This window comes from Mirounga leonina, unplaced genomic scaffold (genome assembly GCF_011800145.1).
Source record: "Mirounga leonina isolate KUSES-001 unplaced genomic scaffold, KU_Mleo_1.0 Mir_53, whole genome shotgun sequence".
Classification (NCBI taxonomy): Eukaryota; Metazoa; Chordata; class Mammalia; order Carnivora; family Phocidae; genus Mirounga; species Mirounga leonina.
In genome coordinates, this window is record NW_023270807.1 from 52,686,413 (window position 1) to 52,830,591 (window position 144,179).

A 144,179-nucleotide genomic window follows, 5' to 3' on the forward strand; every position below is an offset into this window, starting at 1 on the left:
AACCTAGAAGAAATGCATAAATTTCTAGCATATAACCTACCAAAACTGAAGCAGGAAGAAATAGAAAATTTGAACAGACCAATTAATAGCAATGAAATTGAATCAGTAATCAAAAAACTCCCAACAAACAAAAGTCCAGGACCAAAGGGCTTTACAGGTGAATTCTACCAAACATTTAAAGAAGAGTTAATACCTATTCTTCTCACACTATTCCAAGAAAATAGAAGGAAAACTTCCAAATTCATTCGATGAGGTCAGTATTAACCTGATACCAAAGCCAGATAAAGACACCACTAAAAAAGAGAACTATGGGCCAACATCTTTGATGAACACAGATGCGAAAATCCTCAATAAAAGATTAGCAGACCAAATCCAACAATACATAAAAATCATTCACTACGATCAAGTGGGATTTATTCCTGTGTTGCAAAGGTGATTTAATCTTCATAAATCAATCAATGTGATGTATCACATCAACAGGAGAAAGGATAAAAACCATATGATTATTTCGATAGATGCGGAAAAAGCATTTGACAAAGTACAACATCCATTCATGATGAAAACCCTCAACAAAGTAGGTTTACACGAAACATATCTCAACATAATAAAGGCCATATATGAAAACCCACAGCTAACATCATCCTCAATGGGGAAAAACTGGCAGCTTTTCCCCTAAGGTCAGGAACAAGACAAGGATGTCCACTCTCACCACTTTTATTTATTTATTTATTTATTTATTTATTTATTAAATATTTTATTTATTTATTTGAGAGAGAGGATGAGAGGAGAGAGAGAGCACATGAGAGGGGGGAGGGTCAGAGGGAGAAGCAGACTCCCTGCTGAGCAGGGAGCCCGATGCGGGACTCGATCCTGGACTCCAGGATCATGACCTGAGCCGAAGGCAGTCGCTTAACCAACTGAGCCACCCAGGCGCCCTCTCACCACTTTTATTTAACATAGTGCTAGAAGTCCAAGCCACATCAATCAGACAACAAAAAGAAATAAAAAGGCATCTAGATTGATAAGGAACTAGTAAAACTTTGACTATTTGCACATAACACAATACTGTGTATAGAAAGCCCTAAACACCAAAACACTACTACAACTGATAAATGAATTCGGTAATGCTGAGGATATAAAACTAACATGCTGAATATTATTCAGTCATAAAAAATGAAATCTTGCCATTTGCAACAACATGGGTGGAGCTAGAGAGTATAATGCTAAGTGAAATAAGTCAGTCAGAGAGAGACAGATACCATATGATTTCACTCATATGTGGAATTTAAGAAACAAAACAAATGAGCAAAGGAGAAAAAAAGAAAAGAAACCAGGAAACAGACTTAACTACAGAGAACTGATGGTTACCAGCATGGAGATGGGTAGGGGGATGACTGAATTAGGTGAAGGGGATTAAGAGTACATTTATCATGATGAGCACTGAGTAATGTATAGAATTGTCAACTCACTATATTGTACACCTGAAACTAATATAACACTGTTAACTATAATGGAATTTAAAATAAAAAATAATAAAAAATTTAAGAAAACAAAATTACACCTGCTTCACCTGCTTACCAAGTTTCCCCAGATTCCTCCGAGATTCTCCTTAGATTTTTTTTTATTTTTATTTTTTTTATCTTTTTTTTTTAAGATTTTATTTTATTCATCTGAGACACAGAGATACAGAGAGAGAGAGAGAGAGCATGAGCAGTGGGAGAGGCAGAGGGAGAGGGAGAAGCAGACTCCCCAATGAGCCAGGAGCCCGATGTGGGGCTCAATCCCAGGACCCTGGGATCATAACCTGAACCGAAGGCAGACGCTTAACCATCTGAGCCACCCAGGCGCCCCTTCTCCTTAGATTTTTTTTTAAAGACTTTATTTATTTATTTGAGAGGGTGAGTGAGAGAGAAAGAGAAGGAGCAGGGGGAGGGGCAGAAGCAGACTCCCCGCTGAGCAGGGAGCCCAGCAACACGGGGCTGGACCCCAGGACCCTGGGATCATGACTTTAGCTGAAGGTAGATGCATAACCAACTGAGCCACCCAGGCGCCCCAGAGTTAAGTGTAGGGTTCTCCTTAGATTTTTGTTGTGTTTTGAAGTGTTTCAGCTTTATTTAACATTTTAAATGACTGTACAAACTCATTTTCGTATAATGCACAGTACTAAAAAAGTACAAAATGTTTGCCATAAACATAGGGTTATGAAACTCAATACCCACAATGGTTGCATCATTAAGCCCAAATAAGTATTTTTGGTCATTTCACTTTTTCTGAAATCTTGTTGCACATTGCAGCTGCTCTACATTTTCTTGCACCTACTCTCTTCTGAACTGGTTAAGGTTGCTCAGCACATAAACAGCCACTATCCACCAGAAGGTTGTAAAAATCCCCGTGAGTGCAACAGTCCTATCCAGACGACTTGGGGAGCAAGCAGAGGCAGACTGTGGGTCCATGCATCTCATTTTTTAAGTATATTAAACATATATCCTTAGATCTTTTATCATAAAATATTTTCATATGTCCAAAAATCTGAAATACATGTAATTACTGTCCATTTAAAATTTAGTAATATTTGCCTGAGTCTTCAATCTTTCTTTCTTGTTTCTTTGAACAGTTTTCAGGAGCTCTTCTAAAACAGTCTGTGCCTAATGGGTTGTTGCTGTTATTAATTGTATTGTTGCCTTTGTTGTTTGGCTTCAAATTCTCTTCGTTTTTGACAAAGTATTCTCTCTCTCTTTCTCTCTCTTTCTCTGTCCTGTTATATATTAAATGCAAATAGTTCGGAATTAAATTTTACCAAGCATTTCTATGTGTGTGGGAAGGGGACTATCTACGTTGGTTAGTTCACCCACCATTGTGTTCACCAGAAACTTGATATTGAAAGTAAGTTGATGTGAAAAATGAGCTTTTCCTTTTCCTCTTGATACCGACATCTCAAGCTAACTTGACAGAAAAATAGAGTATATTCTGCACTGGCAACTCAGTTCTTTATTCTGGCTGCAAAGTCACAGAGAATTTTTAAAGAGGTCAAATACTTCTCTCTAAAAACTTGGAAAGAAAATTAGAAACGTATTTGTTTATTTTTAGGGCCTTCTTATAGAAGAGGGATTACAGTATTTTCTGTAGCTCCATAAAAAAGAGCTAGGATCAATTTATGGAAGGGATAGGCTTAGTTTTGGCTTAACTTGAGGGAAACTTTGCAGCAAGTTGTCCTGACTTTGTGGGCATTGGTTGCCTCTTCTTGGATGTTTCCAAGCAAACTAGATTAACCATGTGTTTGGAGTGTTGTAGAAGAGATTGTTCTACTAAGAGAAATGCTGTCTCACTGAACTTTAATATCCTTTCACACTCTAAAATTCTATGAGTTGCCGTAACTCCAACAAAGCTCCAGTAGATGCGAGCCTGATGTAATCCAAGCGGAACCAATGAGCCCAAGCCAGGTACCTCTAGTCAGAATTTTCAGAACTACAGAGCTGCCCATGGTAAGAGCTGGAGGGAAAAGAAATCTCAGGCTTGGAGACAAAGATACCCCAGGGAGAACTAGGAAGATAAGAATCATCTGGGGAGCTTAAACTTACATAGGAGAGAATCAAAATTGAACCAGAAAGTTTGGAGAAAAATTTGGGGGAAGCCAACATATTCTGTTTTTGGTAAGCCCAATCTAAAATTTCCTTACCTTGTTTTTTTAAATGGACTAAATATCATTGACACTCACTTGAAAAATGGTTTTTGAAGTCAATGTTTTCTCATTCTTTCGATATTTTCTTCTATACTTTTCCTGAACAAGTTGTACAAAGTTGAAAAATTAATGTTGCAAAATAAAGATATGTCATACCTTGAAACAAGTTCTAAACATATAAAAGCAGTTAAAATATATGTGTAAAACTGTATTTCTAATCTTTCTGGGAGCACATTAATATTTTTCTAATGAATCATAAAATATTAAGAGAGCGTTTAGAGAATATATGTGTATTTCTTTGCTATGGAATCATAAATGGTAATTTGATAAGTTCTGCTTTCATTGTTGTATTTTTTTTTATTCTAAAAGATGATTAAGCATCATACTCAAAGAATTTATTTTGAAAGAAGCAGGAACATAAAAATGTTACCACCAAGTTATCACACACATGAATAAACACACACACACACACACACAGTGCTTTATTTCTTATTTAGTCAATAAAGGATGAATTTCTGGCCACTAGATACATTCAGTTAAAGAAACATATTTGAAGACTTGCTATGTGAAAGGCATTGAGCTAGGGGCTATGAAAATATAAAGATGAATGAAGGAAAGCCCGCCTTACAGGAAAACAAACTCTTGAATATAATTGAAGTAGCCCATACAGTGGTAAGTGGATAATTAATATAAACCACACAGTGTGTATCTCTGTATCTTCTAGATAACAAGCTTCTAGAAGGCAGACATTTCTTCTGAACTGACATATTCTGACAGTAGGCACCCCCAAAAAAATTATGAATAAATGCATAATCAAAACCAATTATCATAAAACTAACATACTGAGCAATCTCAACAAAACAAAACAACCAAAACAACCAGATGAATAAAAACCCCAGGTTAGATTAGTGTGATTAATTTTAACTCCATGCATGTATTTGAAAGACAATTCTCTCACATCCAAAAAACCATTTTAATGTCCACAATAAAAAGAAGAATAAATGGTACATCTACCGTTTTTCTTCTCACACTATCTTTAGACCAACCTCATATCTTGTAATTAATGTAACATTTACTGAATCCCTACTGTTCATTGCTTTATTTATTCAACACATTTTTTGAGCACCATATTAGTTCCTTTAGCTGCTGGAACCAATTAGTACAAACTTGGTAGCTTAAAAAAAAAACATTCATTTATTTTCTTGCAATTCTGGAATTCTGAAGGCTGAAGTCAATTTCACTGGGCTGAAATCAAGGTGTTGGCTTTGTTGGTCTCTCCCTTTGGAGGCTGAGGGAAGAATTTGGTTTTTTGCCTTTTCCAGCTTCTAGAGCTGCATTCCTTTCATTCCTTTCCTCCCTTTCCTTGTAGCCCTTTCCCCAGTCTTCAAAGTTGGCAGCATACCATTTTGCTTCAGCAGCCACACTGCCTTCTCTGTCAAATTTCCCTTTCCCTGCCTCTGATTAGGACACTTGTGATGATAGGGCCCACGCAGACAATCTTCATCTCAAGATACTTAATCACATCTGCAATGTCTCTTTTGCCATGTAAAGTAACATTAACATTTTCAGAGGATTTGGAGCTAGTTCTCTTTAGGGACCAATACTCATCCTACTACATGCACCTACTACGTGCTGGATATAGGAGACCCAGCAGTGAATTAGACATCTTTGTATCTGTGCTCATGGATCTTGACATTAGGGGAGGTAGAAAAGATGTACAAGGTACAGACCTGCTTTTTAATTGGGTTCTCTAATAGATATTTTATCAGAGAATAAGTGCATGTTCTTTCTTTTACTCTTTTAGCAAGAGAAATTGCCAGCTACTTCTTAGAATAAGCAGGCACAGAAAATCACCTTGCAGCACTCACTGTTGAGAAAAATTACCTGTGCTCTCTCTTATATAAATAGAGGATGAGTGGGCTCATCTATCTTAAGCAGTAACAGGCCTTTTTTTTTTTTCTTTAGTAACTTTGCAAACTGCTCCTTTTTTTTTTTTTTTTTTTTTTTTAACATCAGGAGATGATGATGGTTTTATGGCAGAAGAAAGGTTAGGTCAATTTGGTTAAGGAATCTATGTTATCCTGGAAAGAAAGAAAGAAAAAAAAAAAACCTAATGCCTTAGAAAATAACTGTAAAATCTGTAGTAGATTTAGGTAGTACAACATTTGGGGGTTGGCTAATTAGGGTATACAATTAATGCTTGATCACAATACATGAAACTTCCTTCCCTTTAAACATTGACAGGCTAGGTATCAGCCTGTGGAGTAATTGTACCACTCAGGAAGTGCCGTATCCTTCTGCTGGCCCAGATTTCAACTAAAGACAACCATCTGTCTCAAGTGCCACATGGAACAGGGTCTTGCCAGGAGAGATGGCCCATACCCAGTCCAGTGCATTCAGTCTAGCCGCACCAATTAGCCAGAGGTGAATGCTTTGCCACCTCTGTGTGGGCCAGTAAGGACACCGGAACTCTCTCCCATCTCCATCACTTGCAGTGCCATAACCTGGCCAAGTACTTCAATCAGAAATGAAAAGAGCTTCTGTCAGAGGGACTTGGCCTATTAGGTTGGTTTCTCAGTCTGCTTAGGGCCGCTATAACAAAATATGACAGCCAGACGATTTATAAACGTCAAGCATTTATTTCTCCCAGTTCTGGGGGCTGGAAGTTCAAGATTAAGGTGCCAGCATGGTCAGGTGAAAGCCCTCTTTTGGGCCATAGATTTCTTATTCTATCCTCAGATGGCAGAAAAGGGCCGGGGTCTCTCTGGATCCTCCTTTCTAAAGGCACTGTTATCTATTCATGAGAGCTCTGCTTTCATGACCTAATCACTTCAAAAGTCCCCACCTCCAAAAGTCTCCACCTCCTGGTACCATCACCGGAGGAGTTTGGTTTCAACATGTTTTGAAGGAATGCAAACACTGAGACCATAGCAGTTGAGAATTACCTACACTGAGTTTAATACTAGGGTGTGAGTCAATCCTAAATCAGCCTCTATAATGAGTAAAGAAGGCACCTTAGCCCCTGTGGCGACTATAAGGCCAGGGAATTTACACGGCTTTGAGTTAGAGACATGGCCCGCCAACACTAGTTTCCTCTTTGACCTGTGTCACAATTCATGAATTTATGTCAGATAGAGTTAGATTGTATTCTTTGTTGTCAAGACTGGTAGGTACTCAAGATCTCTGGTTACACATGGTGAAAAATTAGAGCAATAGGGTGATGGGTAAGAGTTTGGATCTCTGAATTATCTGCTGCTATCAGCTGGTAGAGGCTTTGGTGTTATATTCAGGGGATTTCTTGAGAGTTACATTCTTTGCATCCCAAATGATGTCAAGAGATAGCCTAGTCAAGAGTTATACCTTTATAAAGCAAAACATGATGTAAAGAATGGTATGACAATTTAATTAATGAAGAAATTATTGCTGTGTTTCATAGCACTGCCTGTACTCACTGTAATAGTGATTAATGTATGTATGTAGTAGTAATTATATTGTACGTAGTACAATAGCATTAGAGAAGGTAGACTTGACATGGACATTGAAGCATAGTGTAGTAGATAATTGAACTTTTGTTTTGAGATTGACTGCATTTGTTTGTTGGCTATTTAGAATCCCAAAATCCTGGTTTTGGAGGAATACCGTAGTGTGTGTCTTGTGCCTGACTTCCCATTAAGGAAGCCAAAAGGACCAACTTCCTTTTCAAGGAAGCTAAGGAGATACAGACATATAACCTAGGCTTAGCTAATCAAATTTTTCCAACCAAAGATTTTAATCTTGAAGAAGTAAGGCAAACAATGCAGGCAGAATGGATAAATTCTTCATGGTGGTGTCAAAAACATTGAGAGTTCAGTGCACACTTGAAAGTATCAGTGCCTTAATCTGTACCATTTCATGAGGCTGTGATCCCAGTTGTCCAGCCCTTCTGGGTTCCCGCCCACTGCCTAATTTACTAGGCTTCACCTTCCTGCTATACTCTGTAACCTTTCACATGAGGTCTATTTGTGCTTTAGTGTGCCAGATTCAGTTTCTATTGCTGGCAAAAAAGAACTCTGATTAACGTGAGTGGAGAGGATATCGACAGGAACTGAGAAGGCATGTCAGGTGAGTGGAGTGATGAACAAAGGTATGAAATGACATAATATGTCTAGGAGATTCTAATGAACTGCAGGGCCTGGAGGGGAAAAAAAGACAGTATTCAGGTGACAGACAGGACAGTTCTAGGACTAGAGCAAACAGTACATATCAGAAGTAGGATTAAATAATAATGAGTCAGTAACCTCTTAGTCTTTTATTCTTTTATCCCCTGAATAAATTATTTATTGCATTCTTGTTATATGTCAATAACTTTTGTTGGCTCTGGACATATAAAAAGGGCAAAATCCATGCTGTCAAGGAGACGCTAATCTTTTACAGTGCAGTAGGGGATTTCAGGATACAAATTCCTTTCTTGCTTCAGTTTAAACATTTAGATAACTCTCTCTCTCTCTCTAGAGTCAATTGTTGCCACCAGTTTATCAATTTTAAAAATTGACAAAAATAGAAATTCTAAAGTAATATTTCCAGTATCATAGAATCCTAGTAAATCAAAATAAGAGAGTATCAGCCCTGAGGGCCTAGTTTTTTTCCTGCATTTTTTGAAATAATCATTATTCCCTACTCTAATACGTTTATGGGAGTTATTATATTAATAAATATCCTGATGTTGAATGAAAGAAAGGGTATTTTATTTTATAACTATATTGGTGCTTGCCTACTTCTTAAAAGCTGTTTGATTATGTCTGCCAACATAAATTAGGGTAGATTCTCATTGCATGACTTTTTCTACCCATCAGATTCAATGCAAAACAGTATTTATAAATAGGACTGGTATTGCAACTAATGCCTCATCTTATAACTCTGACTGTTCTGTTGGTCCCTTGCTAATGGCAAGAAATGTTGAAATATCACTTATAGAGAGAATGTTATCATTGTTTTTTTTTTTCCACATCACTTTTTTTTTTTTCAAAGTGTTTTTGTGTGGATTACTTAATTTTTGGGAGGTATGGGAACAATGTTTTGTTGTAATGATCACATATATTTTTACATACTAAATCTTGACATTTTTCAAATACAGGATGGCTATAATTTCTGCCAAATTCAATTGTCTATTTTTCGTATGTATTTTAACTAAAAACTAGCACTGGAGGAATATGCCATTCATCTAATAAATGGATTGCCAAAAGGAAAAAAAGGGAGAGCTGCAGATAAATTGATTTTGTGTAGTAAATAGACATTTCAAATGTGTTGCATCAGGGTGGTCACTGAGATCCCAAAGGAAAAAAAAAATGATCCAAACAGGGAAGAATGGGGAAAAAATACAAATTTTGCTTATCAAATTCTTACTGAAACTATTCTAATGCATTAAACCAATAGTAGCCTTTGGCTTCTCCTAATTCCCATTTATTATTATAATAGTCTCTACCCCCACAAGATCCTTGGGGTTGATCTTGTCTTGCTACTAGCAAAACAGCATCCATTTCTTTTTTGGCATTAGCAATAAAGATCTTTCTCCTTATTTCCCAGGCCTGTGCATAAATTAATCAATAAAGTCAAATCCATTCCAATCAAAATCCAAATAGGGTTTTTTATGGATCTTGGCTGATTCATCCTAAAGTTTATATGAAAGAGCAAACAGCCAAGAGTAGTTAAGGCAATTTTAGAGAAGAATTGTAAGAAAGAGGGGCTCGCTAAATTTTTCAATGTGTAGAGCTGAGTGCATATAACCAACAAGAGAGAAGTATTAAACTTTAAAAATATATAAAGATTATCTACAAATTAATTTCCAAAAGCAACAAAGCCTATAACATACTCATTTTATTTATATTTTCTGTGTCTAAAAATATTTCATAATTAAGCTTTAAAACTTTTAGAAAATAAAAGAGAATATCTTATGGTCTCAGGTTGGGAAGACTCTTAAACAAGAAAGCAAAATGCATGAAACTATAATGTAAAAATTTGTTAAATTCAATTAGCATTACTTAAAATATATAGCTTTTGGTTATCAAAAGATACCACAGAAAGTTAAAGGACAATCCATAAACTGAGAGAAGCTATTTGAAACACATATAACCAACAAGAGAGACGTATTTGAACTTTAAAAATAAAGATTATCTACAAATTAATTTCCAAAAGCAACAAGCCTATAAAAAGTGAGTTAAAATTGAGAACAGGCATTTCACTGAAACCAAATGGCCACTAAGCATTTATAAAGATGCACAACCTCATTGGCAAGGGGGTTAATGTAAATTAAAAGAGCAAATTAAGAGATGCTATTGCCAGGCAAAAATTTTAAAATCTAACAATAACAGGTGTTACAGTGATGTGCCAGCCTATGTGAAATGTATCTGTGTATAGATAAATCTCAAAACCCAAATGTGTAGCGAAAAAAAGCTGGAGGGGAAAATGCTGTATGATTCATTATAAAAAATACAACACCAGGATAACTTATATTTTTAGGAAATCACACATATATAACTATGCTCAAAATTCAAGGAAATAAATAATACAAAATTTAGCATAATGGTTATTTCTGTCTGGGAGCGAGATGGTGAGGGCTTTTGAGAAGGCTTCAAAAATACTGGTATTCTTCATCTTGCTAGTAGCTCTGTAGTGGGTACCAGGGTATTCTTTTTATTATTTTTTAAAATGTGCACATACGGGATACATTCATATATGCATATTTCACAACTAAAATTCCTCTTAAAACTCCAGTGTGATTTTAAGGACAGCCCTTAAAAAATTGTTCACGTGAGCAAGTTCTAGACTGTGAGCCAGGATTTCCTTGTTACTATGTAACCAAACAAAATAGAGAATTCTCTTGGCTTCTCAGGCTGATGTAAGATAGAAGCCTTCAGCTGTAACCCCTATTTCGAAAGTTCTTGTTCTTTACACCTGTCTCATTGTTCTCAATTATTTCTGTACTCCACTACAAATGTGATTTTATACATTTGCAAATTAAATGTCATGTTTATTTACTTAGGGCCTTCAAGAAAAGTTTTTTTTTTTTTTTTAAACTGTTCCCTAAAGAGTTTGAAAACAACCGGTGTACTCGAGTTAAAGCAACTTTGGAAAGCCTCCCATCAAAACCAGCTGTCCTGTATTAGAGCTTCCCAGAAGAACCTAAGAACAGTTTTTAAGAGAGGGGTGGGTCCTCCCTAGTCGGAGAGGTGGGTGGGGAGTCCAGCCAGAGTCGGCTCCGCCCCTTTTCTCCATCCGCTCGGGACACCCGGAAAAGCTCTCCTCCCCTTTATCCACGCCCCTCCCGACGCTCACAGATTAGGGGGAGCCCATGCCTGGAAAGCCAGCGCCCCGCCCTCTTCTAGAGCCCGGAGTCAGGCCCCGCCCCCCCCGGGGCTGCAAGAACGCTCTGCGCGCGCCTTTTGGGAGGCGGGGCTGGAAGGGCTCGCGGCGGGGAGGCCGCGGGCTGTCTGCGCCCGCTCTCCCTCTCCTCTCAACCCCTGCGGCTCTGGCTGAAACGTCTGCTTGTGGCCGGATTCCCAGACCCCGGTGAGTAGCTGGAGGATTCAGGGTTCCGCAGACGCGGCTGCGGCGAGTACGGGACCCACCCCCAGAGCCTGCGCGCCTGTCCGTCAGCCAATGTGCTTGCAGCTTCTGCAGATGGCCTTTAACCTCGCGCCCCTCGGGCGGGCGGGAGGCGGCGAGCTGCGTTTTTCGGGACTCCGGGGTACCTCACTGTCAATCTTAGCTCTTGTGTCTGGTTAGTTTTAGTGCCTGCCTTTTACAGACCCTGCCGGGTTTGTGTCGGCCGCTTCTTTGCAGCGGAACCTCCCGTCGTCGCCTCGGTTTTCCCTCCTCTCCCCAGCAAGTTGGGAATTCCGGGAGTGACGGAAGCCGTTCAATGCCTTGTCCTTTTTGTAGCCGGGCTGCTGCTGCGCCTTGAGCCTGCGGGCAGAGGGGGAGGATCGAGGCCTACTGCGCTCGGGGTGTCGCAGGAGGGTCGCGGCCGCCTGCCTCCTGGCGCCTGTGGGCCTCTGGCGAGGAGATCAGGGATGGCGAAGCCACCCCAGAGATTTTTTTTGTTTTCATTCATTTGTCAACACGCTTGGCTCTATCAGCGTAGACTTTTATCTTTTGCTAAGTTTCGGGACGCAGCTATGCCGGACTAATGTCTTTTTCCATTTTCCACAGGAGCAAATTGAAATTCAGGCATTTATGATAATTTTCGTTTTATTGTTAGACCCATGGATAAATGTTGAGAGAAAACGTGGAAGTATTTAAAGATGAATAAAACAAGGGAGGATAATATAGGACTTTAAAAAAGACAAATAGGACTGGAAGGGGTTATATTAAAGTATTTTCGATAGTAGTTTGAAAGAAAAATACAAAATACAGGTTTGGTAATACCGTCACAGAGCATTTTCATGACCATGTGATTTCCTTCTTATTGAGCTATATGTAAGCTCAGGAAAAAACGGTGGGGTGCAGTGAATCTTGTAGACTTTCGGGCTCTGTGCATAAAACATTACCAGACCCGTTTCTGGTAGTCATGTGATGAACAGTAAGCGTGAGATCAGAAAATAAACTGTCCTCAGATTAAAGTTGAGTTGCAATTTATGAGTAGGTAACATAATTATTTTCTAAGCCCATACTATTTAAATGAAAACATGACCACATGTCAGCAGTTTCCATCTGTCTAAAAAAAAAAAAAATAACCTAATTTTTGTAGTAGGTTGTATGTAGGACGGTGGAATAGAAGGCAAAGCTTGAGTTCTAGAGCCAAGTTTGCTCTGCTTCTTGCTGGTGCTTAACCTCAGAGTGTTACTTAGCCCTTCACTAAGCCCACTGAAAACTTACCATTTGCTTTGTACCTCTGTTACATCTGTCATCTGCAAAATGGTGTTAAGAAGTTTTACTTCATAGGTTGTTAGGAAGACTAAAATGGAAGGATACGATTATGCGTAACTGAATTTCTGTTAACCAGAGGGCGTAAGTGTTTACACTAAAACCACCTGGGCAAGGAAGCCTTGGTATAGAAACTGATTTTGAACGTTCCAGGTGTATCTTCTGTTATTTATCTATAATGGCTTCTTAGAAAATAAAATTAGAAAACAATACTAAAAGAAAAAAGCACTAGGAGTCTGTATAATTTAATAATAGGTAATTAAAAGGTGAAATCTTTTGGCCTAACTAGATTGACAGCAAATACTTTCTGAAATAAGTTGATGTCACAATGCTCTGGATCTCTTAGACCTCTAAGTGAAAAACTAGCATTTCGAAGATTAAAAGCATAAAACACAAAAGTAGAAACCATAGAGTTTCAAGAGAACCTATTAGGTATAACTACTGTGTATTACTATGTAATGCATACTGCCCTTTGAAGAAAACAGGTTTTCAATAGCCAATACTTTGAGTAGATTCCTACTTTGGGAACCCATACATCTGTAATTAACTTGTAATTTTATTTTCTCAGGTGACTTTTGAAACTTCTTCCTTTTGCTGAAGCCAAATAAATAGTTCCTCCACTCCTTTCTTCTTAGATCATTAGACCTGTTAGCATTTCAAGGGTCACTGTGGTTTTGCTGTCTTGAACATGATAATTTTTATTAAAATGAATTTTTAAATTATTGGATGTTTCTTCCTATATAATATGTTCAATATAGGTTAATGGTCAACCATCTATATAGTCAGTAGAATCTGTTTATACACATACTGCCCAAATATATACTAATGTCAAAAACAAAAGGGCCTGAAATTGTTTAAGCTGACCATTTAATGGTCACTGTGTATAAAATGTGTGGGGCTCTTCAGTGTAAATACAAGAACATTTTTTGACCTCAAGGAGCAATCTAGTAGTGGATACAATACATGTAAGTAAATAGCATGATGCAGTAGGTAAAGAAATGCCACTTTAATAAGTAGGCAATGCTGTAACAATAGAATGTATGAGAAAATGAGTACTTTTCAGTCTGGAATCATTAGGGAAGGTATCAAGAAGTGGCAACATTCCAGCTTTGTCTTGAAGGATGAGTAGCATTTTAAAAGTTAGCCGTGTAGAGAATAGACGTTTAGAGAGAATTAACTATGTTATTAATTGCTTGCTAGATGCCCATATTTAATAACCATTATAATAAATACTCATTTTTATTCAGTGTTACTCTAAACAGGAAATGATTCTAAAAGTTTTATAATTCATTTCATGCTCAAAAATCTGTGAATGAGGTAATAACTCATTGTATAGATGAGAAAAGCAGAGAAAGATGAGGTCATTTGAATAGGTGAAAGCTTTAAAAGGCACAGCTGTAGGATATTTGCCTTTAATCACAGTGCTCAGCCTTTAGGTTGAGGTGACTTACCGTTAATTGAGATGTGGAGGTTAGGATAGAGCCAGTGAATCATCTATAATGTAATAAATGAACATTTTAAGTGAGTTAAGTAACGTAAAAGAGAGGGACCCACTTAAACTACATTTACAGGCAAGGGGGGGGGAATAAGGCAGCTTCCATAAATGGACATTTTGTTTTGTGTTCTTGTGTAGATCTGAGAAATGAATCTAACAAATATAAAAGTTTCAGAACTATTTGTCTTCTATATTTTTTCACCTTTAACTTCACCTTTATTTTTAAATCTAATTGGTATTTACCATATGATTAAATTACTATCCTTTTACACTTTCACATACATTATCTTGCATGATTCACAGAACAGCTTTGTCAGAAAACACAACAGATAATAGTTTCTTTTTTTAAGAGGTAAACATGGCTGATTAGGACTTTGTTTTTTTAGATTGCAAGGCCAATATTCTATATCCTGACTCTTCCACACACTTCAGCACTCAGCCTTTCAAAAGGCAAGGTCTTACTAATTTTTTAAAAAAATTATTTTTATTGTTATGTTAATCACCATACATTACATCATTAGTTTTTGATGTAGTGTTCCATGATTCATTGTTTGTGTATAACACCCAGTGCTCCATGCAGAACGTGCCCTCTTTAATACCCATCACCAGGCTAACCCATCCTCCCACCCCTCTCCCCTCTAGAACCCTCAGTTTGTTTTTCGGAGTCCATAGTCTCTCATGGTTTGTCTCCCCTTCCGATTTCCCCCCTTCATTCTTCCCCTCCTGCTATATTTCTAAATCCTGTAGTCATTGCTCCTGTTCTCTGTGACTTGGCAATGTTCATTACTGTTATTTCCTAAACTTTTCTTATGAAGTATTATGTTCTAATTTTAGAAGGTAGAATAGGAAAATATCACTAGATTTTATCACCCAGAGGTAATCATTTTACATGTTTAAGTGCTTTTCTTTCCTTTGTGCATCTTTAATGTAGTTGAGATCCTGTTATGCCCATAATTCTTTTTTCTACTTCATGGCTTGTCAAGTTTCTGTCTTTAAGGGAGGGATTTGTTTTCATCTTGATAATTTGGAATTTTCAGGACAAGAGATGATAGAGGCAGGCCAAAATTATTGTATCATCTCTTTATTCTTCTCTGTGGGGCTGCCACATTCCATACATTAGAAATTCACTCTCTGGAGTCCTGTATTGCAGAGCTTGTAGGATGGTATGAGTTGGCCCTTCCCAGAAATAAGTGTTAGGTTACCAGCATATGTCCTCCAGTTTGCTGGTGGGGTTCTTTCTTTTTTTTCTTCTTCTTTTCAAATTTTATACTTAAATGTTTCAAAAATAGTACAAAAAACTCAGTTCCTGTATATTTTTCCTGGATATTCACCAAATGGTAATATTTTACTATATTTGCTTTATCATTATACACATATACACACTTATGTTTTACATTGTATATAATTATATACATTACATGAAATATGTTTGTGTGTACATAGGTATATATGTATGTGTGAATATATGTGTGAGTGTCTAATATATTGTCTGATGTTTCCTCATGTTTAGAGTCAAGTTAAATTTTGACAAATACCATAGCAGTGATTGTTTCCTTCTTATGGCATCCTCAGAGTTCATTTTGATCACTTGTTTAAGGTGGTGTCTGCTAGGTTTTGCAGTGAGTTACTGTTGTTCCCTTTGTATTAATTAGGTGTCTTTTGGGGAGATTCTTTGCCAATATATAGATATCCTGTTTCTCATCAAATCATTTAATATCCATTGATGATTTTTGCCTAGTATGCTGGTTATGGTAGTTGCCAAATAGTGATATTCCATTATTCCATCTAAATTTATTAGTTGGCACTCTAACATGAGTCTTCTTTATTCCTTTTATTTTTGCATTTAAAAAAATATCAGTATGAAAAAATACCTGTATGGATTCATGAATTCTTATTTTAGTACCTATCATTCATTACTCCTTGTTGTTTTGCTGAAATTGTCTAGGATTTAGCCAGTTGCCCCTTCAGGCTGGCTCCTGTGTCCAATGGACATGTCCCCAACACTTTTTGAGTACTTCTTACTTTCTGGTAAGATGATCAAGGCTCATTTTGTACTTTCCCAGCCACAGTCTGGGAATCAACATTTCTCCAAGGAACCTGGTTCTTCTAGGTAGAGAAGGATATTTAAAAACCAAAATATTGGCATCAGATGTGTTCATTGCTGCTGGGATTTCTTGGGGTCTAGACTCTGTCAGCGTACAGAACTAGGAAATTTTAATATATTAATGTATATACACACACAAACACACCCCTATTTACTGATAAAAGCCACACATTCATACAGATACTGCTAACTACAATCTGACAACACAAGTTTTATTCTAGCTTCCCACTTTATACATAACTTTTTTGTCCGTGAAAAACCTGGGCCCCAGTTTCCGGCATACATTTGCTTACGTGTAGAATACACATTAAGAATTGTAGGACACCTGGGTGGCTCAGTCGGTTAAGTGTCTTCTGCCTTTGGCCCAGGTCATGATCCCGGGGTCCTGGGATCGAGTCCCACATTGGGTTCCTTGCTCAGCGGGGAGCCTGCTTCTCCCTCAGCCTGCCATTCCTGCTTGTGCTCTCTCTCTCTCTGACAAATAATTTTTTTAAAAAAAATTGCTAACGTGTACCATTCCAAAAAACAGCTTACTAACTGGGCTTTAATATTTAATACTTGTTTTTTTAGAGTATGTGAAATATGACATGGCTCAAAAAGCCAAAGCTGTACAAAAAGGTAGAGTCCTTTCTGTTCTCCAACCCTTCTACCCATTCTTCTCCCTCCACATTCTCGGTCCCGTTTGTCCTTACCCCCATACATAATCAACCTCAAGATTCTTGTTTGTTCTTCCTGTGTTTCTTTTGTGCACTTGAGAAAATGTATATTTTCTTGTTTGTATTTTCCTTTTACTTAGAATTATATACAGAAAATCAATTTATGTCATTTCAAAGAGTTCTTCCTCATTTTATTCAGCTGAACACCCCAATATTTTACAATTACAGTGCTGTATATGGATTTATGTGCTATTTATGTGGTTCTGTATTTTTAAGGTAATTTTCATGAAGTAGGACTTCTGAGTCCAAAGATAAATGGATGTGTAATTTTGTTAGCTATTGCCAAATTTACAAAAAGGCTGTACCAGTTTACATTTCAGGTAGCAATGTTTGGAAGTGCTTGTTTTCCCACCGTTTTGCCAACAGGATGTGTTTTTGTTTTTGTTTTCTTAGTCTTGTAGATAAATGATATTTTTATGTAGTTTTATTTTGCATTATTTTAAAGGTTTATTTTAGAGGGGGAAGGGCCAGAGAGAATCTTAAGCAGGCTCCATCTCACAACCCTGAGATTATCACCTGAGCTAAAATCAAGAGTCACATGCTTAACGGACTGAGCCACCCAGGAGCCACTTTAATTTGCATTTTTAAAAATTTTGAGTGAGGTAGAAGATCTTGCCAGTATTTTCACTGTCAGTTGTCTTTTGTTAATAGTGTTTTCTGATATGCATATCTTTAAATTTATGTAGTTAATTTGCCTTTTTATATATTGCATCTGAATTTTGAGTCATTGTTATAAAGCCTTCCATTGCACTCAGGTTATAAGGGAATTCAGGTGGAATTCCTTAATCATTTCAATGGCTTTGAGCCCTACAACATGCATTATTCTTTGGGAGATTGTGGAGGAAATAGGGGAGGATTGTTTAAAACCCCTGATTCAAGAATAACAGAAGCTAAGAACATGAGTAGAAAATAGAAAGTGGCAGGGTCTTGATAAAACCCATGGCTTTAATTTCAGTACTCATGCATGTAAGGGAGTAGGATTAATCAGAAATAGATATTTACAAGGACTTAAAACCAGTTTCGAAGATTTTACTCTGATTAGATTAAGATAATCTTCCTCTACGCTAGCAGTCCTCAAGACGCAAACATAATTTTTTTCTGGAGGAAAATAATATATAGAGCTTCATTGTCTCTAAAAATTTTCATTATAATGACTGCCATTCAATTAAAAAAATTTACTTAGCATACAAAAAAAGTAACCAGATATTGAGAGAGAACAAAACAACAACAACAAAAAACAGGCAATAGAAGCAGAATCCCTAAGATCCAATTCAGGTTAGTAGAGGTGGACTTTAAATAAGTGGAATTAACATGTTCAAGGAATTAGAAGATGGAAAATTTTAGCAGAGAACTGATGGCTTTGAAAAGAGTTAAATGGAAATTCTAAGTAAAATTATAACATTAAATCACAGCTGAAGAGAATTAGGAAACAGGAAGCGTTCAGAAGGACTCAGACTGAGGTAAGGAGAGATGAGGGAAATTTTAAAATGTTTAAAAAAAAGAGGATATAAAATTCTAACATGAGTATTGTATTCCAAAATGAGATATGAACGAGAAAGCAATCATGGAGCAAAAGCAATATTTGAAGAGATTGTGGTCAAGAATTTTACAAAGCTAAGGAAAGATATCAACCCAAAGACTGAAGAAGCATGTTGGACCTAAAGCAGGACAAATACTAAGAAAACCATATTCCATAGCAAAACTGCTGAAAACCAAAATGAGAAAAATATTAAAAGGAGCCAGAGAAAAAGAAAATATCCTTAAAGTCTTTAAAAAATCAAGGAAAAGAACCACAAAACAATAGTTGAGCTTTCAACAGAAACAAAGATAATGGGTTGTGCTGAAAGAAAATTGCCAATATAGAAGTCTATAGATCTATGTTACAGTGGAGGCAAAATATATTTTCAAACAAATTAACATGGGATTTATCAGCAGCGGGCTGATACTAAAAGCCTTATTAGAGGGAATAATTTCTTCACCATAAGGAAAATTGTTTTGAATGGAAGTAGGGGGATGCAGGAGGAAGTGAAGAGCAAAGGAAAGGGTAAATGTAATGAATGCTGACTGTGTAAAACCATATCCCATCTGGTGGGGTTTAAGATTTGTGTAAAAAGGGGCGCCTGGGTGGCTCAGATGGTTAAGCGTCTGCCTTCAGCTCAGGTCATGATCTCAGGGTCCTGGGATCGAGTCCCGCATCGGGCTCCCTGCTCCTTGGGAGCCTGCTTCTGCTTCTCCCTCTGCCTCTCTCTCTCTCTCTCTCTCTCTCTCTCTGTGTCTCTCACGAATAAATAAATAAAATCTTTAAAAAAAGATTTGTGTAAAAAATAAAATACACCAAAACAGGAGCACAAAGTTGGGGCAGAAGTGTGCTTTTATTGTTGAGACATAATAAAGTTCTAATTCATCCTGGATTTTGATAAGAATGCATGCTATAATCACAAAGATAAAAATAATAGCAAAGACAATGTAAATGTAAAATTAACAAATAGGGAAAAATAAAACAAAAAGGTAAGAGGAAAAACGGAGCTTAAAAGGAGGCCAAAAGGAAAAGCGAGGATGTAAGAAGTAGATTTAAATACCCATATTTGCAGAACTGTAAATATACTGCATACTACAATTACTGGACAGACTATCAGATTAGATTAAAAAGAGCAACAATAATAAAACAATGTGCTATTTCAAAAAAGCTAACCATTTAAGGTGACAATAAAATGATGAAAATGATACTCTGTTCCAGCATGAACCAAATGAAATCCATTGTAGCTATATTAATATTGGAGTAGAATGTGAGACAAAACCCATCAGTGGAGAAGGAAAGGACATTTCTTTGTAAAACAAGATTTAATACTTCAGGAAAATAGTATGCAAATTTGTCTCTACATAACATTAAAATTATATAATGTAAACTATAGATATAAATACGGTAGTGGGGGATTTTTAACACAGAAGAAAGATGAATGAGGATATGAAAAATATAAACAAAATGGTTAGCATATTTGGTTTGGTAGACACATGTAGATACCTGTAACCACTAGCTGTGGAATATGTATCCTTTTGAGGTGTATATGGGACACTTAACAGAATTGGTTATAGGTTAAGCCTTAAAACAAGTCTCAACATATTTCAAAGGACTGAAATCATACAGGGGATGTTTTCAGTGGATTCACACTATAAATCAACAATAAAATGAGAAAGTCTCCCAAATATAGTACATTTATAAATAGTCATTGGAGGACAAATAATGGAAATTTGAATATATTTTGAACTAAGTGGTCATAAAAATACAGGGGTGCAAAACTCATAAGATACTGCTAAAGATGTGATGGCAACAGCAGTGGTATAGTGTTTGAATCATTCTGAAATCCTAAAAACAGACCATTAAATAGTAAAACTAAAACAAATATCTGTAACTGAAATGACTAGTTATCCCCATGGACCCCAAGGTATGAGTGGAAGGGGACAGCTCACTAACAGCTATAAGACTTGTATTCTAACTTGGTTTGTGCTGGAGGAAGGAGAAGAAACAGTGCATCTGCTTCAACTGATAACAGGAATAAATATAGATATTCTATATGTAGAATATATTAAATGTAACATAGATGTTAATTTGAAAGAAGGACAGCCCAGTCAGAATAATAGCTGCAAGGGGCGAGGGGAACTTTGAAGTCTTCTATCTGAAGAGGCTAGAGCATCTTGGTTTTCAGGACAAAACCACATATAGAAGAGTAACTTCTGGAAATAACTTTCAAATGGAGCAGAATAACAAAATAGAAGCCAAGGAAATAAAAACATCCAGATAAATGTGGGAATGGAGAAAAACCCAGCTGATCTCAGGAAAAAATTCGAGGCCATAGTAAGATTTCACAAAAACAATAGAAGTTCTCTCTAATGCATGAAGCTAGAAAAACTATCACAATAAAACACTCCTAAAAATTGAGAGAAAATTATTTCATGTAATATTTAGTAACAGAAAAAGGTAAGTCAAATCCCATACAAAGTCAGTATAGGCAAAAAAGTTCAACATACTTGTAAACACTGAAGGCATGCCAGAGAGACATGTTCACAAAATAGGACTACTGTAGCCTAATATTTACATAGAAATAAAATCGTTATGAGATATGAATGAATAAGCAAATTACAACTATGAAAAGTAAAAGAGCTAATTATTTCATAAATGACTACAAGGTAAACACAACAGATCAGGCCTTACAAGAGGATAAAGAAACTTAGAGAAAATGCAGTTGGAAAAATTGAGCAAAATTCAACAAAATAAAATTTTCTATAGAAGAAAAAGTGAAACAACAAATATTATATTTGGAAACATTTGCTGACAAAAGTTGATGCCAGTAGCTTAGTTAATTTCTTAATGGGAAGATAAGGGAGTTCCTGTATGATTGTTTCTTTTTTCTCTATGAAGTACTGTTCACCCTTGAGCACTGGAGGTTAAGGGTACTGATTCCTGTGCAGTTGGAAATCTGCATATAACTTTTGACTGGAAAAATTTAACAACTAATTACCCACTGTTGACTGGAAGCCTACTGATAACAAACAGTTCATTAACGTATGTTTTGTATACCCTACATATTATATCTGTATTCTTACAATAAAGTAAGCTAGAGAAAAGAAATGGTATTAAGAAAATCATAAGAGAAAATGCATTTTTACTACTGTACCATATTTATGGGAAAAAAATCCACATATAAATGAATCTGCACCATTCAAACCCACATTGTTGAAGGGTCAACTGTATAAGACATAGCTATCTGAAGATAATAAAGGGAGTTGGTGACATTAGCAGTAGGTTTGATGAAAAATATGAAAATGACATTCTGAGGTTAGAAAAGTGAACATACTAGAGTATGGTAATGGGATAGTTAAGCGGTCTTGAGTGTTCATTTGAAATTTATGGCCATGAATTCATAGTGAAAAATCAGCCTGGTTGCGTGTTTTTGTCCAGTATAGTTCCGTAGTTCTCAAAGTCAAGACACACGTCATTTATTTGAAGTTTTACCAGGTATGTATCAAGAAAGGAGAGAAGTGAGGAATTAAAATGTTGGATTATGGAGGATGAACTATGTCACTAGAGGCAAAACATGAAGAACAGGAAAAATAGAAACAGTGGACTAAGTAGATAGGACATCTCAATGTCAAGAAATTACCAGAATGAGACTACTAAACTAGATGGGCTCAAAGCGCAAGAGGTTATGTTTGGAAAATGGAAAAAAAAAAGATTTTGGAGTGGTAAAAGATTTAAAAGACAGGATCAATAGTAGGAGTATGATACCTCAGTTGGTGAAGTGGGGGTGGAAGAACAGATCTGTAGAAGTGAGGCAAAGAATTGGGAGACTAAACTACTGGATGGATCATCCATGTTGGTAGAGTCACTAAAAATAGTAATGTGGGAAGAGAGTTATGTTAAAATTATTATGAATGGGAGATTATTAGATTGAGCAAATGGTGAAGTTTGATGTCTTGAATATTTTTAAGTGCTCCATCCTTCTACTCTGAACTTTCATTATGCCAATATTTTGTTACAAGTCTTCAGTGATCCCCTCTTTACTGGAAGAGTCCTCTTTGTTTGGTACAGGATGGTTTCAGCATGGCACTACAGCTTTATTTTTCCTCCTCCTCTTGTTTTCTTGGCTGCATGTGGCCTGCAGAGGCTTTTTTGTTTCACAATGTGTCTTTCATGTCCAGAAAACATATATTTGGGCACACTTTCTCCAACACTATGGCCATCTTTTTCCTTTCCTTTTCCACCAGCCTATGCATATTGTACTCATTCTTCTAAGCTCTTACTATTTTTGTCCTAAAGCATTTTCTTCAACTCCTTAATTTATATAAGCATTTTATTGCTTTATATATGCCTTTCACTTCTCTGTTGGCACTTTTCTTCTTTGAATTATAGTTACTTGCGTGCTTCTTCTGCCTTCCTCATGGACTCTTAAGTACCTTGAACATAAGAACTATGTTTTACTAATCTATCTAATCCATCTATTTCATGTGGCGCTTAGCATACTAGTTTTTACACAATTGAGTTGCTCAATTGAGTTATACATCTTTTTAGTTTTCTAGACTTTTTTTGGTATTTCAACCAAATGAAATTTTTGTCTGTTGAAAAACAACAGTAGGGACTTAACTGTTTCTCATCTTAAACTATGTCTACTTTCATAATGCTTGTTTTAGTTTATGTGTAATGTTAACGATTGGCTATATGACAAACTTAAATGAGTCTAGTTTGTTGGTGTGATCACAATGTCTCCATTTAATAATAAAATATAATAACTTTGGGGGGTCACTAAATTAGAGTCTAAGGAACAATAGAGAAAGGGCTACTTTTTATTTCCAAATTTTAAGAAGGAGAATACTTGACATGAAAACATTTTCATCAAACCAGTGGATTAATACAGTTGTAAAATAAAATTCTCCAGATCTATCTACCTACGCCTTTCCATTTTCATGGTTTTTTGTATGGGAGTGGAAGAACTGATGTGATGGAATGCAAGGATGGGAAAGAGGTAAGACACAAAGTAAAGTGTCAGAGAAGGTTTAATAATGTTGTTCCCCAATATTTTTGTATATTTTATGTATATCAAATTATATATAATTATACGTATTTATAGCATATCTAAGTATATGTAAAGCATACAAAAATCTATGTAGGAGATTAATATGCATATTAATGTGTATATAATTACTTAAAATTTTGAAACTGGCAAAACAAAATTAAGATTGGTTAGGTATGTTTATGTTTTGGAAAAACTACAAAGAAAGGTGAGGGGATGGTAAATACAAAAGTCAAGTCCTTCTTAAGGAGAAGGGGCAGGTCTGGTGATTGGCAAAGGGCCCAAAAGATGGAAATGAGCATTTAAACCGGCACTTTCCTTTTTGAATGTTTGTGTTTCAACCTAGACATATGTCTTCTATATTGATCTTTAGATGTAATGTATTTCACAATTAAGGTTAACTTTGAGAGGAATCTGTGATTTTAGTCTTAAAAGAAATATGCTTGCTCATCTTAGTAATTCTTGCATATATGCATAATGGAAGTAGCAATTTGTAGAGAGGGTTTGTGTGTGTGAGACAGAATTACTTGCTGGTTAGATTAAGTTTTACTTATCTGTCTTTTCTATTAGGGTTAGTTTATTGTAACTTAATTCTCTAGAATAACAACAGTATGGTTTATTATAAAAAGTCATATTTTATAAATAAAGTCAATGTCAATTTTTCCCCAAATACCTTTCTAATAAATTTGTAAAGACATTTTATTCCTATGTACGTATATATACCTATGTACATATATACACATTACACATATATGTGTATACAGTTACTGAAACATAAAAATACATACACAATACCATTTTAGAAGTTATAAGTCTGTTTATAATCTTTGTTCAATAAGGTGTTCAAAGTTATAAAGTAATATATTTTTAAATTAGGAACCCCTCCCTTGTGATCATTCTTCTTTTATTTCTCATTCTTTTCATTTCAGAAATGAAATAATATGTGTGATTACTCCCTTCTTGTGCAATCATTATTTTAGTTAAAAAAAAGTTTGTTGAAAATCCACTTACTGACGAGGCTTTTAATCCATTCATAAGTATTTCCTTTTTTAAACTGTGAGCCTTTAATTTTATATTTGGAAAGTTTTAGTTCACTTGCATAGAATATTTCCTTCCTATATTCAGCATACACAAAATCTGTTCGAATGATGCAAAATACTTTCTTAAATAAAATTCCTAAGATGTTTATCTGACAAGATATAATTGCTATTTCCAAATAAAATACTGCTATTTAGTCTAGCCATATATAGATTTTGTACACATCAGTATTTGATGATAGAACTAATATATTGCACTTTTAAAACTTTTCAATGTAATGAACTTTATGGATTTTAGTTTTCATTTCGAATACATTGGGAAATATTGTCAATACCATTTACTAATTACCATTTTTCAACAAATTACAGCTAAACATTTACCATTTTGGAGTTTAAAGTATGTCATCATGGCAAAGTTTCGAAGAAGGACTTGCATCATTTTGTCACTTTTTATTCTATTTATTTTCTCCCTGATGATGGGTTTAAAAATGCTGAGACCAAATAAAGCTACTTTCGGAGATCCTTTTGGACTTGAACTTCTTCCAGTACTTCATCAACAAACTCGCTTAGGGAAAAGCTTTGATTCCCAAAACAATGACAAAATCAACAGTGAAACAAATAACAAGAATTTAAAAAGTGTTGAAATCACTATGAAGCCTTCCAAAGCCTCTGAACCTTACCTGGAAGAGCTGCAACCTCTGAATTATTATTTACATGTATTTTATTACAGTTGGTATGGAAATCCACAATTTGATGGTAAATATATACATTGGAACCATCCAATCCTGAAGCATTGGGACCCTAGACTAACCAAGAATTATCCACAAGGGAAACACAGTCCCCCGGATGACATTGGCTCCAGCTTTTACCCTGAGTTGGGAATTTACAGCTCTCGGGATCCTTCTGTCATTGAAACTCACATGAAACAAATGTACTCAGCTTCAATTGGTAATTATTTTTATGGTGTGTGTTTAGATACGTGATTGCGTGTATGTGTGTATATGTGTGTGTGTAGAAATGTAGACCGTTTAAGTTACTAATTACTCTTCACATTGTTATTAATTACAAGTTTAAGCTTATAAACTCTAAATTAAGCTGTATGTATGTACTTAAACATCCAGGAAACCACCTTTTAATACTATAAAATACATTGTTTAATTTTTAATTTTTAGAACATTTCTGGATATATTTTTATTGATTTCTAATTTAATATTCTTTCTGAATTAAATTATGATCTACATAAGATACAATGAATTCTCCCATTTCAAGCATACAGCTCAATGATGTTTCTCTTCCCAAGATGAAGTAAAATATTCTATAACCCAGAAACTTTTGTCATTCTTCCTTATGCACCCCTATATTCTTCCCCAGGAAACTGTGAATCTGATTTTTCTCACTGTAGAATAGTTGTGAATGTTCTCTTACTGTATGAAAATAGAATCATCTGGCATTTGTGTGTGTGTGTGGTCTTTTGCTTGGCACATCATTCTGAAGTTTACCCTTGTTGTTAACTATGTCAGTAGTTGAGTCATTGTTATTGCTGAGTAGTAGTCCATTGTATGATTATAGCAATTTGTTTCTGCATTCATCTTGATGAACATTTGGACTGTTTCAAATTTTAGGCATGTAGTATATAATTTGGTCTTGGTTTTCTGTTTTTTAAAACTTGTCTAACAATCTCTGCTTTTTGAATTTGGGTTTATTTGTATTTAATAAGGATATGGTTTATTTTAAATGTTTTGTTTGCTGTTTTCTGTTTATCCTGTCTGTTCTATTCCTTTTTCCTCTTTTTCTGCCTTCTCTTGTATAAGATACGTTTATTCCATTTTTTTCTCTTCTTACTATATATTTCTTTTATTTATATTATGACTGCTCTAAAATTTACAATATGCACTTTAACTTAACTGATGAGAAGTCTCTGGTTATTTTTATTCCCCTTTTCCCTCAACTTTGTCTTCCCTCTAACTTCTGGCACTCCAACTGCACACATTTACATAGAGTCATTATCCCACAGGTAATTAATAAAAAAATACATAATTGGATGCCTGAGAATTCTTTAAATTGTTAATCTACCCTTTAAAATAAAAGTCTCTGTTATGTTTCCTCTGTCTTGTTAGTGTCCCTAACACTAGGGCCACAAGAACAAATTGGGTGTTCTCACATTTTTATAGCTGTACAAAAGGCACAAACTCACTATTGAGCTAATAGGTATATAGAGATGTGCAAGGCTTTTTCATGAACAAAACATTGTAGGATTCTGTGAATCTGCATCAGCTATGCAAGATGACTTGTTTTTCGTTTTTCTTCTGTAATTATTTTTTTCCAACTATTTAAAAAAATTTAATTTTCTAGTATATACTTACAGCTCCAGTTTCTATGTTCTATAATATAAAATATGACATGAAATAGGATTGGTAAATCCAGAGATCATTGACTACAGTCTCTGTTTACAATTTATTTTTGGGGAGAGGACTTTTCAATGACTTTACTATTTTGTACAAAGAATTTATATCACATTTAAGGCTTTTTTGTTATTACAAGGTTGGCTTGTTTGTGACTGCTATGCTTGACAAAAGCATATCCATGGAAGTTAAGATTTTTTTAATACAAACTGAACTTTATGCAATGAGTGCCCCCCCCAGGTATGTTTCATCTGAAGAAATAATACGTAAATGACATACTTTGTATGTTATTATTTGTAATTAGGAAGAAAATTTTCAAATCATATGTAGTTTTATGCCTGTCTTATGTTTATGAAGACCTTTCCCCCATATATTATTTTACTACTACATAATATGTGTGAACATGAGTTACTTCAAAACATTGTCAACAATACAATTATTTTAATTTTAAATGTTGACTGTTCACTATTGATGCAAATATTTTATATCCTTTGATAGAAATAAAAGTGACATTGCAGTCCATCTATAAATTATTTTCTTATCGGTTAAATATTGTACTCATTTTTATTGAAATACATTTAACATTCCGTAAATTAAAAGTATACAGCACAGTAATTTGATATATATGTTTGCATATGATTACCATTGTAGCCATCAGCAAGCCCTTTTATCACATCCCATAGTTATCATTTCTTCTAGTGGTGGAAAAAATAAAGATCTAGTCTCCTAGCAAGTTGACTGTTTTTAATAGCCTTTTTGTCTATAATCACTGTACTGTGTATGAGATCTCCACATCTTATTTATGTACTAGTTGCAAGTGTGTACCTTAAACAACCTCTCTTCCATGTCCCCACTCCTGAGCCCCTGGTAACCACCATTTCACTCTATTTCTTTGTTTTGTTTACATTTCATATAAGCCATCTGACAGTATTTGTCTATGTCTTCTTAGCATAATGTCCTCAAGATACATCCATGTTGCTGCAAATGGCAGGATTTCACTACTTCTGGCCAAATAGTATTCCATTTTATATATGTATATGTATATATATCACACTTTATATGTATTTACATATATGTGTGTGTGTGTGTACGCATGCGAGTGCATCTATATCTATCCATCTATTTATATTTATCACCATGTCTTTGTCCATTCACTCACTGATGGACACATTTTGGCTGTCGTGTAATGGTGCAGTTACACAGGAATACAAATATCTCTTTGGTAACATTTCATTTCCTTTGGATTTATACCCAGAGTTGTGACTGCTGGATTATACAGTAGTTCTATTTTTAATTTTTTGGGGGGGAGCTTTATACTCTTCTCCATAGTGGCTGAACCAATTTAGATTCCACCCAAAAGTGTGCAAGGTGTCTCTTTTCTCTACATCCTTGTCAACACTTACTATCTCTTGTTTTCTTGATAATACCTGTTATAACAGGTATGAAAGGCTGTTTCACTGTGGTTTTGATTTGTATTTCCCTGGTGGTTAATGATGTTGAGCACCTTTCATGCCAACAGTGGCAAGTCTTCTTTGGAAAAGTGCCTGTTAAGTTCCTCTGCTCATTTTTTAATTGGATAATTTGTGGGGATTTTTTCATTATTGAGTTATAGGAATTCTGTGTATATTTTGGATATTAACTCATTATCTGTTAAATGGTTTACAAATAATTTATTTGCCTTTTCGTTTTCTTAATTGTTCCTTTTGCCGTGTAGAAGCTTTCAGGTTTGATGTAGTCCCACTTGTTAATTTTTTCTTACTTGTGCTTTGGGTGTCCTATCCAAATGTTTAATTCTGATCCATTTCTAGGTGGTGTAAGAGTCCAGTTTTCTTTTTCTGCATGTGGTTATCCAGTTTTCCCAGCATCATTTGTTGAAGAGATATCCTTTCCCCATTTAATATTAATATTCTTTGCTCCCTTATCCTTTACTAATTGACTGTATATATGGGGGTTTAATTCTAAGTACTCTATTTTGTTCTGTTGATCTAAGTCCCTATTTTTATGCCAGGATCATACTGTATAATTAGTATAGCTTCATAGTATAGTTTGAAATCAGTAAATATGATGGCTCCAGTTTTGTTTTTCTTTGTTATCTTTGCTTTGTCTATCCAGGAGTCTTTTGTGGTTCCATACAAATTCGAGGATTGTTTCTTTTATTACTATGAAAAATGCTATAGGAATTTTTTTTGGCTTGAACAGTGGAGGGATTTTTAATAATTTTTATTTAAATTCAATTAATTAACATAGGGTATTACTAGTTTCAGAGGTGGAGTTCAGTGATTCATCAGTCTTATGTAACACCTAGTGCTCATTACATCCTGCACCCTCCTTAATGTCCATCACCGAGTTACCCCATCCCCCCAGCCCTCTCCCCTCCCGCAACCCTTGGTTTGTTTCCTGTGATTAAGAGTTTCTTATGGATTGCTTTGCTCTGTAGATTTATTTATTTTTTTTAAGATTTTATTTATTTGTCAGAGCAAGAGCACGTGTACAAGCAGGGAGAGTGGTGGGCAGAGGGAGAAGCGGGCTCCTCACTGACCACGGAACCTGATATGGGACTTGATCCCAGGACCCTGGGATCATGACCAGAACGGAAGGCAGACACTTAACTGACTGAACCACCCAGGTGTGTCCCACCCTCTGTGATTTCATCTTGTTTTATTTTACCCTCCCTTCACCTATGTACCTCTGTTTTCCTTTTTAAATTCCACATGAGTGAAGTCATATGGTAATTATCTTGTTCTGATTGACTTTTTTCACTTAGCATAGTACCCTCTAGTCCCATCCATGTCGATGTAAATGGTAAGCATCCTTTCTGATGGCTGAGTAATATTCCATTGTATATGTATATACCACATCTTCTTTATCCATTCCTCTGTTGATGGACATCTCAGCTCTTTCCACAGTTTACCTATTGTGGGCTTTGCTGCTATAAACTTTGGGGTGTAGGTATCCCTTTGGATCACTACATTTGTATCTTTTGGGTAGATACCTAGTAGTTCAATTGCTGGGTCCCAGGGCAGCTCTATTTTCAACTTTTTGAGGAACCTCCATACTGTTTTCCAGAGTGGCTGCACCAGCTTGCCTTCCCACCAACAGTGTAGGAGGGTTCCCCTTTCTCTGCATCCTCGCCAACATCTGTCATTTCCTAACTTGTTAATTTTAGCCATTCTGACTGATATGAGGTGGTATCTCATTGTGGTTTTGATTTGTATTTCCCTGTTGCCAAGTGATGTTGAGCATTTTTTTCATGTCTCTGTTAGCCATTTGTGTGTCATCTTTGGAGAAATGTCTGTTCATGTCCTCTGCCCATTTCTTGATTGGATTATTTGTTCTTTGTGTGTTGAGTTTGATAAGTTCTTTGTAGATTTTAAATACTAGTCCTTTATCTGATATGTCATTTGCAAATATCTTCTCCCATTCTGTCGGTTGTCTTTTGGTTTTGTTGACTGTTTCTTTTGCCGTGCAAAAGCTTTTTATCTTGATGAAGTCCCAATGGTTTGTTTTGCCTTTGTTTCCCTTGCCTTTGGAGACGTGTCTAGCAAGAAGTTGCTGCACCAAGGTCAAAGAGGTTGGTGCCTGTGTTCTCTGGGATTTTGATGGATTCCTGTCTCACATTTAGGTCTTTCATCCATTTTGAGTCTATTTTTGTATATGGTGTAAGGAAATGGTCCAGTTTCATTCTTCCATGTGACTGTCCAATTTTCCCAACACCATTTATTGAAGAGACTGTTTTTCCATTGGATATTCTTTCCTGCCTTGTCAAAGATTAGTTGACCATAGAGTTGAGGGTCCATTTCTGGGTTCTCTGTGCCATTGATCTTTGTGTCTATTTTTGTGCCAGTAGCATATCATCTTGATGATTACAGCTTTGAAATAGAACTTGAAGTCTGGAATTGTGATACCACCAGTTTTGGTTTTCTTTTTCAACATTCCTTTGGCTTTTCTGATTCCATACACATTTTAGGATTATTTGTTCCAGCTCTTTGAAAAAAGTTGATGGTATTTTGATAGGGATTGCATTGAATGTGTAGATTGTTCTAGGTAGCATAGACTTTTTAACAATATTTGTTCTCCCAATCCATGAGTGTGGAACGTTTTTCTATTTCTTTGTGTCTTCCTCAGTTTTGTTCATTAGTGTTCTATAGTGTTCTGAGTACAGATCTTTTGCCTCTTTGGTAGGCTTATTCCTAGGTATCTTACAGTTTTGGGTACAGTTGTAAATGGGATCGACTCCTTAATTTCTCTGTCTTCTGTCTCATTGTTGGTGTATAGAAATGCAGTTGAGTTCTGTGCACTGATTTTATATCCTGCCACTTTACTGAATTCCTGTATGAGTTCTGGCAATTTTGGGATGGAGTCTTTTGGGTTTTCCAAATAGAATATCATGTCATCTGCAAAGAGTGAGAGTTTGACTTCTTCTTTGCCGATACAGATGCCTTTTATTTCTTTTTGTTGTCTGATTGTTGAGGCTAGGACTTCTAATACTATGTTGAACAGTGGTGAGAGTGTGCATCCCTATGGTGTTCCTAACCTGACAAATTATATTCGCTGTGAGCTTTTCATATATGGCTTTTATGATATTAAGGTATGTTACCTCTGTCCCTACACAGTGAAGAGTTTTAATCAAGAAGGGTTGCTGGGGCACTTGGGTGCTTCAGTCAGTTAAGCATCTGCCTTTGGCTCAGGTCATGATCTCAGGTTCCGAATCGAGCCTGGCGTCGGGGTCCCTGCTCAGCGGGGAGCATGCTTCTCCCTTTCTCTCTGCCCATGCTTGTTCTCTCTCTCTCTCAAAATCTTAAAAAAAAAAAAAATAGGATACTGTACTTTGTCAAATGCTTTTTTCTGCATCTATTGAGAGGATCATATGGTTCTTAGCCTTTTATTAATGTAGTGTATCACATTGATTTGAGGATGTTGAATCACCTTTGCAGCTCAGGAATAAATCCCACTTGCTTGTGGTGAATAATCCTTTTAATGTTTTGTTGGATCCTATTGGCTAGTATCTTGGTAAGAATTTTTGCATCTATGTTCATCAGTAATATTGGTCTGTAATTCTTTTTGATGGGGTCTTTGTCTGGTTTTGGGATCAAGGTAATACTGGCCTCATAGAATGAGTTTGGAAGTTTTCCTTCCATTTATACTGTTTGAAACAACCTCAGAAGTATAAGTATTAATTCTTCTTTAAATGTTTGGTAGAATTCCCTGGGAAGCCATCTGGCCCTGGTCTCTTGTTTGTTGGGAGATTTTTGATTACTGCTTCAATTTCCTTGCTGGTTATGGGTCTGTTCAGGTTTTCTATTTCTTCCTAGTTCAGTTTTGATAGTTTGTATGTCTCTAGGCATGTATCCATTTCTTCCAGATTGCCTAATTTGTTGGCATATAGTTCTCATGATATGTTCTTATAATTGCTTGTATTTCGGGGCGCCTGGGTGGCTCAGTCGTTAAGCGTCTGCCTTCGGCTCAGGTCATGATCCCAGGGTCCTGGGATCGAGCCCCGCATCGGGCTTCCTGCTCCGCGGGAAGCCTGCTTCTCCCTCTCCCACTCCCCTGCTAGTGTTCCCTCTCTCGCTGTGTCTCTCTCTCTCAAATAAATAAATAAAATCTTTAAAAATAAATAAATAAATAAATAATTGCTTGTATTTCTTTGGTGTTGGTTGTGATCCTCTCCTCTTTCATTCATGATTTTATTTACTTGGGTCCTTTATTTATTTGGGTCCTTTCTCTTTTCTTTTTGATAAGTCTGGCCAAGGGTTTATCAATCTTATTCTTTCATAGAACCAGCTCCTTGTTTCGTTGATCTGTACTGTTCTTTTGGTTTCTATTTCACTGATTTCTGCTCTAATCTTAATTCTCTTCTCCTGCTGGGTTTAGGCTTTATTTGCTGCTCCTTCTCCAGCTGCTTTAGGTGTAAGGTTAGGTTATGTATTTGAGACCTTTCTTGTTTCTTGAGAAAGGCTTGTATTGCCAGGTACTTCCCTCTTAGGACCACTTTTGCTGCATTCCAAAGGTTTTGAACAGTTGTGGTTTTTTTTGTTTTTTTTTTAAGATTTTATTTATTTATTTGAGAGAGAGAGAATGAGAGACAGCCCGAGAGGGAAGAGGGTCAGAGGGAGAAGCAGACCCCCTGCTGAGCAGGGAGCCCGATGTGGGACTCGATCCTGGGACTCCAGGATCACGACCTGAGCCGAAGGCAGTCGCTTAACCAACTGAGCCACCCAGGCGCCCGAACAGTTGTGTTTTTATTTTCATTTGTTTCCATGAATTTTTTTAATTCTTCTTTAATTTCCTGATTGACCTATTCATTCTTTAGTAGGATGCTCTTTAGCCTCCATGTATTTGAGTTCTTTCCAAATGTCCTCTTGTGATTTGAGATCAAGTTTAAAAACATTGTGGTCTGAAAATATGGAGTTAATCATCCCAATCATTTAGTACCGGTTGAGACCTGATTTGTGACCCAGTGTGTGATCTATTCTGGAGAAGGTTCCCCGTTCACTTGAGAAGAATATGTCTTCTTTTGCTTTCAGATGGAATGTTCTGAATATATGTGAAGTCCATCTGGTCCAGTGTGTCATTCAAAGCCCTTATTTCCTTACCTTCTGCTTAGGTGATCTGTCCATTGCATTGAGTGGGGTGTTAAAGACCCCTATTATTATTTTTGTTATTATTTTGTATATTTTGTTATTAGTTGGGTTTTTTTTGTTGTTATTAATTGGTTTATATAATTGGCTGTTCTCAAGTTAGGGGCATAAATATTTACAGTTGTTAGATCTTGTTGGATAGACCCTTTAATTATGATCTAGTGTCCTCCCTGATCTCTTAGTCCAGTCTTTGGTTTAAAATCTAATTTGTCTGGTATAAGGATTGCCACCCCAGCTTTCTTTTGATGTCCATTAGCATGATAAATGATTTTACACACCCTCTCTTTCAATCTGGAGGGGTATTTTTGTCCAAAATGAATCTTTTGCAGACAGCATATCGATGAGTCTTGCTCTTTTATCCAATCTGATACCCAGTGTCTTTTGATTAGGGTATTTAGCCCATTTTCATTCAGGGTAACTATTGAAAGATGTGAATTTAGTGCCATTGTATTACCTGTAAAGCCACTTTTTCTGTGTATTGTCTCTGTCCCTTTCTGGTCTGTGTTACTTTTGGACTGTCTCTTCGCTTAAAGGACCCCCTTTAATATTTCTTGCAGAGCTGGTTTAGTGATCACAAACTCTTTTAGTTTCTTTTTGTCCTGGAAGCTCTTTATTTCCTTCTATTCTGAATGACAACGTTTCTGGATAAAGTATTAGCTGCATATTTTTCTCATTTAGCACCCTTAATATATCATGCCACACCTTTCTGGCCTTCCAGGTCTCTGTGGATAGGTCTGCTGCCAGTCTGATGTTTCTGTCCTTGCACGTTACGTACCTCTTGTCCTGAGCTGCTTTCAGCATTTTCTCTTTGTCTCTGAGATTTGCAAATTTCACTATTATATGTCAGGGTGTTGACCTTTTTTTTTTTTTTTTTTTTTTGAGTCGGGGGACCTCTGTGCCTCCTAGACTTGAATACCTATTTCCTTCCTCAGATTAGGGATGTTCTCTGCTATAATTTGCTCCAATATACCTTCTGCCCCCCACCCTTTCCTCTTCTTCTGGGATCCGAATTATTCTAATACTGTTGTCGCTTTATGGTATCACTTATCTCTCTAATTCTCCCCTTGTGATCTGGTAGTTTATCTCTCTTTTTCTCAGCTTTATTCTCCATCATTTGGTGTTCTCTATCACTGATATTCTCTTCTGCCTAATTTATCCCAGCAGTTAGAGTCTCATTTTTTTTTTTTTTTTAAGATTTTGTTTATTTGAGAGAGAGAGAACACAAGCAGGGGGAGGGGCAGAGGGAAAGTGAGAAGCAAGTTCCCCGCTGAGGAGGGAGCTGGATGCAGCTCTTGATCCCAGGACCCTGGGGTCATGACCTGGGCCGAAGGCAGACGCTTAAGCAACTGAGCCACCCGGGTGCCCTAAGCCTCAGTTTTTGATCACACCTCATTGATAGCCTTCTTTATATCAACATGATTAGATTTTAGTTATTTTATTTCTCCAGGAAGGGATTCTCTAGTGTCTCCTATGATTTTTCAAGCCCGGATAGTTTCTGTATAATCAGAATAACAATTCTGATTGCTCCATCATCTTACTTACATCCAAACAGATTAGGTCCCTGGCAGTCAGTATTGCCTCTTGTTCTCTTTTTGGAGGGTTTTTTCCCATCTTGTCATTCTGTCCAGAGAAGAATAGATGAACAAGAGAACAAAATAGTAAAATGGCAACAATGACCCCAGAGAATTATACACTAAACTCAGAGACCAGAAACCATCAAGAAAAAGAAAATAATCAGACATGTGAACAAAACCAAGCAATACACTAGATACACTAAATCCTGAGTGTATTTTGGTCTGTTAGAAAACTAGGTCCCAAAACTACAGAAAGAAAAACCTATATATATAAAAATAAAATACATTGAAATGATAGAATGTAACTGTAAAATGAAAATTAAAAGAGACTTAAAAATATAATCAGGTGAACAGAACAGAGCATTACACTTGATTCTGGGTGTATTTTGGTCTCTTTGTTAGAAGAAACTACATCTCAAAATTGTAAAGCAAGAAAAACATATATACAAAAATATATAATGAAAGGGGGTGCCTGGGTGGCTCAGTTGGTTAAGCGACTGCCTTCGGCTCAGGTCATGATCCTGGAGTCCCGGGATCGAGTCCCATATCGGGCTCCTTGCTCAGCAGGGGGTCTGCTTCTCCCTCTGACCCTCCCCCCTCTCATGTGCTCTCTCTCTCTCAAATAAATAAATAAAATCTTTAAAAAATATATATATATATATAATGAAAGGATAGAATAGCTAAAAAAGAAAATTAAAAACTTAAAAAGTGTTGATAAAATAAGAAATTAGTTAAAAAGGAAAATGAATTAAAATTGAAAGACTGAAGAATTATGAGAAAAATACCCCAAATTCTATATACTGTTTTCCCCTAGTGCCGGAGTTTTGCAGTTCTTTGTGATCGGTAAACTTGGTCTTAGTTCTTGCTGATCTGGGGGAGATGCCTGTTGCACTGATTCTTAGGTGTCTTTGCCCCGGGCGGAGCTGCACTGCCCTTGCCAGGGGACTGGGCTCAGTGTAGGTGGCTGTGGATTGCTCTATGTGGCTTTTGTTCCCTGAAGGCTTTCTGCTTACTTTAGAGGATAAAAATAAAAATGGCAGTATCCTGATCTCCAGAGCTGAAAGATTGCCGAGCTGCACTCCTCAGTGCACCCTCAGGGAGAAGCAGTCAATCACGTTTATCTCCCTGGTTTCTTTCAGCATTCTGTGCTCGCCCAGCCTGTGACCCACATGTTTTGATTTCAGTCAGGCTGCCACCCCTTTTGGAGTCTGCAAAGCCTGCAGACTCTGTAGCACGCACCTGTGCTTCCCCTCCCAGGGGAAGCATAAGGGTCTTGCCGTGCTTCTGCCACTTGCTGGGCCTTGATTGGAGAGTGGTTGCCTTACCAACTGTGCTGTGGTTTGTGGTTTACGGGAACACCCAGCTGAAAGCCCACTCCTGGGCTCACTGATTGCAGCCGGCTTCCCTGCTCTGATGCCTGGGAGCTCTGCCGCACTCAGTCACACCCGTTCTTTCTGTGACCCAGTGGATCCTGAGACCACACTGTTCCAGCTAGGATTCCGTCCTGGTTCGCCACCTGAGTGCCTTTCAGGTGGGGACATCCTTCACTGGAAAAGATTTCTGAAAGTTCCAATTTTGGACTCTGCTGCTATATCACTTTCTGGTAGTTGGCTTTCAGAGGGTCCTTCCCCCGTGGTTTATCTTTCAACATATCTTCTCAGATTAACTTCTCCACACCTCCTACCTTGCCAAAAGTTGTCCCTTTTCTATTTGTAGAATTGCAGCAATTCTTTTCTTAGATCCTTTTCTATTTGTAGAATTGCAGCAATTCTTTTCTTAGATCTCCGGTTGAGTTCGCCAGTGTTCAGAATGATTTGATAGCTCTCTGGCTGAATTCCAGGGACCAGACAAAACTAGGGTCCCCTACTCCTTTGCCATCTTCCCCGGTCCCCCACCATCTGCTACGGGAATTTTCGTAGTGATTGTGTTGGATATATAAATGGCTTTGATAACATGGATATTTTTAAATTTTTTTTAAGTTTATTTGAGAGAGAGAACGAAAGGGGAGAGGGAGAAGCAGACGCCCTGCTGAGCAGGGGGCCTGACTTGGGGCTCGATCCCAGGACCCTGAGATCATTACCTGAGCCGAAGACAGATGCTTAACCGACTGAGCCACCCAGGCACCCCAATAACATGGACATTTTAACAATATTAACTCTTCAAACCCTTGACATGGGATATCCTTCCATTTATTTATGTCATCGTCGGTTTCTTTTAGCAAAGTCTTGTAGTTTTCATAGGTCTTTAACTTGATTAAATTTATTCCTAGGTATCTTATTATTTTTGATGCTGTTGTGAGTGGGTGTTTTCTTTAGTTTTTTTCAGATGCTTTATGGTTAGTGTATAGAAAACAACTGATTTCTGTGTTTTGATTTTATATCCTGCAACTTTATTGTATTCATTGATTAGACCCAACAGTTTTTTCAGTCTTTGGGATTTTCAATATATAAGATCATATCATCTGTAAATAGCAACAATTTTAATTCTTCCTTTCCTATTTGGATGCTTTTCTTTGTCTTGCCTATAGGACTTCCAGTACTATGTTGAGTAAGAGTGGTGACAGTGGGCACCTTTGTATTATACTTGATCTTAGAGGAAAAGCTTTATTTCTCTTTGTTGAGTATGATGTTACCTGTGGGTTTGTTTTATATTACTTTTATTATGTTGAGGTATGTTCTTTCTGTACTCAACCTGTCGAGGGATTTTATTATGAAAGAATGTTGTATTTTATCAAATGTCTTTTTTTTTTTTTTTTTTGCATCTTTTGAGATGAGCCATATGCTTTTTATTTTTCATTCTATTAATCTGGTGTATCACATTTATTGATTTATGTATGTTGAATCATCCTTGAACCCTAGGGATAAATCCCACTTGGTCATGGTGTATAATCCTTTCAGTGAATTCTTGAATTTGGTTTGCTAATATTTTGTTTAGAATTACTGCATCTGTGTCCATCAGGGATCTTGGTCTCTAGTTTTTTATTCTTGTAGGGTCCTTATCTTGTTTTGTTGTCAGAGTATTGCTTACCTCATGTAGTAACTTTAGAAGTGTTTCCTTCTCTCCAGCTTTTTGGAAAAGTTCAAGAATTGGCTTTAATTCTTCTTTAAACATTTACTATAATTCACCAGGGAAGCCATCTGGTCTGCATATTTCTGTGTTGGGAGGTTTTTGATTATTGATTCATTCTCTTTACATGTCATCATTTTTTTCAGACTCTGTACTTATTCCTGGTTCAGTCTTGGAAGATTATAGGATTGTAGGAAATTATTCATTTCTTCTGTTATGTAATTTGCTTGCATATACTTGTTTATAGTAGTCTCTTATGAGCCTGTGTATTTCTGTAGTCAATTACAATTTCTTCTCATTCATTTCTGATTTTATTTGAGTTTTCTCTCTTATTAGTACTCTCGCTAAAGTGTTGTCAAATTTATCTTTCAAAAAAACCCAGCTTTTTCTTGACTTTCTATTTTTCTGGTCTCTTACTCATTTTTTTTTTTTTCCAACTCTGATTTATTATTTCCTTCCTTCTGCTAACTCTGAGCTTTGTTCTTTTACTTCTTTGAGGTGTAAAGTTAGGTTTTTTGTAATCTTTCTCATTTCTTAATATATGCATATATTGCTATAAACTTTTAGAAATGTTTTGCAGCATCCCATTTGTTTTGGTATGTTCTGTTTCCATTTTCATTTGTTTGAAGATACTGATTCAGTCTATTTTTAGTCTGTTGTTTCACTTATTAGTTGTTCAGGAGTTTGTTTAGTTTCCATGTATTTGTAGATTTTCTAGCTATTTTGATATAAGTATAGATATCCCTATTTCCTTTTGGTTTCCACTTGCATAGATTATCTTTTTATCCCTTCACTTTGTATCTTCTGTACATCTTTAAAGCTGAAATAGATCTCTTACTGGCACCACATAGTTAGGTCTTGTTTTCCATATATAAAGTCATTTCATTTGCAAACATAATTTTACTACTTTCTTTCCAACTTGGGTGTCCTTTCCTTTCCTAATTGCTCTGGCTAGATCCTTCAGTACTATGTTTTTTGTTTTTTTGTTTTTATGTTATGCTTTTCCTTTCCCCCAAATTTTTATTTAAGTTCTAGTTATTTGACATATACTATAATATTGGTTTCAGGAGTAGAATTTAGTGATTTATCACTTACATACAATACCCAGTGTTCATCACAACACGTGACCTCCTTAATACCTATCAACCATTTAGCCCATCCCCTGCCTGTCTCCCTCCATCAACCATGTTTTTTCTCAATCATTAGAGTCTCTTTTTTTTTCTCCTTCCCAGATGTTCATGTTTAAGATGTTTCTTAAATTCCATATAGGAGGGAAATTATATGGTATTTGTCTTTTTCTGACGGATTTATTTCACTTAGCATAATACAATCTAGCTCCATCCACATCACATCATTGCAAATCGCAAGGTTTCTTTCTTTTTTTTTCTCTTTTTTTGATGGCTGAGTAGTTTCAGTGCTATGTTAAATGGAAGTCCTAAAAGTGGCCATCCTGCTTTGGTCTTGATTCTCTAGGAAAAACTTTGAATCTCACTATTGGCTATTCACTGTGTTTTGTTTTGTTTGTTTTTTTAAATATATATATAGCTTTTGTTGTTTCCTTCTATTCTTAGTTTTTGATTTTTGAGTATTTTTATCAGGGAAAAGTTGAATTTTGTCGTATGCTTTTTCTGCATCAACTGAGATAATTTTTCCCCTTCATTCTGTTAATGTGTTATATTACATTTATTAATTTCTACATATTGTACCATCCTTGCATTCCAGGTGTAATCCTTTTACCATATTGTTGAATTTGTTTTAGTAATAACAGTTCTTCCTCATCTTATGATGGGTTGGTGTCCTGATTAACCCATAGTGAGTTGGAAATATTGTAAGTCAAAAATACATTTAATATGCCTAACTTAACAAATATCATAGCTTAGTCTAGCCTGCCTTAAATGTGCTTAGGACACTTAATTTGCCAGCAGTTGTGCAAAACCATCTAATACGAAGCCTCTTTTATAATTGTTAAAAACCTCATGTAATTTACTGAATACTATATTGCAAGTGAAAAACAAAATAGTTATATGGGTACAAAATGATTGTAAATGTTTCAGTTGTTCACCTTCATAATCACATGGCTGACCAGGAGCTGTGGCTCATTGCTGCTGCCCATCATCACAGGGGAGTATTGTCCCACATATTGCTAGCCCAGGAAAAGATCAAAACTCAAAATATCATTTCCACTGGATGCCTATCACTTTCACATTATCATAAAGTTGAAAAATCTTGAACCATCTTACATCTGGTACCATCTGTATCTTGTTGAGGAATTTTTACATCAGTGTTCATTTGGGATAGTAGTAGTCTAGTTTTCTTGTGTCTTTGTCTGCTTTTGTATTAAGGTAATGCTGATCTCATACAGTGAGTAAGAAAGTTCTCCCTCCTCTTTAATTTTTTTGGAATAGTTTGAGAAAATTGGTTTAATTCTTCTTTACTTATTTTATAGAATTCACCTATGAAGCTAATGGGTCCAGGGCTTTTCTTTGGGAGATTTTTGATTACTGATTCACTTTCCTTACTAGTTATAAGTTTATCCTGTTTATTTCTTGATGGTTTAATCTTGGTAGCTTTGAGCTTCTAGGAATTTGTACATTTCAATCTGGCTATCCAATTTTTTGACATATTTATTCATAGTACTCTCTGATAATGGTTATTTCTGTTATTAGATTTTCATTTCTGATTTTAGTAATTTGTATCTTCCTTCCTGTTTCCTCAGTCCATCTTACTAAAGGTTTGTTAATTTTGATGATTTCATCAAAGAACCAACTTTTGTTTTCATTGATTCCTGTTGTTTTTTAATTTCCTATTTCATTTATCTCTGCTCTAATCTTTATTGTTTCCTTCCTTCTGCAAGCCTTAGGATTATTTTTTTTTTTATTATTCTAGTTCTTTAAGTTGTAAAGGTATGTGGTGGTTTTGAGATCATTCTAATTTTTTAAATGTAAGCATTTATACCTGTCAGCTTATCCCTGTAGCACCACTTTGTCCATATCCAAGTTTTGATATGTTTTTGTTTTATTCATTTTTAAGTGTTTAGAAAACACTTCGCTTATGATTTCTTGTTTGATCTGTTGGTTGTTTAATCCTTTTGGCTTTAATATAGTGACTTAGGAGGATTTATTTTCAAATGTTGAATTTTATTCATTCTTGGAATTAACTCCATTTGTTGATGATTTATTGTTTATATAATACTAAATCCTATTTGCTAATTTTTTAAAAAGATTTTGCCTGTGTCCATGTTCAGCTAGTGGATCAGTCTGTAGTTTCTTTTCTTGAAATATATTTGTCTTTTTGTTATTAAAGTAGTGTGGTGGGGCACCTGGGTGGCTCAGTTAGTTAGGCGTCCAACTCTTGATTTCAGCTTAGGTCATGATCTCAGGGTCATGAGATCAAACCCCACATCAGGCTCCATGGTTAGTGCAGAGTCTGTTTGAGATTCTCCCTCTCTTTCAGCCCTTTTCCTTGCTCATGTGTGCAAGTGCTCTCTTTTCTCTCTCCTAATAAATAAATAAAATCTTAAAAAAATAAAAATATAAAGTAGTGCTGGTTGACCTCATAAAACTAGTTAAGAAAACTTCCCTCTTTTTTTCTGGAAGAGGTTGAGTAGAGATGGTAGTATTTCTATGATGTATTTGATAGAATTCATTAGTGAAACTATCTTGGTCTAGTGGTTTCATTGTTTAATTATAAATTCAAGTGCATTAATAGGACTATTCAGGTTATCTATTTCTTCTTGAGTGAGTTTGGTCCTAATTTTTTAAAGAACTGGTCAATGTCTGTTTTTCAGTATTATGGACAAAGAGTTGTTTGTATTATCCCTTTATTAAGCTTTTAAAATATATGGGGTCTGTATATTCTGTATGTTTTACCTCTTTCTCCATGCTTTTGATAGTTGTTTTTTTCTTCTTTTTTTTTTTCCTTGGTCAATTTATCTAATTAAAGTTTTTTATCCTTTCAGGAAATCAACACTTGGTTTCATAATCCAGAGAAAGGTTGCTTGTGCTGCTGTGGAATTATCTTACAAATGTCAGTTAAAGTTCTTGATAGTATTATTCAGGTCTTCTATATGTTTTCCAATTATCTATTTGTTCTATCACTTATTGTTAAAGCAATATCGATGTATTCAAGTGTAATTTTGGGTTTATCTACTTCCCCTTTCAGGTCTGCCGTTTTTTTGTTTTCTATATATTAAAGGTCTTTTGTTAGGTACATAAACATTTAGGACTGTTACATCATTTGGATAGAGTCCTTTATTATTATGAAGTATTCCATTTTTAGTGCTGGTAATATTTGTTTTCTAAAGTCTACTTTGTCTGACATTAATATAACAATTCCAGCTCTATTTGATTAGTGTTTGCCTGGTAAATCTTTTCTCATTCTTTTTAACCTGTTTTCATACTTCAGTTGTGTTCAAGGAAATCATTCTGTGGTCAGGTCTTGCTTTCTTTTAAATCCAGTTTGAAAATTCTGTCCTTAAAATGGTATGCTGAGACTGTTCTCAGTGTGATTATTAATATGATTAGATTGATTGAAATCTGTCTTGTTAGCCACATGCTATTTATTCCATTTCTTTGTTCCCTCTTTTTTTCTGTGTTCTTTTGGATTAATTGAATAGTTTTTATGATTCATTTACTCTCCACTATTTGCTTATTATTTTTTCTTTTTTAGTTGTTGACATAAGGTTTACCAAATATACCTTTTTATCATCAGTCCACTTGCAAATAAGACATACTTTGTACGTAGTATAAGGACCTTACCACAATATATTCCCAATTTGGGGCGCCTGGGTGGCTCAGTCTAAGCGTCTGCCTTCAGCTCAGGTCATGATCCCAGGGCCCTGGGATCGAGCCCCGCATCGGGCTCTCTGCTCAGCGGGAAGCCTGCTTCTCCCTCTCCCACTCCCCCTGCTTGTGTTCCCTCTCTCGCTGCCTCTCTTTCTGTCAAATAAATTAAAAATATATATATATATTCCCAATTTTTTCCCTCCCATATCTTTTGCTATTGTTGTCATAATTGTCACAGAAGACCCTGTACATTACTACTCTTTTTCTTGTAGATCAGAGGTTGGCTAACATCTTCTATAAAGAACCAGTGATATTTTTGGTTTTGTGGGCCACATTGTCTCTTTACAACCACTCAAGTCTGCATTATGGTGTAAAAGTAGCCACGTGTAAACAAATGTATAGAAGACATAAAAGGCAAGATTTGGCTCATGGGCCATAGTTTGTTGATGACAGCTTTAAACAATCATTCATCTTATAAAGTATTTAAAGGACAAATATTAATTTTCTCTTTATTACATTTTCAATGTTCTTGTAATGCTGGTCTGCATACAATGAATTCTTTCAAATTTTGTTTATATCCTTTGTTTTGAATGATGCTTCCTCTGCTATAGAATTCTCAGTGGTCAGATTTTGGAGGTTTTACTTTCCTTTTGGAACTTTAAAAATGTTATTCCATTATCTTCTATCATGGTTTATGATGAGAAATATACTGTAACTTTTACAAATCTTTTCGTATCTTTACTTTCCTGTGTGTTTCTGTCATTTTGCACTGACTTTAAAATTTTGTTTCTGTTTTTGATTTTTAGCAGTTTAAACATATGTATATGTGTTGGTTTTGGTATTTATCTTTCTTGGTGTTCTCTGAGCTTCTTGAATTTGTTGTTTTGTATCTGTCATCAATTTCTACCTCTTCTGAGTTTTTAATTACGTGTATGGTAGAATGTTGATGTTTATCCTAGAACTGTTGGATGTTGGACGTTTTGTTTTAATCTTATATTTTAATTATTGTCATTCTTTGTGACTTGCTTGAAGTTACCTCTTTCCTCAGCTCTGTTCAGTCCGTTCATGAGCCTGTTGAAGGTATCCTCCGTCTTTTAACATGTTTTTCATTTCTAGCATTTCTATTTGATTCTCTTTATTGAAGTATAGTTAACATACAATGTTGTATTAGTTTCAGGTGTACAAAACATTGGTTCAATGTATCTTATATATTACTCAGTGCTACTATAAGTGTAGTCACCATCTGTCACCATAAAATGTTATTACAATATTATTGACATTCCCAATGCTGTTATCTTTCATCTCTGTGACTTATTCCTTAACTATAAGTTTGTACTTCTAAATACCCTTTATCCATTTCACCTATCCCCCACCTCCCTCCCTTCAGGCAACCACCAATTTGTTCTCTATATTTATGAGTCTGTTTCTGCTTTGTTTGTTGTTCCTTTATTTTTTAGGTTCCACATATGACAGAAGTCCCATGGTTTTGTCTGCCTGACTTATTTCACTTCACATAATATCCTCTAGGTTCATCCATGTTGTTGCAAATGGCGAGATCTCATTCTTTTTATGGCTGAGTAATATTCCATTGCGTGTATGTATATACATATATACACACCATATCTTCTTTAGCAGTTTATCTATTGATGGACACTTGGTCTGCCTCCATATTTTGGCTATTGTAAATAATGCTGCAGTAAACATAGGGATGCATGTATCTTCTTAAATTAGTGTTTTTGTTTTCTGTGCATAAATACCCAGTAGTAGAATTACTGGATCATAAGGTATTTTTTATTTAAGGTTTTATTTATTTATTTGAGAGAGAAAGCGTGTGCACAAATGGGGGAGGGGCAGAAGGAGAGGGAAAAGCAGACTCCCCACTGAGCAGACAGCCTGATGTGGGGCTCAGTCCCAGGACCCTGAGTTCAATGACCTGAGCTGCAGGCAGAGGCTTAACTGACTGAGTCACCCAGGTGCCCTGACCATATGGTATTTCTATTTTTAATTTTTTGAGGAACCTCCATACTTTTTCCACAGTGGCTGCACCAATTTACAGTCCCATCAACAGTGCACAAGGGTTCCTTTTTTTCCCACATTCTTGCCAAGACTTGTTATTTCTTGTCTTTTTGATTCTAGCCATACTGACAGATGTAAGGTGTTTTGACTTTCAGTTCCCTGATGATTAGTGGTGTTGAACATCTTTTCACATGTCTGTTGGTCATCTGTGTGTCTTCTTTGGAAAAAATACTCAAGTCTTCTGCCCATATTTTAATCAAATTATTTTTTCATTTTTTTTGGTGGTGGTGGTACTGGTGTTGTATCTGTGATTTGGAGATTTCTTCTTCTGTTTAGTAGGTTGCCTTTTAATTTTGTTCATGGTTTCCTTTGCTGTGAAAAAGATTTTATTTTGATATAGTCCCAATAGTTTATTTTGCTGACATAACTAGAAAAAATTTGCTAAGGCCAATGTCAGAGATTGCTGTTTTCTTATAGGGAGAGATATAGTTGCAGGTCTCACATTTAGGTCTTTAATCTAGGTCTTTAATCCCTTTTGAGCTTATTTTTTTGTATACTGTGAGAAAGTGGTCCAGTTTCATTTCTTTGCGTGTAGCTATCTAGCTTTACCAGCACCATTTATAGAAGAGTCTTTCTTTTTCCCATTGTGTATTCTTGCCTCTTTTGTTATAGACTAATTGACCATATAAACATAGGTTTAGTTCTGGGCCCTCTATTATGTCCCATTGATTTATGTGTCTTATTTTTGGCCAATACCATACTGTTTTGATTGCCACAGCTTTGTGTAGCATACCTTGAAATCTGGTAGTATGATACCTTTAACTTAATTCTTCTTCACAAGATAGCTTTGACTCTTTGAGATATTGTGGTTCTATACAAATTTTAGCATTATTTGTTTCAGTTCTGTGAAAAATGCTGTTGATATTTTGATAGAGTTTACATTGAGTCTGTAGATTGCTTTGGTTCATACAGACATTTCAACAATATTAATTCTTCCAAACCATGAGCATGGAACATCTTTACATTTATTTGTGTCCTCTTTAATTTTTTTCATCAGTGTTTTATAGTTTCAGAGAACAGGTTTTTCACCTCCTTGGTTAGGTTTATTCTTAGATATTTTATTATTTTTGGTGTTATTGTAAATAAAATTGTTTTCTTAATTTCTCTTTCTGCTACTTTGTCATTAATACATAGATAATGCAACAGATTTCTATATATTATTCTTGTATCTTGCAACTTTAACTTTTTCGTTTATTCTTAGTAATCACATCATATGCAAATAGTGACAGTTTTGCTTCTTCTTTACCAGTTTTAATACCTTTTATTTCTTGTCTGATTACTGCAGCTAGGAGTTCAGTACTATACTGAATAAAAATGGTGAGGGTGGACATCCTTGTTTCATTCCTGATAGAGGAAAAATCTTCAATTTTTATTGGGTGGGATGTTAACTGTGGGTTTTTAATATGTGGCCATTATTAGGTTATGTTACCTCTAAACGCACTTTGTTGAGAGTTTATCATGAATGAGTATATTATTATGTCAGTTGCTATTTCTGCATCTGTTGAGCTGATCATGTGATTTTTATCCTTTCTCTTGTTAATGTGATGTATTACATTGATTGTTTTGTGAATATTGAAACACCCTTGCATCCCTAGAATAAATCCTACTTGATTGTGGTGAATGATCCTTTTAATATATTGTTGAATTGTGCTTGCTGGTATTTTGTTGAGGAGTTTGCATCTATGTTCATCAGAGTTTTTGGCCTCCAGTTTTCTTTTTGTGTGTTGTCTTTGTCTAGTTTTGGTGTCAGGATAATGCTGGCCTCATAGAATGAATTTGGAAGTTTTACTTCTGTTTTGGGGAATAGTTTGAGAATAAGTATTAACTCTTCTTTAAATGTTTGGTAGAATTCACCTGTGAATCCATTGGGTTTGGACAATTTTTTTTTTTTTTTTAAATAGAGTGCAAGTTGTGGGAGGGGCACAGGGAGAAGAAGAATCCTAAGCAGGGTCCATACCCAGAGCAGAACCCCATGTGGTTCTTGCTTTCTTGACCCTGAGGTCATGACCTCTGCCAAAATCAAGTTGGGTGCTTAACTGACTAAGCCACTCAGGCGCCCCTTGTCCCAATTTGTTGGTATGTAATTTTTCATTATATTCTCTTAAAAATCTTTGATTTCTGTGGTGTTGGTGGTTATTTCTCCCTCATTTCTGATTTCATTTATTTGAGTCCTCTCTTTCTTGGTTAGTCTGGCTAAAAGTTTATCAATTTTATCTTTTCAAGGAACCAGTTTCTGGTTTCATTGATCTTTTTCTTTTTTCTGTTTCTTCTTTTTTTTTTTTTTTTTTTTGGTCGCTATTTTATTTATTTCTGCTCTAAACATTATCATTTCCTTCCTTCTACTGTTTTTGGCTAGGTTTGTTCTTTTGCTAGCTCTTCTTGGTGTGGGTTTGGTTATTTATTTGAGACCTTTTTTTTTGTTTCTTGAGATAGGCCTGTATTGCTATAAACTTCTCTCTTAGAACTGCTTTTGCTGTGTCCCAATGATTTTGTACTGGTGTATTTTCACTTTCATTTGTCTCCATGTATTTTTTTATTTCCTCTTTAACTTCATCATTGACCCATTCACTGTTTTGTAGCATGTTGTTTAGCTTCCCTGTATTTATGTTCTTTCCAGATTTTTCTCTTGTAATTGATTTCTAGTTTCATACTATTATGGTCAAAAGATGCTATATATGATTTTAATCTTCTTAAATTTATTGAGACTTGTTTTTTGTGATATGTATTGGAGAATGTTGCATGTGCATGTGAAAAGAACATATATTATTCTGTTTATGGATAGAATGTTCTTTATATATCTTAATTCCCATCTGGTTTAATGTGTCATTCAGAGCTACTTTTTCCTCATTGATTTTCTGTGTGGATTATCTAACCATTGATACAGTGGGGTTTTAAAGACCTCTACTATTTTTGTAATACTGTCAATTTCTCCATTTCTGTCTGTCAATGTTTGCTTTATATATTTAGGTGCTTCTATTTTGGGTGTATAGATACTTACAATCATTATATCTTCTTGTTGGATTGATCCCTTTATCATTATGTAATGCCCTTTTTTGTCTTTTGCTACAGTCTTTGTTTTAAAGTTTATTTTGTCTCTTATTAGTATCGCTACCACAGTTTTTCTTTTCTTTTTTTTTCTGGATGGTGTATGTTTTTCCAGATCTCCTTCACTTTCAGTGTGTGTGTATCGTTAGGTCTGAAGTGAATCTCTTGTGGGCAGAATATAGATGGGTCTTGTTCTGTTATCCATTCAGTAGCCCTGTGTCTTTTGATTTAGTCCATTTACATTTAAATTATTGATAGGTATGTACTTATTGCCATTTTGTTAATTTTTTGTTGTTTTAGTTTTACTCTGTCTTCTCTTAACTTGGTTTGATGGCTTTCTTTAGTGTTATGCTTGGATTCTGTGTGTGTGTGTGCGTGTGTGTGTGTGTGTGTGTATCCATTATAGGATTTTGGTTTGTGGTTTCCATTAGTTCATATGTAACATGCATACCAGTCTATGTTAATGTTTGCTTAAATTCAAACACATTCTGAAAGCACTAAGTTTTTACTCCCCCTTTGTTTTATATATATATATATATACATATATATATATAGTCATATCTTTTTCTTTTGTGTATGCCTTGAATGATTTTTGTAAATATAATTCATTTTACTGCTTTTGTGTCTTAACCTCCATACTGGCTTTATAAGTGATTCATCTACTACTTTTACTATATGTGTGCTTTTACCTGTGAAATGTTCTCTTTTATAATTTTTTTATCTGTAATTATGGCCTCTTCTTTTGATTTGAAAAAGTATGTTTATCATGTAAGGCTGTTTTAATGGTGATGAATTCCTTTAACTTTTGATTGGAAAACTACCTCTTGTTCTGTTCTGAATTATAACCTTGCTGGGTCTTCTTGGTTGCAAGTTTGTTTGTTTGTTTTTCCCTTTCATCCCTTTGAATATGTCATGCCACTTTCCTCTGGCCTCCACAGTTCTGCTGAGAAATTAGCTGATAGCCTTATGGAGTTTCCTTTGTATGTAACTGTTTACTTTTCTCTTGCTGATTTTAAAATTCTCTCTTTATTATTACTTTTTGCCATTTATGTGTCTTGATGTGGACCTTGGGTTCATCTTGTTGGGGGCTGTGTGTGCTTCTTGGATCTGATATCTGTTTCCTTACCCACATTAGGGAAGTTTTCAGCTTTATTTTTTCAAGTAAATTTTCTCCTCACTTCTCTCTTTCCTTTTTCTGTTATCTCCGTAACAGGGATGCTATTACACTTGGTGATGAGTTTCCTTAACCCATTCTTATTTTTTTATTAATCTCTTTTCTCTTTGTTGTTTGGCTTGGTTTGCTTCCCATTGCCCTGTCTTCCAGATCACTGATCTGTTCTTTTGCATCCTCTAGTTTTTTGATTCCCTCTAATGTTTTTTTCTTTCTTTTTTTAATCTCAGCAGTTGAGTTCTTTAAGATTTTATTTATTTATCTATTTGACAGAGAGAGAGAGTGCACGCACACAAGCAGAGGGAGAAGGAGAAGCAAGCTCCCCATTGGGCAAGGAGCCCGATGTGGGACTTGATCCCAGGACACTGGGATCATGACCTAAGCCAAAGGCAGATGCCCAGTGACTGAGCTACCCAGGTGTCCCTGACTGGTTCTTTTTCTATACATTTCTGTGTTGAAGTTCTGACTTCATCCACTCTGTTGTCAAATCCAGTGACTGTCTTTATGACCACTACTTTGATTTGAATTCTCTATCAGGCATATTTGCTTATCTTAATTTCATTGAACTCTTTTGATGTGATTTGTCTTGTTCCTTCATTTGGGACATATTTCTCCATCTTCTCATTTTGTCTGACTCTCTGTTTATGTCCCTATATTAGGGAGGTCAGCTGTGTCTCCTTGTCTTAAAACTAGTGCCTTCTGTAGAAGAGATCCTGTGGTACCCTGTAAGTCCTTCCTTGGTCACCAGAAACAGGTGCTCCAGGGGTGTCTCCTCTGCATGCTGTGTGTGCCCTAATGTGGCTGAACTGCATTTGTCTTCAGTCCAGCCAACTGCAATGACCTGATTTGCCTGCTTTGGGCAAACAAGGAAGAATTTGTGCAATTGAGAAGTCTGTTTGAGGCCTCTGCAATCTCGTAGGTGGGTGGGGTCAGCAGTCAGGGTGTCTGAACTTAGCCTGTCTACCACAGCTGTGGGATACCAAACAGCAAACTTTACTTTTTGCTCAGCCAGTGAAGAGGCTTTGATGCTAGAACTGTGGGCATTCTGGTGTGTGGGATTATCTTCCCCTCTCCCCAGGGCAGGCATCACTTTTGAGTGGTGCTGGTCCCTGCCGGGGCTGCTTCCAAGTAATGGTGGGGGCAGGAACCACTTTGGTGGGATGCTTGTCAATGCAGGAGGGTTCGATGGGCAGATCTGCATGTAAATAGTGCTAGCAAGATAGGTAGAGAGTGTTATGCTGGCTCCTGCAAGTGTCCAGCTATCTAGGATCAGGGAGGGGAAGAGAAGTGGCAGCCACCAGTATTTTTGTTTCTAGAGAAGTCTGATGATCCCTACCCCTCTAGCGTATGTTCTGAAATTACTAAGTAGATCTCCTTCATGTATACCCCAGGCACTTTTCAAACTGCTACTATTGTGCTATGTTTCTGGCTGAGTTATTTGTTATTCTGGCTTTTTAAAGGCAGGACTCTGTTTCCTGTTATTGTCTGACTCTCCTGGAGTTAAGCCCAGCTAATTTTTAAAGTATGTGGAGTTAAGTTTTGCTGATACCAAAAGCTCCTGAAGTTAAGGCCCATTGGTTTTCAAGGCCAGATGTTATGGGGACTCATCTTCACAGTGCATTTCCCAGTGTCTTGGGTGCCTGGTGTGAGGTTTAATCCTCTCCTTTCTCTTTGCTTGTAGTGTAAGTCCTGTTTGTGGTTAATCTCACCCAGTGTTTTGGTTCCCAACTGTGTCTCCACGGCTCCTACCCTTTTTGATGTGACCGCCCGTCTATGATTAACTTTGGAAGGTCTTTTCTGCCAGTCTTCAGATCATTTTCAGAGCTAGTTACATAAATGTAGCTATAATCTCAGAGATGTGTCCATGGGGGAAGGTGAGCTTGGGATCAACCTACTCTATCTTCCCTGAACTATTTGATTCTTAGTTTTCGTCTCTGCTGATAATTTCCCACCTGATCCACATATGATGGCTGTCTTTCCATTAGATCCTTTAATGTTTTAATCATAGTAATTTTATATTCCTTGTCTAATTATTTATATATCTGTTTCGTATTGGAGTCTGCTTCTGTTGACTATTTTGCCTCTTGACAGTTATTTTTTTCTTGCTTTTTTATATGCCTTATACTTTTTGTTGAACATGGGTTATCTTGTGTAGTGATAATAGTGTTTATGTCTGGAACTGGGCTTGCCTTTCTGCTAAATCTTTAGTTTGAAGTAATGTTTTATATGTTTGAAAGAAACAGTAAGTTACCTATATATAAGGGAAGCTATCATAAGCTCTGTGGAGTTAAATGTATCCTAATTTATTTGCCATTATCTTTTTATAACCTTCTTTGTAATTACTTTTGGGGGTCTTATTCTATATAAGGCATTCTCTATAATTTTTAAAACATGCTTTTAGGGAATGAACTGAACTTATCCCCGTTTTACAAATGGAAACTTAAGTAAAATTAAACACCTATCAAATAGTAGAATGGGAACTTGATTCTCCAGGTGTCTGATTTCATATCTTATGTCCTTAACTATTACCCTGTTTAGATTCATCATTTGACTTCACCTAAAAAAAAAGGATTGGGTATCACTTATATTGAAGGCCCTGTGATATGTGCTATGGAGAGACAATATGATCAATATGATATCTGCATTTAATAAAATGTTAGGGGTGCCTGGGTGGCTCAGTCAGTTAAATGTCTGACTCTTGGTTTCAGTTCAGGTCATGATCTCATGGGTCATGAGATAGAGCCCCTTGTTGGGCTCTGAGCTTAGTGGGGAGTCTGTTTAAAGATTCTCTCCCTCTGCGCCGCCCCCCCCCCCCCCCGCACTTGTGCCTGGTGCCTTGCACTGTCTTGTGCTCTGTAAAATCTTTTTAAAAATAATAAAATGAAATGCTAATATTCTCAGAATAGACCTTAAAGTATCCCTTTTCACTACACAATTGAAATAGTAGAAATATGCAGTAATCTTATTTATAAATGATACTTAGTTTATACGTGTTAGAGAAACCTTTGGTTGCTGTGATGATTCATAACCATTTTAAGTGGTCCAGCCATCCTCATGAGGAGGATCATCATTGGCTTATTTCCCAGGCCATTACTTATTCAGAACTCATGAGTGATATAGTCCAAAAGATACTGTACAAAGATAAATTGGATTGTGGAGCACAGTATGGAGATAGACATTTGGAAATGATAATTTGATACGATACAAAGCTGAAAGAAAGTAATAATGAGGAACAAAGAACATTCTTCTCAAACCTTAGAGGATAACTTCAGTGAGGATAAGGAGGAAGAAAAATCAGTAGATAAGAATGAAATGGTTAGGGTATTAGGAGAATCAACAATATAGCAATGCTGTCCAATAGAAATTTCTGTGATAATGATAATGTTCTTTATCTGTGTTATTCAATACAGTAGAAAATACTAGTCACTTTAAAGCTAGAGAATTTCCCGAGCACCGTCAAAATGGGACTTAATCCACTGGTTTTGATGGTTGGTTTACTTCTGTCAATTATGTTTTGGGAATTCTGACTTTCTTGCTCATTTACTTCTCCTCTTCATGTTTTTGCCTCAATTTGGACAGGTAATTCCTTACTGTCCAGCTCTTTGGCTTTAAGAAGTTTTTTGTAATCCATATTTTATTTAATAATTTTTTTCATGGAAATGTTGGCCTATGTAACCTAATCTATTACTAGAAACAGTAATCTTTTGTTTTGAATTTCATGGAAGAATGGTATACTTACAATTTTTCTAGGCTTCATGGCATAATCTTTCTTTTATATGTTCCTCCTTTACTATTTTGTGTCAACTTTTTTATTTTTTTGTAGCATTTTTTTCATAAGTTCCATGTTGAGAATTTTTTTTTACTGTGACTCTTGATTGGTACTGTTCTTTTTATAAGCTAGGCTAGTAGGTAGCTTAGATGTTTGATCAATTGTTTCCAGACACTTTTCTTACCAGCACTTTTCTGTATATAATATACTCCCTTCATGGCTAGTCATAAGCTTCCCTAAAGCACTTCATGTATTATAGATTACTTTTTTCTACCTCTTGTGTTCTTATTGCTATTCTTATTTTCAGAGTGGATAGAAGACATAGACATCTTTTTTTTTTTTTTTTCTGTAAACTGTAAGGAAAGTTCTCTTGTTTTTCTAGATGGGGCTGCTCTGTACATGGCAGGTCTACTATAAAGTCATATAATTTAGTTCTCTGCCAGTTTCTAACCTTGTAGTTCCTATATTTCCACATGCTTCTCTTTTGGTACCATCGCATTTCTCTCCATGCCCTAAATAGCATGTTGGTTGATTTAGAAATAAGTAGCATTTTTCTAATGGCCTTTCTTACAGGGAGAAATTAATTTTTTTTTCTTGAATCTTCTTAATTGCCCCAAATTAGAAGCATCCATGGTATCGTCCAGTAGGTGAATGGATAGACTGTAGTACATCTATGCAATGAGTTATCATGCGGCAGTAAAAAGAATGATCTATAAATCCACAAAAAGACATAAATGAACCTTATGTATTGCTAAGTGTAAGAAGCCAGTCTGAAAAAGTTACTGTTATGATTCCACCTATTAGCATTGTGGAAAAGACAAAACAATAGAGATACTGAAAAGATCAGTTATTATCCAGGGAATTAAGGGAGTGAGGGAGGAGGGATGAATAGATGGATGTCAGAGGGTTCTGAGGTCTGTAAAACTATTCTGCATGATACTGTAATGGTGGGCAGATATGCTTATGTCAGAAGCCATACAACTGTACACCACATTCTTATTATAACAAGAACCATATGTGGGTTGGGGAGTGGGTTTGTAAGAGGAGAATATATGGAAACTGTACTTCCTGTGCAATTTTTCTGTAAACCTAATCTGGAAAGTAAAACCTATAACTAAAATATATTCATACTTGATAAAGAGTTCATAAATAGACTAAAGTAATTAAATAACTAGGTAGTATCTAACAGCAACAGTAACAAAACAGCAACTTATATGAGAATGTGTTTCTTTTCTGTTGTTAACAATTTGGTCTTTATTCCGCCTTCTTAAATTTTTTTTTTAGAATTCCTCCAGTCATTCTTGTTTCTGTATTTATTTTTCTTTTTGGTCTTTTCTATTAGGTGTACTAGCCCTATCTTGGTACCCACCTGGTACAAATGATGAGAATGGAGAAAATACTGATGACTTGGTACCGACTATTTTGGATAAAGCTCATAAATATAATCTGAAGGTATTTAATTTTATTTTTTTTGGAGATATCATCGATATTAGTATCAGGTGTTCAACATAATGATTTGGTGTGTTTATTTTGTGAAATGATCATCACAGTAAGTCTAGCTAACATTCATTACACAATTACAAATTTTTGTGTGTGTGAAGAATTTTTAAGATCTGTTCTCTTAGTGGCTTTCAAATGTATCATACAATGTTAACTGTAGTCACTATGCTGTACATTATATACCTAGGTCTTTTTTATTTTATGACTGGAAGTTTGTACCTTTTAACCATCTTCACCCATTTCACCCCCTCCCCACCCCCACCTCAGACAACCATACATCTGTTATCTGTGTCAATGAGGTGTTTTAGGACATTTGTCTCTGTCTGACAGACTTATTTCACGTAGCATAATGTCCTCAAGGTCCATCTATGTTGTAGCAAATGGCGAAATTTCCTTCTTTTTGTGGCAGAATAATATTTGCCTTTATATATACACCACATTTTCTTTCTCCACCCATCCATTAATGGACATTTAGGTTATTTCCATTTCTTGGTTATTGTAAACACAGGCACACCTCATTTTGTTGCGCTTAGATTTTGTGCTTTGTAGATACTACACTTTTTTTAAAAAATTGAAGTCTTGGGGCAACCCTGCATATAGCAAATATATTTTCCAACAGCTTTTGCTTCATGTTCTGTGTCACGTTTTGGTAATTCTTACAATATTTCAAATTTTTTCATTATATTTGTTAAGGTGATCGGTGATGAGTGATTATGACTTGCTGAAAGATCAAATAATGGCTAGCATTTTTTAGCAATAAAGTATTTTTTAGTTAAGACACATACATTGTTTTTTAGACATAATGCTATTGCAAACTTAACAGACTACAGTGTAGTATAAGCTGAACTTTTTTATGCACCGGGAAGCCAAAAAATCCATTTGACTCCTTTTTTGCAATATTCATTTTATAGTGATGGTCTGGAACCGAACCTGTAATGTCTCTGAGGTATGCATGTAATTGTGCAGTAAGCATCACTATTTTTTCAAACTTGTTTTTGTTTCCTTTGGATAAATACCAGAAAGGGAATTGCTGGATCATATGGTAGTTTTATTTTTAATATTTTAAAGTACTTCCATAGTGTGTTCCATAGTTGCCGCATCAATTTATATTCCCACCAACAGTGCACAACGGTTCCCTTTTCTCCCCAACCTCTCCAACACTTGTTATTTCTTAAAGATTGATTTATTTTGGAGAGAGAGAGGGTATGTGCATCCATGAACAGGGCTAGGGGCAGAGGGAGAGAAAGAGCATCTCAAGCAGACTCCATGTTGAGCACAGAGCCTGATACAGGACTCAATCCCATGACCCTGAGATCATGACCTGGCCAAAACCAAGTGTTGGATGCTCAACTGACTGAACCATCCAGGTCCTCCCAACATTGGTTATTTCTTGTCTTTTTGATAATAGCCATACTAACAGGAGTGAGGTGTATCTCACTGTAGTTTGATTTGCATTTCCCTGATAATTAGTGAGGATGAGCACCTTTTCAGGTACCTGTTGGCCATCCAGATATCATCTTAGGAAAATTATTCAGAACTTCTGCCCCTTTTTTAATTGGATTGTATGCTTTTTAAAATTGATTTTGGATATTAACTCCTTATCAGATATATGATATGCAAATATTTTCTCCCATTTGCTAGGTTGCCTTTCACTTTGTTGTGCAGAAGCCTCTTAGTTTGATGTAGTCCCACTTATTTTTGCTTTTGTTGCCTTTGCCTTATGATGTCAAATCCAAAATATCATCGCTAAGACCTTTGTCAAGGAGCTTCTCACCTATGTTGTCTTCCAAAAGTTTTATACTTTCTAGACTTATGTTTAAGATTTTAATCCATTTTGAGTTAATTTTGTATATGGTGTAATTTAGTGGTTCAGTTTCATTTTTTTTGCATGTAGCTCTCCAGGTTTCCAAACACGATTTATTGAAGAGACTGGCCTTTCCCCATTGTGTATTCTTGGCTCTGTTGTTGAAGATTAATTGACGATATCTGCATGGAATTTTCTGGGAGGGAGGGAGGCTTTCTATTTTGTGTGTTCCATTGATCTGTGTCTGGTTTTGTTTTTTTTGTTTGTGTTTTTCCGAGTACCATACTGTTTTGATTACCATAGCTTTTTTTTTTTATTTTAAAGATTTTTATTTATTTGACAGAGAGAGAGAGAGATAGAGCAGGAACACAAGCAGGGGGAGTGGGAGAGGGAGAAGCAGGCTTCCTGCCGAGCAGGGAGCCCAGTGCGGGGCTCGATCCCAGGATACTGGGATCATGACCTGAGCCAAAGGCAGACGCTTAATGACTGAGCTACCCAGGCACCCCAATTACTGTAGCTTTATAATATAATTTGAAATTAGGGACCTCGATGCTTCCAGGTTTGTTTTTCTTTCTTAAGATTGCTTTGGTTCTCTCTTGTGGTTCCATACACATTTTAGGAATATTTGTTCCATTTCTGTTGACAGTGTCATTGGAATATTCATAGGGATTGTACTGAATCTATACATTGCTTTGTGTAGCATGGACATTTTAACAATATTAGTTCTTTTAGTTCATGAGCATGGAATATCTTTCCATTCGTGTTTTCTTCACTTTGTTTTCATTAATGTCTTATGCTTGTCAGTGTCCAGATCTTTCACCTTCTTAGTAAAATTTATTCTGGTATTATTTTTGATGCAGTTGTAAATGGATTTTCTTGATTTCTGTTAGCTCATTATTAGTGAATAGAAATACCAACATTTTCATATACTGATTTTGTATTCTATGACTTTACTAAATTTCGTATTCTGCAACTTTACTAAATTAGAATAAAACAATAAATTGTTTATTCTAACAGTTTTTTGATGAAGTTTTAGACTTTTCTATGTCATCTGTAAATAATGACAGTTTTGTTTCTTCCTTTCTAATTTGTATTCCTTTCATTTCTTTTTCTTGCATTGTTACTTTGGCTGGGAATTCCAATATTATGTTGAATAAAGTGATGAGTATAGGCATCCTTATCTTATTCGTGATCTTAGAGGAAAATACATTCAGTATTTCTCCATTGGGTATGATGTTAGCTGGGGGCTTGTCATATAGCTTTTACTATGTTGAGGTACATTTCCTCTATACCCACTTTATTGATAGTTTTATCATAAATGGATGTTGAATCTTGTTGAATGCTTTTTTTTCTCCATCTATTGAGATGAGATACATTTTTTTTTGTTAACATATAATGTATTACTTGTTTTAGGGATATAGGTCTGTGATTCATCAGTCTCACAAAATACACAGCACTCATCACAACACATACCCTTCCCAGTGTCCATCACCCAGCCACCCCATCCTTCCCACGCCCTCCATTCCAGCAACCCTAAGTTTGTTTCCTGAGATTAAGAGTCTCTTATGGTTTGTCTCCCTCTCTGGTTTCTTCTTGTTTCATTTTTCCTCTCTTCCGCTATGATCCTCTGCCTTGTTTCTCAAATTCCACATATTAGTGAGATCTTATGATAATTGTCTTTCTCTGATTGACTTATTTCGCTTAGCATAATACCCTCTAGTTCCATCCACGTCATTACAAATGGCAAGATTTCATTTTTTGGTGGCTGCATAATATTCCATTGTGTGTGTGTGTGTATGTATATATATATATACACCACATCTTCTTTATCCACTCATCTGTCCATGGACATCTGGGCTCTTTCCATAGTTTGGCTATTGTGGACATTGCTGCAATAAGCATTGGGGTGCAGGTGGCCCTTCAGATCCCTACATTTGTATCTCTGGGGTAAATACTATTTTTAACTTTTTGAGGAACCTCCATACTGTTTTCCAGAGTTCCTGCACCAGCTTACATTCCCACCAAGAGTGTGTGAGGGTTCCCCTTTCTCTGCATCCTCGCCAACATCTGTCATTTCCTGACATGTTAATTTTAGCCATTCTGACTGGTGTGAGGTGGTATCTCATTGTGGTTTTGATTTGTATTTCCCTGATGCCAAGCCATGTTGAGCACTTTTTCATGTGTCTGTTGGCCATTTGGATGTCTTCCTTGGAGAAATGTCTGTTCATGTCTTCTGCCCATTTCTTGATTGGACTATTTGTTCTTTGGGTGTTGAGTTTGATAAGTTCTTTATAGATTCTTTATAGATTTTGGATACTAGCCCTTTATCTGATATGTCATTTGCAAATATCTTCTCCTATTCTGTCGGTTGTCTTTTGGTTTTGTTGCTGTTTCCTTTGTTGTGCTAAAGCTTTTTATCGTGATGAAGTCCCAGCAGTTCATTTTTCCCCTTGCTTCCCTTGCCTTGGGCCATGTGTCTAGGAAGAAGTTTCTGTGGCGAGGTCGAAGAGGTTGCTGCTATGTTCTCCTTAGGGATTTTGATGAATTCCTGTCTCACATTTAGGTCTTTCATCCATTTTGAGTCTACTTCTGTGTGTGGTATAAGGAAATGGTCCAATTTCATTCTTCTGCATGTGGCTGTCCAATTTTCCCAACACCATTTGTTGAAGAGACTTTTTTCCATTGGACATTCTTTCCTGCTTTGTCGAAGATTAGTTGACCATAGAGTTGAGGGTCCATTTCTGGGCTCTCTATTCTGTTCCATTGATCTATGTGTCTGTTTTTGTGCCAGTACCATACTGTCTTAATGATTATAGCTTTGTAATAGAGCTTGAAGTCTGGAATTGTGATGCCACCAGCTTTGGTTTTCTTTTTCAACATTCCCCTTTTATTCTTAATTAATGTTGCATTTCACATTGACTGATTTGCTGATGTCTCAGCAAATCAGTTCTTTCATTCCTGGAATAAATCCCATTTAATCATGGTGTATGATCTTTTTAATGTATTGTTGAATTCAGTTTATTAATATAAGGTTTTTGCTTCTATGTCCTCATGATTGTGGATTGCTGCACTGATAGTGGGGTTTATGGTTAGATTGTGTCTCAGCCTGTCCTATCCATTTCAACATGGGTTTTTTTTCTTGTTAGCCTGATGTATAGATGTAAGTTAGCTATTTTTTGCTTTTCTTACAGAGGAAATTATTCTGTACATAGTTGTAGATTTGGTATATCCATAGGAGGAGGTGAGTTAAGGATCCTCCTATGTCACCATCTTGAACTGGGCCTTCTGAAGATATTTCATTTTATTATCAAGCTACTCAATTCTTTTGGACATGAGTATATTAGTTTTTGGAATAGTTATTTTTATTAAAAATGTGTGAAAATATGAATGAGAATCTTTTCTAATACTGTATTTTTTCATTTTTCATAAATTTCTATCATGAATTCCAAAGCTTGTGTACATTATAATTTATTAAAGATCTCTACTATTTTAAATACATATAATACATTCATTTACTTATTGTTTACTTAGTAGAAAAGGATTGAAGTGTTCTTTTATGAAGATAATATAGTAATTAGATTTACATGTTTAAATATTTTAGATGTCAAAGATGTACTAAAAACAAGTGTTGTTCACCATGTGAATTTTAGTATTTATAAAGTAATTGGAAAACAAACTGCCACTCAAAAATTTGTCAAAATCTGATATTTACTTAAGCTGTATTTAACACATATACCCCACACACACACCTATTTATATACATATAAGATGCAGATGAAAGTCTGAAGACAGCTGTAAGACCAAGTCTATTCTTTTTTGTTTTGTTTTGCTTTTTAAGATTTTATTTATTTTTTTGTCAGGTAGAGAGAGCACAGCAGGGGGAGCAGCAGGCAGAGGGAGAAGCAGGCTCCCTGCTAAGCAAGGAGCCCGATGTAGGAAGTCAATCCCAGGACCCTGGGATCATGACCTGAGCAGATGCTTAACTGACTGAGCCACCCAGGCGTCCCAGACCAAGTATATTCTATCCATATATTAAAGGGTGTTACAAATGGCAGAAATTTTTTCACAGTATAAGGTTTTCTTTTGGAAATTAATGAATCATGGAAACAAACAGAAATGATGATTAAAAGGATTTCAGTAGCACTGCAAAGGAAAATTCTGTACTAAATAGTAAGAGGATAAGCATTGTTTTTATCCACAGATACCTTTCAAAAATTGGTTATGTAGAAGGTGGCAACATTAATCATAATAAATTCACAAGAACTATAACCATAGATTCTGCATTCTTTGGCCATATTCAGTATAACTAAGCAACAATTAAGGCCAAATGAAACATTTAAAAGGTATCAAATTTAAAAAAAATTAATTGTAAAATTCTAGTTAAAATAACACTTAAAAAGAAAAATCAAGAGTGAAATTTAAGATGATATAAAAATAAATAGCACTGAGAAAATTACTGCGTTATTAATACTAGTGGGATAGTGATAATAAGCTAAAAAGCTAAAAAATAATAAGCTGAAAAGGGAGAGGAGGAATTAATAAGGATGAAGTAAACAATTAAATAGAATACAAAACCTTCAAATCAGTAGCCTGGATAAATCCATCATTTTTTCACTTATAAAATAGAAAAGTCACTGGTGAGATTAAAAAAGGAAAAAAAATAGAGAAAATATATCAAAAATTAAAAGGGAGTATACCCATAGATACAGAAGAGAGTTTAGATTTTATATCACCATATTTAAAATGTATAAGAAATGGGCCATTTTCTTAGAAAATATAAAAAAATAAATTTATGTATAGAAGGAAGTTTAAATAATCTGAATTGACTTGTATCCTAGAAAAAATTCTAGAAGTTTATTGAACATGTCTTCCCAGAGCATCAGATTTCACCTGGCACTTCTAGTCAACCTTTGAGAAACAGCAGATTCTTATGATACTGAAATATAATGGAAAGTTTATTCATTATCTAGTGCTGCATAACAAATTACCCTAAAATTCTGCAGTTTAAAGCAACACACCTGTATTACCTCACCCATTGTCTGAAAGTTGAGAATCTGGAAATGGCTTAACCTGGTGGGTCTTGTCAGGTTATAGTCAGTCTGTTTACTGGTGCTGCAATTATCTCTGAAGGCTGTAGGATCCTTCCAAGCTTTCTCATGTGAGGGTTAACAGGCCTCAGTTCCTTTCAACTATTGGAATGGGAGTTTGGGTTCTTTTAAGCCTCTCCACAGAGCTACCTGAGTCTCCTTAAGACATGGCAGCTAGTTCCCCATAGTGAATGATCTGAGAGAGTCCAGTGGAGAAGCCACAGTGTTTTCTTGACCTAATCTTAGAAGTGACTATCACTTTTGCCCTATTCTATTGGTTTATCTACTGGATAAACCAACCAAACAAGTATAGTATGAGAAAGATCTATAGACTAGGCCACCTGGGTGGCTCAGTCAGTTAAGCATCTGCCTTCAGCCCAGGTCGTGATCTCGGGGTCCTGGGATCGAACCCTGAGTTGGGCTCCCTGCTCGGGGAGGAGTCTGTCTGCCCTTACCTCCCACTTGTGCTCTCTCTCTCTCTCAAATAAATAAATAAAAAATCTTTAAGAGAAAAGATTTATAGACTGATCTTACTAATGAAAATATGTGCAAAATTTCTGAAGAAAACTTAGATAAGAAGTGTTTATTAGCAAGAATCTAAGAATGGTTTCAAGAGTATGAAATCTGAATCCAAATCTCTGCATTCACTTCTGACTCAGCCACTTATAAGAACTATGTAACTCGTATGCCTCGGTTTCCTCATTTCTCAAATGGAAGAAGTAAGAAAATGTACTTTACAGAGTGATTATAAAGGTTCCATGAGGTAATATATGAAAAGTACTCAGTGTCTGGCACACAGTAAGCACTATATTAAGTAAATAAAACTGAATTGAATTTGTTTTAAGATTTTATTTATGAGCGAGAGAGAGTATGAGTAGGGGCAGGGGCAGAGGGAGAAGCAGACTCCAGACTGAGCAGGGAGCCAGATGGCTAGATCCCAGGACCCTGAGATCATGACCTGAGCTGAAGGCAGATGCTTAACCCACTGAGTCACCCAGGCGCTCCTCAAACACCATCCTTAATGGAAAAACAGTGGTATGCCCATTAAACCAAGATCAATCAAGAATGCCCTCTGTCATCAGTATTATTTAATACTGTTATAGAGAATCTTTTTTTTTTTAAAGATTTTATATATTTATTTGACAGAGTGAGCACAAGCAGGGAGAGAGGCTGAGGGAGAAACAGACTCCCCACTGAGCAAAGAACCCAATGCAGGGCTCAATCCCAGGACTCTGGATCATGCCCTGAGCCTAAGGCAGCAGTTTAACTGACTGAACCACCCAGATGTTCCTGTTATAGTGTTTCTGAACAAATCATTTTAACTAAAAAATACAAAAAGAGAAAATGTTTTAAGTAAAATTACCATTCTTTGCAAATAGAAAATATCTATAAAACTCATGAAAAGTATCTAAAAACTTGTATGTAATGAGTCCAGTAAGGTGGATGAAACCAAAGCATATTTGAGTCAATAGGATTCCTATAGTAACAGGGGAAAAATGGAAAACATGTACACTGAAAATAGCATAGCAGTAGACTTACGAAAAATCTTTGGCATTTTATGAAAGGATATAAAAGACTTGCATAAATGGAGAAACATGAATTTAATGTGAAGAGTCAGAATTGCCAAGTGGCCATTCTTTTAATCATTTGCATTTTATATATACATTTTAAAGATTTTATCCACTCATTTGAGAGAGAGAGCGCACGTGAGCATGAGTGGTGGGGAGGGATAAAGGGAGAGGGAGAAGCAGGCTCCCCGCTGAGCAGGAAGCCCAATGTGGGGCTCCATTCGAGTTCCCCAAGATCATGACCTGAGCCAAAGACAGATGTTTAACCAACTGAGCCACCCAGGTGTCCCCTGTATTTTATATTTTAATATAATATATAAATTTAATCCCAATGAAAAATTATAATGAGATTTTAAATGCAGAATTTAACCACCTAATCCTAAAGTTTATAAATGTTAGAAAAAAGTAAGACTTTTAGGGGTGCCTGGGTGGCTTAGTCAATTAAGTGTCTGACTTCAGCTCAGGTCATGATCTCAGGGTCATGCTGAGATTGAGCCCCCTGTTGGACTCTGGGCTTAGCGGGAGTCTGCTTTTCCCTCTCCCTCTGCCCCTCCCCCGCTCATACTCGCCCACATGTGTGCTTTCTCTCTCTAAAAAATAAAATCTTTTTCTTCTTTTTAAGATTTTATTTATTTTTTTTTTTATTTTTTTTTTTTTTAAAGATTTTATTTATTTATTTGAGAGAGAGAGTGAGAGAGAGAAAGAGCACAGGAGGGGGGAGCAGGAGAGGGAGAAGCAGACTCCCCGCTGAGCAGGGAGCCCGATGTGGGACTCGATCCCAGGACTCCAGGATCATGACCCGAGCCGAAGGCAGTCGCTTAACCAACTGAGCCACCCAGGCGCCCTAAGATTTTATTTATTTGACAGATAGCAGCAGAGGGAAAGGGAGAAGCAGGGGCCCTGCTGAGCAGGGGCCCAATGTGGGACCTGATCCCAAGACCCTGGGATCATAACCTGAGCAGAAGGCAGAAGCTTAACTAACTGAGCCACCCAGGCACCCTTTTTAAATTTTTTTTTAAAGATTTTATTTATTTAAAATATAATTTTTTTAAATTTTTATTTTCTTTTATTTGAGAGAGAGAAAGAGCACAAGCAAGGAGAGCTGCAGGCAGAGGGAGAGGGAGAAGCAGGGTCCCTGCTGACCAAGGAGCCCAGTGCAGGGCTGGATCCCAGGACCCTGGGATCATAACCTGAGCCAAAGGCAGACGCTTAACCAACTGAGCCACCCAGGCGCCCCTAATATAGAAAATCTTAAAAAAAAAAAGTAGACTTTAAAAAATGTTAATTAATGAAAGGAAAACTTGTTTTTCCAAATAATGAAATGTACTATAAAATGACAGATATTAGGAGTATGGCATTAGCATTAGGATACAGAAAGAGATCAATGAAACATAATAGTCCAAAAACAAAGCACTTCATATGAGATTCTAGTTTATAATTCAAGAATAATTTAGAATGAAGTGTAAAAGGAATGTTTATTAATAACCTTGTCTTCCTGATACTGATGTAGTTTTTTTTCATTATCCGTTCTACTGTTCTTGTCCTTAAGCAATAATTTTCATGTCTAATAATTCTTAGATTGCTCATTTTTCTTCATGTTTGTGCCTGTTTTTTAAGGTAGTGTGTTAGCAAATCTTAAAATGTAAATCAGAGTATCTTTTCACTAGAGACTACTTAGTCTGAATTCTCAGGTTGTTACCACTCTTAAAAATCACTGAGGGTTTTTATTTGCTCTGAAATGTCTTGAAGTTTATATATCCTAATGGAAGACAGGCTGGTTTGTCCAGTACAGGTAAGTTAAGTGAGGTCTTTAAGAGATGATGTGGACCACTGTTGAAATATTTATTTCCAAATAAAAATCTGAAAAATGAGTTTTAAGACTTCTTTTGCAGCTTAAGGTATCAGTAATTTATCAGGGAGTGGAACTAGAACTCTAGGGAAACAGGATCAGCTAAATAGGCAAGTTCTTTTTTTTTTTTTTTAATCCCCAATTCCTGTCCATAAAGCCTTTTTCTACTTTATAATCCTAAAGCTCCTAAGGCAGCAGCATCACCTAAATTAGCTGACTGGAAAGAGCTGTCATATGCCATGTCCCCCAGTACCATTCAGTAAGCTCTCATTGGCACTTGAAATCTGCAAATACACAGACCTTGCAAATTCTGGCACCAGGTCTGAAACTGGATAAGTAATATGATTATTCTCCCACAAAACAGGTCCAAAGGCCCCTCTTCTGTCCATGTAATTCTAAGTTCTGTAATCCTGGGAGATGAGAGGGAAGAGGCCTTCACAACTCAAGAAAGCTGGCCTTTAAGTATATACTTTCAGGAGTTTAAAGGTAAAGGGAGGATGTTCTGATGCATGAGGATAGGTTTGGTTTTCTCCTCTTTAAAGCTTCCTGTTTAGGAGAATGTGGCAAAGATATCTAATTGCCAACATACTTGGTCTCTCTGTGCTTCAGCTTTTATATCTAATGATCAGAATCATTTGGAACCAGACAGGCTAATATTTTACAAAATGTTTAGGATAATTTCTTGGCCTTGTGTCTGGGGAGCAACTATGCAGTGCTTACAAAAATAGACCAGGAACCATGAGACTGGAGTTAATCTCAGCTCTGGAATTTTATATTAATTACTTCATCTTCTTGGCTTATCTACCTCATTTGTAAAATGACAGGATGAAACCATAAGATGGTTTTAGTTATTGAGTTTTTGTGTGATTTCTGTAGTGATGAGCAGGTACTTCTTATAATTAAAGTATAATATGTCCTGTTTTTATAAAGAATGGAAACTTTGCTAATACAAAGAAAAGTTAATGCTTAAATAATGACAGTAACTTACTAAAATTAAAGTTCTAAGGCACTGATAGAAGAGATGAATAATATTGTGAGTTCTGTGCTAATAAACTGGGGCCTACAATCTGCATAACTTACCACACCTGAAACTTTAAGAGTAAAATAAGTAGGTTTATTAGTAACAACTCTTTTTTGCCCTTGCTAAGTTTCAGCACAAGGAAATAATCTCCCTTTTCTACAATTTGATTAGTATAGAATTGCTTAGCCCCTTCCTGCCAAAAAAGCAGCCCTTCAATTTATCAGTTTTATTTTTAAAATATTCTAATAGGTTTTTAAAATATTCTAATAGTTTTAGTGTATTAATTCTATTCAATCTTGATTGATAGAATTAATCATTCTTTCCTCAGGTTTGTTTTACTCTTCCCTTTCTACTTTTTGAGCTAAAAATGTTTTTCCTTTATTCTCTTTTTTTGGTTCAGGAATAGAGAGTTTGTTAAGAAATGAGATTGTCGCACAGTTAAGCTTTTGTCATAGCTTATTAGTTGTGATTACATAAGGGTTTAACTAGTATTAGTCACTTTGTAATTGCAGTTTTTATTTATTAACTTCAACCAAGAGTCATTTTAGGTGAGTGCTTTTAAGTCAAACAAATGAGCAGGAATAACAAAAATGTTTGACACTTTAGTTACTTGTTTTGCTTTATCTCTAGCAAACGTGGACTAAATTTCTTGGGGGGAGCAGAGTAAATGAGTAAAGCAAAATATAAATTATGAGTTTCAAGTTATCTGCTCTTTGATATATTTGTTAGCATATTCATTGGAACAAGGACTGTTGTAGCACTTTTTAACTATATAATAAAAATCAGAGCTGGGTCTTATCCACTATATCTTTGCCATCCTCCTGTATCTTTAAGAACATAGCAGTGAGGGGCTCTCCTGGGTGGCTCAGTAGGTTGAGCATCAGACTCTTGATTTTGGCTCAAGCCATGATTTCAGGGTCTTGAGATGGAGCCCTCTGTGGGGCTCCCCACTCAGTGGGGAGTCTAATGTTCTCCTTCCTCTCTCTCTGCCCTTTCCCCCTGTTCACACGCTCTCTCTAAAAGAAATAAATTTAAAAAAAAAAGACCACAGTGGTGAAAAGTGTTTGAGTGAAACACATTTTGGTAGATTGTGTCACTGTTTAGTCAACAGTCCCTTTTCCCTTCCCCTCCATGGAAAAGAGTGAGTGTACCTCCTGACCCATTGATGTTGACCTTGGCCTCATGGCTTGCTTTGGCTAATAAGATGTGAAAAAACATAATATATACCATACCTGAGCATAAACACCATATGTGCTTCCATGGTTGTATTCCTTTTCTATAAGAACAGCATGCCTCAGGTGCTCTTTCTTCCTAGGCCCCAGAATGATAGGCACAGGGAGCAGATCTGAACCTGATCCACAGTCTGGAACACAGCCATCATAGCCAGTCCATATAACTATGTGCAACAAACAAATGTTTGTCTTTGAAAGCCACGGTGATTGTGGGTTGTTATTTATATAACATCATCACATCACAATCTGACTGAATTAAACCACCCATCTAGGTAAAAGAAAATCAGGAGGATCCAGTGAAAGAACCAACTTAGCCACTGATGGTCTTGCATTTTAATAATTTTGTATTTTAAAATAGCAAGTGTTTTTCTATGTTATATATAAATCACATTTCTCATACTGTTAGTTTACCAGCATCCATTATTTATTTGGCCTATGGCTCTAGAGTCATAGGCCAAATAAATAAGAAAATTCTGTTTCTCAGGCTCATGCAGATTTTTGGCTATGTTAAAAGTTGCATGTAGTATGTTTGTGGTTTTTTTTTTTTTTTAAGATTATTTTTCAGCTCCATTTGAAAGATGTTATACTATCAATGATCTCCTCCCCCTGCCCCTTTTTTTTCCTTCCTTGTTCTTAAGTTACAGGGTGAATTTGTGGTGAAAACTTGGTAAATCTCACCTAAATGGGGTATATAAATGGCAGACCTAGAGTTTAATTTGACTGTTAACCAGTTTTGCATGAAAATCTTCCACTCATGTATGCATTCATTCAGGTGCTATTCCAGATGCTGGTAATATTAAGAATAATATCTCTCTGTATCTTAAGGGGCTTTGCAGTTTGGTGGAGGTCAGAGACAAACAAGTAATTGCAGGAAGAGAAAAGTACTAAGTATTATAGCACCATATAGGTGTAGGAAGACCTCATTTGTATTCTAGGGGAAGATGAAAGGTATAGAGGAATGAAGGTGGGGTGTGGAGGAGCTGGAGGAAGAAAGCTTGATCTGATTTTTACCTCCTTTTTTGGGATATTACCAGCATATAGCATGTAAATTAAGGTTTACAACGCAATGATAAATTTATACTGTAGTATGATTGCCATTGTAGCACTAGCTAATACCTCTATCATGTCACATAATTATAATCTCCTCTAGTGATGGGAACAATTAAGATCTAGTCTTTATAATACGGTTTTGTTGTGTAGAACCACTGTCCTGTGTGTTAGATCTCCATGGTTTTTATCTACTAGTTCCAAGTATATACCCTTAAACAAAATCACTCCCATTCCTCCAGCCCCCAGGCCCTAGCAACACCATTCTACTGGTTTTTTGTGTTGTTGTTGTTGTTTTGCATTCGTTTTCTTTTAGATTCCACATATAAGAGATATCCTAAATTGTCTGTCTTTGTCTGACCTATCTCACTTATCTTAATGACCTCATGGTCCACCCATGTTGTCACACATAGCAGGATTTCTTTTTTTCTCATGGCTGAATAGCATTCCATTGTGTGTATATATACCACATTTTCCTTATCCATTCATCCAATGGACACTTACATCGTTTCCATATATTGTCTATTGTAAATAATGCTGGCAGGAACATGACGGTGAAGATATCCTTTGGGGATAGTGATTTCATTTCCTTTGAATAAATACTCTGAAGTGAAATTTCTATATTATGATAGTGCTGTCTTTAATTTTTTAAGGAGCCTCCATACTGCTTTCTATAGTAGCTGCACCAATTTACATTCCCACTACCGGTGCACAAGGGTTCCCTTTTCTCCACATCTTAATCAACAATTCTTTTTGATGATAGCACCTCACATCTGTTATTATGGCCATCTTATTTTGGTTTTTATTTGCATTTCCCTGATGATTAGTGATACTGAGCACCTTTTCATGTACCTGTTGGCCATTTGGATATCTTCTTTGGAAAAAATGTCTCTACTCTTCCTCTGCCCATTTTTTAATCAGATTTTTTAATTGTATGAGTTCTTTATAAATTTTGGATATTAGCTCCTTATCCAATACATGGTTTGCAGATACTTCCTACCATTCCATAGCTGTCTTTTCATTTTATTGTTTCTCTTCTACAGTGTAGATTTCAAGTTTGATATAGTCCCACTTACTGATTATTTTTTCTTTTGTCGTTTGTACTCTTGTTGTCATATACAAAATACCATGTCAAGACCAATGTCAAGAAGGTTCTTACCCATGTTTTTTTCCTAAGAGTTTTACAGTTTCAGGTCTTATGTTTAAGTCTTCAAGTCCCTCTCAAGGCAATTTTTGTGAGTTGTATAAATTAGGGGTCCAGTTTTCTTTTTCTACATGTGGTTATGCAGTTTTCCCATGTTATGTTCCTGATCCCCTAATTGACCTTATATGCAGGGACTTAATTCTGGGCTCTTTATTTTGTTCCATGGGTCCATGCATCTATCTTACACCAGTACCAAATTTTAATTACCATAGCTTCGTAGTATAGTTTGAAACTAGGAAGTGTGATACCTCTAGTTTTATTGTTCTTTCCCATGATGATTATATCTATTAGGGATCTTCTGCAGTTCTAAACAAATTTGAGCATTATTTTTTCTATTTCTGTGAAAAATTACATTGGATTTGGATAGGAATTGCACTGAATCTGTAGACTGCTTTGGGTAGTGTGAACATCTTAACAATATTATCTCTTGAAACTGTGAACACGAGATGTCTTTCCATTTGTTTATGTTGTCTTCAATTTCTTTTAGCAAAGTTATGTAGTTTTCATTATACAGATCTTTTACTTCCTTGGTTAAATTTATTCCTCTGTATTTATTATTGTTTTTGATGTGTTTGTGAATGAGATTTTTTTTTTCCTTTTCAGATGTATGTTAGTGTATAGAGTGCAACTGATTTCTGTATATTGGGTTTAATTTGTGCAGCTTTACTGAAGTCACTGATTAGATCCATTAATTTAAATTAAGAGTCTTCGGGATTTTTGATATATAAGGTCCTATCATCTGCAAATAATGACTGTTTTACTTATTCCTTTCCTATTTGGATACTTTGTATATCTTTGTTTTGCCTGGTTGCTCTAGCTAGGACTTGCATGGGCTATTTTGAATAAGAGTGGTAAGGTGAGCATACTTGTCTTGTTCCTGATCTTAGAGGAAAAATTTTCAATTTTTCCCTGACTATAGTGTTAGCTGTGGTTCTGTTGTATTTTGCCTTTAATATCATTAGATATGTTCTTTTGCCTCTCTTTTCATAGGATCTATAGTTTTCCATCCATCCCTGTAGCATCATTATCTAGCTTTGGCATCAGGATAATGCTGGGCTCATAAAATGAGTTTAGAAGTGTTCCCTCCTCTTCTAGTTCTTAGAAAAAAATTGAAAAGTAATGGCATTAATTCGTTTTTAAATATTTGACAGAATTGCCCAATTAAGTAAGACATCTATCTGGTCATGGGGTTTCAGTTGTCAGGAAGTTTTTGATAATGATTCAATCTCCTCACATGTTACTGTTCAGACATTCCTATTTCTGTGTCTCTAGGAAATTATCCATTTCTTTGAGGTCATATAATTATTCATAGTAGTCTCTTATGATCCTATTTATTTTGGTAGTGTCTGTTGTAATTTCTTTTTATTTGAGTCTTCTGTCTCATATTCTCAGTCTTGCTTAAGAGTTGTAAATTTTGTTATCGTTCAAAAAAACCAGGATCTTAGTTTCATTGATCTTTTCTATTGCTTTTCTGGTTTCCATTTACTTTTGCTCTGATCTTTATTATTTCCTTCCTTAAGCTGACTCTTGGCTTAGTTTGTTCTCTTTCTAGTTCCTTGAGGTATAAAGTTAAGCTGTTTATTTACGATCTTTCTCATTTAATATGTGCATTCATCACTATAAACTTCTGTCTCAACTAGTTTTGCAGCATTCCATTGGTTTTGGTATGTTGTGCTTCCATTTTCATTTGAGATATTCTTTGATTTTTTTTTAATTGAGTATAATTGACATGTAGCATTATATTAGTTTCCAGTGTACAATGTAAAGATTTTATATTTATATATATTGTGGAATGATCACAATTAGTTAACATCCGCCACCATACATAACTATAAAGTTTTCTTGTGATAAAATCTTTTAAGATCTACTCTCTTAGCAAGTTTCAGATGTGCAGTGAAGTATTAGGAACTGTAGTCACCATGCTATACATTACATCCCCATGACTGACATTTTTTATAACTGGAAATCAGTACATTTTAAACACCTTTGCCCACATCCCTCAACCTCCCGCCCTTTGCTTTGTGAGCTTGGTTTGTTCCACATTTAAGTGAGATCAAACAGCATTTCTTTCTCTGACTTATTTTACTTAGCATAATTACCTCAAGGTTTACCCATGTTGTCACAAATGGCAAAATTTTATTATTCATTCTTTATTATGACTGAATAAAATTCCATTGTGTGTGTGTGTGTATACACATACATACTGCTACTTCTTTACCCATTCATCCTTCACTAGACATATAGGTTGTTCTGTTGTCTTGGCTATTGGCAATAATGCAGACTAGTAATATTTTGTTGATGATTTTTGCATCTGTGTTCATCATGGATGTTGGCCTGTAATTTTCTTTTCTTGTGGCATCCTTGTCTGGTTTGGGTATCAGGGTAATGCTAACCTTGTAAAATTAGTTTGCTAATTTTTACAAGAGAGTTTGCTTCTCTTCTGTATTTTGGAAGAGTAGAGATTGCTATAAATTCTTTGAATATTTGGTAGAATTTGCCAACAAAGCATTCTGTCCCTGAAGTTTTATTTATTGGAAGTTTTTGATTACTGACTCAATCTCCTTACCAAGAATTGGTTTGTTCAGATTTTCCTTCTTCATGATGAAGTCTCAGAAGGTTGTATGTTTCTAGAAACTTATCCGTTTTTCTAGGTTGTTCAATTTGTCGGCATATAATTGTTCATTGTAGTTTTTATGATCCTTTGTATTTCTGTGGTTTATTTGTAACATCTCTTTCATTTCTGTTTTTTTTTGTTTTCTTTGTGAGTCTAGTTAAAGGTTTGTCAATTTTGTTTAAATTTTCAAAGAAACAGCTCTTGTTTTCTTCTTTTCTATTGTCATTTCAGTCTCTATTCCCTATATAAAACTCCAAACTTTGTTATATATATTTTCACATACAGCTCCAAACTCTTTGGGTTTTTATTTTGCTTTGTTTTCTAGTTCCTTAACGTGTAAAGTTAGGTTGTTCGTTTGAGATTTTTTTATTTCTGAAGGTAGGCATGTATTGCTATGAACTCCCCTCTTAAGTTTTTGTATTTTTTATTACTATTTTCTTTGTCTCTTTTTTTTTTATGTTCAGTTAGCCACTGTATAGTATACATTATTAGTTTTTGATGTAGTAGTGTTCAATGATTCATTAGTTGTGTATAAAACACCCAGTGCTCACCACAACACGTGCCCTCTTTAATACCCACCACCCTGTTATCCCATCCCCCTACCCCCGTCCCCTCTGAAACCCTCAGTTTGTTTCCTGGGGTCCATAGTCTCTCATGGTTCATCTCCCTCTCTGATTTCTCCCCCTTCAGATTTCCCTCCCTTCCCCTATGGTCCTCCATACTATTGCTTATGTTCCACATATGAGTGAAACCATATGATAATTGTCTTTCTCCACTTGACTTACTTCACTTAGCATAATCCCCTCCACTTGCATCCATGTTGATGCAAATGGTGGGTATTCATCCTTTCTGATGGCTGAGTAATATTCCATTGTATATACATACCACATCTTCTTTATCCATTCATCTGTTGAAGGGCCTCTCAGTTCTTTCCACAGTTTGGCTGTTGTGGACATTGCTGCTATGAACATTGGGGTGCATGTGCCCCTTCTTTTCACTACATCTATGTCTTTGGGGTAATTACCTAGTAGTGCAATTGCTGGGTCATAGGGTAGCTCTATTTTTAACATCTTGAGGAACCTCCATACTGTTTTCCAGAGTGGCTGTACCAGCTTGCATTCCCACCAACAGTGTAAGAGGGTTCCCCTTTCTCCACATCCTCGCCAACATTTGTTGTTTCCTGTTTTGTTAATTTTTACCATTCTAACTGTTGTAAGGTGGTATCTCAGTGTGGTTTTGATTTGTATTTCCCTGATGGCTAGTGATGTTGAGCATTTTTTCATGTGTCTGTTAGCCATTTGTATGTGTTCTTTGGAGGAGTGTCCATGTCTTATGCCCATTTTTTGACTGGGTTATTTGAGTTTGAGAAGTTCTTTATAGATCTTGGATATCAGCCCTTTCTCTGTAATGCCATTTGCAAATATCTTCTCCCATTCCGTGGGTTGCCTCTTAGTTTTGTTGACTGTTTCCTTTGCTGTGCAGAAGCTTTTTATCTTGATGAAGTCCCAAAAGTTCATTTTTGCTTTGTTTCCCTTGCCTTTGGAGACGTGTCTTGAAAGAAGTTGCTGTGACCAAGGAATTTTTAAATTTCTCTTTTAATTTCTTCTTTGATATATTAGTTGTTCAGTACCATGTTGTTTAATCTCCACATGTCCGTGAATTTCCCAGTTTTCTTATAATTGTTTTCTGGTTTCATCAAGCATCTTTTCTAACCACATGGTGTATGATTTCAATCTTAATATATTTGTTAAGACTCGTTTTGTGGCCTAACATATGACCTATCCTGGAGGATGGGTGAATGACGATGCACTTTAAGAAGTGCAGTCTGTTGCTTTGATTGAAATTTTCTGTAAATATCTGTTAAGTTCATCTGTTCTGACATGTTAAGGCCTATAATTTCTTTTACTCTCTGAATAATTTATCCATTGACTTAAGTGGGTATTTAAGTCCTCTACAATTATCATATTGCTTTTTCTCCCTTCGGGTGTTTTAACATTTGCTTTATATATTTAGGTGCTCCTATGCTGAGTGCATAAATATTTATAAATGCTACATCTTCTTATTGGATTGACCCCTTTATCAGTATATAATCCCCTTTTTTATCTCTTATGATAGTCTTTGTTTTGAAAGCCTATTTTGTGGGATATACATATAGCTATTCCTGCTTTCTTTTGGTTTCTTTTTGCATGAAATACCTTTTTCCATCCCTTCACTTTCTGACTACATGTTCTTATATCTGATACTCTTGTAGGTACCATATAGATGGGTCTTGTTTTTATTTTTAATCCATTGTTGTTTATTGATTGTTGATTAGAGAATTTAGTCTGTTGATTAGAGAATTTAGTCCATTTACATTTAAAGTAATTTGATAGTTTGTACATCTTGCTGTTTTGTTGTTTTCTGGCTGTTTTGGGGTTCCTCTGTTCTTTTGTCTTCTTTTGCTCTCTTCCTTTGTGGTTTGATGGCTTTCTAGTGGTGTGCCTAGATTCCTTTCTCATTATTTTGTGTGTGCACGTATCTGCTGTAGGTTTTTGCTTTGTGATTACCATGAGGTTTACATATAACAAGTTATATTTGTAACAGTTTTAAATTGATAAGTTTGAGTGCATTCCAAACTCTACAGTTTTACTCCCCTCACACCTCTTTTATGTTTGTGGTGTCACGTTTTACATCATTTTATTGTGTGTATACTTTATTTGTAGTTTCTGCTGTTTTTATTTTTTAAGCTTCATGCTAGCTTTGTGATTAATTCACTACCCTCACTATATATTTACCTTTACCAGTGAAACTTGTACTTTCACAAGTTGTGAAATATTTAGTGCCCTTTCTTTTCTACTTAAAACAGTCCCTTTAACGTTTCTTGTAAGGCGGGTTTGTGGTGGTGATCTCCTTTGGCTTTTGCTTGTGTGGAAAACTCTTTTATCTCTTCTGAATTCTGAATGATAACTTTGCCAGGTGCAGTGTTCTTGGTTGTGACACTTTCTTCTGGTCTGCTTAGTTTTTGCTGAAAAATTTGCTATTAGTCTTATGGAGGTTCCCTTATATGGTAACAAGTGTTTTTCTCTTACTGTTTTTAAGAATCTTTCCTTGTCCTTAACTTTTGACATTTTAATTACATTTTAAGACATTTAATAATCTCTAACTGCGAGTCTTTCTGGGTTCATCTTTTTAGGAATTCTCTGAGCTTCTTGGATCTGGAGGTGTTTTCCTTCCTCAGGTTAGGGAAATTTTCAGTTATTATTTCTTCAGATAAGTTTTCTGCCCCCTTCTCTCTCTCTCCTCCTCCTGGGACCTCTATCATGCAATTGTTAGTTTGCTTGATGTTATCGTATAAATCCCTTAATCTAGCTTCACTGTTTTTCCACTTTTTTTTTTTTCTTTTTTTGCTGCTCTGATTGGTGAGTTCCTATGACTTGTGTTTGAGCCTCTCTTCTGCTTCATGCTATCAAACCCATCTGGTGTATTTTCCAGTTCAGCTATTTTATTCTCTAGCACTGACTTCCGTTTGGTACTTTGTTATATTTCCTATTCCTTTGTTGAAGTTCTCACTTTTTAAATCCATTCTTCAGAGTTTTGTGGGCATAATTGTGATCATTAATTTCAACTCTTTATCAGGTAAGTTACTATCTCTATCACTTGATTCTGTGTTGGTTTCTACACATTAGATGAAACAACTACCTCTCCCAGTCTTGAATGGCTAGCCTTGTGCAGGAGATGAACCTTAACATTCAACCCTGCCCTAGCTTTTGGTTGTCTCTCAATCCTTTGTGTTTGTCCAAGCATCCTATATTATTTCTAACAGATCCCTGTAGTTGGGGTGTTCCAATAACTAGTTACCCAAAGCAGGGGAGGGCCTCATTCAGCATGTAGACTCAGGCTGACTAGAAGCCAGACCCTTAAGGCAGTAGCTTTTAAAGAATGCAGATATGTTTGTGGTCCCACTGAACTATATATAAGATGCACTGGCCATCAGAGCCAGGTGATCGGGAGGTGTTGTCTGAGTGGCAGTTGTGAAAACTGGGGCTTCAGGCAAGTTTATAAGCTCCTTTCTGGGAGATTCCACAAGCTGTAGTGAGGCAGACAGAAGGCACAAAGATAGCATCCCCTGGCCTATGTTCCCTGAGAGCACTTCGGTAGGCTCTAGCTGGGTGCCAAACCTGAAGCCTGCCCCTAAGGCTGAAGCTCCAGGACAAGCAACTCAGCCTTTTTGACAGAATGGGGCTGTGTTTCAATCTGCTGTCTGGGTGGTGCCCCACCAAGGACTATCTGATTATTATAGTTATGGGGGACTCAGGAACTCAGACTCTGATGCTACAAGAGCCAGGCAATCAGGGGTTATCCTTTGGGTTGCAGCCACAAAAATCAGGGCACCAAACACATATAAGACCTCCCCTCTAAGAGATGCTGACCTTCTGGAGTGCAGCAGAGGGAGCACGAGAGATAGTACCTGCCCTCTGAGGACTCAGGAAAGGTTTACAGCAGCCCTTAAATGTGGGTGGTTGGTGGTGGTTTTTCGTTTTGTTTTGTTTTTAGATTTTGTCAGAGCACAAGCAGGTGGAGTGGCAGGCAGAGGAAGAAGCAGTTTGGTAGTGTTAGATTGTTACAGCCCTGTGGGACCCAGGAACCCCTCATTCTCTAGAGCCAGGTGATCAAGGGGTGTTTTCTGAGTTGCAGCCACAAAAACTGGATTACCAGGCATGGATAAAAGCTCTCCTCCAGGAGATCCTGGTGCTCTATAGCATAACTGAGATTAATAAGATGGCACTCACCAGCCTTCTCCCCAGAGTCCTCCTTAGGCCTCTGCCCCTCAGACCAATGTTTTCACATTAGCAAATGAGTCTGTTTCACGTAAAGTCTGGTCACCTGCAAAGGACTGCTTCCGTGCTGGGCCTTGGGGCAGGTAAATCTGCACATGAGCCTTTTAAGAGCCATTTTTCAGTTTACCATAGCCCCATCAATCTGGTAGGTGTAAACCCTGGAGGTCTTCAAAGCCAGATGTTTTGGAGTCTCATCTCTCAGATGCCAGTCTTAAACGTTAGGATGCCCAATGTGGGATCAAGCACTTTGCTTCTCAGGGAGAGGCTCCCAACTTTTGAATCCCCATCCAATTATGGGTCCGTGGTGGGGGTTTAGGGTGAGATTGTGTCTCGGCCTTTCCTACCCACTTTGATGTGGTTTTCCCCTTGTTTACCAGATGTGAAGAGCTCACTCTGCCAAGTTTTAGGGATTTTTTCAGAGGAAATTGTTCCATAGATAGCTATAGATTCAGTGTGTCCGTGTAAGGTGAGTTGTAGGTTCCTACGTCACTATCTTGAATTGGAGCTTTTTTTTTTTCTTTTCCTAGTAGAGTTATATTTATTTCAACAAAATTATAAAGTAAAACTACAAAGAAAAATATTTGACACATTTTGTAAAGAGGAAAGTTAGCAGTAATTGGTATAAGTATAATAAATTATATCTGTTGATATTTTGGGGGAAAGTATTACCAGAAGAAACACTAAAATACGCATTGTTGCCATAGCATGTGAAAACATTCCCAGAGAAAATTAGTGATTTTCACTTGAACACTTAATTTCTCAGCCCTCTTTGAATTTATATTCTGAAATTTGATGTTCTATTGCAGTTTCCACTTGCATGGATTATCTTTCCCATCCCCTTCTCCCTCTCTTCTGAAATCCTGATTATTCTGATATTTAAGTTCCCTCTTCCGTGTTATTTCAAAATTCTTATCCTCCATGCAATTATTCTTTCTTTCATGTGCTCTGTATATGCTCTCTGTTACATTCTGGATCTAATTTACTGAATTTTTCCTCCAGAATTTGGAAAGAACTCATTTTGTATTTTTAATTCCTGATTTGATTGAATTCTTTCTGAATTTCCTTGTAACTTGTTGAGTTTCCTCATTATAGCTATTTGAAATTCTTATCTGCTTTCCCAATTTCCTCCCAATCCCCAGTTATAGATCTCCCACCTTAGTACTCCAGGTGCTGAGGGAGAGAATGGCTTTCTCTGGTTGCCATAATTAGGCACTCACTGCTTTCCTTTTCCCCTGCAGGAGAGGTCACTGCCACCAGATAAATTAGCACCCTTCAGTGTTTCATTGGGCAGAGGGGTGGTGCCAGGAAAGTTTCTCTTACAATCTCTCAGGTGGCCCTTTACAATGGTGTGCTAGAGTCTGCCTTAGGGAAGACTCTCTGATGCTATTCCAGTCTGTACTCACCCAGTTTTTGTCCCGTAGGGGCAAGAATGGTCTAGGCAGTTTGGCTCACTCCTCTGGTGGGTGACACTCCTCCCAGGTTCCTTGGAGTAAGGTGATGGGTCTAAAAACACCCATGAGGGTGCTTTTGTTCATGTATGCATAATCCTTTGATTTTTGGGGTGGATAAATAGGAACATTTTATGGCAGTGTGTTGCTGACCTCTCTCTCCAGGATCATCAGATGTACAGTTTAGAAAGTTTACTTTGGCTGCAGGGTGGAGAAGAGCTGGAAAGGTCAAAAGTGTAGCAGTATGAAATGAGGGGACATTTATGACTCTAATCTGAAGCTAACGTTTGATTTTATATATAGTATTCTGTCATTTATCAGGTTACTTTAATATTGGTCTAATAGGTTTTTCCCAATGAAAGAGAAATATTAACTAGATAAAATCACTTTGTAGGTTTAATTAATGATGTAATTATAATTAAGAAGTTTGAAATATAGGAGGGGAAAATGAAATATTGTATATTTATCAATGGCTTTTTTTTATCTGTACTTTACAAAAGAAGGAAAGGATGACATTTATATTTTGACATAGGCTATTTGCTTAAACAAGGTACCCTTTATATATAAAATGGAAGCTTAGAAAATACAACATTCCATCTAAAGGGAGAATTAGCCAAGGTAACATTATATAGGAACATGAAAATACCTATACCCTTGCCATTCTGCTTTCACTTGAAGTTAAAAAGTAAATACTAGCGGTGCCTGGGTGGCTCAGTCGTTAAGCGTCTGCCTTCGGCTCGGGTCATGATCCCAGGGTCCTGGGATCGAGCCCCACATCGGGCTCCCCACTCTGCGAGAGGCCTGCTTCTCCCTCTGTTTCCTCGCTCACTGTGTCTCTCTCTGTCAAATAAAGTCTTTAAAAAAAAAAAAAGTAAATACTAGAGCTACTGAAAACTATGACTGTCCTAGCAGTACTTAAATATACAGAATTGATTTTGTTACTGATAAAACTTCCTTTTAATAAAATGAGATTTCAATAATATTATACAAAGTAGGGAATATTTTCACTAAATGCTGTCTGACTTTAAAATTCTGTGACTAGTAAAATCCATTTTATTATTTTTCATAGTACTCATATTTGTTATTTATTCATTTTACTTTAATTGGGTAATTGAAAACAAAAGCATTTTAAAGATGGATTTATTTTAGAGAGGGAGGGGCACAGGGGGAGTGAGAGAGAATCCCAAGCAGACTGTGCGCTGAGCAGCAGCCCAGGCAGGCTAATGCCACCACCCTGAGATCATGACCTGAGCCGAAACCAGGAGTGGGCTGCTCAGTCAACTGTCCCACCCAGGTGGCCCCAAAACAAAGGCATTTTATATTGCAGTAGCATAGAAGTTTCTAATTCCATACCTGCTTCATAGAGACTAAACCCTAAGATTAGAATAACATCAAGATGTTTATTAGATGGTCATCAAGATGTTTAATGGCTACTGGTAAGTCAGTTAAAGTTAGTAATAAAAGTGCAAAATCTCCTATTTGATTTACAGATCTAAGTGACAATCTACACTACTAGTTTGAAGTATCACACAAAATGGTTTTACTAGCCATAATCAGTTTTTGATTTATATATAAGCTGAAAATGAATCTTCTGTGCACAGTATTTAAAAAAAAATACTTTTGGTTACTGCTTTCTACAGTTATGGTAGAGATCTATAAACCATATCAATAAGAAGACTTCATGGTACTAGTGGGTATTATTTTTCCAGTAATTTTGTGATAAATTCTTTGAGTACTCTTACACATTAAATGTAGATTATTTTGTGAAATGGTGTTTTAATGATAGAGGACTTTGCTATTGGGGAGCCTGGGTAGCTCAGTTAAGCTTTTCTGCTCAGGTCATGATCTCAGGGTGGTGGGATCCAGCCCCTAGGCAGTCTCCTCGCTAGGTGAGGAGTCTGTTTGAGATTCTCTCCCTCTGCCCCTCCCCACACTGGTATGTGCCCGCCCGCTCTCAAATAAATCTTAAAAAAAAAAAAATTTTGCTGTTGGTCACACTTGGGAAAAGAATCCAGATTTTTCTGGACCATGTTCTTTTTAAAGAAACATGTCTGGATGTAGAATATATCCCTATTTTTTCTTTATAAGAAATAAACATATAGGAAGAAGTACTGCATAGTGGTTGAACATTTGAGTTCTGAATTCTGATCGCTTATTTTGCCTCCAACAGTCTGCCTCACGTAGTAACTACCTTAAGGGAGTTGTGAGAACGGAGGTAAAAAGTATAAACAGATGAGCATATTATTTCACAGTAACATTAACTAGGAGCTTTCTCTGCTAGAACTCGCTGTTAATTTAGGATGAATACTTCTTGAACATAAATAAGATTAAATTATTAAAAATATGAAATACACTTTCATTTTTACATAATTTTTTCTCTAATCTTTTTTTGTTTTAGGTCACTTTTCACATCGAACCATATAGCAATCGAGATGATCAAAACATGTACAAAAATGTCAAATATATTATAGACAAGTGAGTTTCTTGTGTTTATAATTACTGTTTTATGACCCAATTGTTTTAAGAAGAGTACATTTAAATTATATTTGAGATTTGAATGACTTATGGTCTGAGATAAAATTTTGTAATGAATAATCATTTTGAGGAACATTTCTGAAATTCCTTATGATTTGCTTTCTGTATAGATTGTTTAATAAGCTATTTATGATTTGTTGGCTGACATTTTAAATTGATATTCTATAAATCACGAATACAGTTTTGTCTTTAAATTATGAAATGTGAAATGCTTTTATATCTGTGGACCCACATCTAATATTTTCATTTATATATAAATTTTGTTCAAGGATTTTACTGATAAGAACCCGTGACAGATACTGTACTCTTAAAAAGAAACTTGTCAGCAACAGTGAGACATTATTCATAAAGAAAACGGGCTTTTTATACTGAGGTTTACAAATGATGACCAACACCATGTCTTGATGTATCCAGTATCTCAATTTTCCTATCTGCAAAATTGAAAATGCATTTTTAATGATTACCCTTAATATGAAAGTGAACAATGTGCTTAAACTGCACTGATTACTTTCATTTTCAGTATAGAAACGGTTATTGTCTGTGGAAAATGAGTTACAGATATTCACTTCTATGTATTTTTGTATTCTAGATATGGAAATCATCCGGCCTTTTATAGGTACAAGACTAAGACCGGCACTACTCTTCCTATGTTTTATATCTATGATTCCTATATCACAAAGCCTGAAAAATGGGCCAATTTGTTAACCACCACAGGGTCTCAGAGCATCCGCAATTCTCCTTATGATGCACTGTTTATTGCACTTCTAGTAGAAAGCAAACATAGATATGATATTCTACAAGCTGGTTTTGATGGAATTTACACATATTTTGCCACAAATGGCTTTACTTATGGCTCATCATATGAGAATTGGGCAAGGATAAAATTGTTTTGTGACCAGTTCAACCTATTGTTTATCCCAAGTGTGGGCCCGGGATATATAGATACCAGCATCCGCCCATGGAATGCTCAAAACACTCGAAACCGAATCAGCGGGAAGTACTATGAAACTGCTCTGGGTGCTGCACTCCATGCCCACCCCAGTGTGATTTCTATCACCTCTTTCAATGAGTGGCATGAAGGAACTCAGATTGAAAAAGCTATTCCCAAAAGAACCGGTAGTACATTGTACCTGGATTACCGGCCTCATAAACCAAGTCTTTATCTAGAACTAACTCGCAGGTGGTCTGAAAAATACAGTAAGGAAAGAGCAACTTACGCATTAGATCAGAAGCTGCCTGTTTCTTAATGCATTAATGATTATAGAAATCACCTAATTTTAGTAAGTACCTTTTAAGTATATACCAGTTGGTAGTTATCCCCATAATAAAAAGAATTTGTATTTTTTAAAAAAAAGGGTAATATCATCATTGCCACCCTTCACAATGCTGCACTGAAAAAATATCAGAAAGATTATGCAAATTACATTCCCTGTGGCATAATATGCTGAATTTCTGACTGAAATTCTACTTTGCTACTAATTTTTATTTCACCCAAAAATGTTTGTGTTACTTAAATCCTTCTTGTATTCTGGGCTCAAAGAAATAGATTGTGTATATTTAATATGTCTAATGAAGAAAATAAGACCTAGAAGATAGTGTACATGTTTCATTTAGATTTTTTTCCAATAATTCAGTCATCCAGAGTCATAAAGTCTCCAATAAAAATTCTTAAGGAAAATGAAATCATAACTTAAGCCTTACTGTGAATCACATTGTGTTAGGAAGGCCTGCTTTCTACAGCACAATATGCATCATCCTTTGAGGATTTTTTTGATTACATATAGCATGCTAGGTGTTTTGCATGTCTAATGTATCTGCTTTACAGTGCTGAATTCCAGATACTAGAAGCTGTGGAAAGTTCTTTCATGCTTCTCTATTAAGAAAACATAGTTGGTTCATAATTATGAAGATAGAATGCCCAAAATATCAGTTTTTGGATAACCTGTCAATTTTTAACTTGTTAATCAGAGACCAACTGTTAGTATCAACCTTTTTCTTCCGTACCTATCATTGGATTTCCTTAATATTTTAAGCTACTTTTACCAAAATAAATAGAGAAAATTTACTTAGCATCTTAGGAACATGGAAACGAAAATTCTTTTATATCTTAAACTTAAAAGTCAAACTTCAGGAATGAATTTAACACAATGATGGCAATAATCTTGTTTAAAAGGCAATATATCCCCATGTAAAAACATTATACTTTCATGGTATCTATCAGATTCAATACTTGTGATCAGTTGTCATATTGTGACAAATTAATCCACCTCTATGCTAAAAATAAATCTCTTTAATAGAGTATATGTTATCCTTCAGTTCTTATAGTTAACTAGAACTATAAAATATATATATGCTATTACAAGAGTATTATTTCTTAAATAATTTACTAAAGAGAAGCAATATTAAACAATAATACATATAAATCTTCAGGTCTTAGTCATTTTTCCAAAGAAGACATCCAAATGGCCAACAGACACATGAAAAAGTGCTCAATATCGCTCAGCATCAGGGAAATCCAAATCAAAACCTCAATGAGATACCACCTCACACCAGTCAGAATGGCTAAAATTAACAAGTCAGGAAACAACAGATGTTGGCGGGGATGCGGAGAAAGGGGAATCCTCCTCCACTGTTGGTGGGAATGCAAGCTGGTGCAGCCACTCTGGAAAACTGTATGGAAGTTCCTCAAAAAGTTGAAAATAGAGCTACCATATGATCCAGCAATTGCACTACTGGGTATTTACCCCAAAGATACAAAAGTAGGGATCCGAAGGGCTACATGCACCCCGATGTTTATAGCAGCAGTGCCCACAATAGCCAAACTGTGGAAAGAACCAAGATGTCCATCGACAGATGAATGAATAAAGATGTGGTATATATATATACAATGGAATATTATGCAGCCATCAAAAGGAATGAGATCTTGCCATTTGCAACCACGTGGATGGAACTGGAGGGTATTATGCTGAGTGAAATAAGTCAAACAGAGAAAGACATGTATCATATGACCTCACTGATATGAGGAATTCTTAATCGCAGGAAACAAACTGAGTGTTGTTGGAGTGGGGAGTGGGGTGGGAGGGATGGGGTGGCTGGGTGATAGACACTGGGGAGGGTATGTGCTCTGGTAAGCGCTGTGAATTGTGCAAGACTGTTGAATCTCAGATCTGTACCTCTGAAACAAATAATGCAAAATATGTTAAGAAAAAAGAAGAAGGTAGCGGGAGGGGAAGAATGAAGCGGGGGAAATCGGAGGGGTAGACGAACCACGAGAGACGATAGACTCTGAAAAACAAACTGAGGGTTCTAGAGGGGAGGGGGGTGGGAGGATGGGTTAGCCTGGTGGTGGGTATTGAGGAGGGCACATTCTGCATGAAGCACTGGGTGTTATGCACAAACAATGAATCATGGAACACTACATCTGAAACTAATGATGTAATGTATGGGGATTAACATAAGAATAAAATAAAAACAAACAAAACAAGTAATTTCCCACTGATAAAAAAAAAAAAATCTTCAGGTCTTAGAGATATTCATTCAGAAATAAAGCAACCGTAGAATTTATCATAACATAGCCCATCAGGTGATGAAATTTATTTTAGCCAGTGATTTTGAAGTAAAAATCTTTTCTTTGAAAAGAGGCATGATTAATGTTAAACTTATTTATAACTTAAGAATTTGCCATTTCTCAGAGAATGATCAGGCCTTGAGAAATTAGAACAATAGTAGTAAACTACTTTCTAGAGGAAGTTATGAGACTAAATCACTATAATGATATAACCAAGCCTCTTCATAGGAACATTCATACAGATATAACCTGTGGATTTTTTTTTTTCTTATATCCATTTGGCCACTCTATGTTATCATAGGCATGACACATTTAGAGTTTATTCCTAATAATCACTTTTACCGTATTTTATTAAATTTAGAGAAATTACTACTACAGGGGAGTTCTTATAATTGCTTATACTGTATATTTGAACCTACCGTGACAGAAAATTTTATGAAATAGTTCTGAGATTAAGAGAATAAAAACAAGGTCAACAAATACTCAATGCGAATACTACCACTTTCTATCTTGCTCCCACTGCAGACATAGATAATCTACTACAGCACTCTTTACCTCTGAATTTTGTTGTGGTTCCTAACACATTACTCCAACCAGCCAGTAATGATCAGATTTCAAAGTAAGATAAAACAAATTTGTTCTCAAGGGAAGAATGTTTGTTTGGAATCTGAACTCATAATGGTTTAAGAATTTATAATTATATGAAAATCTGTGTCTTTTTGCCTGTTTTAAAAACTAGGAGGAATTATCTCTAATTTCATAAATCTTCCTCAGGTATTCATTACAGTTGCCTTTATCATTTGACTTTTTAGATCATTATCACAAGTAAAAGCAAAGAACTGATTGCCTAATTTAAACTATCTAGGTGTGAATTCAATAAGCTAAAATAACTGTTAGTGTAGTATATGCAATGCATGAATCACAATTCTTTTATGGTTTAATCAGTCTGTTTTGACTGTATAGAAAACAACCTGTTTTACTGTTCCTCTTAAGGACTAATATTAAGTTGTACGTTAACTATTTTCTGTTTTAAAAGTAAAAGACTATTTTGTTATATGGAGTAATTAACTTTCATTTAATAAAAGCATACATGAAATAGTGTATCTTAGGTATAAAAATGTGTCCCTTTCTATTTATGAAATATTTGAGATATGTAGCACTTACAAAGTCTGTATCTTTAACTGTATATACATTTTTAAATCTGTAAATTTGTTAAACACACACAAAAAACAAAGGTTTTTGGGGGTGTGGGGGCAGAGATGTTTTATTTTTTTATTCTTTGGGCATAATCATACGTTAGCTCTAACTCCTTTGGGAGATCTTACCCTAACAAGCCACCAGAGAATCTACCAAATTTATAACCATCACTTTTTCAAACTGATTAGTTAAACATGATGACTGTTCCTGAACTCTGTAGTGCCTACAGAAATAGCTCTTGAAAGTCTGTATCTAAATTTTGAATTAAGGTCGAACACCCTTATGTCCCATAGTATAGAAGCAATACTATTTATGACTAGAAAAATTCCAGTTATTTTTATAAATATCTGTAATTTCAAAATGGAAAATAGACCTAGCCACAAGCAAAAAAGTTTTTTAGCTCAGATAAAATTTTATGCTGACTTTGTTATATATCCACATAAAGTCTAATTGTTATTGTATGCTTCCTATTAGATTATTATTCTTGAGAATTCAAGTGCTACATTGGCTTAATTACAGAGACTCACTGTAGTCCAATCAAAGAACTTAGCAGTAGTGCTATTATATTTCATCAATGAAGAGAGGAACATTTTTCAATGTGGTTAGTTTCTGTTGTTACATAAGTTATGATATCAAAAGAAAAAATAAAGAACTAGTAAGTAAATGGTCACAGATCTAAAATTTAGTGAAGTTAAAACATAGTAGCACTATTTTGGATGTTCTAGACTTCATTTAAAAGTGTCTTAAAGTTTCTCAATTTATATTAAAAATTAGCCATAAATTTAATCATAAAGTTAAAGAGCCTTTCAGAAACTACCCCATGAAATAAGTACTTCATGACAGAAGGCAATGCTGTACTATGGTTAGATAATTCTATATATAATTTAACCTATGGTATATGATTGTATCTTCATGCTTTGTTTTTGACTTTTTGAAAGAATTGGTTAATCTGAGCAAAGATTATAAATAACATGAAATAAAGTGACTCTTTAGCTATTCAATTACATTTAAAATATATTAATTATAATTATGTTCATGCATAAAAGTGTGAGTCAGTTTTTAAAAAGCCATTATGAAAACACAATTTGATAATAATGTCTAATGTAATGTGATCTTTACCCTGATTTTGAAACTATCAGATACAAAAGAGAAAAATACCTAGAAGAAATTCAATTGCAATAAATGCAGTAAGGTTTAGAAATTTATATATTTAAACACAGTCACCCAAGGGTAGGGTGTCAGAATGTTTTTTGGATGTAGTAAGTTTGTTTTTATTGAATGCTGCCATTCTATGTATTGTTTTTTAATTACTTAGATTCCTTAGCCATGTGGCAGTCTATTAAGCCATTAATATTAAAATAGAGCAGTCTAATCTCGGGCTTCTTGTAAAAAGTTAACTGCAAGGCTGCTAAATTCTTACTTGAAAATTTGGTGTTATATTTAATTAAAGTACATTCTTGAAAATTATGCGCTTGACTTTTTAGCTGTCTTATAAAAAAAATGTTGACAATCATTTTATGGATAGTAGCTGAGCTCAAATTCTATTTTATCTTTCCTTATGAGTATTATGTCTTCTTAGCTAAAGAATTAATATAACCCCCAAATAAAATATCCTTTTAATGTATAATATTTCATTGTTTTCTTTGTACTTGAGTCATTCTTATATAGAGTGTAGGTAATGTTTCCTCTTTTTAAAATGTGTACTCATTTTGAAAACAGGATTTAAAGTATTTTTTCCATAGAATTTAAAAATACATGAACAATGAAAGATGGGATTTTTAAAAAGAATATACATATACAATGCTAGCATATATGGTTGACTACATATTTGGTATTGAGCTTCTGAATAATTAATACAAGATGTTATATGGGTTTTTTGCCAGGAAAGAAGCACCTTCTTTCCTCTACAAGGTAAACTTGACCTTGTCATCACAATTTAAAATAAAAGGTAAAGCATAGGGAATATAGTCAATGGTACTGTAATAGTATTGTATGCTGACAGATGGTAGCTACACTTATGGTGAGTTGAGTCACCATGTTGTACACCTGAAAATAATGTAACATGTATCAACTATACAAAAAACAAACAAACAAACACAATTTTTCAAATTGGCATTATACCTACAGTTAAAAAATGTAAAAACCTACAGGAACCTGTCAGGTAATGTAATGTAGATAAATGCATCAGGTTTAAGACCCTAGAGAGTCCTAGGAACTGTGGACCACTCTCACCTAAAAGGAGTAGTTGCTAATCAGCTGTCAATTCATTTTGTAGTTATGGGTCACTAAAATGAGGAAGTATGTATGCCCATGTGTGCATAAATTTTTCTAATTACAAATGTTGGCAAATACCAGAAAAGATCTTTAAAATATTTGCTGGTTGGGGTCACTAATTTGTGACCTCTGATAGAATATAAAATTATTGAGAACATTTTTCATAACATTATACTCAAAGGGATTTCATATGACTAGTTATTGTGATGATTATTGGATAGTTCTAAGTATGTAACCAAACTCAATGAAAGTGAATCCATGAGGGTTCTGACTATATGATAACTTTTCCCAGATCCTATGGAAGATCAGAAATAAAGCACCCCAATAATGAGATACATATCTCAGCCAGGACCAATATGCCAAAACCAAATTTCATTTATTATTTATCCTAATATGGCTTTTGACTAGCAGATTTGAATTAATTTTAATGCCAGGGAAAAACAACTTAGAAGCCGTGAAAATAGAATCAGAGAAATAAGTGACCCCATGAAGCGTTCCAGTGTCAGAATAATTGGAATCCCAGAGGGAGTGGAGAGAGAGGACTAGAAGATGTATTTGAGCAAATCGTAGCTGAGAACTTCCCTAATCTGGGGAATGAAACAAACATTCGCATCCTAGAGGCAGAGAGCACCCCTCCCAGGATCAAGGAAAACAGGCCAACACCCCGGCATGTAATAGTAAAACTTGCAAATCTTAGAACCAAGGAAACCTTCTTAAGGGCAGTTAGGGGGAAGAGATTCCTTACGTACAGAGGGAGGAACATCAGAATAACGTCAGACCTATCCACAGAGACCTGGCAAGCCAGAAAGGCCTGGCAAGACATATTGAGGGTACTAAATGAGAAGAACATGCAGCCAAGAATACTTTATCCGGCAAGGCTGTCATTTAGAATGGATGGAGAGATGCAGAGCTTCCACAACCGGCAGAAACTGAAAATGTGACCACTAAGCGGGCCCTGCAAGAAATATTAAGGGGGGTTCTATAAAAGGAGAAAGACCCCAAGAGTGATATACAACAGAAATTTACAGGGACAATCTATAAAAACGTCTTCACAGGCAACATGACAATCAATTCATATCTTTCAATAATCACTCTCAACATGAATGGCCTAAATGCTCCCTTAAAACGGCTCAGGGTTGCAGATTGGATAAAAAGGCAGGACCCATCCATATGCTGCCTACAAGAGGCTCATTTTGAACCTAAAGATACATCCAGACTGAAAGTGAAGGGGTGGAGATCCATCTTCCATGCCAGCGGACCTCAAAAGAAAGCTGGGGTAGCAATTCTTATATCAGACAAAATAGATTTTAAACTAAAGACTGTAGTTAGAGACACAGAAGGGCACTATATCATTCTTAAAGGATCTATCCAACAAGAAGAACTAACAATTGTAAATATCTATGCCCCCAACATGGGAGCAGCCATCTACATAAGCCAACTGTTAACCAAAATAGTCATATTGATAACAATATGTTAATTGTAGGAGACCTCAATACTCCACTCTCAGCAATGGACAGATCATCTAAGCAGAAAATCAACAAGGAAACAAGAGATTTGAATGATACATTGGACCAGATGGACCTCATAGATATTTACAGAACATTCCACCCTAAAACAACAGAATACTCCTTCTTCTCGAGTGCACATGGAACTTTCTCCAGAAGAGACCATATACTGGGTCACAAATCAGGTCTCAACCGATACCAAAAGATTGAGATTATTCCCTGCATATTCTCAGACCACAATGCTCTAAAACTGGAACTCAATCACAAGAAAAAATTTGGCAGAAATTCAAACACTTGGAAGCTAAAGACCACTCTGCTCAAGAATGTTTGGGCCAACTAGGAAATCAAAGAAGAACTTAAACAATTCATGGAAATCAAGGAGAACGAAAACACATTGGTCCAAAACCTATGGGATACTGCAAAGGTGGTCCTAAGGGGGAAATACATAGCCATCCAAGCCTCACTCAAAAAATAGAAAAATCCCGAATTCACCAAATAACTCTACACCTTAAAGAACTGGAGAAAAAGCAACAAACGATGCCTAAGCCATGCATTAGAAGAGAAATAATTAAAATTAGAGCAGACAAGATCGGGCATGCTCAGGGTGGGATGGCAGAAATCAATGAATTAGAAACCAGAAACACAGTAGATCAGATCAATGAAACTAGAAGTTGGTTCTTTGAAAGAATTAATAAGATCGATAAACCACTGGCCAGACTTATCCAAAAGAAAAGAGAAAGGACCCAAATTAATAAAACTATGAATGAAAGTGGAGAGATCACGACTAACACCAAGGAAATAGAAACAATTATTAGAAATTATCATCAACAACTATATGCCAATAAACTGAGCAATCTGGATGAAATGGAGGCCTTCCTGGAAACCTATAAGCTGCCAAGACTGAAACAGGAAGAAATGGACAACCTGAATAGGCCAATAACCAGTAACGAGATTGAAGCAGTGATCAAAAACTTCCCCAAAACAAGAGTCCAGGGCCTGCTGGATTCCCTGGGGAATTCTACCAAACATTCAAAGAAGAAATAATACCTATTCTACTGAAGCTGTTTCAAAAATAGAAACAGAAGGAAAGCTTCCAGATTCATTCTATGAGGCCAGCATTACCTTAATCCCCAAACCAGGGAAAGGCCCCATCAAAAAGGAGAATTTCAGACCGATATCCCTGATGAATATGGATTCCAAAATCCTCAACAAAATCCTAGCTAATAGGATCCAACAATACATTAAAAGGATCATCCACCACGACCAAGTGGGATTTATACCCGGGATGCAAGGGTGGTTCAACATTTGCAAATCAATCAATGTGACAGAACACATTAATAAGAGGAGGGAGAAGAACCATATGGTCCTCTCAATTGATGCAGAAAAAGCATTTGACAAAATACAACATCCTTTCCTGATTAAAACTCTTCAAGAGTATAGGGATAGAGGGAACATTCCTCAAGTTCATAAAATCCATCTATGAAAAACCCACAGCGAATATCATCCTCAATGGGGAAAAGCTGAGAGCCTTTCCCTCAGGAACACGTCAAGGATGCCCACTCTTGCCACTATTGTTCAACATAGTACTAGAAGTCCTAGCAACAGCAATCAGACAACAAAAAGAAATAAAAGGTATTCAAATTGGCAAAGAAGAAGTCAAACTCCCTCTTTTCGCAGATGACATGATACTTTATGTGGAAACCCCAAAAGACTCCACCCCCAAATTACTAGAACTCATCCAGTAATTCAGTAATGTGGCAGGATACAAAATCAATGCACAAAAATCAGTTGCTTTCTTATACACTAATAATGCAACTGTAGAAAGAGAAATTAGAGAAACGATTCCATTTACAATAGCCCCCAAAACCATAAGATACCTCAGAATAAACCTAACCAAAGGGGTAAAGGATCAATACTCTAGGAACTACAGAACACTCATGAAAGAAATTGAAGAAGGTACAAAAAGATGGAAAAATATTCCATGCTCATGGATCGGAAGAATAAACATTGTTAAAATGTCTATGCTGCCCAGAGCAATCTATACCTTCAATGCCATCCCGATCAAAATTCCAATGGCATTTTTCAAAGTGCTGGAACAAACAATCCTAAAATTTGTGTGGAATCAGAAAAGACCCCGAATCACCAAGGAAATGTTGAAAAAGAAAAACAAAGCTGGGGGTATCATGTTGCCTGATTTCAAGCTATATTACAAAGCTGTGATCACCAAGACAGCATGATACTGGCACAAAAACAGACATATAGACCAATGGAACAGAATAGAGAACCAAGATATGGACCCTCAACTCTATGGTCAAATAATCTTTGACAAAGCAGGAAAAAAACACGCAATGGAAAAAAGACAGTCTCTTCAATAAATGGTGCTGGGAAAATTGGACAGCCACATGCAGAAGAGTGAAACTCGACCATTCTCTAACCCCATTCACAAAGATAAACTCAAAGTGGATGAAAGACCTCAATGTGAGACAGGAGTCCATCAAAATCCTAGAGGAGAAAATAGGCAGTAACCTCTTTGACATCGCCCACAGCAACTTCTTTCAAGATACATCTCCAAAAGCTAGTGAAACAAAAGCAAAAATGAACTTTGAGGACTTCATCAAGATAAAAACTTCTGCACAGCAAAGGAAACAGTCAACAAAACAAAGAGGCAACCCACAGGATGGGAGAAGATATTTGCAAATGACACTACAGATAAAGGGCTGGTATCCAAGATCTATAAAAAACTTCTCAAACTCAACACACAAAAAACAAATAATCAAGTCAAAAAGTGGGCAGAAGATATGAAAAGACGCTTCTCTGAAGAAGACATACAAATGGCTAACAGACACATGAAAAAATGTTCATCATCATTAGCCATCAGGGAAATTCAAATCAAAACCACATTGAGATACCACCTTACACCAGTTAGAATGGCAAAAATGGACAGGGAAAGAAACAACAAATGTTGGAGAGGTTGTGGAGAAAGGGGAACCCTCTTATACTGTTGGTGGGAATGCAGGTTGGTACATCCACTTTGGAAAACATTGTGGAGGTGCCTCAAAAAATTAAAAATAGAGCTACCCTATGACCCAGCGATTGCACTCCTGGGTATTTACCCCAAAGACACACATGTAGTGAAAAGAAGGGCCATATGCACCCCAATGTTCATAGCAGCAATGTCCACAATAGCCAAACTGTGGAAAGAGCCGAGATGCCCTTCAACAGATGAATGGATAAAGAAGATGTGGTCCATATATACAATGGAATATTACTCAGCCAACAGAAAGGATGAATACCCAACTTTTACATCAACATGGATGGGACTGGAGGAGATTATGCTAAGTGAAATAAGTCAAGCAGAGAAAGTCAATTATCATATGGTTTCACTTACTTGTGGAACATAAGGAATAGCATGGAGGACATTAGGAGAAGGAAGGGAAAAATGAGCGGGGCGGGGGGGTGGAATTGGAGGGAGAGATGAACCATGAGAGGCTACCTGAGAAACAAGCAGGGTTCTAGAGGGGAGGGGGAGGGGGGATTGGTTAGCCCGGTGATGGGTGTTAAGGAGGGCACATACTGCATGGAGCACTGGGTGTTATACGAAAACAATCGATTGTGGATCATCACATCAAAAACTAATGATGTATGGTGACTAACATAACATAATAAAATTTAAAAAAAAATTACAGGATGAAAAGGTACAGCACAGGGAATATAGTCAATGGTATAATAGTGTTGTATGGTGAAAGATGGTAGCTATACTTGTGGTAAAATAGCATAATGTATAGATTTGTCAAATCACTATTTTGTACACCTGAAACTAATGTAATGTGTGTCAAGTATTTTATATATATATATATATTATATATATATGTTAGTATTGAGAGGAATTTCTTTTTGAGAGTTCTCAGAAAGAGGATACTGTAATAACAATGTCTTTATCAACACCCTCCTTATAATATGCCAAGACCATATTTCATAAGGCTTTTTCTTATATCTTTACAATATGTGATTGCAGTATCATGCTAAAGCACAATCACTAAAGAATTTATATATTTATCCATCTATCCATCCACCCACTCATCCATCCATTTATCTCAAAAAGTGAATAGTCCATGTATCTTTCAAGCAATTCTTCCCACAATTTTATGAATATTCACTAACATTTCTTGAATTTTTGCCAGGAAGTGTAATGGTGAAGGGGATTACACATGAATAAGACACTAGCTTCCTGCTTTCAAAATAAAGTTTTTAACAAAGCATTATGTTTTAGGTGATGCAGTTTACATTTTTTGATCTCTCATACCCAATCAGCTATATACATAATAGAAGTTTTCTTATAAATAATCAAAATGAAAGGCTGAGTCAAATATATATTAGTTCCAGAAGGGAAAATGAAATTATGTAACTCACAATTTTATACAGAAAAAGATTTACATTTGCTGAATTGGTGGTATATTAGCCATAGATCACCATTCATTTACAAAACGGGAGACCAAAATGTTTACTGATAACTCATCTGTCTGGTTTCCATATCTTTAAAATGAAGGCACTGGGTTGGAAATAGCTAAGATTGCTATTTAGAACTATTACTATTTTTATGTTATCAATAGCATCAAAACCAAAACAAAAAAAATGAAAAAATTCTGTATTTCTACAAACAAAAACTATCTGAAAAAGAGGATTTGATAAAATCACACAAACCTTAAAATTAACATCTGTCATCCACTCTGGATTTTATTACTCTAATGTTTGCCTTTCAAATAACATTGTTATGGATATTAAATATGTTAATACAAATAAAGTGTCTAAAATCATCCCAAAACATGCTAATGTTCAATAAATGTTGGCCATTCATGTCATTTTTATACTCAAGAACAACCAAAATGTCCATCAATGAGTGAAAGGACAAATGAACTCTGGTATATTCATATCATAGACTATTGCTCAGCAATAAAAAATAACAAAACACTGATACATGCAACCACGTGGATAAATCTCAAATGCATTGTGCTAAGTGAAAGAAGTCAGCTGCCAAGGATTACAGGTTTTCCCCCACTTATCTGAAATCAGAATGTTCCTATGAAAACTTTGTGAGCTAAAATCCATGTAAAGCAAAGAAGCAATGGCCATTTCACAAAATTGAAAATCCTCTTTAAATTTCTTTTAGTTAGCAAAAATAGATACTAATGTATGTCTTTCCTGAATGAAAAATGGATAAAGCAAACTTTTGGGTAGCAGGGGAAGCCTGTATATACTTTATGATTCTACTTCTATGATTCTGAAAAAAAGCAAAATAGATTGGTGGCTCCCAAGGTCTAGGAGTTGGGGGCAGGGGCTTGATTACAAAGGAGCAGCACAAGATCTTTGATTACTCAACAGCACTATACATTTGCCAAAATCCACAGAGCTATTCAACGCCTCTCAACATATACATATGCAAAAACAAAAACAAAACCCAGATGAATTGTCCGTATATTAGTATTTTTTAAGCCTACAATGTGGTACTACTACACACTCATACAAATGACTAAAATTAAAAAGACTTACAATGCTAAAGCACTCATACTTTTCTGGTGCTAGTATAAAATATTTCCCCAACTTTCAAAAGTCGCTTAGCCATTTCTTATAAAGTTAAACATATCTTTACACTATGGCCACCAATGTCTCTTTCACTAGTAGTAGAATTTCTCATCTTCTCTCATTTTCTCTTCCCTATCTCAATTCACAACATTGTCATTCATACCATACAACCAAAAACATGACGTCATTCTTTGCCTTAACATACTCTCTCAGTGCCCTAAACCACATCAGTTAATAAGTACTGCAACATTTTTTCCCTAGATATTCCTTAAATATTTATGCTATTCTTCATCTGTATAACCTCTGACCATACCCAGGACATCATCATTTTTCACTTGGCCTGTTAGACCTTTTCAACTAGTTTATATACCTATAGCATTGCTTAATTCAAATCAATCTGTAGACCCAGAGTCTAGGTCATTCTTTTGCTTCAAATCCTTTAAGTGACTGCCAGTTTCCTGTAGAATAAAGCACAAATTTCACAAAGCATATAAGATGTCCCATTACTGTTCTATCCAGTATGTTCTATAGCAACATACTATAGCTCCTCTCCTATCATTTATTTCCCTCAAAATTTTTGCTACAATATTTTACTTCAAAGGGATTATCAAACACAACTTGCTATTTCATAACCCCACAAAGGTTATGTGTGTGTGTGATGTCTTTTTCATTGCTCCTCACTTATTTACTCCTACTTGAAAAAGGATGAGAATGGAACAGAAAAGCAAAGGAAGAAAGGAAATATCTCTAACAAGTATCTAATGTATATCAAATGCTGTGTTAAAGTGTTATACATGTTATTTCATGTAATATTCATCCAACATTGAGGTAGCTTTTATTTATTTTATATTTAAATAAACTATATTACAGAAGTTGCCAATGTCCCACAACTGAGTAGAGATGGGTCTGAACAAACCATGTCATGCTACTATAGGGCCAACTTATCTAGAAGTATTTCCCTATGCCCGACACTTTCCCTGTTCTCACACAGGTTAGGTACTCTGAATATACTTCTATCCTAGCACTCACTACTTTGTTTTGGGATAAGTTTCATCAGTGAGTATCTTTCTGGGGGTGGGAGATATCTTTGGTTTCATTTTTTTCACACATTGAAAAGAGAACATAATAGATATTTATGGTTTTTTAAAAGGCAGTCATGGACCCAACACTAAATTTAATGAAATGTAGCATTCCTCATAACTTTGAAACCTCATGGAGTATGTCTTTTCCATCTTTACACTCTCAGTGTCTGACACAGAGTAGATGCAAATTAAGTACTCATTGAATATATGAAGCTTTGCATGTTACAAAACAATGTGTTACACAAAATTTTCTGTTCATGAACATTTATTGTTATCCTATTCCTCTTGAGCTACTAGCAAGAAAATTGTAGATGTGTTCCAAGATGTGATGGTTATAACCAAATAATACTGACATATATAATTTCTTTTTAATCTTCATTAACTAAAACATTAAAAATGAAATTGTAGTTGTATCTCATAAGTTTTTTTTTTTTTTGTCAAAGTAAATTTCAGGAAAGTTCTACAATGCAAACAAAAACAAACAAACAAACAAAAAAAAACTCCATTGCTTACATAAAAGTAAAGCTATTTGGTTGATTAAACACATTGGTGGCAGAAATTCTAGAAGTGTCCCAATTAAACAGACTCGTAATCAGTCATTTACTCTAACAGTATAATGTTTGAGATAGTCATAGCTTCTGAGCTATTTGCATAATCCCGGTGCTCTTTCCACTAAATGTTTTGCTAAATTTAACACAGCTATTAAAAGAGAACATGTACCAGAAATTTTTTAAAAAGTAAATATTTGCATGCTTTTCAATCAGTATTAAGATTTAGAAAACCATGTGTTGAATATTAACCTCATTTCTCCATTAATCACAATTCCTCATAGATCATTCAATCTTAAAACAGTAGAATCAAAAAAAAAAAAGTAGAGTCAATTCTTTTCTTGCTATTTGTGATAAAGTCCCATAAATACCATTCAGAATATTAAGTAATTGACAAAAGTATGATGATTGGGTTGAATAAGCCATTATGCAAGGAAAGCACATGCTGGATAAATTTTGAAAAGATTAGTCAAAAGGTACACATTCTTAGATATAGGTCACCCTTTTTCCCATTTCCTAAAACCTCCACCACCTTCTCTGTCCAATTTGTGATCTTGCTTCCTCCTTAACTAAGAAAGTAGAAGTAATTGACAATGATGCCCAGTGAGCCATGCCCTTGTGTAATCCCCTTCCCATAAGTGTGAGCAGGAACTATAATTTATTTCCAACACAATACAGCACAGTTAGTGGGCTATCATTCCTGCAATTAGTATATGGCAAAGGTGAAGGGATTTTGAGGATATAATTGAGATACCTATTCAGTTGATTTTAAGTTAATCAAAGGGTAATCCTTGGTGGGCTGATCTAATCAGGTGGGCCCCTTTCTTTTAAAAAAGTCCAGAGGTTAGAGTCAAGACATTAGAGACACTCTCTTGTTGACAAGAAGAAAACCACCATGAGTCTACAGCTTCAAGGAAATGAATTCCCCCAGCAACTACATGAGCTGGGAAGAGGACTCAGCTTTGTATTTTCCTCAACACCAGTTAACACCTTAAGTACAGCCCCATTCTCCCTGCTCCGCGGGAAGCCTGCTTCTCCCTCTCCCACTCCCCCTGCTTGTGTTCCCTCTCTCGCTGTCTCTCTCTGTCAAAATAATAAAATCTTTAAAAAAAAAAAAAAAAAGTACAGCCCCGTGAGAATCCAGGTAGACCATGCCACATATCCTGACTCACAGAAACTGTGAGATGATAAAGTATTTGCTGTTTCAAGCTGCTAAATTTGTGATAATTTGTTACATAGCAATGGAAAACTAATACACAATCAAAAGAAAATGTGCCTAAGCTGCTACCGCCACATGTACTCTCCTTCATGCCTCTGGGCTCAGAAACGCTGTCCGCCTTTCCTTTAATTATGGATAAACCATCCTTGTTTCAACTAAGGCCAATTTCTCCCTCTGGGTTCTAAATCCTATTTCTTCTTGTGCGCTCAAAGGCGTGACTCTGACAGTAGTCTTCTCTTACTCAGACATCATTAAATCTCCCCTCTCTACTGACTCATTTCATCAGCAAACAGGATCTGTCTTCTTCTAACTTCAAAAAACATACTGCCTCTGTGGTATCCTCTCCAAGAAACAATAATCCCAGTCTAGTCCTGAGAAAAAAACATCAGACACACTCAAATTGAGGGACCTTCTGCAAAATACCTAACCAGTACCACACAAAACTGTCAAGGTCATGAAACAAGGAAAGGTTGGCTGTCATAGGCCAGCAGAGACTAAGGCAATAGGGCAACTAAATGCGAATGATTCATGCGACTGGACCCTGAAACAGGAAAAGGACATTAAGGGAATAACTGCTGAACTCTGAATACAAAGTCTGAAGTAACTGGAGTGAGTTTCTTAGTTTTGACAAATATACCATGGTGGCCCCTTACCTTCTTCAAGTTTTGCTGAAATATCAGTGAGGACTTTCCATTGAGGCCTTCTTTGACTCGTCTATTTTAGTTTAGATTATACCCACCATCTTCACTGAACACACATATATAGTGTACTCACTTTTAGATAATGAGGAAATAAAATGAAGGTAATCTCTCCATGCCCAAGGAGTTCACAGGTTATAAGCAAAAGAATAATTGCTTCACAAGATAATCATCATTTCCGCCTGCCCAGTGTCCCTTAACTCTTAGGATAAAAAGTCTGTCCTTTGTATTTGAGGAACAACCTTTCCCTATTCTATGTGGTCCTGGTGGGATTATTAATCCCTATATCTTTGGGTTGAATATAAGGTATAAACTAGCAAATGAATCTACTCCCTTTGCTACAGTGATTGCTCCAGGGCCAGGCAAGTGAACCAAGCTCAGTTGTGCTCTGATAATACAGATTCGGGGCACTCCATAGGTAAATTTTGTCCCACATGGAAATCTTCGGTCTGAGAAAAAAAATATACAGAGGGCAGCAAGAGTTGGAGAAAAGGAGCCTTGGTAACATATTTGGAAACCTCAAATTCTACCCTAAACCATGTCTGCCTTTCAGCTCCATTCCATTAGTCAGTAAACCTTTCTTTTTGATTAAGCTAATTTGTTAGGTTTCATTCATGGAACTGAAAGTGTTCTGATTAATACAACTGCATATACAGTTTTAAGTCTCAACATAGAGGTAGATAAGGAAAAGATACCAGGAAGAATGAGTCAATCCTCTCTGAAAGACTAAGGAAACATTCACAGAAGAGTCACTCTCAAGTTTTAAAGCCTAAGAACCCAGCATATGGGCTAACCAAGAAAAGACCTTATTGAATTTCTGAGTTCTTACTGTGAGTCAAGCATGGTCTTAAGTATATCACATACATTATGAAATAGACTCTGTTACTGTCATCAATTTCTTAATGGAGGGAGAAAGCAATTAATAAATTGCTCAAGTTTACATCTGGTAAGTGAATCATCAGCCAAATTCCACTGTAGGCACTTTTTAGGAAGACAGGTTTTATGATATATAATTTTTGAAATGTTTGCCATGTTCTGAGAACTCATTAAACTAATACACAAAAACTTTGTTGTGGATTGGATTTCCTATAAAGGGTATAATTTGAGTCCTAAAACCATCTAACTTTGGTTTAATTAAGGTGAACAATATACTAAGGACCAAATGGATAAAACAGAAATGGGGCTTAAGAAGAATAACTAAGTTTATTGACCAGTGGTCTACTACCTGTGGACTGCTGACCCCTGAGCGGAGCAGTTATTTCTAAGCATATATAGTTATGAACAACTTCTTAAGGGAATCAAGTATTTCCCCTAGTGTGGCTGAACCACTGAGTCAGGTAGAGCTGATGACAACTGCTTGGATGAGTTAGTGGGTGTTCTCTCCATGAGTGCAACTCAGTCAAGCAAAAAGAAAAAGAGTTTGAGACACTTAAGTGTGATAGTTTTAAAATGCTTTATTTCTGAATAAAGCAAGGTATTTTTTTACAAAGAAATATGTTAATTTCTATAAGGGAAAGTGGCAAATATTTTTGGGGATGCATGAATAGTCCTGTAAGAACTGACAGTTTTGAGAGAACTTCAGATTTCTTTGATCTACAAAGTTGCTCACAAAATCTAGTAACATCTAACACCAATTGATACAGAATTTTCTACATGCTCTTGAACTTTTTGTCTTATGAATATTCCTCTTATAAAACCATTTTAAGCCTAATATGTAAGTTATGTATGATTTATTTAACCATTGTATGTTTTTACATAGAAGAAAAAACAATTATTTAAATTATGTTGATTTTGTTGCCTCCAGTAAGCATGCCCTGCTTAGCTTCAATAAGGACATTATTTCTTAATACACTACATTTACAATGTAACTCAAAATTTTTTCTGCCTATGTTAAAAGGGGTCATTATTATGAATATTAAGTTAATTCAGTAGTAAGGAAGACTGAATAACAAAACCATACACACAGATCTTTTGTTTAATTTTGTGTTGTTTTATCATTAAAATACACATAAAATTAGCTATTTTTATAAAGTTCCATTACATAACTTATAAAATTGAGAAATTAAAAAAATAAAAAAATATATTTATGCAAGGATGACTAATAATTGAGAACCCGTTATTTTATATTTTTTTCTCAATGTCAGCTGCCACAGATTCATATTTGGAAATTTTCATGGTTATTACAGTATTTGATAATTATTTGAAATCACATTTAATATCAGATGTTTTCAGATATATTTACTTAAATTTCTTTATTCTTTCTTACATTCCCTAGGTATGAATAAACTTAAAATTCCATACTGTTATCATTAAGTGAGACCTGGAGTCACTTAAACATGGTTTTATTTTACTCTATTTTATTTCATTTTAATTTTTTATTGACATATAGCTGATATACAATATAATATTAGTTTCATGTGTTCTAACTTTGGCTTAACTAATTTAAATGCTTTAGAAAATGATGGAGTTAAGTCTAGTTACCATCTGTTACCATATAGTTATTATATTATTGACTATATTCCCTATGCTGTACTTTACATGACTTATTTATAACTGGAAGTTCATACATCTTAATCCCCTTCATCTATTTCACTCGTTCTCCATCCCCCCCCAAACATCAGTTTGTTTCCTGTATCTGTGAGTATTGTTTTTGTTTTGTTTCATTTGTTAGTTTCTTTTGTTTTCTTAGATTTTACATAAAAGTGAAATCATATAGTATTTGTCTTTCTCTGACTCATTTCACTTAGCATAATACCCTCTAGGTTTATGTCATAGCAAATGGCAAGATTTCATTGTTTCTTATGGCTGAGTAATATTCCAGTGTGTGTGTGTGTGTGTATGTGTGTATCACATCTTCTTTCTATATTCATCTATCTATGGACTATGGATATATCCATATCTTGGCTATTGTAAATAATGCTACAGTGAATACAGGGGTGCATATATCTTTCTGAATTAGTGTTTTTGTTTTCTTTAAATCAATACCCAGAAGTGGAATTACTAGATCATATAGTTCTATTTTCAATTTTTTGAGGACTCTCCATATTGTTTTCAGTAGTGGCTGCACCAATTTACATTCCCATCAACAATGCACAAGGGTTCCCTTTTCTACACATTTTCAAGCATTCACTTTATTCAAATAATATCTGATAGTCTGCAGATGTGATTATAACGCCATGCACATTGATCTCAGTAATCTCTTTATAATTAGTGAAACACCCAAAACTTTTCTTTAGTTAAGGTATCTTTTACTAATTGACAAATGTTCTTTTGTTGCTCAGCATTATGGCATTATATATTATTAAGATAGCTGAGAAAATATTGATTTTCTTTAATGATGCTGTGCAACATTTCAGTCTTTTTGACTTTTTACCTTTTGTAGGCATTAATCCAAGAGTTCATAAGCTGAAATATTTCTCCTTTATTGTGCACTGATTTCCAAGAACTCCAGAGAAATGTGTTTTTATTTGCCATTTATAAGCATCATGCTTTCTTAATGGTAATTATTATGCTCTAAGAAATAAAATATTTTCAACTACGAATTTGAGAAACTTATTTTGCCTAAGTAGCTTCAAGAGACCCAACAATTTATAGTGACACTTCCACTAAAAGCTTGATAATCAACTTGGAAATAAGCATAAATGTACTTCATTTTCAAAGTTTTAAAAATTTCTCTAGGGCCTCCTTTTCTTTTTTCTTTTTTCTCTTCACTTCTTTCTTGTTTTCTGTCTTTTCCCCTTCTTCCTTCCCTCTCCATTCCTTTTTTCCTTCCTTCCTTTCTTAAAAAAAAAAAAAAATCTAACTGCTACAAATAACATTCCTCCAGACCAGATTTTTTTTTATAGGTAGAACTATTGGGATACAAATTATGATGCCATACATTTTTGAGTTGTCTTTTCAATTTTTAAATCTAAATACCAAAGTAATTTTACATGTTATAATCTGCCTTAAACTTTGTGGACTTTGAAAGTAAATTTTAGTGGTAATGGTCTATCATATTTTTCATAAATTACAAACTCTAAATTAGGTGATAGTTGAACTTCCATTACTCTCCCTATATATATTTTGATTAGAGCATGTTGGTTCATCTTAGATCAGGATGATGACTAATGGTTTTTGAATATCTACTATGTTTTAAGTTTTTTGTCCCGTTAACCCTCAAAACATCCTTGTAGGGTAAAGGAGATAACTTTAGCTCCAGTTTTACTGAATATCTACTATGTTTTAAGTTTGTTGTCCCATTAACCTTCAAAACATCCTTGTAGGGTAAAAGAGATAACTTTAGCTCCAGTTTTAGTTTCCTCATCTGTAAAATGCAAATAATAGTCGCACTTACCTCCTGGAGTTATGTGCTATTAGTTGAGGAAAATGATTCACAGTAACCTATGCAGGGTTCTAGAGCTAACAAGTATAAGACCAGGATTTAAACCTAGACATGTTCAACTCTAGATCTTGTTTGCTTAATTGTGCTATAATGACATACTGAAAGCTAACTGCTGCTGGAAAGAACCACTTCCCCTAGCTCTTGCACTGCTCTCCATTGGATCAGGAGTTGCGGGGGGGGTGGGGTGGGGAGCTAACAGAGTTTGGCTTACTTTCACTATGACCATGTCTTCCCATCCTCCAATCATCCAAACTTTACCTTGAACCAGTTCCAAGATGGGTCTGTAATTAGACTTAATCATCCATCTCTTCATAAGATACCATCAGTACAAATAACACTATGTCCTATATTCCTGTTTATCTTAGTCCCCCTGACAAAAAGTCCATACCCCATATGTCTTCTCAATTTACCTGCACATGGGACTAAACATTTTTTTTAAATGTTTTATTTATTTACTCATGAAAGTCAGAGAGAGAGAGAGGCAGAGGCAGAGGGAGAAGCAGGCTCCCCGCCTAGCAGGGAGCCTGATGCGGGACTCGATCCCAGAACCCTGGGATCATGACCTGAGCTGAAGGCAGACGCTTAACCATCTGAGCCACCCAGGCGCCCCATGGACTAAACATTTTTTAATCTGACTCAAGCTCCCATTCTTTCCTGTGGTCCACAGACTCTAAGACAACCTCAGTTATCCTTAATTCCTGGTACTCAAGTTTTTGTGTAATCTCTTCCTCTTGAGTGTGGGGGGGCCTGGGACTTGCTTCTAACCAGTAGAATACTACAAAAGTGACTAGATGTTCACATTTGTGGTTATGATATGAGATGATGATTTCTGCTTTGCTAGAAGACTCTCTCCCTTGCTGGTTTTGATGAAGCAAGCAGCCTTACTTGGAAAGTCTACATGACAGAGAGCTGAAGGGAATCAGCTGACAGAAGCAAGAAACTAAACAAGAAACTAAGGCCTTTAATCCATCAGTCTGCAAGCATCTGAATCCTGCCAACAACTATAGGAGTATAAAAGTAAATCCTTCCCTAGTCAAGTCTTGAGAACATGCTTTGGCTGACACCTTGATTGCAGTCTTTTAGAGGACCAGATAAACCAATCTTAGATTCCTGACCCACAGAAATTGGAAGATGATAAATCTGCCTTGTTTTCAGCTGCTAAGTTTGTGATATTGTTACACGGCAATATGCAAGTAATACACCCCTGAATTCCCAAAACTCTTTGTCTATGATCTCTGGAATTCACTGAGGAAATGGAGGCTATCTGAAGAGGATTTTTACATCCATCAGCAAGTGTTCCATTCTACCTACATTTTTTCCTTGATTATTCAACTGTCTTACCTATTACAATGTATAAACTTTCCGTGTTCCTAAGGCCATCTTTTGAATTGTTCATTTTATCCAATCCTTCTCCTCACCTCAAAGACTTTGCTCCTAGAATTATTTCTTCCCTCTCCATCTTCCATTTTTTCTCTATCTACTGGATAGTTCTCATTTGCATAGAACAACGTATAATATCCCTATCATAAAGCAACAAAACCTTCCCTTGACTTTCTCTCCCACCAGTTATAGCCCTCTGTTCCTTTATATAGCAAATGTCTCAGGAGAATTGTTTATACTCTCTTATTCATTTCTGCTATTCTCTTTTGGACCCAATTAAATCTTTCCTACCACTTCACTAAAAATGCTTTTATTAGGGTCTTTAATGACCTCCAAATTACCAAATTTAAAAGGTAATTCTCAGTCTCCATCTTATTTAAATTCATCAGTGACACAGTGGATCACTTCCTCCTCCTTGAAGAACATTCTTCCCTTAGTTTTGGTGACATCACCCACTTCTGGTTTCCTTCTAACATTCATTGCTTTTTTTCAGTCTACCTTGCTGCATATTCATGCCTTTCTTAACCAGTGAAGGTTACAAGACTCTGGGCTCTGTACTTGTACATCTTCTCTATCCACATTCTCTTTTCAGGCAAACTTGTCTAGTTCCATGGCTTTAAATCTCATGGATATGCATATAACTTCTAAAACTGTATCTATAGTATATAACTTCCAAAATTGTATCTATAAGCCCTGACTTTTCATCTGAAATGTCTAGGCTTATATAGCCAATCTGAATTTGGATTTCTAATAGGTAACTTAAATTTAACTTTTTAAAAACTGAACTCAATTTCCTGCATCCCACAAACATTTACTTTCCCAGCAAGTGGCATCAGCATACTTTCTGTTCCTCATGCCAAAATCCTTGGAATCAATCTTTACTTCACATCCCACATCCATTTTTTTTTATGGAAAATATACCAGTGCTGCCTTTAAAATATGTCCCAAATATGAAACTTTCTCACTCCATTCCCTAGGGCCACTTTGGTTGTAACCACCATCTTTTACTTCCTGACCGTAACTTCTCAACTTGTTTCTATTTTTGGAAGCATGCAGTCTATCTCCTTCTTAGTAGCTAAGTGAGTGATTCTTTTTACTAGTAGTTAAGTTACATCGTGATATTTCACAAAAACATCCAATGACTCCCGTCAACCCTAGAAATAAAATCTAAAGTATTTAGTAGGCATCTAAGCCTGCATGAACAAGCCCCTGCTTCTGTCCTGATCATCTTTTCCTCATTCTTCCTTTGCTCATTCCATCCTAGCCACACAGATCTTTTTGCTGTCTCTAGAGTGCTCTCTGCAGGTGTGTTCCTCAGGCCCTCCTTTTTCTGTCTTTGCTGTTTCCTCTTCCCAGAATGATCTTCCCCAAGATGCTTCCTGTTACACTTATTTCATTTTTGCCTCTGCCCAAAAGTCTCAAATTCATTCCCCGACTATACTATACTATTTAAAATAGCAGCCATATCACTTTCTATTCCCTTGTACTATGTCACTTTTCTTCAAGGCTATTTTACCAAAAGATAATATTATATAGCCATTTTTATAGTCTGTCATCCCTTCTGGAATTTAAACTCCATGTCCTGGTAGGTCCTCTCTTTGTTTATTCACTACTGTATCTCAATGCATACAAATTCCTGGAGTTAAGTGAAGCATGAGCAAAGCAGCAAATCATAAAAAATTAAAATATCAAAATACTATCATTTGTTGGGTTACAGAAAAGACCATTTTCCATTAAAATTTTTTGTATCTTGATGAATTTTCTGTTATGCAATAGATCCATCACTGTGTGCTACAATTTATTTGTAGCTATATATGTGGTTTTGATGATCTTATCACATTTCTGATAGATTGATATTTTTTTCTTCTGGGAAATAGGGGATCTTGTCTCCATTCTCCTTGTTCAACTGTCATAGCTGTACTTATCTAGGCTTTTACGAAATTCTCATTAACTGATCCTTTTCTGAAAATTTCACTGAGAAAAAAGAATTATTTAGGACATAACATTCATTACCTAATCAGTAACCCTCTAGTTAGCTTTGCTCTTTCACAGATGGCAAAAACATTCAAAAGATCTTTCAACACTTTTGAAAGACATTTTGTCTTAGTTAGCAATACCTCATATCTCCTTCCAACTTACTTTTTAAATGTGCCAACATACCGGTGAATGTTTTTGAGACTATCACAAAGGTTTTCCCCTTTCCCATTTCTTTTTCATTATAAATATTACAAAAGAATTCTACTCCTTTATTCTGAGTCTTTATTTAAATGTTTCTCACACCCTGCCCATCCTCATAGTAAATTTTTAACATACAGCCAATTTGTCATTTAGTGCCTAAGAACGGTGCTATATTTCCACAGAGATGAGTCTATGCCAAACTTTCATAACCCCATCGTGCTTTACTGCAAAAGTATCCCTTCATAGTGTTCTTTTTAAATGGCTTTCTCAAATTCCCTCCAAAACTGAAGATGAGAGTCTCATACTAAAAATGCTTCATTTTCAATGCACTTAGACCTCTGACAAAACCCAACTTGGATGCACTATTAGCAAACTATATACATACAACAAATATAACTTTAGGATGAGGTTTTAAATTTGCAAAAAAACAATCATTCTATGTCTTCAAATTAGCATTTCTTCTATCACTCCATTCCTCTTCTCCATTTAGAATGTGTAGTTCTGTGCTTCCTGCATTTGAGATTAAAATCTGGCTTTAAGAGTTTTTCTTAACCGCCCCCCCTCCGCAAGTAGTTTCCATGGAAACACAGCATGACTTCTCAAATGTCAGCTTTCTCAAACTAGCACTTGCAGTTTATGAAGGACCCTTCATTGAAGTGTGACAATCTCTTTCACCTCTGTGAAGTAAGTAGGGAATATTGGAAAAAGAAGAGATATCACGGGCACGCTATATCGTTAAATAGTATTTCCACACCCAAAAATACGAAGTAAATACCAATCAAATTAAAAATTGGTGTTTTAAGAATAATTACCCTTCTGCATACTAATAAAAAAAGCAGTGGGCAGAGAAACAAACACAGGACGCCTATTGGTTTCCTTTCCACAAAATATGTTAGAATAGCGGTGTCCTGCCTCTTCCACTGCTCTCAAATCTACCTCACAAAGCAAAGGGGCTACTTCACACAGCATAGCCTCCTCCCTTAGCTGGGAGCTCCTGGGCCTGGCCAACCCCTAGGTTAAAACATAGAAACTGGACACTGACAAAGTTGAGAGAAAAGTGGGTAATTCAGCCTGTGAATTGCACACACCAAGCAGGCTCCTGTGTTGCAATAAGCATAGAAAGTGATGAGCTGGGCCTGGGCTCCTGGTTTTCCCTGGATAATGCCACAGGGAAGAAGATCAAACATATGGATCCAAGTACATGTGGATTTCCTTTCATGAGTGCAGCCATATGCTCTCCACTGGGGTCCCAGACCACTGAATGAGTCCCTCCTCTCCATCTGGTGACTGTGCTATTGCTTCAGACAGATCTGCCACAATCCTTGCCACTTCATACTTCCAATACACCCCTTTATCACAATATTCTGAGAATGACAGGAGTAAATCAGTGGCTCCCCCAATGTATGTGTGGCTCTAACCCCTGGGATTGCCATTATAGGTCCCCCAGAGGACCTCTAGAGATATGAAAGGGTTGTTTGGGATTTCCCTCTGAATCAGTTCCAAAACAGGCAAGAAGAAAGAATTCAGCATATTTGTGTCACTGCAGTCAAAATTCAGCTAGCAAAATTGAGTAGAAAGTCGAGACAATGAATCCAAATAACCATGACTAAAAGAGACTTTTAAATAAAAGTTCATTTTAAGTTCTTATTTTAGGATCTTATCTTTGAATACTCCTTAAGCCTGACATTTTCCTCTTGATTTCTTCATATTAAAGAAAGAAATGAATTGGTCAATAGCTTACAAAGTTTTCTTTCTGGGTATTAGTTGGTTGAAATTTGGCGCAGTTTACTATATGTTATCCCCAGAGTAGCTCTTCCTTCTTCTCCTCCTCCTGCTCTTCGTCCCTCCACCCCTATACTTCCACCTCATCTTTCCAAATCTTTTTGGTAAATCTTTGTTACCTTGCTTTCAAAAAAATTGTTTCCTCCAAGTTATCCTTTTATCCTGTTTTTGTGTTCATTTTTGGCCTTGTCTTTCATATTAAATGCATCCCTAAGGTGTCAGAATACCTTTGGCTGTCCATCTATATTTTAGAGTAGGTAATAACACACTGATAGGGACATCTAATTAAGATTGTATTGAGTGTAGTTTTAATGAGGTATGTTCATCTGGACTATTTATTTATTGAGACATTTTCTGTCAATATCATTAAGTCTTTCCTCTTGATTGATCCAGAGTACTTGGAGAAGATTCTTTCTATCTCCTGACGTGGCTATTAGCATTCTAGGGGCCAAGTGAGGGAGAAAGTTTGAGGACTTAATCAATATGTGCACTTTAATATTCTCCCTCTTTTCTATATGGACTCTAACTTTCAACTTGGTCTGCTCTCCCCCAGTTCAGAAACCCTTAGTTTGATTCAACCCATAAACATAATTTCAATCACTCTCTGGATAGAGGAAGAGCCATTGCCCAGTTGCAAAACTGAGAACAGTATGTGGAGGTCTACCAATATCTTAAAGAGATTTTTAATCAGCCTTGTATAGCCCTACTTTCTGCCCCATTTTCAGAAGTAACTAGTAAAGTGAATTCTGGAGCCTTTTGAAGGGTCACAGTATAAATATAGTTGCTGTTCTGCTTTCCCTACCATTGGTGTAGGGTTCAGTTTTCTTGGGTGTACCAAGTCAGTTGCTTCTTCTGCCTCAATTCTCTTATAAGAATTTCTTTCCAAATCTTCAAATCTCCAAATCTTACAAACATTCTTTTGGTGTCATTTAATGGGATTTTAGGAAGAAGCAGAACATAATACATACATTCAACATTCCATTATTTGTGGTTTTAGTCTTTATTTTGTTGCACTAATAATCTACAATCCTTAATGTTATACTTGAAAAAGCCTATGGTTATCAGATACTTTCTTTCTCTTGTTTCACAGATGAGAAACCTAACCCCAGGGAGATCAATTGGCTAATCAATAGAGTTTATTAGAGTAGATTTGGGATTTGAACATAGGCCTTTTAAAATTTCAGTTCGCAGAATCTCAGAATTTTACAGCATGTAGACCCTAGAAATGATCTCATCAAAACCCTCATATTTTCAACCAAATACCAGAGAAGTTAAGAGACATGTACCTGGTCAAACTGCCAGATAAAACGTTGGTCTCTTGACAACCAATCCATATTGTCACAAATTCTTTTCAGAGTATTTTCTTCAGTTAGTAAAGATGGATTTGGAAGAGAAAATAGATGTGGCTCATGTTTTGGAAAGTAAATGATATCTGTACTTTGGGCTTCTCCTTGAGTTTCTAAACTTAGTAATGATTGGCTGGGTCAATACTGGTGTTAGCCCTTAGCAAAGTTCTGGTAGACTCTATTTCCATTGCAGGAAGACACTCAACTAGTTAGATTATTCATAACCCACACAAATTATAAGATGGTAGAAATGATTTAATATGAAAGGTTTTGATATAGGAAATATTGCATCAGATATATGTAAGTAATGCAAACTAATGTAGCAAAGATAAAACAACTCTTAATGAATATGTTCGATCATTGTGAAATGAGTAAACTAACTTCAGGCTAAGAAATGAAAACAACAAAAAATACAAAACTTTCTAAACTTTATACTATCCCCACACTTGGGAAAACACACACATATACACATGCATGCACGTTCGCATGTGTATCTCAATACATAAAAAAGAACTGCAAATAAGTGGGTAAGTTAATATTAGCTTCAGGAAATATTTACTGTCATGCTATAAAACTTAGAAAATAGGATTTTATAATGAAGTGCTAACTTTAATTATAGCAAAGAGATTAGCAGCATAATAATTAACATGTAAAGCATATGCAAATGGGCCATTATTATGTAAAAGTCAAGCTGAGGTTCAGTGTGAAAAATCTGCATGTTTAGTGAAAACAAATACAAAATTATGATTAAGTCGCTGTAGCCACAGAGTAGCTTCAGAGAATATCCTAGAGGATCATAGAAATGGAGGAAAAGGAATAGGCTTGATGATTTTAGTAATAGGAATAATTCTAGCTTCTGGATACAACATGTAAAACTGACCCAAGAAATAAAAAATGACTTCCCCAATTGATTAAACCCTTAAGTTGGGATCAATCTTCTAACTACATCATTATTTCTGGTTGATAAACATTAGCCAATTGCATGAGAGAGTTTCCTGCCTATTTATTAAATTTGCTTTATTCCAAGAGACTTAGAAATTATTCCTAGTGCTGAAAAGAAAAGGAAAATGTTAGGGGTCCCCAACCTGGGCCCTGCAGTGAGCCCTGGTCTTGGTACCATCTGAGGCTCTAGAGAAACCAACACCCAAGTCCAAACTGATGTGAGAGAGATGTGTGTTACCTATCTTGCTGTTCATTGAACAGTGTTCTGTTTGCACTTGCCAAAATATATGTGGGTGCCTGAGCAGGACTGATTTTTCTTTCCTGGATCTGAGATCAAGGTGCTATTTAGAGTGAAGTACAAGTTAGTCAAAGAAAGCATTCAGAACAATTCTGATTCCTTTCATCCCTTGGGTCACTCCTCTCTTTGGTCTCTATTATTGGTTTGGTTGCTATTTGAAGTAGGACAGTTTTCCTTTTTTCTTTTTTTTTTTCTTTTCTGTTCTTTCTCTCCTGTTCTTTCTTTCCTGTTCTTTCTCTCCTGTTGTTTCTTTCTTTCTCTTTCTTTCTTTCTTTCTTTCTTTCTTTCTTTCTTTCTTTCTTTCTGTCTGTCTGTCTGTCTGTCTGTCTCTCTAGTCAGGAATTCTTATTTATAATCTTTTCTAAACCCCATGTTAGGGAAACTTCCTGAGTCATTTCTATGGTCTGAATATTTGTGCCCCACCCACCCACCCACCCAAATTCATATGTTAAAAACCTAAAGCCCCAAAATAATGACTTTAGGAAGTGGGGACACTGGGAGTTGCTTGGTCATGCAGGTAGAGCCCTCATGAATGGGATGGCATTCATATAAAAGAGTCCTCGGGGAGCTCCCTTGCCCCTTCCACCAAAAGAAGACACAACAAGAAGTCTGTGATCTGGAAGCGGGCCCTCACCTGATCATGCTGGCACTAAATTTCTGTTGGTTATAAGCTATTCAATCTGTGGTATTTTGTTATAGCAGCCCAAACTGACTAAGACAGTCATCATAATAGTGGTGATTATGATTAGATAGTAACAAGTCTGTTACTAGTCTCTTATTAGTGCCAGGCACTGAGCTTTGGGCATTATATGTATGGTGGAATTATATCTTGAAGTATTAATTAATAGAGCTATTTTCCCTACTTCTCTACCCTTTTCTTTCACACTTGTAACCCAGGGGCTATTTTCCTTCTATCTTACACTAAAGGGAAAAGAAAGATTAAAAGGAATTGCCAATCTAAGGGGAAAAACATGATTTTCTTTTCAGAAACAGGCTTCTTAGATGAAACAGCCTGTGGAAATGAGAGGGAAAAAATGATGTGACATCTATAACCTAAAGGAGAGACTGGATGGTTTGGGGAGACCTCTAAGATGGAACTGTAGTGGGGCATGAATCTCCCCTACTGCTACCAATTTATTAATGGTAAACAACCTGATCTTCGATAGGTTGGATGCTTGTAAGCTCTCTCTTAAAGAGATGGTAGGAAATTCAAACATCCTGATGGAAACAGGCTGAGGAAAGAACCTCATCCCTGACCAAAGGCACACTAGATTAAACCAGCATATATCCCTGTAAGCATAAGTAACATTAGACTCATTATAATGTATGTAATTAACATACTATATTCATTAGGAAACTGAGATTAAATAACTTGTGCAAGATCAACTATTCAGTCATTTTTGGAACTGGGATACAAGTCCATGTACTCTGGCCTCAGAGCTTTCATTTATCATAATGTTCTACTGCTTCTAAATATCCACTGTGAAATAGTTCAGAATAAGGATTTATCAATATAGTGACACTCCCCTGCCTCTAAAAAGTATCCATCTTCTCAGAGGATAATTCTGGGCTTCATTTTTTTTTTCCCTATTACATACTTATTTTCATCATAGAGAGATCTGGAAAAAGGGCATTTCTGACAATGAAAAATAACTCACCCATCCTTATGCGGCCGGGGCTTTAGAATGTCAGTATCACTTGCAGGTGTTCACATTTCAGATTTGTGGGAAACCTAATATAATTTAGATAAATGGGTTTTTAATTAACAAAAGCTAAATTCCAACCTAAGGGAGAGTACTTGAACCTTAGAATTAGCTGTATAATAAATCTAGTTTTTAAAATGTCAGCCATGCCCACCCGCCTGCATTTCTGATAACTGTGTTACGGTTTCCAAAGAGTTGTCTATCAATCTGACCTCCTGGTATCAATTGCTGAAGTAAGATTTGCACAAGGACAAAGTAACTTTAGTTTATATAATCAAGTCAAGCTACTTTGTCTTTTCTTTACTATAAAACAATTTATAGAATTGAGCCTCAAACATGGCAACTAAGGATATAAGAGTATGCCATGTACAACCCACCACTTCCTTCTACCCTTCTTTTCCATGATACATTCTCAAAAATTCAACCTAAGATTTCAGGAGCCCTCAAGTTCACCCAAGACTCAGAGAAGATCTGCACCCAGAAACATGGAACATGAATAACAGACTAGAACTCTAGGGCCCCATAGCACCAAGGTGGAGCTTGGTCTTGGCAGCCAACAGAGCTATCACATCAAGGAAATATGTTGCCAAGGTTTTGGCCTATATAATTGAGGCCAGACCACTCCCAAAGACAACTTTTCTTTAATCCAACTCAGTCCCTGGTGGGCTGAGCAATTGACAAAAGTGTCTTGGAATAGGAGATTCATCTTAACAAAAGTAACAAAAAAAGCAAAAAGATATTTTAATTGATGTATATCTTACATAAAAAATGTATATCCCAAATGTAAAATGAAAAATTATAAAACTCCTAGAAGAAATGTATGAGAAAATCTAGGTGACCTTAAATCTGGTGATTAGTTTTTGATGCAACACTAAAAGCATAATCTATAAAAGACAAAACACGTAAGCTGGTCTTTAATAAAATGAAAAACTTTTTGCAAAAGATACTATTAAGAGAATGAAAGACAAGCCACAGACTAGGAGAGAATATTTGCAAAACACATGATAAAGAACATATCAAAAATATACAAAGAACTCTTCAAACACAAAAATAAATTAAATCAGTAAATGAAGAGCGTAAGAGCAGAACAAATACCTCATCAAAGAAGATATAGTGATAGCAAATGAGCACCTGCAAAGATGCTAAACATTTTATGTCATTAAGGCAATACAAACTAAAACTATAATGACCCATACCCCTATGCATGTATTAGAATGGCTAAAATCCAAACAGCTGACATTTCCAAATGCTGGTGAGGATATACAGCAACAGAAACCCTCATTCATTACTGGAAGGAATGCAAGATGGTACAGCCACTTTGGAAGACACTTTGGCAGTTTCTTTCAAAGCCTAACATAAACTTAACTTGTGATTCAGCAATCGAACTCTTAGATATTTCCCAAATAATTTAAAAATGTATATTCACAAAAAACCCACACAATTTTTTATAGCAGATTCTTTCATAATCACCAAAGACTAGAAGCACCAAGATGTTCTTCAATAGGTAAATTGATAAACAAGCTGTTTTATATCCATACAATGGAATACTACTCGGCAATAAAAAGGAACAAAGTATCAAGCCACACAAACACATGAATGGATCTAAAATGTATATTATAAAGAAAAGAAGTCAGTCTCAAAGGCTACATAGGTATACTTTCAATTATATAACATTCTGGAAAGGGCAAAATTGTAAAGACAATAAGCAGATCAGTGGCTTCTAGGGGCTCAGTGGTTGTGAGGGAAGGATGATTAATGGGATGGGAATTTGGGGGGAGGCAAAACTGTTCAGTATGATACTATAATGAAGGATATACAAAACTGTGTATTTGTAATAACTCATAGAACTTTATAGTAAAAAGAATGAACCTTTATGTCTGTAAATTTTTTAAGTCATTTGAAATATTTAAAAAGATACCATATGATAAAGTGCAGAGTAAATGTATGAAACAACTTCACTAAAAGGGATGGAGTGAAAGGTGCTGACTGAAGTAATTTTGGAAATGTGTGGAGCCTGTGAGACTAAAGGCAAAAGAAACTGCATTTAAGTACTGTACCCTAGTTGATAAAACTGTTTCACACACCATATCTGATTAACAATTCTGATAATGTTTTACATGTATACTGCAATTGACCAATTAAATTAATGACTTGCATACAGTGGGAGCTAGGTTTCTTATTATCGGAGTGGGAGGTTACATATAGGAAATAAGAACAAGAGCTAGAAGGCTTCATGAAGTAATGGAATAGAGTTCACTTATATTTAATTTATATTCAGCTTATGTAGTTGATGAATTAATATGAACTGAGAAATTAATGAATTAGTTGATGTAGTTGTAGTTGAATTAATATAGAAATATTTAAGGATATTTAAACCTACGTTAGCTAGTATATACACACATATTTTCTTGATCTGTCAGCTGAGAAGGATTAGAATCAACAACATCCTAGTGACAGTGATCACACTTAGCACTCAGATCTTGGTTTTATCATTCTCCAATAAAAGAGCCAGTTGCTCCCTGAAGAAATGGCTGATTCTAAGCCTGAAGCAGGAAATACAGAAGAGGAGCCTGGAACATTTTGTGTGCCAGGAAGGAAGGAATTGCTTACCAAAACAAATAAACAAACAAATACAACAAAAACAAAACAAAAAAGGCACAGTATTTGGGTATATCAAAAGGGCACAGGAACCAGCTAAAATGGTTCCCAGTGACTAAAGTTTGAGCAAATAATAAAGTAATATTAATTCAATCCAAAGTATAATATGAATATTTATGAGTTCATATTGATATAACAGATAGAATAAACAAACAAACAGGAGGAAATAGATAAAGCTCCTGTGCAGAAGAATTCCAAATAATTTATGTAGGTATCTTAACCTCAAGTAGTTAGAGCATAACTTCCCACTGACTGAGTGTGGGCTACAGTGATTTCCATCCACAGAGCACAGTATAGAAAGGGAAGAGAAAAAGGGACTTTGCAGTGGAGAAATCTGACAATAACTACCTTAGGCAGGTGATGAATGTTAATATCAATAGTGGTAAGTCATGTTGTAGTATGTACTCTTGATATGATGTGATGAGAATGGCACTTCCTCCCCCCAAAAACCCATAACCCCAATCTATAATGAGAAAAATATCAGACAAATCCTAATTGAGGGATAAAAATACCTGACCATGTTCTCGAAATTGTCAAGGTCATCAAAACTAAAAAAACAAAAAACAAACAAACAAACAAAAAAAAAAACTTTGATAAGTTGTAACAGGTAATGAGACATGATGTCTAAATGCAGTGTGAAATTCTGGATAGAAGCCTGGAACAGAAAATCTGAATAAAGTATGACAAATGTAAGATGTTAATAATAGGGGAAATTGGGTGTGAGGTATATGGAAATTCTCAGTACTATCTTTACAATCTTTATGTAAATTTAAAAGTATTCTAAAACAAAAAAAAGTTATTTTACTTTATTTTACAAAAAGTTATTTTAAAAAGTACAGGTCCTATGTATATAGCTCAGTGTTTTTAAACCCTTGTGTATCTAGCTCCCAGATCATGAAGTAGAATATCACCAGCACCATCAAAACCTCCTCATTCTCCCCAAAACCTCCATCCCCAGTCCCTACCACCCCTTCCTCCAAGGGCAACCACAATCCTGACCTCTAACAGCATAGATTAGTTTTGCCTGTCGCTGAATGTAAAATACGGATGGAATCACACAGTGGGAAGAAGATTCTTTTTTAAATGACAAATTGCTCAAGTCACTTGAGGCTCCAGGAGGAACATATTTGCCCTTGATTATGCCCATTCATAGGTATAAAATTAAGGTACCTGTCAGCAGTTGGCACACCTTGTGTTTGACTTCAGGTATAATTTAAGCTATTTGGAAACGAAATAATTAGGAAAAGTAGAAGAATAAAATAATGAAATTTTGTCTTCATTTCTTTGTAAGATTTCATTCCCCTAAACTTTTTTAATTATACAGAGTTTGCATTCTCTAAAGTATTTCAGCTTTTTCTGGTTATCTGTTAATACATCCAATATTAGTTATGACGTTTTTAGATTTTGAGCAGATGACATTTGTGTTTTCAGTGATTTACTCCCCTCTTTTCATACTATCTAAAATCTGGGCTTGTTATTCCCTTGTGGAATAAGCCCTGTGAAAGTGCCTTCTTAGTTTATTGGAACAACCAGTTTAACAAATCTTTAGTTTAGTCCTCATGCAGCCTGTCATATGATTGGTCATCTAAAGAGGGTTTTTTTTTAAACAGATTTCCAGGCCTGCCCCATCTTACTGAATCAGACTCTTCAGAAGTAAAGACTGCACATCTGTAGTTGTACACCACCACCATGCAATTCTTTTGCCCATTCAAGTTTGAGGACCTTTTCCTTAGTGTCAGATATAGCATAATTGGTGAGATTTTTCACAGTATATTTTAAAAATATTCAAAGTGAGTGTACATGTGTGCATCTGGAATTTCAAAATGTATACATTATAACTCAAATTCATAAAATCTGTAATCTTATTTCCTATTACTGATTTCATCTTGCTATCCAACTCTCGTTTCAAAAGACTGAAATAAAGAACAAAAAGCGAACTTTAAGTTTAGCTTATCCATTGTTTCTGGTTCAAAATAGTGTTTTTCATCTGTACACAGTCCCTTTTGGAAAATTATTCCATCTTTTTATGAGTTGATCTTAGGAAATGCAAGCATTTACCCACCTTGACCTTTCTTTCTGAGAATCTTTCATGTCATTATGTGTGGTACTCCATGAAGAACCATCACTACCTCCTAGACATTTTTCTTAGCTGTCTCTAAGTCACCCCATGATTGTAGCCAGTTTTTTCAGGGGTCTTGCTGTTGGAAAAGTTTTAAATTTTCCCTTTCTACATGAAGGGAACAAAGAATACCCACCACCACTCTCCTTTCCTCCAATTACTAGTATTCCTAATTTGAAAATGAGTGGTGGAGATACAGGCAGTTTCCATCTCTTTAAATAAGGCCATGTTGCTCCCCACCCTGACAAATCTAATGTTCACTGAGTACTTTTTATGCTGAGCTGTGTTCTAGGCATTTATTTTTCACAATAATGTTGGATTGTTTTTTCATCATTTCTATTTTACTGAGACATCATGAGACCAAGTAAATTGCTCATGGTGCATAGCTAGTGGACAGTGGGGCTGATATTCAAAACCAGGCAGCCTGACTCTAAGGTCCCATGCTCTTCCTACCATGCTATATATTGTTTCTCATTCATTCATTCAACAGAGAATTATTGAATACCACCTGCTGTGGGAAGATCACTGGGGATATAGCAAAAGACAAGGTCCCTGCTTTAATGGATCTGACGGAGGTAGAGAGAGACAAGGAAAACTGATAATAAACAAATAAACATGCAATTTAATGTTGGATTGTAAAAGGTGCTGTGAAAAAAAATGGTTGAGTATGGTTTAATTAGATATGATTATTAGGGGAAAATTATCTTAAGAAGGTAACATTGAACTGATACTGAAGGACAGTAAGGACTCAGACATGCAAAAACATAGAAGAGCACTCCAGATAGAGGGAAATAGGGTGAAGACCCCAACATGAGAAAAAATTGGCATGTTACAGAATATTGGACTGTATGCCTGGCACCATAATCAAGAGTGAGAATGGTATGAAAGGTGGGAGAGACAAGTAAGAGTCTGATGATATAGGGCTACGTAATTCAAGGTAAGAGGTGGATTTTTCCTAACATCCCCTGTCTTAAGCAGGATGATGACATGATCTGATAGGCATTTTCAAAAAATTTTTGGCTGCTGTGTGTGGGAAATTAATTTTAAGAAAGTCAAATGGGAACAGGGAGAACATTTATTCCTTGTAACTCTTTAGAATGAAAGATGTTGACTTTGTGAAGATTTGAGAAAAAGATGAACCAAAATATAAGAAGGATATTTTGCTAGAAGTGTCCTTCATCACTGCAGAACATTATAAAATAAAGGCAAAGAGAAATGATAGGGCTGGTTTCTATGTTAATATAATGTTTTTCATTCTTATATTAATCTGGCTATTCTGTAAGGTATTTTTTTTTTCTGATGTCATATAACACAGCCTCAGATGATCCTCCTAAGATGCTTGGGCTTTATTAAGTCCTTAAAATCCCTGAAAGTTCCCCATAAATCTATAGCTATAATTTGCTAGAAGAGATGCCTTCCAAAATCCAAATTGCCAGAGTTTGCATCTGTTTTAAGAATATAAACAAGTTGAAATTGATATGTCTCACTGACTAAATGTTATAGTGCACATTTTACAAAGAAGTTTCTTATCTGGTTTTGTGGACAACATGCATATGTATTCACTATGTCACTTTTAAGGAATTTAAAAGTTACGTTTTCATTCAAGAAATGATTGAAAACCTATGATGTGAAAAACACTGGGATGGGCATCATGGCTGTGAAGATAAATAGCACACTATTATCACTTTAAAAAATGTTATAGCCAAGTACAGGGAGGCATAACATAGAAGACCTATTGTGATAGAGAATGAAGAAGTGATTGCTTTTCATTATCACCAAGTAGGTTGTCTTCCTCAAGCTATAGACCTAGAAATGGAAGTAGAGAATAGGCAGGTAGTTTATTTTCAGAAATAGTTGCAGGGAAGAGGAGTGGCAGACCAGATTGAGGGAACTAGGGAAGGAGGGAAAGCCAACTCCAGAGTACATTTTTGAATTGGTCACTACTGATAGCAACCTGGCTTGATTCTCTCTTGACATTCTGTGGAGCCATGAAGGGTGTGACCCAGCATTGCCTGTCTGAAGGACAAAAGAGGACAGAACTTAGTAACAATGATTCTCTCTCTATTCAATCAATAGTGGCCCATTGGGACATTAATGCTCTCATATTCCCAGGTTGCACATAAGTGTCCAGATTGGTTCCCAAAGGTGTCCTGTGTCAGAGAAGCTTGGGACAGAAAGTAAAAGATCACTGGTACAGCCCATGGAAGGTGTTGTCAGGTCATATCTGTGTGAAGCTGGTTGCTATGCAATGGCTGAAGACAGAGAGAATTTAACAGGATGGGAAGGGTGGGTAAGATATTTTTTATACAGAAAACCTTAACATGAGGTAGCATTTGAGCTAGAATTCAGAGATATATTAAGATTTTGTACACAAAGATTAAGAATATATAAGATGAGGAAATTATTTAGAAATGTATTTCAGGCAGGAATCTGGTGAACAAATATATAGATTTGGGAGAGCAGAGAGTATGTTGGTAAGAGGATTATGATAGGTAAGTGTAGATACATCTCTTGGGTTGAAGAGTGAAAGATCTGTAGTAGTATGCTCTGGAATGTACTATCATTGTCCATTGGATGGAAGTCATTGGCCTGATCTGGTTACATGCTAACTCCTGGGTCCAGGAGAGCACTATGAAAGGCAGATGCATTATTATGGAAGAAAAGTAGTTCTCTGTAGGAGGGTGTTGTGGTTTCAAAATATATCCACAAATTATCTGATGCTCCTTCTTTTGAGAGGTAAAGCTTAATTCCCCTTTCCTTAAATTTGGGCTGGATTTAATCATTTGATTCTGAAAAATAGAATATGGTGAATGGAAAAGTCACAGCCAGCCACAGTTGTGAGACTAGATCATAAAAGGTATGCAGCTTTCTCCATGTCATGAGAACACTAGAGCTTTCCCGTGGCCCCTATGGAGGAATGGAGGCCTCTGGCTAGCAGCCAGCAAGGAACTAAGGCTTCTTGCCAACAGCCACGTGAGTGAGATTCCAAGTATATCTTTCAGCTTCAGCAAATCCTCCAGATGACTGCAGCCTAGCTGGAATCTTGACGGCAACCTCATGAGAAACTTTGAGCCAGAAGCACTCCTAAGGGCTCCCCAGTTCTTGATACACAGAGTGGTATGACAATAAATCCCTTTTGTTGGGGTGCCTGGGTGGCTCAGTTGGTTAAGCGACTGCCTTCGGCTCAGGTCATGATCCTGGAGTCCCAGGATCGAGTCCTGCATCAGGCTCCCTGCTCGGCAGGGAGTCTGCTTCTCCCTCTGACCCTCCCCCCTCTCATGTGCTCTCTCTCGTTCTCTCTCAAATAAATAAATAAAATCTTTAAAAAAAATAAAATAAATAAATCCCTTTTGTTTTAAGAACTAAATTTAATTTGTTAAGAACTAAATCAGTAATTCGTTATTCATCTATTGAAAACTAATATAGAAATGATGCCAAATAGACAAAAAAGATGTTTGATCAGTATAGGTTATTAAGACCAAATTTAGGGTGAAGGTGATGGACAAAGAAAGAAATGAAGCCATATGAGAGATGAATGAAGGCTAGGTTTCTGTGAGAACAGTAACAAAGCAAGGTAGATAATTAATAGACGTTAATAGAATCCTACCACACATGAAAAAATGGAGTATCAACATTTCGTTTTTTTATCAGGTAGTTAGTGGATAATCCCAGATTTACAGATTCTCAAGGATAACGCATGTTACGTAAGGAAGTCAATTTCCGATTTGGCCTGAGGAATGCATAGATAATAAGGAAATGATAAAATATGAGCCCTACTTGCTTGGTTCTCTCAATTCAAAAGAAGTTAGTGGAAAGTCTGGAGGAAATTGGTAGATAATAGATTCCAAATTCAAATCAATTCCACCCTAAGTCTACAGTTTCCCTTTTAAGTGTAGTGGATCTGATATTTTGAAATATATTAAGGCAATTTTTTTTTTTTTCTGTAATGGGTTTGTGATTGTCTCACTAGTCTGTCAGAAGCAAGCACCCTTTTCAGTTTATATGTGAAGAGTAATAGTTGATGCAGTAGGAACTCAAAGGATTAACATTGATGCAGCAGGAATGCAAAGGATTAAAGAGTTAATGCTGTACTCGGTTTATAATATTCAAAATAGTATTTTGGTGATAAACAATTATCTAGATATCTAAGCTTTTCCATAGAGACAGGATTTTCTAATTTTTTTTAGTATATGAAGCAATAAGCCTAATAAACTCTATTCATAGAGTTTCTTTCATATTGCAGAGAAGATATTCCCATCTGCTTATGATGATTGGGTCATAAGTCTTGCTCTCGTAAGGGAGAGTAGGTAGTTTCAAGGTCAAAACTCCTTTCTTCTTTATCACTCAGTACCAAAACTTAAAGGTGAGGGTTTTTAAAAATTCCATTCTTGTCGGTTAGATTTTGGAAACATTGTAGCAAGTGCATAATTCCATAGGAATTGTGATGGCAGCTGCAGATCCCTGATAAAATGCTCTGGATCCACTGTGTCAATGTGGTATAAAAGTACTGGCTAAATGGTGATGGCCAGAGGCATGTCAATGGACTTGAAGAGGTGCACGCACATGTTCTTCTAGGCCTTTATTTGTTGTACTAAGGCTCTGGGCCGTCAGACACACCTTGAGAAGAAAAGCAGCTGTGCAAAGGGGGACAGGAGATGTCCTGTCAAACTTGCGGTTTCATGACAGAGCTAGTGCAGACTGGAAATTAGAGGCATAGGACAAGTATCTGTAGCCAGAAGTGGGTGCCCACAACATGCATAGAGTGCTATATGATTAGTCGTACTTCACTAGACCAGAGAGTTGACCAGCCGTACTTCACTGGACCACAGCCAAGATCATAGAGGATGCATGGGGCATTGTTAGAAGGTGGAGAAGGGACAGTAAAACATCCTCCAGACTGTGAAGTCACTTGGAGACCAAAAAATGAATCAAGCCACTCCATACCATTTACCCAGAATTTTGTTCAGGGTAACTTACGGATGGGAGGTTGGGTGGATAACGATCAGGGCAATACACAGCTATTCTCCACAAAGTCTGGACCTAAATACCAGATTGCACAGAGCAAGGGGCATTATGGTGAAGTCAAAGGGTAGTTATCTAAAGTGGCACCATCTGTGTGCCAGAGGGAAGAAACCATGTTTCTCTACTAGTTATCTAAACTTTAGGGAAGATCAGAACAAGCCTTCCTGAACTCTGGTCAAGCATACATTAACCTCCAAGGGGCCTGGAACACTTAGCCCCAAGGGAGATCATCACTGGGACATGAACAAGATGGAGTCAGTATTGTCAACACTCCTACATATAACATGTGGGTTTACAGCCTGAGTCTCTTCTGACATGAGAGTGCATAAATGGCCACCTTTTCTCAAAAGGAGAGATAGTCATCTGAAAGAAAACCTTTTTATCCAAAGAAATGGAATTACTTAGAGAGTCATTTGACATTATTGATTCAAACTAAGATGACTGGACTAGGTAAATTTAGTTTTCTTTCTTTCACCTGCCCAGTGCGGGTGGAGGCTTCTGAGGAAGAACAGATCAGATAGAAAGAATAAAAGGTCTATGCACTCTTTTTCCCTTTGAACTCCAATGGAAGTGAATATGTTACCCTGCCAAATTTATCCCTTGTGAGTGTGATTATGTACCAAATTTTTCTGATCCTAGGAAACCATAGATAAAAAATCTGCTCATCTATTTCTGTTTTAGTTACATTATTTTGTACTAGAATGAGAACAGGCAACATGGGCATGATAGAATTTTTGAACCTGGATCCTAGTACCAAATTTATGTAGATATGACCTCATGAGTTTTCAGACTTGCTGACTGTGTTGTGATTTTATACCATTTACTCTGTCTATATTATAAGAACATAAGAGACTTTCTTAATGGGAGATGTCTGTAATTTTTTCCAGTTTAAATGTGTTCTTATGAGTGAATAGCATTATTTACCACTTTCTGAATGCATATCCACTGAGATAATTTATTTTTATGAGAACAATTTCCATGCATTGAGGCATGTTGTGTTTTCAGTTAGCTTGCATTTTCTGAGACATAGATAAATCAACTTTAATCCTTTTTTTAAGGCCTGTTTTTTTCTTAGTTTTTGTAATAGCTATTAAAGAATTCCTTAGAAACAAATTAGCTTTCCTAAGGCTGTGTATATTCAGCCTATTAAAATTTGCAACAAAAGTTTATAATGAAAACCACCCAGATAATTCAAAGATGAGGCACTGTTACAGAATGAAAATAACCCCTTAGCTCCTAATGTGGTTTATTATATGAGCAGGGCCACTAAGACAGAAAAAATAATAATAAGTGATCACTTCTGTTAATGTCAGCTGTCTGATATTAGCTCATCTCTCACCCATTCTTTAGTGAAATTAAACAACTTTTCTTTATTTGCCAAATTCTCAAAACCCATAATGTTATCATTGTCTCTTCTGAAGAAGAACATTCTATTCCTATGATTCTCCAGCATTCTACCAAACACGTCTTTAAATACAATTTCCTATCTTCAACCTCCCATTCATTCTTTCTTATTAAACCTTCTCAACACCAATATTATATTAACTTCTGTTCTCGCCATCACTCACTGTTTGTTTACATTACCAGTAAGCTAGAATTGTACCACTTCTATTTTTTTTTATTATGGTAAGACCACTTAACATGAAATCTACCTCTTAAATTTTTAAATGTACAATACAGTATTATAACTATAGGTACCAAGTTGTATAGCAGATCTCTAGAATATAATCATCTCATATAATGGCAACTTTATACCCAGTTGAACAGCAACTTCCCATTTTCCCATTCCTTCAGCCTCTGACAACCATCATTCTACTCTCTGCTTCTTTGTGTTTGACCAGTTTGGACATCTCATACAAGTTGCTAAGTGAAATAAGCTAGTCAGAGAAAGACAAACACTTTTCATTGTTTTCAAGATGGCCTAGCAACGTATTTTAATGAAGGTTGAGACCAACTGGCATATTCAACTTCTCTCTCCCATGATTTAAAAAAAATATATTGCAAATTAAATCCCCTTAGCCCCTTTTCTTCCTAATCCATTTCCTTCCAAAGTCCTTCACAGTTTTTTCCATTAACCATATCTATTTTGTTGTGTATCATCAACTTCTTCCATTCACTGAAAATGCTCAGATCTTTGCATTTAAAAAAAAAAATAGCCCTTCCAATCTCAAACTGCACCATCTGTGTCTTCACTGTCCATTCAACCACTCAATCCTAAACCCTTTTCATTCTGTCACACTATTCTGTTTATGAATTCCATAGTTTATGTTTTGTAATCCCTTTATCCTTGATCGCTCTATACTTAATTGTAGATATTCTTCAGTATGCCTTTCTTGAAATGCTTTTCTTTCTCCCTCACTGTTATGGGCTGATTGTGTTCCCTCAAAATTTGTTTGTTGAGTCTTAGACCCCAGTCCTCGGAATGTGCCTATATTTGAAGATAGGGCCTTTAAAAAGTAATTAAGTAAAAATGAGGCTGTTAGGGTAGGCCCTAATCCAATCTGACTGGTGTTCTGGGATGTTAGGACATACAGAGATCCATCAGGGATCTTTCTTCACAGAGAAAAGACCCTGAATGACACAGTGAAAAGGCAGTCACCTGCAAACCAAGGAGAGAGGTCTCGGAAGAATCCAAACTTGCTGATATCTTGGTCTTAGACTTCTAGCCTCCAGAATGTTAAGAAAACAAGTTTCTGTTGTTTAAGCCACCCAGTCTATGGTATTTTGTTATAGCAGCCTAAGGGTACTATACCCAACTATTTGTGTGTGTATGTGTGTGTGTGTGTGTGTGTATTCCCCATACCACCACTAATTTTCTGAGAACAGCTGGGTGTCCTACTCAACTCAGTAATACTATCTACCTAGAGATAGCATCATATTCCAGGGCTTAGTCCTGCAAGATTGCCCTGCTCCCCCATGCTTACTTCAGATGCCAATTGTAAGCCCATGCTGTCATCTTAGTTTCTGACCCACAGGGCACAGATTGGAGAATCCCATGACCCCCTCCTTGGGCGTGTTTAATTTGCTAAAGCAGCTCACAGAATTTAGAAAAACACTTTACATGCTAGATAACCAGATCATTACAAAAGCAATATAACTCAGGAATAGACAGATGAAGGAGATGCATAGATGCAGAGAACAAAGCATTGGGAAAGCATGTGGAGCTACCATACTTTGCTACTCTCCCCTAATCCCATGTTCACCAACCTGAAAGGTCTCCAAACTCCATCCTTTTGGGTTTTTATGGAGGCTTCATTACATAGACATTCTTGATTAAATCACTGGCCATTGGTAATTGAATACAATGTCCAGCCCCTTTCCCTTCCCAGGATGTTTTTTAGGGAGTGGGACTGAAAGTTCCAATCTTCTAACCACATGCTGGTTCTCCTGGCAAACAGCCCTCTTCTTTAGGTGTGTTCCAAAAGTCACTTCATTACCATAACAAAAACACATTTATTGCTCCCATCACTTAGGGAAATCCTAGGGGCTTTAGGAGCTCTGTGCTGGAAGGATGTCAAAAAACAAATACATATTTCCCATTATAATCATGATATCACACAAGCTAATTTACCCACTGAACACTGGAAATCTCACTTCTTACCACCCTTCATCTATGTTGGCTAGCTCATCTTCCATTTCACTCATCTGAATGTCCGATTTACTTCAGATTTTATCCTGAACTTTCTTTTATTTCCCTTAATGTCAACTTCTTCATTAATTACCTTCTAAATGTCTATGGTCACCTCTAAGCAGGTCACCTTAAATTCTATATATTCAATTCCAGCAGCTCACATAAAATATGTCTCTTTATTCTGTTATCAGCTGCACAACTTCACCTCAGTGCTACACCAGCACTTCCAATTCAGTGTATACAAAATTAGACTCATTTCCACATGTTCAAGACACGGCATACTTTTTTGTATCCTTGTCTATTGTATACATGTTCCATATACTATTTTTTTTTAAAGATTTTATTTATTTATTTGACAGAGAGAGACAGCGAGAGCAGGAACACAAGCAGGGGGAGTGGGAGAGGGAGAAGCAGGCTTCCCGCCGAGCAGGGAGCCCGATGCAGGGCTCGATCCCAGGACCCTGGGATCATGACCTGAGCTGAAGGCAGACGCTTAACGACTGAGCCACCCAGGCGCCCCTGTTCCATATACTATTAATGGTGCCACCATTTTCTTTTTTAATCTTTGAAACTCCAGCCTTTAATTTATCCCTCAGCAGCATCTCTCAATTTATTTCCTTTTTTTTTCCATGTTGCCATCCCTGGAGTTCAGGTCATGATTACTAATGGAAAACTTCAGTTTTGCTAGGTGAATTCAAGCCCCCTGTATTCTACCTGCCAAGAAAAAGAAGCACCGATGGGAGTCATAATGAAGAACATTATTAGGCCATGGTGCTGAGAGGTAAGAGTGTTTGTCATGAGTGTTAAAATGGTTCAGAACTCTTGCTTTTATGAAATTTGTCCCTTTCCCTTTAGATTCATGCATATGTGTATCCTATATTTATTTTCTATCTCTATCCTTCTATTCCTCTTTTTCCTCTTGTAAGAAGACGGTCACATCTCCACTTCCCTTTTAGTAAGGTTTACCCCCATCCCCACATCTAACATTAGAAAGCGAAGCAGGAACAAGAAGGGGGTCCATGAAGAGAAGCAATACAGGCTGAACTGCTTAAAGGTTTTTTACTATAAAGTAGATTCTCTACTGAATGTTCAGTAAGATATTTCTGCTCTGGCTCATCAGAACTCAAATATATTCAATCCCTTTAAAAATTCCATTTGGTAATTTTTCACTGAATAGCTCCCAGAAGTTGGTCTGCTCCAGTAGTTGTTCTTTGATGGCCTCATAGAGTCTTATCACATGTGATAGTTCAAGACTTAAAGACCAATGGAACCCCTCTGTAAATTTTAGTGTTCTTTTTTTGTGCTGCTCCCTTGACTACAGTACTACCCTAAAAATTCCAGCTGCCTTAGCTTCCCTGATCTCTGCTTGCTAACTCCTCAACTGAGCAAAAATGTCACCCTTAGCTCCATAATCTGGAACATGCATCCAGCCAGAAAGCTGAAATGATTGTAGGTCTCAGCATGTTTCTTTTCCCTTCTTTAACGGCAAACAGTCAGCTCTGGGTATGGCCTAATGTCTGGAAAGAGTTGTTTCAAATATTTGTACATATTTATCTAGTTCTTTACATAGGAAGAGACAGCGCATGCGCACAAGCAGGGAGAGGGGCAGAGGGAGAGGGAGAAACAGATTCCCTGCTGAGCAGGGAGCCCAATGCAGGCCTCAATCCCAGGACCCTGGGATCATGACCTGAGCTGAAGGCACCCCAGATACATTTTTTTTAAAATTGAAACTCATACAATTTTTATTCCCACTTTACATATAAAGAAACTGAGGCACAGATAATTAAGATAATTTGCCTCAAATCACGTAGATATTAAATACTGAGCCAGAATTCAGATATGGATATCTGTGACAAGGCCTATTATCAATTGATGGTACTATGCCTCCCCTCATGGACAGATAGGATCTTTGAGATTCCTTCAGGCTCTAGAAAATCCAAATATTAACTGTGGTAGTGGTACTCGCAGCAACAGCATCAATAATAATAATAGTCATGGGGAAAAGAATGGCAGTATTTATATATACATCGTAATATATAATTTACAAAGTAATTTCATGTTCCTCATTGATCCTTACAAGGCTTCCAGATTTCCTCACTTCTCTTTCATTATCATCTCCACGGCTCCACCTGTGCTGGGAGACAAAGCTGTAACTTATGCTATGTTTCTAAGAGAAGGTGTGCATGTTCTCACTGATGTGATAGGTGATGGTCGGGTGAGATGAGAAAGGGATGCTCAGTTGGTGAAAAAGGATTTCTTACATTTTTTAAAACTACTCACTGGCATTACTTAAAAATCTTTAAAGAGTTTTTTTAAGGGGTGCCTGGGTGACTCAGTCGGTAGAGAAAGCGACTCTTAATCTTTGGGTTGTGAGTTTGAGCCCCACGTCAGCTAGAGATTACTTAGAAATAATACCTTTAAAAAAATTAAAAAAAAAAATACTCACTGGAGAAGAGTGGCCTCCTATATTTCTCTGAGGGAGAAATAGTCTAGATCAAAATGATCTAAGGTTATTTAATAGGTCTAAAATTTGGTCATTGGGTGGATTTTACAGATTAATAGAATTTTATGTTTTGAAAGCTTGCTCATTGTGCTTTTTTCCTAATTGTTTCAATAACCACAACTTTGAATCCAAACAAAAGGTAAAAATCAAATGAAATGGGAAAGTATCTAAGGCTTTGGACATCTGAGAGTATGCCCACAGGATCAAACATGTTGAACCAGAAATTCAGATTAGAATTGTAATAATAGGAGGATGTAACTAATATGAAAGTAACTGTGACATTATGTGTCTTAAATTGCAGTATTTAAAATTTTCTCAGTCATGTACATCATATTGTCTAAATGCACCCATGTTTAAATCCTTCTTTTGAGATTCCAGTTTCTAAAGGAGGAATGGAGGGGAAAGAATATTTTTAAAAATGTCAGTAATACAAGTAGTAAAGCAAAAGATTATCATGCTAAACAGAAGATGATTATTTTAAAATGCAGGTCTTTGAAGGGAGGAGGTATATCAAACTATCTGTTCTAATCACAAAAGAGCACAATGATTCCTCCTGTTGTTCTGTTGTTGCTATCCTTGAGTTTATTATTTAGTCACTTAAAATCAACCTTACTTATCATCCTCTTCCTTTTTGCATACAACACCATGTTTTAAAAGCCTCCATTTTGATTCTTTATGAGAACGTCTAATTTTTGAACCCAGGGTTCATCCCAAAAATGTGGGGAACTGTCAATCCCCACACTGTATGGCATATTTTCATGAATAAAAATCACATGAATTATTCTAGAAAAAAAGCAATTTTATTACTCACTTTAAAGATCCGTGTCCTCAAAAAACAGGTTAATGGGAAAGGCTAATGGCTTAAAGGTTCTAATGGGAAGATATGGAGTAACAGGAAAGGTGCAAATTTGGGAGTCCTTACTTATTAAAAATTATATTAAAATCTAGGGCACAGGGTTGTAGAAGGGAAAATAACTGTTAATACAGATCAATTTCATCATCCCTCATGCTTCTGTAATTAGGGCCATACTTTATCCAAAAGTTATACTTGCATTTTTATTTATTTTTTTAATTTTTTTAATTTTTAATTTTTTTTAAGATTTTATTTATTTATTTGTCAGAGAGAGAGACAGAACACAAACAGAGGGAGAGACAGGCAGAGGGAGAAGCAGGCTCCCTGCTGAGCAAGGAGCCCAATGTGGGACTCGATCCCATGACCCTGGGATCATGACCTGAGCCAAAGGCAGCCGCTTAACTGACTGAGCCACCCAGGCGTCCCTATACTTGCATTTTTAGACCGTAGGTTGACACATCAGCTGAGCAGAGCTCACCATTGGAAAAATGCACATGTCACAGAGAGAGGGATTATCTTTAGTATGCAGAAATGGAATAGGAAAAACATTATGGTTACAGCGTGGTCAATTGTTTGTTTTCTTCCAACATGGCTCTCCTCATGATCATAAACCTTTGAAGGGTTTATAAAATAAGAATACTTCCCAGGATGTACTGTGGGAAAGAAATTCCCTCACCATGGTAGGGGAGCCTGGCTCATTTACTGTATGCTCTCACTTGTCCCTAATATTTCCACCGAACTTTTTACTGACTTAAAATTAAAATTGTCTATATATGACATGCCAGAGGTCATTACTTGCAGTCCTAAAGGACTATTTTTGCTCATGTGAAGTCAGGAGGCCAATAAGCCTCTTTCTGGAAGTAATTCTTGTACTGGTTTTAAAAGACTAAGAAAATAAAATGATCTGGAAAACAATATGGAATGAGTATGACAAATGAGTGGGGAACTGGAGAAGGTAATAAGAAAATGAACCTAAATTTGTTATAGGACTCGAAGATAAAATCCCCATCACCATTTTTCTTTTTTACTCCTTTGCCAATTTCAGTATTCTACAGCTTTATCCATACTGTCCTCCCCTTTCTCTGTCCTTTTTTTTTTTTAAATTTAAATTCAATTAGCCAAGGTATAGTACATCATTGGTTTTTGATACAATGTTCAATGATTCATCAGTTCAGTATAACACCCAGTGCTCATCACATCACGTGCCCTCCTTAATGCCCATCACCCACCTAGCCCATCCCCCCACCCACCTCCCTTTCCACAACCCCCAGTTTGTTTCCTGGAGTCAAGAGTCTCTCATGGTTTTTCTCCCTCTCTGATTTCTTCCCATTCATTTTCCCTCCCTTCCCCTGTGGTCCTCTGCACTATTCCTTATGTTCCATATATGAGTGAAACCATATGATAATTGTCTTTCTCTGATCGACATGGATGGAACTGGAGGGTATTATGCTAAGCGAAATAAGTCAATCTGTCCTTTTCTTCTAAGTCAAATTTTCTCTTCTTTCCAGTATGCTCTTGAGTTCATCTTTCTTTCAAAGCAGTGCTGTCCAAGTTGGGGTATTATACATAACCAACTGGCATGTGGTTAGTGCATTTTTTTTTTCCTGCATTGGAGGTATATGGACATAAATCTCTGACCATCTCAGTGTGGAAAAGCCTCAGCATATAAATCTGTGTAAGATGCAATCACTGTGATTATTTGGGCAAGTGTGGCTGCCAGGGACTGGAATACATCTTTTCATGCACTATCAAAGACCAATGTTGAAAAAACTTTTTAGAATGGAAATCACTGCCCATTTCACCCTAGATTGCTACAAAGAACACTACAGACCATGGTGCATGGAAATTTCCATTGAATGATGCTGATTTTTCTCTCTTGCATTAATTTCAGTTCAAGTTGCCTGGACTGCTTCAGTAAAAGTAATAGAAAGCAAAAGCAATGCCAACCCATACCTTTTTCCAGAGCATAAAAATTACTGTGCTCTTGAGACTATAATTCTAGGGTAGAATGACATCCTAAAACAAATTAATGAAAGGTACCTTTGTATGAGGAATTAGTTTAATATTTTCAAAAACTTGATTCTAGATCTAAGGTTATTGGAGAATTAAGTAGTGGCTTTACCTAATACTTGGCCCAGTTTAATTGTTTATTTAATAAAATTTCTGATGTTCCTGTCATTTATATGTATTTTTAACCACATATAGAAGAATATTTGAATATAAAAGCTGAATTATTTTTCTTTGTATAATGTTAAGGTAATGAGTCAACTAATAGTGTCTGTATTCCGGCTAATTCTAGTGATATATGAGGAAGTTACTTCAGTGGCAGAGGTTATAGCTGAATTAATTGGTGATCTATTGTATTCTGTTTTCTTAAAGTATTTGAGGATGTAAATTCCATTTTGAAACAGAATTCTTATGAAAATAACAATATCAAGTAATAGATTTATGTTTTGTTCTCTGCATATAATAGGGTCATTAACTAATCTTTTTCTTATCTAATATCTACTCCATAAGTTTATCTGAATAGGAGGAATTATCTGTTATGATGTGATAAGTAACAAGCATACTTCTCCTTGAAAAACTAATAAATAATTGGTTTTCTTGATACTGAAGAACTATAATCAATGTTGGAAGAAATTCCAAAATTCCAACAATGTTGTCACTGTTGGAAGAAATTCAATCTGCTCTTCAATCTATACAATCAATTCAATCTATACAGAAGGGGTATATATTAAAATGGTTGTAGAAATAAGTCAGATATCCAAATAATAATTAAAATATTAGTACATAAAACTTCTCTCATCCTCTCATCCATATATGCAAATGAGTTCCTTCCTATGAAATGTCAGAGGTTTTCTCCAGGGTTATTTTAAGGGAATTATGTGACCTAGAACAGAAATTTCAAATGATAGTACCCCAAATTTTCATAGTTCTTGCTACTTGCTTTCTATCTTACAGACCTCTAATGAGAAAGAGATTCGATACCCTAGAACTCACAAGTGGCTTGTTAATATACGGCTCTGAGAGTTTTAGGGTAAGAATGTAACACTGCAACACTTTTTTAAGAAGAAGGTATATTAAGCTTATGTCCTTTTCCCCTTGTTTATGTGAAACAGTTGAAACAGCATGTAGTAATTAAATGGTAAATATTGTGCAAATTTAAAAACTACTTTGATCAATAATTTTTTTGAGATTTCACTGTGTACTGAATTGCTCTAAGGGTTATAACTATGAATGTGAAGCTGCAGTTCCTACCCTCAAACAGCCTGCATATTAGTGCTAGGGGCAATCAAATACAAAGATCACTATAATATAGAGAGTACTCAGTGCTATGATAGAACTAAGAACAAAGTGATCCAGGAACAACACATGGTAGGTTCTTAGAAACAGGGCAAAAATTTGGGATGTGGCTGTCAAATGGAATCATAATATTAGAAAGGCCATGAACAATTTGTAAAAATCAATATATATTAAAAAAAAACAAGATTTGGATATGAAAATAAAACAGTATTAAGGGATAGGTAGTGATTGGAGAGGGGCTGGGAGCTCTTTTATTTAGGTCTGTGAGGTTGCATTTTTCACAGAGATCTGAATAATGGAAAGAAACCATAGGATCTGAAGGAAGGGCATACCAGATAAAGATAACAGCTAGTGCAAATGGCCGGAGGCAGGAAAAAGGTTGATATGTTCACAGACAAAGAGAAGGGCCATAAACAGTGTGGCTTACAGGAGAATAAGCTCAGGGTATCTTGTATGACTTAAGCTCATAGATATAGAGGTTTGTGTACTGATTTAGCCTTGTAAGCAATGTAAGAATTTTTACTTTAATTATAATGGAGAACCTTAAGCTGGAGAATAAAACTTATGTCAGTTGTTCACTTCTATACCATTGTACCTAGAAGTAGGCCAGCCACAAAGTAGTTGCTCAATAAATATTTACAGTGAATAAATTACAGCTATGGCTGTGTTTGAAGAGTGGTGACTGAAGAATCATGAAAAGAGTACTCAGATTCATTACTTACATTGCTATATGTCATACTACATGATTTTTTAAAAGAGGACATTTTAAAAGAAAACAAAGACATGATCATTTAAGCCGGCCAAAACAATCCAATTTCTTTTTTACAAGCATAGTTTATAGTTTATTTTTTTTAAGAGAGGGAGAGAGGGGTGGGGGAGGGGTAGAAGGAGAGAGAGAAATTCTTAAGCGGGCTCCACGCCCAGAACAGACCCCTATGTGGGGCTTGATCTCACAACCCTGAGATCATGACCTGAGCTGAAGTCAACAGTCAGATGCTTAACCAACTGAGCCACCCATGCACCCTTTTAGTTTCTATTTTTAAATAAGAATACTAACAGTGGCCCTGGGACAGCTCTAAAGGAGTATCTTCTTAGGAAGATGATACACCTAAAAACTTCAACTTTGTTGACATTTTATATGTTGTTACAAAAAAGACAATTTAATGGGGAACCCACTGAAGGCTTTTTATGGGGCTCCCTTTTCAAATCAGGGCTCACATTAGCATATCATTTTACCAGTGTCAACTATGTAAAAAAATGACTTCAAAATAGTTTTAAATCTCAACAACTAATTTAGACATTCTTATCATGATTTAAGAAATAAAATATGCTACAACTTAAAAAAAAACTTAGATTCTTGGAATGGATGAGAATATGATAACTCATTATTAAATTTTTCATTTTTGAAGTGATTGAAAGAGCACAAGGATAAAGCTGGTTCATCTTTACATAATATGCTCAGTTAATCTTAGAAGAGAACTGCAAACAACAAAAAGCATTCAGAACATCCAAATCTTCTGAAACTTTCTAATCCTTGCATGCAGTGCTGATCAAAATTGGATTTCTTTGGGATTGTTCCATTGTATTTATTTCAAAACAGGTAATATTTTTCTGGTCCACTGAACTAAACCTTATTTCAACTTTGATGGACATAAAATAGCTCCATTTTATCTGGGAAGGATATAGCACATAATGCTTATGATTTTCTCTCAGAAAAGCTTATTTTGTTCATACTGTGGAACCAGTACATTGACTTTGCAAGCTTTTTACATGAAAATCTCATGTAGACTCTCTTCTTACCTATACCAAATGGGATTATTAAGTGAAATATTAATAGGTGCAATTACCTGGACTGACAACAACAAAAAGTGAGAAATCAGAGGAAGGAAAAGCATATAATCAATGAGTATTTACTCCGGATACTCTTTGAAGAGTTTTTTTAAAGGCCTTTTTTTTAAGAGGAATTTTAAGTTCACATCAAAACCTGTATTTTTTTATTTAAACAATAGGTGCATAAGATGCAAGAGGGGAGTATATAGGCAAGAATAAATCAGGGCGCCTGGGTGGCTCAGTCATTGAGCGTCTGCCTTCGGCTCAGGTCATGATCCCAGGGTCCTGGGATCGAGTCCCACATCGGGCTCCCTGCTCGGCGGGAAGCCTGCTTCTCCCTCTCCCACTCCCCCTGCTTGTGTTCCTGCTCTCGCTATGTCTCTCTCTGTCAAAAAAATAAATAAAATCTTAGAATAAATCAAAGGAAGTAGAAAAATATGTAAGAATATGCCAATACTAATAGCAAGTATTTATTAAGTCTCTGTTCCAGATGCTATCCAAAGTATTCTATATATGTCGTTTAACTTTCACAATAATGTTACAGTAGCTACCATTACTTTCTTCATGTTACAGATGAATAAACCAAGGGCAGAGGGGTGAAGTACCTTATAGCCCCCAAGTTAGTAAGGGGAGGAGACATATTTGAATGAACACAGCATGAGAGGTATTGCTTGGATTTCCCTTCAAGAAAGTTTGCCGTTTGGCTACAAGAAACACAGTTGGCTGACAGTATCTAACTACGATGTCTAAATTTTTGAACCAGAGCTACACTCCTCCCGGGTCTCCCCCAGCCAGTGATGAGTGTAGCAAAGGTGTGAGAGTCTGATGTTCCTGCCTATTGCGAGTCTCCTCTACAGGGTAATTTTGCTCCAAAACTCCTTTGGCCAGATGAGAATGTGACAGATCTCTACCTTAGTCTAAGATTCTTGCTTCTCTTTTCACAGAAGACAGTTCTGGATTGCAGTCTGAAGGCTTTTCCTGCCCCCCTCACCCCCAAGTTAAACTCCTGCACTCCTAACTCCAGCTCATGGTCTGCTTCCCAGAGACACAACTCATACACAATCACTCTTAACCACTCTGTGATGGTGACCCCCTAAAAAAAACAGTGTAAATTGAACTTGTGACTTAATAAAATTAACAATTTGTTATGTAAAGTACATGCCAAACACTATGCTAAATATTTTATATTTACATTGCACGTTCTTTAAGTCCTTATCATAAATCTTGAGTGATTATACTTTTTCAGAATTACAGATGAAAAAAGCTTCTAAAAGTTAAGAAACTTGCCCAAACTAATAAGCGAAACAAAATTAGGATTCACATCCCTGTCTTCTTGAATCCATTAAGCCATCGTATTTCAAAAGAAGAAAATCCATACTCTTCTCAAGTTTTACTTGTAGAGAGATGAGAAGAATAGACATACTGCTTAGTGAAAATTTATTATTACAAATGAAAGAAGGAAGAATATCCAAATATTCTTTGAATTCCATCTTTTCTAGCAAAGAAAATGACCTTTGAGCTAAAAAAAGAACAATACCAAAAAAAAGCTATTGCTGCTTGAGGTAATATGTAAATGGTCTGAGGCACTCCCTAGTTTCTTTAAATTAACCCAAGTCTCAAAACGGTGAAGATTTATATTCTAGGGAGCTGTAGAAATGTACAAATATGACCTCAGACTCATTTCCAGAAGTATTTTAATTATTCAGGAAGGGAAAAATGCAAGACAACCAGAAAGGAGCAAATGCCTCCATTTTCAAAAAGAGGAAATACGTGACTACATTAGATATTGACCTCTGGATGAAAAAAAACATGGAATGACTATCAATTAGACGTGATTTTTATTTTTTTAAAAAGATTTTATTGATTTATTTGAGAGAGAGAGTAAGAGAGAGAGCATGAGAAATGGGCATAGGGAAGAGAAGCAACCTCCCCACTTAGCAGGGAACCTGACGCAGGGCTCAATCCCAGGACCTCAGGACCATGACCTGAGCCAAAGGCAGATGCTTAACTGACTGACACACCCAGGCATTCTTGTATATATTTTTAAATTTATATAAAGTCCAAGTAAAAAGATCAAGAAAAATACATGAAAGTGTATAGAAACTATAAATACCCTATAACACATGTATACATACACAGATACATTAAGAGAGAAATTTGGTTTTCCTCACAAACTGTTTTATAATTTTCCCAAATCTACACAGTGAAAGGTGGCTTAGAGTCATCAGTCTGGGTATTAGCAAGAATTTACACAGGCAGGGCCTCTTTTTACCATTTTGTGTTGCTTCCTTGATTTGTCATGAGGAGGTTGACTGTTCAGGCTGCTGTAACAAGATACCACAGACTGGGTAGCTTATGAACAACAGAAACTTATTTCTCACAGTTTTGGAGGATGGAAGTTTGAGATCAAGACGTCAACATGGTCATATTTTGATAAAGGTTCTCTTTCTGGTTCACAGCCAGCGCCTTCTCTGTGTCCTTATATAGCAAAAGGGGCTAGGGAGCTTTTTTTTTTTTTTTTTTTTAAGTTCTTATTTAAATTCCAATTAATTAACATACAGTATAATAGTTTCAGGTGTCAGGTGAACAATGTGGTTCAACACTTCCACACAACACTCAGTGCTCATCACAGCTAGTGTACTCCTTAATCCCCACCACCTACTTTCCCATCCCCCACCTCCCCTCTTTAATTGCATTCAAGAGGGCTCTACCCGCATGACTTAAGAACCTCTCAAAGGTCCCACCTCTTAATACCATGTTTGGGGGCTAGGATTTCAACATATGAATTTTGGGGGGACACAAATATTCAGACCATAACAGGGGTCCTCAGGAGACTGGCAGAAGACTTCCACTGTCTCAAACTCAAAATCCAGAGACCCACTGATCTCCAATCATTATGGAGCGCAAAGACGCTAGTAAAATTATATGTTTGTTGAATTGCCAGGTTTTTTTTTTTTTTAAGATTTTATTTATTTATTTGAGAGAGAGAGAATGAGAGAGAGCACATGAGACGGGGGGAGGGTCAGAGGGAGAAGCAGACTCCCTGCCGAGCAGGGAGCCCAATGCGGGACTCGATCCGGGGACTCCAGGATCATGACCTGAGCCAAAGGCAGTCGCTTAACCAACTGAGCCACCCAGGCGCCCGAATTGCCAGGTTTTTAAAAGTGATTAGGTAAGTCAGATTTTTCTTTTATTGTTTTTAAAAAATATAAGAGTCTCTAAGAAAATAAGCCTCAAGATTTCTGGATTTAAATTCTGGCCTCTTTCTCTAACCAGAACTGTGACAAGTCACTTCATTTTTCTGGGTCTAAAATTTTCTTATATTAAAATAAATATATTTCTAAGGTTACCTGGAGATAGAAATTTCTCTGCATGTGTTAAGAGGTCAGTACAGTGAGTAGAGATACCTCTGAGCAGAAGCACACCTTTTACTTCGTTTATTTTTTAAATATTTGTCATTTGCACATGGCAAGAAAGCTTAATAAAAATCAGATTACCCAAGGAATTATCATTACTGCTTTTCACTAAGTTGAATAAAGAAATAAGAGGTTAATAAAATATTTTAAAAATATTTTAACTCCAGAAAAAGAAAAAGCCATTTCAAATGCAGATGCTCATAGTGGGCACTTATTATACATCATGTGATTTTTTCAACTTTAAAGTTTGCCTAGAATTTATGAGAAAGGTGATCCTATATTACAGTGGGTAAAAGATGAACTTTTCAATATAGGAGCTGGGACCAACGGGGTATCTGTAAGAAAAATGTGTCTGGACAACTCATCACAGAAAAATAATTCAGTTCAAAAATGCATATCTAAAAGTTAAAGGTAAAATAATAAAGTTTTTTTTTAAAGAAATCTTTATTAACTTGGATTATGCCAAGATTTCTTAAATGGGACCCCAAGGTAGGATTCACAAAAGAAAAACTCAATAAACTGTATTAGATTAAAATTAAGAATTTCTGTTATCAAAAAACACCTTTAGGAGAGGGATAAAACAAACTGCAAATAAAAAAACATTCTCACAAAACATATATTCAACAAAAGATTATATAAAGAATCCCTGTCAATAAGAAAAAAGAGACAATTCAATAGAAAAATTGGGGGCACCTGGGTGGCTCAGTAAGTTAAGCATCTGCCTTTGGCTCAGGTCATGATCCCAGGGTCCTAGGATAGAGTTCTGCGTCAGGCTCTCTGCTTCTCATTCTCCCTCTGCCCCTGCCCCCTGCTAATGCTCTCTCTCTCTCTCTAATAAATAAGTAAATCTTAAAAAAACTAGAAAAATTGGTAAAAGACATTAACACTTACTAAAAGAGCATATCCAAAAGGTTAATACATATGCTAAAAGATGCTCAACTTTGTTAATTATTAGGGGCTTGATAATTAAACCCTAATAAAAACCCATTGCATACCCATCAGAGGGCTAGGTAATGGCAAAAACATAAAATAACCAGAACCCCAACACACAGATGGTGTTAGTGTCAACTAGTAAAACACTTTGGAGAACTATATGCTCATACTACTAAAACTAATACCTATACTGTGACTATATTTATAACTATGATGATATAACTATATAAAATTATATAACACATGCACACACATACTATGATCTAGTAATTATACCTCTAAGAATATATTTAACAGAAATAAGCAAATATATTCCCCCCAGACATCTATGCTAATTATCATAGCAAAAATATTTATATGCTCCAAATTGAAAACTACTCAAATGAATCTTAATAGATTGTATAAACACCATATAGCACTGAGAATGAATAAATTACAACCACATACAACAATATGAATGAAGATTACAAAAATAATGTTGAAAGAAGCCAGACACGAAGACTATATACTTAGGACCCTATTTATATAAAGTACATAAACAGTAAAAAGTGGGCTGCTGTTAGCACATATAACACTGTTGTGCAAACAGCCAAAAGGCACTCTTTCTCCAGGCTGATGAAGAGCATGTGGCTTAGTTGATGGAAAGGGATGAATTTCAGGTCCTGCCAGTGCTCTTCACTGGCCATCTTTATGCAGGGCGGAACAGTATGTAAAGGCTCTGCAGCTTCCTCCTACTCATAAGAAAATACTCTGTGAGAAGAAATACTGCTTTCTTTGCCCTATAGATACCACTGATCTTTCCTCTTTTCTTCTACTCCTTCCATACTACCTTCTTAAAACCAAAAGATGGGGCGCCTGGGTGGCTCAGTCGGTTAAGCGGCTGCCTTCGGCTCAGGTCATGATCCCAGGGTCCTGGGATCAAGCCCCGCATCGGGCTCCCTGCTCAGTGGGGAGTCTGCTTCTCCCTCTCCCACTCCCCCTGCTTGTGTTCCTCCTCTCGCTGTGTGTGTCTCTGTCAATTAAATAAAAGGAGAAAAGTGTGGGCGCCTGGGTGGCTCAGTTGGTTGAGCGACTGCCTTCGGCTCAGGTCATGATCCTGGAGTCCCTGGATCGAGTCCCGCATTGGGCTCCCTGCTCGGCAGGGAGTCTGCTTCTCCCTCTGACCCTCCTCCCTCTCATGCTCTCTGTCTCTCATTCTCTCTCTCTCAAATAAATAAAATCTTAAAAAAAAAAAAAAAAAGGAGAAAGGTGGATGCATACGAAAGGGTCCTAAAATGCTTGACCATGTCTTGTTCCTTAACATTTCAGAAGTAAATTTGTTCATCATTCTCAAACATTTTATTTTCCTCCTAATTTTTTCCTCTGGGAGGTCTTGCAGGGTCGGTGATTCAGATCTTGGACTTACTACCCTATCAGCTTCTTTCTTTCTTTTTTTTCCCCCAGAATTTAAATGTTAAAACATGTTACTTCCTATTGTATGGGAAATGCATTCAACCAATGAACATTTATTAAGAGCCTGCTACCCAAAAGGTATTATATAGGGCAGTGCAGTTGGTACCATAAACCCCTAGTCATCTGCAAACTATAGTGAGAGCTATAGAATGTTCTTTCCATATGTCACCTTGTTTCCCATGTGAAAGAAGTTGTATGTCACAGCTTAGAAAGCCTGGTAAAAACTCCCAAAACCAGTGAGGACAACAACAACAGCAACAACAAAAAAAGAGAATGAGGGAGGTAATTTGTTTTTAATCTTGTTATAAAACATAATTTTAAAGTTAAAATTTTCAGAGGAGAAGCTCTTCAATAGTAAAATAATGTAATAATATCTGGATTAAAAATTCCAAATCATGTCCTTAGAGGTAAGAACATGGATTAGAGAAAGGAATTGAAGTAAAAGTTTATTAAAGTCTTTGAATAAATAGGACAAAGCACAGGGCAGAGAGAGGAAAAGAAATAATCCATAGAGAATAAGTTTGAATAATTTTACTTTTTATTTTATTACTAAATTATAAATAGTGAAAATATTTTAAGCATTTTCTTCATGAAAGAGAACAGTAACCTAAGCTAAACTGTTAAGAAATTAAGACTTAGTAAGATAAAATCAGGAATAAGATAGGAAAAAATAAATATTATAATTCATAAATAAATCCAAGAGGTAACTTTTTTAAAAGGTGATGTGAACAAACCTCTAGGAAAATAGAGAAATAAAAAACACAATGCATTAAATATGAAAAAAAGATAAATTAAGAGAAAAACATATTTGATATTCAGTAAATATTTAAATTTTTCTAAGAAATAGTTTTTGAGGAAAATATAAATTATGGAGACATATTCAAACAGATGTGAAGAACCCCAAAAAGACCAATAGTGATAGAAGAAATGAAAAAAGGAATTGTCAAAAACCAACACAAAGTTAATCCTATATGCTTCTAGAATACACAAAAGGTGGAGTTCATTTTTATGTAGACAGTACAATCAAATTGAAACCTAAAGAAAATATATCCTTATAGTCCTCAAAATAAATTCTCAGACTATAGATTTAAATCTACATAGTAAAAATTAAGAAAACACAAGAGAACAAATGAATACTCAAAGGTGAAATGAACTTTGTAAAGGTGACCTAAATGGATGAAAATAAGAGAAAGTAATACCTAATTTTACTATATAAACATGAAAAAAAGCAAGATTACAAAGTAGGTAACCAACCAGGAAATGCTTTGCCAAGTATTGTTATGGAAAAAAAACCCACATTGTTTTCTTAGAATCTAAATTATTCTGGCAGATTTATCAAAAAAACATGATTTTTTTTTAAGATTTTATTTGTTTATTTGACAGAGAGAGACACAGCGAGAGAGGGAACACAAGCAGGGGGAGTGGGAGAGGGAGAAGCAGGCTTCCCACCGAGCAGGGAGCCCGATGTGGGACTCGATCCCAGGACCCTGGGATCATGACCTGAGCTGAAGGCAGACGCTTAACTGACTGAGCCACCCAGACACCCTCAAAAAAACATGAATTTAAAATGAAAAGTTACATTGTGATATGGATGGTTAATTCACAACAGAGAAATTTTAAATAACCAATGAAAAGTTGTAGGTACATTCGACCTTGCTAGTATTCAAAGAAATGCAAATTGAAGCTACACTGAAATACCATGTTTTCATTTATAAAAATTGGTGAAAGATCTAATAATTTGGGTGTGAGAAAGCCCTTTTAATAGACTTTCTCACACATTGTTATATAGAGTTTATATTTGTACAGTTTTTCTAGAAGGAATTTGGTAATATGTGTAGAAAGCCACAAAACCTGCAAAATATTTATCCTAGCAATAACATTTTAGAAATTTATCCTAAGGCTATAATCTGAGATGGGCATTAAAATTTATGTATGAGTGTTTCTACAAAAATATTGTTTCAAATAATGAAAATTGGAATAAATTAAAATGTCCATTAATAAGAGTGTGGTTAAATTAGGAGACAACACATGACAGAATATGATTTAACCTAGTATTGATAATAAAAATATTCACGTGAAAGATATTTTTAAATTTTCAAATGTTTCTACCATTTTTTTAAAGATTCATTTTATTTACGATGGGGGGTTGTGAGTTGGGTGAGGGGCAGAGGGAGAGAATCTTCAAGCCGATGCCCTGCTGTGCACAGAGCCCCACGCAGGGCTCAATCCCCCGACCCATGAGATCATGACCTGAACCAAAACCAAGAGTCCGACGCTCAGCTGACTGAGCCACCCAGGCACCCCTCTACTACCATTTTTAAATAAAAAATTGAAAATGTGTTTACAGCAAACTATAACCATTGTTAACATTGGAAGTGTAACCTGACTTTTCTATGCATATTTATGTAATTAGAAGATAATAGCTATTTCAAAAAGACTATTTTAAGGATTGGCTTTAAAAAATATATTCATGTATATAAAAATGTAGCTTAGATGATACACATCGACATGGATTCACAGCTGTTTAAACAATTGCATTTAAGAAGTGTTGAATAAAATCTCTGTGTCATCCTAATGGATTCAAATCCTTGTCCTTTTCCTCGGTAACAATTTTATCACTGTCTTAGAACAAGTTAATGGAGGTGTGACAGATGAGACAAAAGTGTAGAGTGCAGAATGTAAGGAAACCAGTAGCAATAAGGGCTATGTAAATGTAAAAGGTGTGTGTCCTTTCTGAATGTATTCTAACTCAGTTTTTGCTCTTCTCTATGCTCTGCAAGCCAAACCAAACTATTTCCAGGACCAGCAAGGCTAAAGAACAAGTTTGTGACCATGATGGGGTAATACTTCAGCTCAATCCATCATGCATTGATGTTGATCTGTAGTTCATCTGTTCTATGCATTTCACAGATATTAATACATTTCATCCTTATACTGGGGAATAGAAAGCAGGTAGTATATCCATTTTACAGAAGAGATACCTGAGACATGGGAAGATTAATTTGTCTAAGGTCATACAGACAGTAAGTGGTGAAGCAGAAAGTGGAAACCAGAGCTGGCCCCGGAGCTAGGGCTCTTACCTATCACACTACCAACAGTTTTTGAGGTCCTGCTTCAAGCCCTATGCAACATACTTTTGACACAAATGAGTGAAAAAGCCTCTTAGCAAACACATCATGTGATGATTGGCAAATATAACCCAATGTGGAATGTGTTCTAGTGGAAGAGCAAGAAGTACATTTGTAGCAGGGAGGCTGAAACCTGTTCTGCCTCCCAGAGGCTAGTTTGTCATGTGTGGTTCTTTCCCCTAAACAATGACTCCTCCTCCAGCCACTCAGCCCCTTACGCCCATGGACTTCCTTTAGGCTCACTTACCAGTGTACAGACACTGCCAGGTATGCATGAATCCCAGCAATAATCATAGGTTGGGCTCTAAGAAAGGGTAGAAGTAGTAGGGGGCAGCGGCCTCACTACTTATGTACATTTATATAGCATTTTCCATAACCAGGTGGTGGAATTTTTAAGGTCTTGGATAAGGTTGGATACATTTTCTCAACATTCTTTATAATTTTTCATCTAGTTGTCCTTGAAAAACAGTGGGGTATTGTGGAAAGAGCAGTGGTTCTGTGATCACCTGGGTCTGAGCAGAAATCTCAGCTTGGTCAGGGACAAGGCAAAGGATCGTGCAGAAGAAATTTAACTTCCTTAACACCGTGTTAAGTGAGAATAATGAAAACTTCTATAAGGCAGTAGGTATTAGAATGAAACCTACTTCCATGTTTGAAATAAATTAATGAACTCATATACTCACAGCTCAGAGTGAAAGCAAACCTAATAAAAAGTATTAAAAAAATCTTGCAAGTATTCTTTATATGCATGAAATTAAAGCCCAAGATACATAAAAGATACAAAAAAGAAAAATATTATATTAGATTCCATTTTCTTGGCTGAAGGGAGGACCAAATTGTGTTTTATTCAACCCCCAAGACTAAGAAAGCAGCAGAGTTCCCAACTTAAAACCAA

The 144,179-nt window shown here is 36.1% G+C and overlaps 1 protein-coding gene across 2 annotated transcripts; it reads left to right on the top strand.

Annotated features, from left to right (window-relative positions):
• Nucleotides 1–11,061: 11,061 nt before the first annotated feature.
• On the top strand, nucleotides 11,062–83,050 carry MANEA (mannosidase endo-alpha). 2 transcript variants are annotated; one of them, XM_034991529.1, is made up of 6 exons: nucleotides 11,062–11,224; nucleotides 23,327–23,413; nucleotides 24,868–25,446; nucleotides 54,369–54,478; nucleotides 80,616–80,692; nucleotides 81,342–83,050. In XM_034991529.1, exons 2-6 carry the CDS (start codon nucleotides 23,395–23,397, stop codon nucleotides 81,997–81,999), a joined length of 1,443 nt encoding a protein of 480 aa, XP_034847420.1. In that variant the 5' UTR covers nucleotides 11,062–11,224; nucleotides 23,327–23,394; the 3' UTR covers nucleotides 82,000–83,050. The 2 variants fall into 2 exon arrangements, with proteins under 2 accessions (XP_034847420.1, XP_034847421.1); XM_034991530.1 differs by lacking the exon at nucleotides 23,327–23,413 and having other exon boundaries at nucleotides 81,342–81,999.
• Nucleotides 83,051–144,179: the final 61,129 nt, after the last annotated feature.

What these genes read in the sequence shown, in the direction of transcription:
- MANEA (XM_034991529.1), top strand. An exon ending in AATGTACTCAGCTTCAATTG is followed by an intron (nt 25,447 to 54,368) that starts GTAATTATTTTT and finishes CTTTTCTATTAG; the next exon opens with GTGTACTAGCCCTATCTTGG. An exon ending in CTCATAAATATAATCTGAAG is followed by an intron (nt 54,479 to 80,615) that starts GTATTTAATTTT and finishes TTTTTGTTTTAG; the next exon opens with GTCACTTTTCACATCGAACC.